This window comes from Symphalangus syndactylus, chromosome 6 (assembly GCF_028878055.3).
Source record: "Symphalangus syndactylus isolate Jambi chromosome 6, NHGRI_mSymSyn1-v2.1_pri, whole genome shotgun sequence".
In the NCBI taxonomy this organism is placed as follows: domain Eukaryota; kingdom Metazoa; phylum Chordata; class Mammalia; order Primates; family Hylobatidae; genus Symphalangus; species Symphalangus syndactylus.
This window is the reverse complement of record NC_072428.2, coordinates 46,746,295-46,847,751: the sequence shown is the minus strand read 5'-3', so window position 1 is coordinate 46,847,751 and position 101,457 is coordinate 46,746,295. Positions and strand designations below refer to the sequence as shown.

At 44.2% G+C, this 101,457-nt stretch overlaps 1 protein-coding gene, 1 long non-coding RNA gene and 1 other non-coding gene across 19 annotated transcripts; 2 read left to right on the top strand and 1 right to left on the bottom strand.

Moving 5' to 3' along the window:
• Nucleotides 1-12,912: 12,912 nt before the first annotated feature.
• LOC134737013 (uncharacterized) lies at nucleotides 12,913-14,212 on the bottom strand. Its single transcript, XR_010121533.1, has 2 exons — nucleotides 14,087-14,212; nucleotides 12,913-13,971 (listed from the first exon to the last, which is right to left on the bottom strand). It is a non-coding gene; the product is annotated as an uncharacterized lncRNA (long non-coding RNA).
• Nucleotides 14,213-14,276: 64 nt separating this feature from the next.
• On the top strand, nucleotides 14,277-86,031 carry ZNF143 (zinc finger protein 143). Of its 17 annotated transcripts, none has more exons than XM_063641112.1 (16): nucleotides 14,277-14,442; nucleotides 25,215-25,329; nucleotides 26,889-26,981; nucleotides 28,150-28,233; nucleotides 29,056-29,136; nucleotides 33,773-33,969; nucleotides 35,492-35,566; nucleotides 52,140-52,259; nucleotides 53,829-53,904; nucleotides 55,212-55,337; nucleotides 58,630-58,809; nucleotides 66,410-66,637; nucleotides 69,909-70,057; nucleotides 73,635-73,796; nucleotides 82,725-82,871; nucleotides 85,040-86,031. In XM_063641112.1, exons 1-16 carry the CDS (start codon nucleotides 14,305-14,307, stop codon nucleotides 85,121-85,123), a joined length of 2,055 nt encoding a protein of 684 aa, XP_063497182.1. In that variant the 5' UTR covers nucleotides 14,277-14,304; the 3' UTR covers nucleotides 85,124-86,031. The 17 variants fall into 17 exon arrangements, with proteins under 17 accessions (XP_063497182.1, XP_063497185.1, XP_063497181.1 ...); XM_063641111.1 differs by having other exon boundaries at nucleotides 14,331-14,442; nucleotides 29,053-29,136; XM_055282459.2 differs by having other exon boundaries at nucleotides 14,343-14,438; nucleotides 25,211-25,329; nucleotides 29,053-29,136.
• A 12,054-nt stretch (nucleotides 86,032-98,085) lies between these two features.
• Nucleotides 98,086-98,193, top strand: LOC129485499 (U6 spliceosomal RNA). Its single transcript, XR_008658651.1, has one exon. It is a non-coding gene; the product is annotated as a U6 spliceosomal RNA (small nuclear RNA).
• The last annotated feature ends 3,264 nt before the right edge of the window (nucleotides 98,194-101,457 follow it).

Sequence of the window (101,457 nt, the reverse complement as noted above, 5' to 3'; positions counted from 1 at the left end):
CCAAAGACGAAGACAAGGATGCTCCCTTCTGCCACTTCTATTCAGCATTGTACAGGAAGTCCTAGTCAGGGAAAATAGGAAAGAAGCAATAGAAGACATGCAGACTGGAAAGAAAATAAAAACTGTATTCGGGGCTGGGCGCGGTGGCTCACGCTTGTAATCCCAGCACTTTGGGAGGCCGAGGCAGGCGGATCACGAGGTCAGGAGATCGAGACCACGGTGAAACCCCGTCTCTACTAAAAACACAAAAAAATTAGCCGGGCGTGGTGGCGGGCGCCTGTAGTCCCAGCTACTTGGAGAGGCTGAGGCAGGAAAATGGCGTGAACCCGGGAGGCGGAGCTTGCAGTGAGCCGAGATTGAGCCACTGCACTCCAGCCTGGGCGACAGAGCGAGACTCCGTCTCAAAAAAAAAAAAAAAAAAAAAACTATATTCACAGATGACATGATCTTATATCTAGAAAGCCATAAAGGATACACACACACAGGCCAGGCGCAGTGGCTCAGGTCTGTAATCCCAACACTTTGGGAGGCTGAGGTGGGTGGATCATCTGAGGTCAGGAGTTCCAGACCAGCCTGGCCAACATAGTGAAACCCTGTGTGTACTAAAAACACAAAAATTAGCTGGGCGTGGTGGTGGGCACCAGTAATCCCAGGTACTTGGGAGGCAGAGGCAGAGGTTGCAGTGAGCCAAGATCCTGCCACTACACTCCAGCCTGGGTGACAGAGCAAGATGCTGTCTCAAAAAAAAAAAAAAAAAAAATACACAAATAAGTTGAAGGTTGCAGGACACAAGATCAATATATAAAAATTGGTGGTATTGGCCAGGTGGGGTGGCTCACGCCTGTAATCCCAACACTTTTGGAGGCCAAGGCAGGTGGATTACCTGAGGTTAGGAGTTCGAGACCAGCCTGGTCAACATGGCAAAACCCCATCTCTACTAAAAATACAAAAAATCAGCCGGGCGTGGTGGTGGGCACTATAATCCCAGCTATTTAGGAGGCTGAGGCAGGAGAATTGCTTGAACCCAGGGGGCAGGAGTTACAGTGAGCCAAGATCATGCCAGTGCCCTCCAGTTTGGGCAAAAGAGCAAAACATCTCAAAAAGAAAAAATTGGTGGTATTTCTATACAAGAGTAATAAATGAATTGAAAATGAAATTAAGAAAATTCCAGCCAGGTGCAGTGGCTCACGCCTGTAATCCCAGCACTTTGGGGGGCTGAGGTGGGCAGATCACGAAGTCAGGAGATGGGAGACCATCCTGGGTAACATGGTGAAACCCTGTCTCTACTAAAAAATACAAAAAAAAACTAGCCGGGCTTGGTGGCACACACCTGTAGTCCCAGTTACTCAGGAGGCTGAAGAATCACTTGAACCCAGGAGGTGGAAGTTGCAGTGAGCCAAGATCATGCCACTGCACTCCAGCCTGGGCAACAGAGCGAGATGTCATCTCTAAAAAAAAAAAGAAAGAAAAGAAAATTCCACTTACAACAGCATTATAAAACAGGAGCAAGTAAGTACAAAACTTGGACACAGAAAACTACAGAACGTTGTTGAAAGAAAAGATGAAAGACACCCCACATTCATGAACTGGAAGACAATATTGTGAGGACGGCAAAATTCCCCAAATGTATCTATAGATTAAGTGTAATTCCTATATAATCCCAGTTATCTTTGCAGGAACTGACATGCTTATCTTAAAATTTATATGAAAATACATGGGACTGGCCGGGCGCGGTGGCTCACACTTGTAATCCCAGCACTTTGGGAGGCCAAGGCGGGCGGATCATGAGGTCAGGAGATCGAGACCACGGTGAAACCCCGTCTCTACTAAAAGTACAAAAAAATTAGCCGGGCATGGTGGTGGGTGCCTGTAGTCCCAGCTACTCGGAGAGGCTGAGGCAAGAGAATGGTGTGAACCCGGGAGGCGGAGCTTGCAGCAAGCTGCGATCGCGCCACTGCACTCCAGCCTGGGTGAGGGAGCAAGACTCCATCTAAAAAAAAAAAAAAAAAAAAAAAAAAAGAAAATACATGGGACCTAGCATAGCCAAAACAATCTTCAAAAAGAACATGATTTATAGCACAATAGCATTGTACTGGTGTAAGAATAGACCAATGGGGCTGGGCACGGTGGCTCACGCCTGTAATCCCAGCACTTTGGGAGGCTGAGGCAGGTGGCTCAACTGAGATCAGGAGTTTGAGACCAGCCTGGCTTATTGGGGGAACCAGTCCCCAATATTTCAACATACATTCTTTCTATTTTCCCTAAGTGTCGGCTGGTCTGAGAAATAAAGGGAAAGAGTATAAAGAGAGGAATTTTACAGCTGGGCCTCTGGGAGTGACATCACATATCGGTAGGCCCATGATGTCCCCTGTGCTGCAAAACCAGCAAGTTTTTATTAGGGATTTTAAAAGCGGAGGGGGTGTACGAACAGGGAGTAGGTCACAAAGATCACATGTTTCAAAGGGCAATAAAGATCACAAGGCAAAGGCAAAATTAGAACTACTGATGAGGGTCTATGTCCCGCTGTGCACATATTGTCTTGATAAACATCTTAACAGAAAACAGGGATCGAGAGCAGAGAACCAGTCTGACCAAAATTTACCAGGCTGGAATTTCCCAATCCTAGTAAGCCTGAGGGTACTGCAGGAGACCAGGGTGTATTTCAGTCCTTATCTCAACCGCATAAGACAGACACTCCCAAAGCGGCCATTTATAGACCTCCCCCCAGGAATGCGCTCCTTTCCCAGGGTATTCCTTGCTGGGAAACGAATTCAGCAATCTCTCTCTTACTTGCATGTCTGTTTATAGGCTCTCTACAAGAAGAAAAATATGGCTCTATTCTCCCCAATCCCGCAGGCAGTCAGCCCTTATGGTTATATTCCCTTGTTCCCTGAAAATCACTGTTATTTTGTTCTTTTTCAAGGTGCACTGATTTCATATTGTTCAAACACACGTTTTACAATCAATTTGTACAATAGTGGTCCAGAGGTGGTGTACATTCTCAGCTTATGAAGATAACAGGATTAAGAGATTAAAGTAAAGACAGGCATAAGAAATTATAAGAGTATTATTAGGGAAGTGATAAATGTCCATGAAATCTTCACAATTTATGTTCAGAGACTGCAGTAAAGACAGGTGTAAGAAATTATAAAAGTATTCATTTTGGGAACTGATAAATGTCCATGAAATCTTCACAATGTATGTTTTTCTGCCATGGATCCAGCCGGTCCCTCCATTCAGGGTCCCTGCCTTCCCGCAGCACTGGCTAACATGGTGAAACCCCGTCTCTACTAAAACTACAAAAATTAGCCAGGTGCAGTGGCACACACCTGTAATCCCAGCTACTTGGGAGGCTGAGGGAGGAGAATTGCTCATACCCGGGGGGCCGAGATTACAGTGAGCTGAGATCATGCCATTGCACTCCAGCCTGGGTGACAAAGCGATACTCCATCTCAAAAAAAAAAAAAAAGGCATAGATAGACCAATGGAATAAAATTGATAGTCCAGAAATAAACCCTTATATTTATGGTCAACTGATTTCCAACAAGGGTGCCAAGATCACTCAATATGAGAAAGAATCGTCAACAAATGGCTCTGAGACAGCCAGATATCTACATCCAAAACATGAGGGTGGTCTCTTACTTCACATCATACATAAAAATTAACTAAAGTAGATTAAAGATCTAAATGTAAGACCTCAAACTATAAAATTAGGAAAAAAACAGGAATAGGGCTGGGCATGGTGGCTCATGCCTGTAATCCTAGCACTTTTGAAGGTGGGTAGATCCCTGGAGCCTAGGAGTATGTGGCCAGCCTGGGAAACATGGCAAAACCCTGTCTCTACAAAACAACACAAAAATTAGCCAGGCATGATGGCACACAACTGTAATCCCAGCTACTCGGGAGGCTGAGATGTGAGGATCACCTGAGCCCAGGGAAATTGAGGCTGCAGTGAGCTGTGATCATGCTACTGCACTCCAGCCTGGGTGACAGAGTGAGATGCTTGTCTCAAAACAAAAAAAACATAGGCATAAATCTTCATGACTTTGGATGCGGGACTGGTTTCTTAATACAACATCAAAACACAAGCAAAGAAAGAAAAAATCAAACTGGACTTCATCACAGTTACAAATTTTGTGCTTCAAGGATACTTTCTTTTTTTTTAGACAGAGCCTCGTCTTGCTCTGTCACCAGCCTGGAGTGCAGTGGTGCGATCACGGCTCACTGCAACCTCTACCTCCCAAGTTCAAGCAATTCTCCTGCCTCAGCCTCCAGAGTAGCTGGAACTACAGGCGCCCACCACCATGCCCGGCCAATTTTTTTTTTTTTTTTTTGAGATGGAATTTTACTCTTATTGTCCAGGCTGGAGTGCAATGGCGCCATCTCAGCTCACTGCGACCTCCACCTCCTGGGTTCAAACGATCCTCCCACCTCAGCCTCCCAAGTAGCTGGGATTACAGGCATGTGCCACCACACCTGGCTAATTTTGTAATTTTAGTAGAGACAGGGTTTCTCCATGTTGGTCAGGGTGGTCTTGAACTCCCGACCTCAGGTGATCCTCCTGCCTCGGCCTCCCAAAGTGCTGGGATTAAAGGCATGAGCCACTGTGCCCAGCCTTAATTTTTGTATTTTTAGTAGCGACAGGGTTTCACCACGTTGGCCAGAATGGTCTCAATCTCCTGATCTCGTGATCCACCCACCTGGGCCTCCCATAGTGCTGGGATTACAAGTGTGAGCCACTGCACCTGGCTTTTTTTTTTTTTTTTTTCTGAGACCGAGTTTTACTCTGCTACCCAGGCTAAAATGCAGTGGCGCAATCTCGGCTCACTGCAGCCTTCGCCTCCTGGGTTCAAGCAATTCTGTTGCCTCAGCCTTCCAAGTAGCTGGAACTACAGGCACACGCAACCATGCCTAGCTAACTTTTTGTATTTTTTTTTTTTACACGGTGTTTCACTCTGTTGCCCAGGCTGGAATGCAATGGCGCAGTCTCGGCTCACTGCAACCTCTGCCTCCCAGGTTCAAGTGATTCTCCTGCTGCAGCCTCCTGAGTAGCTGGGATTACAGGCGCCCACCACTATGCCCAGCTAATTTTTATATTTTTAGTAGAGACGGGGTTTTGCCATGTTGACCAGGCTGGTCTCGAACTCCTGGACATCAGATGATCTCCCCACCTCCGCCTCCCAAAGTGCTGGGCTTACAGGTGTGAGCCACTATGCCCGGCCAATTTTTTGTATTTTTAATAGAGACCGGGTTTCACCATGTTGACCTCGCTGGTCTCAATCTCCTGACCTCAGGCGATCCACCTGCCTCAGCCTCCCAAAGTGCTGGGATTACAGGCATGAGCCACTGTGCCCAAAAGACACTTTCAAGAAAGTGAAGACAAGCCAGAGAAAGGGAGAAAATATTCGCAAAGTATATAACGGGCTAATATCCAGAATATGTGAATAACTTGTACAATGCAACAGAGACAACTCAGTTAAAAAATGGGCAAGGAATCAGCAGACATTTATCTGATGAATATATACAAATGGCCAGTATCACAGAAAAAGATGATCGACATTATCAGTCATGAGGGAACTGCAAATCAGAAACAATGAGATGCCACTTCACACCTACTAGTATGACTATAATAAAGAAAAGATGGGCTGGGCGCAGTGGCTCACGCCTGTTATCCCAGCACTTTCCCAGGCCCAGGCAGGTGGATCACTTCAGGTCAACAGTTTGAGACCACCCTGGCCAATATAGTGAAACCTGTCTCTACTAAAAATACAAAAAAATTAGCTGAGCATCGTGGTACAAGCCTGCAATCTCAGCTACTCGGGAGGCTGAGGCAGGTGAATCACTTCAAGCCCGGAAGTGGAGGAGCCGAGATCACGCCACCGCACTTCAGCCTGGGCGACATCCTGGGACTCCATCTCAAAAAAGATGGACAACTGGAAGTATTGGTAAAAATATGGAGAAATTCGCCTGTAATCCCAGCACTTTGGGAGGTCGAGGTGGGCAGATCACGAGGTCAGGAGATCGAGACCGTCCTGGCTAACACAGTGAAACCGTCTCTACTAAAAATACAAAAAATTAGGCAGGCGTGGTGGCGTGCGCCTGTAGTCCCAGCTACTCAGAAGGCTGAGGCAGGAAAATGGCATGAACTCGGGCAGCGGAACTTGCAGTGAGCCGACATCGTGCCACTGCACTCAGCCTGGGCAACAGAGCAAGACTCCGTCTAAAAAAAAAAAAAAAATTGAAACCCTCATACATTGCTGATGGGATGTAAAATGCTTATTTGTTGCGGAAGTTTGGCAGTTTCTCAAAAGGTTGAAAATATTGTTTTACGTAGACATGACCCAGCAATTCCACTCCTAGGTATATATACCAAAAAAAATGAAACACAAGGTCCTCAAAAAAAACTTGCACACAAATGTTCATAGTAGTATTATTGATAATAGCCCAAAGGTGGAAACAACCCAAATATCTATAAATTGATAAACAAATCGGGTATATACACAACCAAATATTTGGCAATAAAAGGGAATTAAGTACTGTTAACACCCTACAACCTGGATAAGGCTTGAAAACATTGTGCTAAATGAAGTCAGACAAAAAAGTTTCCATTAAAATGTAATGTCCAGAATAGACAAGTCCAAAAGGGCAGAAAGTTAGTCATGGTTGCCAGAAGCTGGGGGAAAGAAGGAATGGAAGTGACTGCTAATGACTATGGGGTTTCTTACAGGGGTGATAAAATATTTTGGATTAGATAGTGGTGATGTCTGCACAACCTTGTGGATGTATTAGAAACTACTCAAGTGTATAAAATGGTGAATTTTATAATAAACAAATTATATCTCACAAAATAATTTTCACAGGTTTCTTTTTTATTTATTTATTTATTTATTTATTTATTTATTTATTTATTTTTTGAGTCGGAGTCTGGCTCTGTCGCCCAGGCTGGAGTGCAGTGGCACAATCTCGGCTCACTGCAAGCTCCGCCTCCTGGGTTCACGCCATTCTCCTGCCTCAGCCTCTCCGAGTAGCTGGTACTACAGGCGCCTGCCACCACGCCTGGCTAATTTTTTTGTATTTTTAGTAGAGACGGGGTTTCACCGTGGTCTCGATCTCCTGACCTCGTGATCCGCCCGCCTCGGCCTCCCAAAGTGCTGGGATTACAAGCCTGAGCCACCGAGCCCGGCTATTTATTTATTTATTTATTTTTGAGACAGAGTCTCCCTCTGTCGCCCAGGCTGGAGTGCAGTGGCGCGATCTCGGCTCACTGCAAGCTCCTCCCGGGTTCACGTCATTCTCCTGCCTCAGCCTACGGAGTAGCTGGGACTACAGGCGCCCGCCACCACGCCCGGCTAACTTTTATTATTTTTGGTAAAGACGGGGTTTCACCGCGTTAGCCAGGATGGTCTGGATCTCTTGACCTCGTGATCCGCCCGCCTCGGCCTCCCAAAGTGCTGGGATTACAGGCGTGGGCCACTGCGCCCTGCAGGCAAACTTTTTTTTTTTTTAAATAGAGTCTGGCTCTTGTGCCCAACCTGGAGTGAAGTGGCACGGTTTTGGCTCACCTCATGGCAACCTCCGCCCTGCAGGATCAAGCTATTATCCTAACCCAGCCTCCCGAGCAGCTGGGATTACAGGCACCCACCACTATGGCCGGCTAATTTTTGTTTTTTGCTTTTTTGAGACGGAGGTTCTCTCTGCCACCCAGGCTGGAGTGCAGTGGTGCAATCTCGGCTTACTGCAACCTCTGCCTCCCGGGTTCAAGGGATTCTCCTGCCTCAGCCTCCTGAGTAGCTGGGACTGTAGGCGTATGCCACCATGCCGAGATAATTTTTTGTATTTTTATTTTTTTTTGTTTGTTTGCTTTTTTGGGACAAAGTCTTGCTCTGTTGCCCAGGCTGGAGTGCAATGGCACAATCTCGGCTCACTGCAACCTCCGCCTCCAGGGTTCAAGCGATTCTCCTGCCTCAGCTTCCAAAGTAGCTGGGATTACAGGCGCCTGCCACCATGCCCAACTAATTTTTGCATTTTTAGTAGAGACGGGGTTTTACCATGCTGGCCAGGCTGGTCTCAAACTCCCGACCTCAGGCAATCTGCCCGCTTCCGCCTCTCAAAGTGCTGGGATTACAGGCGTGAGCCACTGTGCCTGGCCAATTTTTTGTATTTTTAGTAGAGACAGGGTTTCACCGTCATGTTAGCCAGGATAGTCTTTTTTTTTTTTTTTTTTTTTTTTTTTGAGACAGAGTCTTGCTCTGTCGCCCGGGCTGGAGTGCAGTGGCGCAATCTCGGCTCACTGCAAGCTCCGCCTCCCGGGTTCACGCCATTCTCCTGCCTCAGCCTCCGAGTAGCTGGGACTACAGGCGCCCGCCACCGCGCCCGGCTAATTTTTTTGTATTTTTTAGTAGAGACGGGGTTTCACCGTGGTCTCGATCTCCTGACCTCGTGGTCTGCCCGCCTCGGCCTCCCAAAGTGCTGGGATTACAAGCGTGAGCCACCGCGCCCGGCCTGCCAGGATAGTCTTGATCTCCTGAACTTGTGATCCCCCCGCCTCGTCCTCCCAAAGTGGTGGGATTACAGGTGTGAGCCACCGTGCCCAGCCTAATTTTTGTACCTTTAGTAGAGATGGGATTTCGCCATGTTGGCCTGGTTGGTCTCGAACTCCTGACTTCAGGTGGTCCACCTACCTCGGCCTCCTAAAGTGCTGGGATTACAGGCGTGAGCCACTGTGCCCGGCCCAAACTGCAAACTTTTTAGTATATTTTTCATAGCTCTCATCAGAATCTCAAAGGAGTTGTCGAAGTGTTTACGAATGACTGCTATGAATCATAAAGTGGGAATGGTGGAGATGGGCTAACATTTAAGCACTTTAAAAGCATCTCTGTGTTATCATATATCCTCCCTATCACATTGTGTAATGGGTGGTTTTACCTTACAGATGAGGCAATAGGTTCTGAGATAATTGACAAATCTATAGCTACAACTCCAAATGGAGAACAAGCCACTGGTTTGGATTTAAATTATTTTATGTTTAAAAAATCTACTCTCCACCCTTAGGGAAGTTTACTTTTTTTTTTTTTTTTTGAAACGGAGTCTTTCTCTGTCCCCCAGGCTGGAGTGCGGTGGCGCGATCTCGGCTTACCGCAACCTCCACCTCCTGGGTTCACGCCATTCTCCTGCCTCAGCCTCCCGAGTAGCTGGGACCACAGGCGCCCGCCAACACGCCCGGCTAATTTTTTTTAATTTTTTTAGTAGAGACGGGGTTTCACCGTGTTAGCCAGGATGGTCTCGATCTCCTGACCTCGTGATCCACCCGCCTCGGCCTCCCAAAGTGCTGGGATTACAGGCTTGAGCCACCGTGCCCGGCCAGGGAAGTTTACTAAAAAAATAAAGTAAGTACATGATAAAAACATTCAAATATATTAGAAATAACTTGGTCAGGCGCCGTGGCTCATGCCTATAATCCCACCACTTTGGGAGGCTGAGGCAGGGGATCACAAGGTCAGGAGTTCCAGACTAGCCTGGCCAACATGGTGAAACCCCATCTCTACTAAAAAATACAAAAATTAGCCAGGCACAGTGGCACGCGCCTGTAATCCCAGCTACTTGGGAGGCTGCAGCAGGAGAATCGCTTGAACCCGGGAAGCTGAGGTTGCAGTGAGCCGAGATCGAGCCATTGTGCTCCAGCCTGGGCAACAGAGAGACTCCGTCTCAAAAAAAAAAAAAAAAAAAAAAAAAGTTAATGAAGTCACCTATAATCCCTTTTCCCAGAAATAACTGCTTTTTTTTTTTTTTTTTTTTTTTTTGAGACGAAGTTTTGCTGTTGTTGCCCAGGCTGGAGCGCAATGGCGCGATCTGGGTTCACTGCAACCTCCGCCTCCCGGGTTCAAGCGATTCTCCTGCCTCAGCCTCCCGAGTAGCTGGGACTACAGGCGCCCGCCATCACCCCGGCTAATTTTCGAATATTTAGTAGAGACGGGGTTTCATCATGTTGACCAGGCTGGTCATGAACTTCTGACCTCAGGTGACCCACCCTCCTCGGCCTCCCAAAGTGCTGGGATTACAGGCGTGAACCACCGCACCTGGCCTTTTTTTTTTTTTTTTTTTTTAGATTGATTCTCACTCTGTCACCCAGGCTGGAGTGGAGTGGTGTGATCTTGGCTCACTGCAACCTCCGCCTCCGGGGTTCAAGCCATTCTCCTGCCTCAGCCTGCTGAGTAGCTGGGATTACAGGCGCCCACCACCACGCCCGCCTAATTTTTGCATTTTTAGTAGAGACAGGGTTTCACCATGCCTCGAACTCCTGACCTCGTGATCCGCCCGCCTTGGCTTCCCGAAGTGCTAGCATTACAGGTGTGAGCCACCGCGTCCGGCCTGAAATAATTGCTTTTTTTTTTTTTTTTTTTGAGACGGAGTCTCGCTCTGTCACCCAGGCTGGAGTGCAGTGGCACAATCTCGGCTCACTGCAAGCTCCGCCTCCCGGGTTCACGCCATTCTCCTGCCTCAGCCTCTCCGAGTAGCTGGGACTACAGGCGCCCGCCACCACGCCTGGCTAATTTTTTGTATTTTTAGTAGAGACGGGGTTTCACCGTGGTCTCGATCTCCTGACCTCGTGATCTGCCCGCCTCGGCCTCCCAAAGTGCTGGGATTACAAGCGTGAGCCACCGCACCCGGCAAATAATTGCTTTTAAGCTTAACTCATCGTTTATCTTTTTTCTATATATATCATATATAATTTCTATATATATATAGTATGCATATATATCATATATAATTTCTATATATATATAGTATACATATATATCATATATAATTTCTATATATATATAGTATACATATATACTACTTTAATGCTTGTAGCATGGTATAAATATGCCAAAACCAACCAATTCTCCAGTAATTTTTAAGTTACTGAAAGAAGTGTTTTAGAAAATATTAACAGTTTTTGAAGGGGGCCAGAAATAAGTTACCTCTTGTTTAGGAAGTTGGGGAAATTATTTAATTTCTGCATTTAAGAGCCTGGACTAGTACTGATTGACAGGGGAACATTTTCAAGCCATTAATTTGACCGGATGTAACACGATATAAAGGAAGGGAGATGAATGGGATAACATTTTAAGCTTATGAATGGCTCTGAATATTAGGTACATTTGAACTCCGTTCTGTAGTCACTGGTAAATACTGTTAACGCAAGGTTCCATTACCTGTGACAAATCAGAATTAGGTTTCTCTCTGAATCCAGTTACAATTATAGCATCCTATCCACCGCCACTATCACAGCCATTCAATTTTTAGAACGACTCAGTAGCTTCTGGGGATACAAAGATGTCCTGTAATTGTTATCTACAATAAGAGGGTGATTTAAAAATTCTTTTTTTTTTTTTTGAGACGGAGTCTTTCTCTGTCCCCCAGGCTGGAGTGCGGTGGCGCGATCTCGGCTCACCGCAACCTCCACCTCCTGGGTTCACGCCATTCTCCTGCCTCAGCCTCCCGAGTAGCTGGGACCACAGGCGCCCGCCAGCACGCCCGGCTAATTTTTTTGTATTTTTTTAGTAGAGACGGGGTTTCACCGTGTTAGCCAGGATGGTCTCGATCTCCTGACCTCGTGATCCACCCGCCTCGGCCTCCCAAAGTGCTGGGATTACAGGCTTGAGCCACCGCGCCCGGCCTGATTTAAAAATTCTTGAGATTCTGTATTACAGTGTTTTAATGAGTAGCGTACAGGCATGGGACTTAGCGGAACTGCATATTCTGATGGGTTAGAAAATCCTTCCGATTAGGCTGGGCGCGGTGGCTCACGCTTGTAATCCCAGCACTTTGGGAGGCCGAGGCGGGCGGATCACGAGGTCAGGAGATCGAGACCAAGGTGAAACCCCGTCTCTACTAAAAATACAAAAAATTAGCCGGGCGTGGTGGCGGACGCCTGTAGTCCCAGCTACTCGGAGAGGCTGAGGCAGGAGAATGGCGTGAACCCGGGAGGCGGAGCTTGCAGTGAGCCGAGATCGCGCCACTGCACTCTAGCCTGGGTGACAGAGCGGGACTCCGTCTCAAAAAAAAAAAAAAAAAAAAAAAAAAAAAAAAAAAAAAAAATCCTTCCGATTACAGAACACAGATACATGTGGAAGGAACAGAAATTATAAATTAAAACTGTTTGTTTTTCAGCTGAGCTACTTCTCTGTAACAGAGAATGTATCCTTTGGGTAGGAGACTGATTTAACTGAGCAAAATCCTCCAGTTAAAAGTAACCTAATCCTTTTTTTTTTTTGAGACGGAGTCTTGCCCTGTTGCCCAGGCTGGAGTGCAGTGGCGCAATCTCAGCTCACTGCAAGCTCCGCCACCCGGGTTCACGCCATTCTCCTGCCTCAGCCTCCCGAGTAGCTGGGCCTACATGCGCCCACTACCACGCCCAGCTAATTTTTTGTATTTTTAGTAGAGACGGGGTTTCACCGTGTTATCCAGGATGGTCTCGATCTCCTGACCTCATCGATCTCCTGACTTCATGATCTGCCCGCCTTGGCCTCCCAAAGTGCTGGGATTACAGGCGTGAGCCTCCTCGTCCGGCCACCTAATCCATTTTTCATATGTGACACTTTTAAGGGCTTAAAAAGTAATCCGGGCCGGGCGCGGTGGCTCACGCCTGTAATCCCAGCACTTTGAGAGGCTGAGGTGGGCGGATTACGCGGTCAGGAGTTCGAGACCAGCCTGGCCAAAATGGTGAAACCCTGTCTCTACTAAAAATAGAAAAATTAGCCGGGCGTGATGGTGGGCGCCTGTAGTCCCAGCTACTCAGGAGTTGAGGCAGGAGAATCGCTTGAACCTGGGAGGCAGAGGTTGCAGTGAGCCGAGATCGTGCCACTGCATTCCAGTTTAGACTCCGTCTCAAAAAAAAAAAAAAAAAGAAAGAAAAGTAATCCGAACTGATTTAAACTTCTTTATTAACAGAATATGTGTTCAAACAAAGCTTAAAGTCCTATTTTCTTTCGATTGATTCTTCTAGACCTCTATTACTCAACTATCCGTTGGTTAGGGTCTGCACCTCAAAGTAGACTTAATTGTAAATCAAAATATTTACTATCCACACTTAGAGGGCTATCTGTAACATCTTTTTTACTTATCCCCGTCCATTCGATAATCGTCTGAAACGCAAGACATTAAGTTGAACATCATCCAGCTTTTTCTCTGTTTTCCTAAGCGGGATCCAAATCTGTTACAACAGGGTAGCCTCTCATTCTCTTAGTAGCTCAATTCTACCCCCTGGCCTGGCCGACTTAAGAAATTTTGAGTCTAATACACCCACCTCATCTTTAGTTGGCCTGGTGCGCCAACGCAAATTTGTACTGAGTACCTTCGGAACTGACTAGTAAGTATATCCAAAGGTTTAGAAAAGGCTGGGTTAAGAGCTACAAGAAGCATTACCACAACGGCCACAACTAGTTTGTATCCATTCTTAGTAACTTTAGGGAACCAGACTGAATGCTTTTCCCACCCTTTTGACTTTCCTTTATTAGTTCGCGACACAGGAACATACAAAAGACCGTAGCGACACCATTTGTGACGCCTTCAAATTTTGAATCCAAATTACGTGAAAGCACAAAGCATCCGTGGTGTCTCCCCGCGGAATCCAAGACCCCCCGGCCGGTTGCCAAGCCGCCGGAATTTCAGCAGGAGAGGAAGGCTCAGCCTCCCACCGCATGGCGATGCCCCGACGACTGGAGAAGCTCAGGCAGGCTTGGAAGCCAATCCCCGGCATACAGCAGCTTTCGGGAATGCAGAGCCCTAGAGCAAGACCAAGGGCCTCGGCCGACACTGAGAGCCTCCAGAGAGAGGTCAGATCTCTCTTTCTGTCCTATTCCTGCCTTAGACTTCCCTCCTAGCAGGCTGCTATTCAGCATTCAGCAATCGCCAGGCAAAGCCCTTCTGGTCTGCAGAACGCGCTCCGGCCAGCCCACCGGGAGAACCAAGGCCGCCTCCTCGCCCCTGTGGGGAAAATGGCGCTTGTCACCCCTTCTCCCTCCCGGGTAATCACAAGGACCAGCCTCCCTCCCTCGCTACAAAATGGCGCCTCCCGCTGGGGCCCCAGAATCGGTATTACTCGCTAGTCAGTGAGGCGGGGTCCGTCTGGGATAAGCGGTTCTGTCAACCAGTCAGACACAGGAGCTTTGATTCTGCACTTTGCTCGAGCCACTCAGGGGCGGGCTGTAAAGTCAGGCTTGGCTGACGTCAGTTGAGGGGGCGCGGCTAGGGCGGTTTTCTTTCGCATCGACCAAACGTGGGCCAATGGAAAACCGGAAGCGTCCTGTGAGTGATGTAATGACAGCCCAATGGAAGCTGGGGGCGGGCCTCAGACGCACTATGCGGGTTGCGGGGCCTGGGGGCCGGACGGCTGTTTCCTGTCCTGGTGCATGGTGGTCGGACGAAGGAATTGTTGGAAAATTTTCTCGGAGGTTCGTATATAAATGTGTTTTTACCCAGTGTGCATTATTCTCCGCCCGGCCGCCGCCCTCAGCGCGGCGGCGCGGGCCCGCTTGGGCCCGGGCTCCGGCTCCCGCTGCTCAGCCTCCGCCGCAGGCCTTGCCGATTCTATGGGCCGGCCGCGGTAGCGGCGTCTGGGCAGAAGCGGAGTTTATTAATAACCCGCGGCCGCCACTCTAGGCGGCGGAGCTTTTCTCGTTGAGGACTCAACCCCCCCAACTTGTCTCTGAGCGATGCGCCCCGCCTGTTTCCCTCAGGGGACCGCCAAGGGGAGGGAGTGAAAGAGGGGAGGGTGGAGCCCTCGGGAACCTTGGCCGCGTTTCTCGGCCTGACCTCCGCGCGGAGCGAGTCCCCGGGCGCCGCCGAGGCAGAGTTCCGCCGCCTGGGACGCCGGGCCCACGGGCCACACCAGGCCGCAGCGGGGGCGCCGGGGACAGGGCTGGCCCAGGCCCTCCCAGGACCCCGCCTGCCGGTCTCACCTAGCGCTTCCTTCCCATGCGTATCGTGGGCAGATTGTTTCCCCCTCACTCTTTTATTAAAAAAAAAAAAAAAAAGTTACTGAGGTCTAATATCGGATATTAGGAATTTACCATTTTATCCTCCCTTTTCTCCAGTTTTGGCCAAAAGAGTGAACAAATCTTTGTAAGTCGCTTTGAAACATATTGTTGAACGCGAACCAGTTTTTATTCCTTCCCCTTTTGCTTTTGACATTTGTTTTTTCCACATAATAACGAAGTTGAAAAGAGGAAAGAAGAATACCATTGCCAGCCCATTATTTGTTTAAAATCAACGTCAGCCTTTGCCTTGGAAGTGTCTAAATCAGCTGGTATAATCAAGTGAGGATGTGGGGAGAAATTGTAGGTTCGAGATTGTGGTCGGCTTTGTCCTGAATCTTACCAGAAGATACTTGTGTTTTCCTGTAGTTGACAAAAAACGGTGCAGTATTTAATGTTTTTTCTTGCTGAGTATGTAGATCGAGTTTACGTTTAGTAAGAAAATAACGTGACAAGGAGATCACTCAAAAGCACCCGTAAGGTGCATAGCTAATTTTATCCTGGCGTATTTTGACTGTTTGGAATTTTTTTTTTTTAGTTGTCAGTGTCCACTGTTTGGAAATTCCATGAGCAGTCAACTGTCTACAGATATTTGAGCGCCTTTTCCTTTACAGATGCCCGCCTTTATTTTTTAAAATAGCTTTATTGATGTAATTCACATACCTTACAGTTCATCCATTTAAAATGTGTAATTTGGCCTGGGCAGCATAGGGAGACGGCCCTCCCACGTTTCTGCAAAAAAAAAATTTTTTTAAAGTGAAATCAGCGTGTGCCTGTAGTCCCAGGTACTTGGAGGCAGAGGTGAGAGGATCACTTGAGCCCAAGAGTTCAGGCTACAATGAGCCATGATTGTGGCACTGTACTCCCGTCTGGGTGACAGACCTGTCTCAAAAAGAAAAAAAAAAAGTGATAATTAGTTGAATTTTAGCCTGGGTGTTGTGGCTCACGCCTGTAATCCCAGCACTTTGGGAGGCCGAGGCCTGCGGATCACCTGAGGTCAGGAGTTTGAGACCAGCCTGGCCAACGTGGTGAAACCCCCGTCTCTACGAAAAATACAAAAACTGGCCGGGCGAGGTAGCAGACGCCTGTAATCCCAGCTACTCGGGAAGCTGAGGCAGGAGAATCGCTTGAACCCAGGAGGCGGCGGTTGCAGTGAGCCGAGATTGCACCATTGCACTCCAGCCTGGGCAACAAGAGTGAAACTCCATCTCAAAAAAAAGTTGAATTTTAATATATTCTGAGTTGCGCAGCTATCACTACAATCAATTTAACAACATATTCATCACCCCCAAAAGAAACTATTACCCATTAGCAATTACTCCCCATTTCCTCTCAGTTCTCCCCTCCACCCCACTACTAGTTTGCATATTTGCTATTCTAGATATTTCACATAAATGGAATCATATAGTATGTAGCCTTGTCCAGGGTCATTTATGTTATAACATGTATCAATACTTTATTACCAAATGATATTTCATTATATGAACATAGTACATTTTACTTATCCATTCATCTGTTGATGGACATTTGGGTTGTTTCCACCCTTCGGCTGTTACGCATAATGCTATGAACATTTGTACAAAAGTTTTTGTGTGGACATAGGTTTTCATGTCTCTTGGGAGTAGAACACCTAGGAATAGAATTGCTGAGTCATATAGTAACTATGTTCAGCCTTTTGAGGTACTCTAAAACTTTTCCAATGTGGCTGCACCACCTTTACATTCCTACCAGCAACGTGTAAAGGTTCCAGTTTTTCCATATCGTTACCAACACTTGTTATCATCAGTCTTTTTGATTATAGTTTTTCTAGTGTGGATGAAATGGTGTCTGTTGTAGGTTTGATTTGCATGTCTCTGATGGTTAATAATGTTGAGCATTTTTTCTGTGCCTAGCGACCATTTATAATCACTGGAGAAATGTCTGTTTGGATTCTTTACCCATTTTAAAGTTGGATTATTCGTCTTATTATGATTTGGTTGTGAGAGTACTTTAGCCGGGCGCGGTGGCTCACACTTGTAATCCCAGCACTTTGGGAGGCCGAGGCGGGCAGATCACGAGGTCAGGAGATCGAGACCACGGTGAAACCCCGTCTCTACTAAAAATACAAAAAAATTAGCCGGGCGTGGTGGCGGGCGCCTGTAGTCCCAGCTACTCGGAGAGGCTGAGGCAGGAGAATGGCGTGAACCCGGGAGGCGGAGCTTGCAGTGAGCCGAGATTGTGCCACTGCACTCCAGCCTGGGTGACAGAGCGAGACTCCGTCTCAAAAAAAAAAAAAAAAAAGTACTTTATATGTTCTAGATAGAAGTCCCTTATCAGATACGTGGTTTGCAAAATGCCCATAGTCCTTTCCTGTGTGTTGGAATGTTGCTGTGAAGTAAGGACTCATTGTCTTCTTCACAGAAATATGGCATGGCTGTATTGAACTGTGCCTCTACTACATGGTTTTATTTTTAAAAAACCACTCCACCCTCATAGCATAGTTCCATTTCTGGAAGGTAATCACTGAATTTTTAAATGTTCATACAAGCATATACAGACAACTATATACATTTTTAAATACATGAATGCAATCATATGGTATTACTTTTCTGCAACTTGCTTTTTCCCACTTACCGTACGTCTTGGACATGTTTCTCACTGTTTCAGATAGATCTCATTCTTTTAAATGCCTACGTGTTTCATTTAGGTATGTCCTGTGTGTGTGTGTGTTTGTGTATAGATATTTTTAAAAAATCCATTTCTTTTTAAGAGACAGGGTCTCACTCTCACCCAGACTGGAGTGCAGTGGCATGATCTCAGCTCACTGCAGCCTCAACCTCCCTGGCACAAGCGATCCTCCCACCTCAGACCCCAGAGTAGCTAGGACTACAGGTGCATGCCACCATGCCCAGCTAATTTTTAAAAAAATGTTTGTAGGCCAGGCACGGTGGCTCACGCCTATAATCCCAGTACTTTGGGAGGCTGAGGCAGGTGGATCTCCTGAGGTCAGGAATTTGAGACCAGCCTGGCCAACATGGTGAAACCATGTCTCTACTAAAAATACAAAAATTAGCCAGGTGTGGTGGCCCATGCCTTTAATCCCAGCTACTCGGGAGGCTGAGGCAGGAGAATTGCTTGAAGCCGGGAGGCGGAGGTTGCAGTGAGCTGAGATTGCACCACTGCACTCCAGCCTGGGGCGCAGAACAAGACCCTGTCTCAATCAATCAATCAATCAATCAATGGTGTGTGTTAATTACAGAATAAGAATAATGCTCACGCCTGTAATCCCAGCACTTTGGGAGGCCGAGCTGGGTGGATCACGAGGTCAGGAGTTCGAGACGAGCCTGACCAACATGGTGAAATCCCGTCTCTACTAAAAAAATACAAAAAATTACCTGGGCATGGTGGTGGGCACCTGTAATCCCAGCTACTCAGGAGGCTGAGGCAGGGGAATTGCTTGAACCCAGGAGGCAGAGGTTGCAGTGAGATGAGATCGCGTCACTGTATTTCAGCCTGGGCGACAGAGGGAGACTCCGTCTCAAAAAATAATAATAATAGGCCGGGCGCGGTGGCTCACGCTTGTAATCCCAGCACTTTGGGAGGCCGAGGCGGGCGGATCACGAGGTCAGGAGATCGAGACCGCTGTGAAACCCCGTCTCTACTACAAATACAAAAAATTAGCAGGGCGTGGTGGCGGGCGCCTGTAGTCCTAGCTACTCGTAGAGGCTGAGGCAGGAGAATGACGTGAACCCAGGAGGCGGAGCTTGCAGTGAGCCGAGATTGTGCCACTGCACTCCAGCCTGGGCGACAGAGTGAGACTCTGTCTCAAAAAAAAAAAAAATAAAATAAAATAATAATAATAATAATAATGCTAAATGGCCTATAAGGGTAATTAATTTGTTAAATGTGAATTGAAAGTGATCATTGTGAAGAATTTTTGACAACTTAGGAAAATTTATAGGAATGAGAAAAGCTGAATACAAAATGTTATGTATATGATAATTACAATGCTGTAAAAATTAATGTATGTGTGTGGATAGCAAGGGCTAGAGAATAAAATCAGGAAAACTGAAAATGTTTGATTTGTTAAGCTATTGGGACTTATTTTATTTATTTATTTTATTTGTTTTGAGATGGGGTCTTACTCTGTCACCCATGCTGGAGTGCAGTGGTGTGATCTCAGCTCACTGCAACCTCCGCCTCCCGGGTTCAAGTGATTCCCCTGCCTCAGCCTCCCAAGTAGCTGGGATTACAGACATGCACCACCATGCCCAGCTAATTTTTTTATTTTTAGTAGAGACGGGGTTTCACCATGTTGGCCAAGCTGGTCTGGAACTCCTGACCTTGTGATCCGCCTGCCTCGGCTCCCAGAGTGCTGGGATTACAGGTGTGAGCCACCATGCCTGGCTGGTACTTATATTTATTTATTTATTTATTTATTTTTTCTGAAATGGACTCTCACTCTGTCACCCAGGCTGGAGTGCAGTGGTGTGATCTCAGCTCTCTGCAAGCTCTGCCTCCCAGGTTCACACCATTCTCCTGCCTCAGCCTCCCAAGTAGCTGGGACTACAGGCGCCCGCCACCACGCCTGGCTAATTTTTTTTTTTTTTTGTATTTTTAGTAAAGATGGGGTTTCACCTGACCTCATAATCTGCCTGTCTTGGCCTCCCAAGGGACTTATTCTTATAAGTTTTAAATTTATATTACAATATTGTGTGCAAGGAAAAGGTTTTTTTTTTTTTTTTTTTGCTTTTGGGAGGATTTCTCTGTTTCCCAGGCAGGAGTACAGTGGCACAATCACAGCTCACTGCAGCTTCTACCTCCCAGGCCCAAGTGATCCTCCCTTCTCCTCAGCCTGCCAAGTAGCTTGGTATTACAGGTCCAAGCCACCATGTCTGGCTAATTTTTTTTGTTTTTTGAGAGGGAGTTCGCCCAGGCTGGAGTGTAGTGGCTAGATCTCGGCTCACTGCAACCTCCAGCTCCCAGGTTCAAGTGGTTCTCCTTCCTCAGCATCCTTAGCATCTGGGATTACAGGCACCTGCCACCACATCTGGCTAATTTTTGTATTTTTAGTAGAGACAGTGTTTCACCATGCTGGCCAGGCTGGTCTTGAACTCCTGACCTTAGGTGATCCACCCACCTCAGCCTCCCAAAGTGCTGGGATTACAGACGTGAGCCACCATGCTCGGCCTAATTTTTTTCTTTTTTCTTTTTTTTTTTTCTTTTTTGAGACGGAGTCTTGCTCTTGTTGCCCAGGCTGGAGTACAATGATGCGATCTCGGCTCACTGCAACCTACGTCTCCCAGATTCAAGCGATTCTCTTGCCTCAGCCTCCCGAGTAGCTGGGATTACAGGCGTCTGTCACCATGCCCGGCTAATTTTTGTATTTTTAGTAGTGACCGGGTTTCACTATGTTGGCCAGGGTGGTCTCGAACTCCTGACCTCAGGTGATCCACCCACCTCAGCCTCCCAAAGTGCTGGGATTACAGACGTGAGCCACCATGCCAGGCATAATTTTTTTCTTTTTTTAAATTTTCCGTAGAGACAGGGTTTCACTGTGTTGCCGAGGCTGGTCTTGAACTCCTGGCCTCAAGCCATCTTCCCTCCTTGGCCTCCCCAAGTGCTGCAGTTACAGGTGTGAGTCATCATGCCCAGCCTGCAAGGAAAATTTTAATGGTCTACAAAACACAATAAAATAGCTGACAGTGTTACTAGACTGAAACGATGAGAACATGGTGCAGAGAGCAGTAAAGATATTATTGTAATACTTTTAAATATTACAATAGAGTAATACTCTTTTTTTTTTTTTTTTTGACACGGAGTCTCGCTTTGTCGCCCAGGCTGGAGTGCAGTGGTGCGATCTCAGCTCACTGCAAGCTCTGCCTCTCGGGTTCACGCCATTCACCTGCCTCAGCCTCCTGAGTAGCTGGGACTACAGGTGCGTGCCACCGCCTGGCTAATTTTTTGTATTTTTTAGTAGAGACGGAGTTTCACCATGTTAGCCAGGATGGTCTCCATCTCCTGACCTTGTGATCCAGCCACCTTGGCCTCCCAAAGTGCTGGGATTACAGGCGTGAGCCACTGCGCCCCGGCCAACAATAGTGTAATAAGTGAGGGGATGAAAAAGAAAAGGTTTTTTTTGTTTTTTTTTTTAAATAGAGTTTTACTCTGTAGCTCAGGCCGGAGTGCAGTGGCACGATCTTGGCTCACTGCTGCCTCCACCCCCCGGGTTCAAGTGATTATCCTGCCTCAGCTGGGAGTAGCTGGGATTATAGGCACCCGCCATCATACCCGGCTGATTTTCTTGTATTTTTAGTAGAGACAGGGTTTCGCCATGTTGGCCAGGCTGTTCTCAAACTCCTGACTTCAGGTGATCCACGCGCCTCAGCCTTCCAAAGTGCTGGGATTATAGGTGTGAGCCACCACACCTGACAAGAAAAATTTTAAAGGGTGAAAATCATGGCTGGCTGGTGCAATGGCTCATGCCTTTAATCCCAGCACTTTGGGAAGCTGAGGCGGGTGGATCATGAGGTCAGGAGTTCGAGACCAGCCTGGCCAGCATGGTGAAAACCCTTCTCTGCTAAAAATACAAAAAATTACCTGGGCATGGTGGTGTACGCCTGTAATCCCAGTTACTTGGGAGGCTGAAGCAGGAGAATTGCTTAAACTCGGGAGGTGGAAGTTACAGTGAGCTGAGATGGCAGCACTGCACTCTGGCCTGGGTGACAAGAGTGAGACTCCATCTCCAAAAAAAAAAAAAAAGTTGTCTGTCAGGAATTCCTTCTATAATTTTCACAATTGTCTAATGATGCTTTGCTTTCCTTACCTATGACACGATGAGCAATTTGGGTGATAAAACAGTAGCATATACAGTGTTCATCTTGGGGGTAATAAAGTACAGTCTAGCACTGTAATTTTGAAATAACATGCTTTTTAACAGAGCAGCATCAGAAATGGTGTTTGGAATATGTCAGAATCTCTTTCTTTTCTCTGCCACATCTGTTCCTCATATTCCCTAGTTTTGCTGAAAGCAAACCAGGGCATGCTTACCAAACTGCTCTGTGCATGGAGTGCCCTTATTAAACCATGTCCATTAGTGCTACTTTATTGAAGTTTAAGAGAGGTGTTTTTTGTTCTTTTTCACATCAATAGTTCAGTTGAGATCAAACCATCACCAAAATGGGGATACCTAATGACTAGACCCAGATGTTCATTTCTAAATTCTTGTCTCTGCTCTCAGCTCGTTTCTGACAGGTATTTTTAGCTTTAAGCCTAGTAGATCCTATCTCTGTTGTCACTTCAAAGGTATCAGGCTCTACCTACCTGCCAGTCAGTTTCATATATTCAGTTTTTGAATAGTCCTGGAACTGCACAAAGCCTTTCAAGTTTCAGCATTTCACCCATCCAACAGGATATTGTGCCCCAATTAGAATTGGCAGTATAAACTCTTTGCCCATACTTTAACCCTTAGCATCATATGGAGTCTGCGAGAACTCTATCTCATTTGCTAGCACATTCTAATTACTTTTTACTTCACTGAATTATATTTAATTAATGGAACATGCTTAGATTCTGGCTATATTTAAATATAACTCAAGGCTGGGTGTGGCTTGTGCCTATAATCCCAGCTACTCAGGAGGCTGAGGCAGGAGGATCACATGAGCCCAAGAATTTGAGGTTGCAGGGTCCTGCCACTGCAGTCCAGCCTGGGTGACAGAGTGAGACTTGACTCTCATATATCATATATTTTCTGGGCACGGTGGCTCACACCTGTAATCCTAGTACTTTGGGAGGGTGAGGCATGCAGATCACTTGAGGTCAGAAGTTCAAGAGCAGCCTGGCCAACATGGTGAAACCCTGCCTCTACTAAAAATACAAAAATGAGCCGGGTGTGGTGGCATGTGCCTGTAATCCCAGCTACTCAGGAGGCTGAGGCATGAGAATTGCTTGAACCTGGGAGGTGGAGGTTGCAGTGAGCTGAGATCACGCCATTGCACTCTAGCCTGGGCTACAGTGAGACACCATCTCAAAAAAAAAAAAAAAGTAGAGTAATGCAGTATTTGTCTTTTTGTAACTGAAAATTAGCCTATGCTAATTTTATACTCAGCAGGGGTCTTTTTTTTTTTTTTTTTTTTTTTTACCACCCCCCCCCAAGACAGAGTTTCGCTCTTGTTGCCCAGCTTGGAGTGCAGTGTTGTGATCTCGGCTCACTGCAACCTCCGCCTCCTGGGTTCAGGCGATTTTCCTGATCAGCCTCCCAAGTAGCTGGGATTACAGGCGTGCACCACCACGCCCAGCTAATTTTTGTATTTTTAATAGTGACGGGGTTTCACCTTGTTGGTCAGGCTGGTATCAAACTCCTGAGCTCAGGTGATCCACCCACCCCGGCCTCCCAAAGTGCTGGGATTACAGGCGTGAGCCACCGCATGCAGCCCACGGGTCTTAACAGTAGGGTACTGGTGTTACTTTGAGTCTTCTCTGTCAGCTTTTGGAGGTGTCAAAGAAATGACGTTTCAGCTTGTTCTATGAACAGTTATAGATTATGGATCCTTTTGTACCCAAAAGATCACCCCTTGACTTTTTTTTTTCTTTAATGTGCGTGCCACCACATCCAGCTAATTTTTTTGTATTTTTAGTAGAGACAGGGTTTCACCATGTTGGCCAGGCTGGTCTCGAACTCCTGACCTCAGGTGATCCACCTGCTTTGGCCTTTCAAAGTGCTGTGAATCCAGGTGTGAGCCACTGCACCCAGCCTTGACTGACTTTTATCATAGCACTGATACCTTTTTGTGTATCTGAACAGTAGTTCCCACTTTTGGTCTAATGAGGGTACAGTTTATAGTATTTCCAAGACAAAATTCTTCAAGCAATCCTAAACGTAAAAAGAATTACAAATTATTACTACTGTCTGTATATTGCTCTTTTAAATATTGATGCTAAGTCAGATCTTTGGACCTGGAAAGGTCCTCAAGACATCTTCTGGTTCAGTTCCCTGGCCCAAGGCAGCTAAATTATCCCAGCTACTGTTTGAGATAAGCCACGGTCCACAGAGGTAAGGAGACCTGGAGGTAGAAGGGAAGAAGGAGGTTGTGTTGGTGATGGGTAGAAGAGTTGCCCATTCATCCATTTATTCTGTACCTATTGTACTTCTACTATGGGCCAAGCACTTTCTAGGCACTAGAGTCAGCATTGAGCAAACAAACAGAAATCTCTGTCCATTCTCATGGAAGGGGAAATAGATAAACTAAATAAGTAAATACATGTAATTTGTGAAGTAATAAGTACTGTGCAGAAATATGGAGGGGAAAAGAAGGATGGGGTTTACCATGATTGAGCAGTTGGGAGGTGCAGTTTGAAATGGGATGGACAGGGAAGCTCTCATTCCATTTGAGCAAAGACTTGAAGAGGTTAGGGAATGAATAATGAAGATACTGGGGACAATGTTTCAGGCAGAAGGAAACTCAAATGAACATGCCCTAAGGCAGCAGAACATCCAGTATGCTTGAGTTTGAAAAGCAGGGATGCCAGTGTGGCTGAAGTGGAGTGAATGAGATGGTGAGTAGTAGGAAATGAGGGGCAAGATCATTGGCCTCATTGGTCAGTGTAAGGATTTGGGGATTTTACTCTGAGAAGTCCTCAGAAGGTTTTGAGCAGGAGCGGGGCATGAGCTAACTCTTCCCTTCAAAGGACACTGACTGCTGTTTCAAAAGAAGAGGGTAGGAGGCTAATGGAGAAGCAGGGAAATAGGATGCTGTTACAGTAATGCAGATGAGAGACTGGTTGTGGCTTGGACAGGGAAGTAATGGTGAAGGTTGTGACAGGTAGCCAGATTTGGGGTAGATTTCTGAAGATTAAGTCAACAAAATGTGCTGACACATTGTAAGTGGGAATCCTCAGCAATGGTAAACCCAAAGGACTCTAATTATGGGAATTTTAGAGATCATACGAAACTGATGGGCACAATTCGTCAGTGTACTTCTAAGTTGCTAAACGCACTGATAAATTGTGCCCATCAGTTTGAATTGTTGAATTATAAGAAGCATGCCTTGGACTTTGGGCTAGTACTCTTACCCTACATATTGAGTGACATTTCATCTTGTTTCCAACACCGTTACATCCTCAGCAGGTTTTTGTGGTTCATAAATATTCTTTGTAACTTTTATTTCATATGTATCATTCTTTGTTCCCAAGTGTCTTTATTTTTCTTCAAGGTAGAAGATGTTGTTAGCCCAAATAAATCGAGATTCTCAGGGAATGACAGAGTTTCCTGGAGGAGGGATGGAGGCGCAACATGTTACCCTGTGCTTGACAGAGGCAGTCACCGTGGCAGGTGAGCAGTTGTGTTTGAAGGGATGCGTTTGAAAATATCATTTATCTTAAAGGAGAAAGAAAATTTACAACTTCCTGATTTAGCAGAAAACACATAATATAAACCTAGGTCTTTTTATGAGGTGTTTTTTTTTTTTTTATTTTTTTATTTTTTTTTATTTTTATTTTTTTGAGACAGAGTTTTGCTCTTGTTGCCCAGGCTGGAGTGCAATGGCACGATCTCGGCTCAACGCAACCTCCGCCTCCCGGGTTCAAGCGATTCTCCTGCCTCAGCCCCCCGAGAAGCTGGGATTACAGGCACGCACCACCACGCCCGGCTAATTTTGTATTTTTAGTAGAGATGAGGTTTCTCCATGTTAGTCAGGCTGGTCTCGAACTCCCAACCTCAGGTGATCCGCCCACCTCGGCCTCCCAAAGTGCTGGGATTACAGGCGTGAGCCACTGCGCCCGGCCTTTTTTTTTTTTTTTTTTTTTGAAATGGGACGGAGTTTTACTCTTGTTGCCCAGGCTGGAGTGCAATGGCCTGATCTCGGCTCACTGCAACCTCTGCCTCCCAAGTTCAAGCAATTCTCCTGCCTCAGCCTCCCGAGTAGCTGGGATTACAGGCATGTGCCACCACGCCCAGCTAATTTTGTATTTTTAGTAGAGGCAGGGTTTCACCACGTTGGCCAGGTTGGTCTCAAACTCCTGACCTCAGGTAATCAACCTGCTTTGGCCTCCCAAAGTGCTGGGATTACAGGCGTGAGCCATTGCGCCCAGCCTCTATGTGTATTTTTTATCTTGGTGTGGATACAGTAGGGCAGGAAATTTTTTTTTCTTTTTCTTTTTTTTTGAGACAAGGTCTTGCTTTATCGCCCAAGAGGGAGTGCAGTGGTATGATCACGGCTCACTGCAGCCTCAGCCTCCTGGCTTAAGACATCCAGTCACCTCAGCCTCTCAAGTAGCTGAGACTACAGGCACCCACCAGTGTGCCCAGCTAATTATTTTATTTTTAGTAGAGACAGGGTTTCACCATGTTGCCCAGGCTGGTCTCGAACTCCTGGGCTCAAGCCATCCGCCCACCTCAGCCTCCAAAAGTGCTGGGATTACAGGCATGAGCCATTGTTCCCAGCCTATTTTTTTGGTAAGTGCTGAATCTCACTTTTTTTTTTTGAGACGTAGTCTGGCTCTGTCACCCAGGCTGGAGTGCAGTGGCACAATCTCGGCTCACTGCAACCTCTACCTCCTGGGTTCAAGCGATTCTTCTGCCTCAGCCTCCCGCGTAGCTGGGACTACAGGCGCATGCCACCGCGCCTAGCTAATTTTCGTATTTTTAGTAGAGATGGGGTTTCACCACATTGGCCAGGCTGGTCTCGAATTTCTGACCTCATGATCCACTTGCCTTGGCCTCCCAAAGTGCCATGATTACAGGCATGAGCCACCACACCCGGCTGCTAAATCTCGTTTTGAGTCTCAGTTAAGCAGTCTACCTTTTTTCTGATCTTTATTTAAAAAAAAAAAATTAATCACCATGTCCATATGCTAGCTGTCTAAAAGAAAATATTGATTTTTTTGTAATAGATGGTGACAACTTAGAAAATATGGAAGGCGTAAGCTTGCAAGCAGTAACACTTGCAGATGGTTCTACTGCTTACATACAACACAATTCCAAAGGTATGTGCCTCACATATGGCTGATTGGTTAATACCAGTGATTTATAACCTGTGAGTTGGAGCACCTAGAAGCTATACCACCTTTCCTATCTCTCCTAAAGATGCTGTATTGCATATGATGATTTTAAGTCATTTCAGTTTAATTCTTTTTTTTTTTTTATAATTTAGAGTAGTCCTTTGAGATATTTGGAAGATACCCTGGGATATAAAAATTAGTGGGAGAGAGGAGAGCAGGGAGTATGTCTGGCCTATTTTCTAGTAAGACCTTTCTTGCTTCTTTACTTGGGGTCATTATTTCATATTTTTACCAAGTATGTATAAGAGTAAAGACATTTGGGGCCGAGCACGGTGGTTCACGCCTGTAGTCCCAACACTTTGGGAGGCCAAGGCGGGCAGATCACCTGAGGTCGGGAGTTCGAGACCAGCCTGACCAACATGGAGAAACCCTTGTCTCTACTAAAAATACAAAATTAGCTGGGCATGGTAGCGCATACCTGTAATCCCGGCTATTCAGGAGGCTGAGGCAGGAGAGTCACTTGAACCCGGGAGGCAGAGGTTGCAGTGACCCGAGATCATGCCATTGCACTCCGGCCTGGGCAACAAGAACGAAACTCTTTCTCAAAAAAAAAAAAAAAAAAAAAAGACATTTGGTTTTGCTTATCTAGCATTGTCTCTGAATTAGTGTTTGCTTTGCTCCAGGAAACAGCCAAGTCCTCAAAAACTCTTTGTTTCTATGGAAACCTACTGAGCACATGCATACATAAATGGGGTCTTATAGCCCTCAGGGATGAGAATGACAGATGACCTCACATACATTGACGTATCTGTCTTCCCAGCTTCAACTCCCCACTGGTCATGGTCACTGATTCTAAGTGACTCGGAAAGGTATAAAGCAGTCCAACTCATGTAGCCTGCTGTGATGAGCCACTCTTCCTCTTGACCTCATCTAATTGAAAATTGCAGGGGAGGAAGGATGGCTGAGGGAGGATTTTCTGCTTTCTGTAGGATCACTGGATGTGTTATTGAATTGCCTCAGAACATTGAGGGAAGAATCAAGATGAACACGAGCTTAAGTTGTGTATGTTTTTATAGTTGATATCATTTTGAAATTGTATAAAGTTTAAAATTTTTGTTTGTGCCAACTCATTGTCTTGAATCTTTTGTTCTAGATGGAAAACTCATAGATGGCCAGGTCATTCAGTTGGAAGATGGTTCTGCTGCCTATGTTCAACATGTACCCATACCTAAAAGTAGTAAGTATTTAAGATAACAGCACAGGAAACCATTTTAATTCTCAGCTTTTAGTATTTGCTGCCTGCAGCTCCCTCTTACTACCTAAACTTGGTCTTGATCTCAAGTCCTCCTTCTGTAAAGGGAGATTATAGATGCCACAGAGTGGATCTTAACCAAGACTTTCTCTTTTTTTTTTTTTTTGAGACAGAGTCTGGCTCTGTCATCCAGGCTGGAGTGCAGTGGCGCGATCTCGGCTCACTGCAAGCTCCGCCTCCCGGATTCACGCCATTCTCCTGCCTCAGCCTCTCTGAGTAGCTGGGACTACAGGCGCCCGCCACCACGTCCAGCTAATTTTTTGTATTTTTAGTAGAGATGGGGTTTCACTGTGGTCTCGATCTCCTGACCTGGTGATCCGCCCACCTCGGCCTCCCAAAGTGCTGGGATTACAAGCATGAGCCACCATGGCCGGCCGACTTTCTCTTAAAGATAGTGGAAAAGAAGTTACTGGACTGCACTGTGGAGATAAATGAGTAACAGTCCTAAGTGAATGTTTCTGTTTTTTGAGCTGAATCTTACATGTCTCTCATTTTCTTCATTTTTCCCCTTCTTTCAACTCTCTTTAATACTGGTGTATATTCCTAAAACCAATATTCTAATATCTTTTTACCTTTAAACACTGACTCAGGGAAGCTTTGCTGAACTTACTTAAATGTTCAAAGACTTATGAAGCAAGTATAGATTGTTACAGTGTGTTAATGGTTTATTGACTCTTGTTGCTAAGTGAGTTAATTGGAATGTGCTAGAAAACATGAGATCTAAATGTAAGTATTGTTCTTGAGCAGGGGACAGTTTGCGTCTAGAGGATGGTCAAGCAGTACAGTTAGAAGATGGTACCACAGCATTTATTCACCATACCTCCAAAGGTAAAATAACTTTGAAAGTATGAATAAAATAAGGGAGAAGTGGGAGTGTGGGGGGAAAGAAGACCTGTGTTTAGCTTCTGAAGTGTTGTCATGGGAAAGAATTGTATTTATTCATTAAAGTACAAGGTGGCAGATTTAAGCATGATTTAAGGAAAAGTTTTCCTACAATTTGAGCTGTCCAGTGACAAGCTGGAACAGCAAACCAAGTGACTGGTCCCTGGAAGACTTAAAGTAGAGGCCACGTTTTGTTTTTTTGGTTGGCTTTTGTTCTAAGAGACAGGGTCTCACTCTGTTGCCAGGCTGGAGTGTGGTGGCACAAGCACAGCTCACTGCAGCCTCAAACTCCTGGGCTCAGGGATCCTCCTGCCTCAGCCTCCTGAATAGCTGGGACTACAGGTACATGCTGCCTCTCCCGGCTAGTTTTTTCATTTTTTGTAGAGACAGGGTCTTACTCTGTTGCTAGGCTAATCTCGAACTCCTGGCCTCAAGCCAGCCTCCCAAAGTGCTGGGATTATAGGCATTAGCTACTGCACCCAGCCTTAATTTCATATTTTAAAAGCAGCCTTGGCTACTTTTTTTTTTTTTTTTTTTTTTTTTTGAGACAGAGTCTCGCTCTGTCGCCCAGGCTGGAGTGCAGTGGCGCAATCTCGGCTCACTGCAAGCTCCGCCTCCCGGGTTCACGCCATTCTCCTGCCTCAGCCTCTCCGAGTAGCTGGGACTACAGGCACCCGCCACCACGCCTGGCTAATTTTTTTGTATTTTTATTAGAGACGGGGTTTCACCGTGGTCTCGATCTCCTGACCTCGTGATCCGCCCATCTCGGCCTCCCAAAGTGCTGGGATTACAAGCGTGAGCCACCACGCCTGGCCTAGCCTTGGCTACTTTTTAAAATGACTAAGAAGTAAAATCACAATGTAACATTGAAATGGTTAACTTCATATTTTATTCATTTCTGTATTTTAGAGATAAGATGTTACTCAGGCTAGAGTGCAGTGGTACAATCATAGCTCACTACAGCCCTGAATTCCTGGGCTCAAGGGACTTTCCTGCCTCAGCCTCCTGAGCAGCTAGGACTACACATGTGTGTCACCACAGCCAGCTAATTTTTTAATTTTTATTTTCTGATTAATTTTTTTTTGTTGCTAAATATAGGGTCTTGCTATGTTGCTCAGGCTGGTCTTGAACTCCTGGCCTCAAGCCGTCCTCCTGCTCTGACCTCCCAAAGCAGTGGGGTCACAGACATGAACCACTTTGCCTAACCTATTTCTTCCTCTTAAATACAATTTTTTGGCTGGGCGCAGTGGCTCATGCCTGTAATCCTAGCACTTTGGGAGGCCGATCACCTGAGGTCAGGGTTTCAAGACCAGCCTGGCCATGCGAAACCCTGTCTCTATTAAAAATACAAAAATTAGCAGGCCGGGCGCGGTGGCTCAAGCCTGTAATCCCAGCACTTTGGGAGGCCGAGGCAGGCGGATCACGAGGTCAGGAGATCGAGACCATCCTGGCTAACACAGTGAAACCCCGTCTCTACTAAAAATACAAAAAATTAGCCGGGCGTGTTGGCGGGCGCCTGTAGTCCCAGCTACTCGGGAGGCTGAGGCAGGAGAATGGCGTGAACCCGGGAGCTGGAGCTTGCAGTGAGCCGAGATCGCGCCACTGCACTCCAGCCTGGGCAACAGAGTGAGACTCCGTCTCAAAAAAAAAAAAAAAAAAAAAAATTAGCTAGGTGTGGTGGTGCATGCCTTTAATCCCGGCTACTCGGGAGGCTGAGGCAGGAGAATTGCTTGAACCCAGGAGGTGGAGGTTGTAGTGTAGTTGAGATGGCGTCACTGCACTCCAACCTGGGCAACAGAGTGAGACTCTGTCTCAAAATATATATGTGTGTGTGTGTGTGTGTGTGTGTGTGTGTGTATATAAAATTTTTAAAGCAAAGTCCTTTGCCTACTGTGTTTAATTGAAACTAAGTATACAATTTCAAAAATATTTGAAACAAATACAGCAGAATGTTAATGCTTATTACATTTGTTTAAGGGAAGTTCAGGGGTTTGAGGTGGAATGTGTAGGAATGATGAGTACAGCTCTGCAACCAGACTATGTAGATTCAAAACTACTTTTTTTTTGCTGTGTGACATTAAGCAGATTACTTTTCTGTGCTTTAGTTTCATCATCTGTAAAATGAGGATTATAGTAGGTGTCCATATCGTATGTAGGGTTGTTGTGAGGACAGAATGCACAAACATGTGAAGCACTTAGAATCGTGCTTGTCACATACTAAATGCTCAATAAATGTTACCTATTGTTACTACTTTAGAGAAAATTTAATTTAATTTATTTATTTATTATTTTGAGACAGTCTGGCTCTGTTGCCAGGCTGGAGTGCAGGGGCACGATCTTGGCTCACTACAACCTCCGCCTCCTGGTTTCAAGCGATTCTCCCGCCTCAGCCTCCCAAGTAGCTGAGATTACAGGTGCCCGCCACTATGCCCGGCTAATTTTTGTATTTTAGTAGAGACGGGGTTTCACCATGTTGCTCAGTCTGGTCTCGAACTCCTGACCTCAGGTGATCCGCCCACCTCAGCCTCCCAAAGTGCTGGGATTACAGGCGGGAGCCACTGCACCCAGCTAGAGAATATTTTATTATAGAATGACATAACACATTTTAGAAAGACTGTTTTGTTGTAAAGCCAAAGGGAGGAATCTTTTTTTTTTTTTTTTGAGACAGACTCTTGCTCTCTCTCCCGGTCTGGAGTGCAGTGGCGCGATCTTGGCTCACTGCAAGCTCCGCCTCCTAGGTTCATGCCATTCTCCTCCCTCAGCCTCTGGAGTAGCTGGGGACTACAGGCACCCACCACCATGACTGGCTAATTTTTTGTATTTTTTTTAGTAGAGGCGGGGTGTCACCGTGTTAGCCAGGATGGTCTCGATCTCCTGACCTTGTGATCCACCCGCCTCGGCCTCCCAAACGAAGGGAGGAATCTTTAAAAAATTTAAAATACTTAAATTTATAAATAAATTTCTTTTTTTTTTTTTTTTTTTTTTTGAGACGGAGTCTCGCTCTGTCGCCCAGGCTGGAGTGCAGTGGCGCGATCTCGGCTCACTTGCAAGCTCCGCCTCCTGGGTTCACGCCATTCTCCTGCCTCAGCCTCTCCGAGTAGCTGGGACTACAGGCGCCCGCCACCACGCCTGGCTAATTTTTTTTTTGTATTTTTAGTAGAGACGGGGTTTCACCGTGGTCTCGATCTCCTGACCTCGTGATCTGCCTGCCTCGGCCTCCCAAAGTGCTGGGATTACAAGCGTGAGCCACCGCGCCCGGCCAATAAATTTCTTTAATTACAGTTGGAAAAAAGTAAAGTCTGCACTCCTTCCTTCCTTCCTTCCTTCCTTCCTTCCTTCCTTCCTCCCTCCCTCCCTCCCTCCCTCCCTCCCTTCCTCCCTTCCTCCCTTCCTCCCTTCCTCCCTTTCTCCCTTCTTCCCTTCCTCCCTTCCTCCCTTCCCTCCCTTCCTTTTCTTTCTTTTCTTTTCAACGGAGTCTTGCTCTGTCACCAGGCTAGAGTGCAATGGCGCAATCTCGGCTCCCTGCAACTTCCACCTCCTGTGTTCAAGTGATTCTCCTGCTTCAGCCTCCCAAGTAGCTGGGACTACAGGCGTGCGCCACCATGCCCAGCTATTTTTTTTTTATTTTTAGTAGAGATGGGATTTCACCATGTTGGCTAGGATGGTCTCAATCTCTTGACCTTGTGATCTGCCTGGCTTGGCCTCCCAAAGTGCTGGGATTACAGGCGTGAGCCACCACACAAGGCCGCACTTTTTTCTTTATCAATAAGTGTTAGTCACAGGTTCATTGTAACTGGCTAGATTTATTATTTCACTATCTATATATATATCTCGATATAAAATCACAATTTTATATCAATACCAGTATAGATATAGATATATCTTAGTGTGGACATTTAGAAGGGAAAAAACCACCATGGAGGGACTGTGGAGTCATACTGACATGAGTTCAAATCCTGATTTCTCTATGTATTGGTTTTGACTGTTAATTGTTAGTGTTTTTTCTTTGTTTGTTTTTGTTTTTGTTTTGTTTTTTGAGAGGGACTCTTGCTCTGTCACCCAGGCTGGAGTGCAGTGGCGTGATCTTGGCTCACTGCAACCTCCGCCTCCCAGGTTCAAGTGAGTCTCCTGCCTCAGCCTCCCCAGTAGCTGGGAATACAGGCGTGTGCCACCGTGCCCGGCTAAGTTTTTTGTATTTTTAGTAGAGAGGGTGTTTCATCGTGTTAGCCAGGATGGTTTCAATCTCCTGACCTCGTGATCCACCCGCGTCGGCCTCCCAGAGTCCTGGGATTATAGGCTTGAGCCGCTGCACCCGGCCTGTTAATGTTTTTTAAATTTTCTGATTGCTAAGGAAACTGATGTTACTTCTTCAAACCTGAGTTCCCATTTATACAATGAAGGCAGTAAATATACCTGCCTTACAGAATTATTGTGAAGATTAAATGAAGTAACACATATCAAGTGCGTGGTCCAGTACTCAGAGTAACTACTCAATAAAAGCTCATTTCTCTCTTCCTTTAAATATGTAAATATTTGTCAGATTTTACCTTTAATTTAATGGCATTCTCTTTCACTCTCTCAGATAGTTATGACCAGAGTGCATTACAGGCAGTTCAGCTGGAAGATGGCACCACAGCTTATATCCACCACGCAGTGCAAGTCCCGCAGTCTGACACCATCTTGGCAATTCAGGCTGATGGGACGGTGGCAGGTCTGCACACTGGGGATGCTACAATTGACCCTGACACCATCAGTGCTTTGGAACAGTATGCAGCAAAGGTATAGCATTTCACAAGGTCAAGAATGTCCCAGATATAGCTTCTTTATTTTTCATGAAAAGAAAAGAAAACAAAAAAGTACACCTCATCAAAAAAACCTGGCCAATTTTGGCCGGGCGTGGTGTGATGGCTCACGCCTATAATCCCAGCACTTTGGGAGGCCAAAGTGGGAGGATTGTTTGAGCATAGATACCTGTCTCAAATTCAGAAATTAAAAAAAGAAAAAGACACTAGCAATTCGAAGTCAAAATCAGTCAATATCGAAGAGATGAGCATTTATCTTAAGTGTAGAAAGATTGGAAAAAAAATAAGGGAATGGAGTAAAGGCTTATAGAAGAGAAATGAGTGGCAGGTAATTCACCGAAAGATGTACAAGGTTGAAGGGCTATAAAAGAAATAATAAAATATAAAATGGAACTGCTTATGAATTAACAAGTAGGAACTATAGATTAGGAAAAGTAGAGTCTCAAGTTTTATATCAAAAGAGCTGACTTTTTCCCCCCTTCATTGAACATGTATCTCTCATATAACTTAAAAGGTTTTATTTCACTTTTGTTAGGGAAATTTTTCTTTTTCTTTACAAACAAAATAAATAGAGACAGGGTCTTGCTCTTTTGTCCAGGCTGTTCTTGAACTCCTGGGCTCAAATGATCCTCCTGCCTCAGCCTCCCAAAGTGCTAGGATTACTGGCGTGAGCCACCATGCCCAGCCTATTATGGAAATTTTCTTTTTTTTTTTTTTTTCTTTTTTTTTTTTTTTTATTATACTTTAGGGTTTTAGGGTACATGTGCACAATGTGCAGGTTTGTTACATATGTATCCATGTGCCATGTTGATTTCCTGCACCCATTAACTCGTCATTTAGCATTAGGTGTATCTCCTAATGCTGTCCCTCCCCCCTCCCCCCACCCCACAACAGTCCCCGGAGTGTGATGTTCCCCTTCCTGTGTCCATGAGTTCTCATTGTTCAATTCCCACCTATGAGTGAGAACATGCGGTGTTTGGTTTTTTGTCCTTGCGATAGTTTACTGAGAATGATGTTTTCCAGCTTCATCCATGTCCCTACAAAGGACACGAACTCATCATTTTTTATGGCTGCATAGTATTCCATGGTGTATATGTGCCACATTTTCTTAATCCAGTCTATCATTGTTGGGCATTTGGGTTGGTTCCAACTCTTTGCTATTGTGAATAGTGCCGCAATAAACATACGTGTGCATGTGTCTTTATAGCAGCATGATTTATAGTCCTTTGGGTATATACCCAGTAATGGGATGGCTGGGTCAAATGGTATCTCTAGTTCGAGATCCCTGAGGAATCGCCACACTGACTTCCACAATGGTTGAACTAGTTTACAGTCCCACCAACAATTTTCAAATATACACAAAAATAAATGATAATGAGGCCCCATGTACTTTTTTCTTTTTTTTTTTTTTTGCAAGCTTCTCCCTGAACCATGTACTTAACCAGCCCAAACCATTATCAAAATATAAAACGTTTTAAAGCTTTATTTTATTCCTATAGGTGTCCATTGATGGAAGTGAAAGTGTAACAGGTACTGGAATGATTGGAGAAAATGAGCAAGAGAAAAAAATGCAGGTATGTAAAGCTACTTTTTAATATAAAAATCTATCTTAGCATTTCTGCCCTTCTGTGGATGAAAGCAAGAATAGGTAACTCACTACCTCTCTAGGAAAATCTCACCAATTCAGAAAAACAATGTATGTATTGGGCAGCAGCTTTCTCAAACTGCCTGAGGTCCCAGTGTTCATTGGTGGATACAAAATGATGCTAAAGAAATGGAAGTATCACAGAAATCCAGTTGAAGCTTGTGTGCTGGATTCCAAGGCAGTTTTCTGGACAAGGCAGTTGTGGAGACCAGGTGACCTCCTGACTGCCCCCACCCATGGCATGGCAATTTGTGGATATTTTTTTTTTTTAGGACTTCATCATGACTCTTTCTAAATAATTCTCACTGCTTTGCTTTTTATATTTTTAAATTTCTTCTTCCAGCTGATTCCCTCCATATTTTCCTTTTCAACTTCTGAAGGGAGAGTCCAGCCTAGTTAATCTTGGACAAAGCTGTTTATACTTTTTCTACCAGACTGCTTCCCGGTCTGCAGGTGGCCTGTGGGCTGGCTTCCCATGGTTCAAATGTTCACCCTGGGTCCAGTCATTGGCTGCCCCTTACCTGAGTAACAGCCTAGAGCACCAGTGCTTCTAAAAGTTTTGTAGTAAGTACAAAGTAGTCACAGGTGCATTCTTGGGTATCTCCTACAATCAAAAATTCAAAACTTTATGTTATTCAAGAATTGTTTTTGTGTTAGGGGGGATGTTCGTGTGGAGGATATGCTTGGAGCTTATATAATCATTGTAGTACATTCCTGCTTTAATGCTGCTCTTTATTTTCTCAGCAATTTTCTCTAATATTTTGTTGACTGTTCCTTTATAGTAGTTTTTTTTTCATTCTTCAGAGTTTTGTTATATTTAACTCCTAAAATTACTACTCAGGGTCACATTTATAACCTTGAGCATTAACATGACCACTTAGTGACATTGAGTGATACTGTTAGGGGTTATTTTACATTTATACTAATAGTGATAAAATAACAGGAATCACTGAAATCACTTGTAGAAATACGGTTCTGGCCGGGCATGGTGGTTCATGCCTGTAATCCCAGCACTTTGGGAGGCTGAGGCGGATAGATGACTTGAGGTCAGGAGTTCTAGACCAACTTGGCCAACATGGTGAAACCCTGCCGCTACTAAAAATACAAAAAATTAGCCAGGTGTGGTGGCTAGTGCCTATAATCCTAGCTACTCAGGAGGCTGAGGCAGGAGAATCGCTTGAACCGAGGAGGTGGAGGTTGCAGTGAGCCGAGATTGCGCTGTTGCAGTCCAGCCTGGGCAACAAGAACGAAACTCTCAAAAAAAAAAAAAAAAAAAATTATGCTTCTACACATTGCTGAATAGCCAATATTTCTGTTTACCAGCTGAAGTGATGTCACAAAGTGGCAATAGAATAAACACAGTTTTCAGTTCACTAAGCCCATCAGCTGTGATGCTGTGTGATTCTTAGCAAAATTTTCAGGTCTCAATTCATATTCATATTTTGTGAATGAAATGAGACTTTAAGGCAGGTGTGGTGGCTCACACCTGTAATCGCGATACTTTGAGAGGCTGAGGTGGGAAGATTGCTTGAACCCAGAAGTTTGAGACCAGCCTGGGCAACAAAGTGAGACTCCATCTCTACAAAAAATTACAAAATTAGCAAGGCATGGTGGTACACATTTGTAGTCACAGCTATTTGGGAGGCGAGGGCAGGAGGATCCCTTGAGCCCATGGTTTGAAGTTACGGTGAGCTGATTGTGCCACTGCACTCCAGCCTAGGCAACAGAGCAAGACCCTGTTCTCCCCCACCTCCCAAAAAATGAGACTTCAGTATTTTTTGTACAGCTGTATGTCAGATCCACCTAAGTCAACCTCTACTAAGATGCAAACACAGGGTAAATATATGCGGGAGTTATAGGTCAGTGGCTTGGAGTGTTGGAGTGGCCCAGTAAGTTCTCTGTCTTATTGGTAACTGACAACTACATTTTAAAATAATAGAATATTTTAAAGAAAAGCAGTTGTAGGCTGGGCGCGGTGACTCACGCCTGTAATCCTAGCACTTTGGGAGGCCAAGGCGTGTGGATCACCTGAGGTCAGGAATCTGAGACCAACTTGGCCAACATGGCCAAACCCCATCTCTACTAAAAATATAAGAATTAGTTGGGTGTGGTGGTGTGCGCCTATAATCCCAGCTACTCGGGAAGCTGAGGCAGGAGAATCACTTGAACCTGGGAGGTGGGGGTTGCAGTGAGCCAAGATTGTGCCACTGCACCCCAGCCTGGGCAACACAGTGAGACTGTCTCAAAAAAAAAAAAAAAAAATTTCTGAACTCAGAAACGTAACTAGGAATTCAGAACTGCTGAGGCAAAATGTCGTAAAAAAACCCCATTACTCTTTTTTTTTTTTTTTTTTTTTGAGGCGGAGTCTCTCGCTCTGTCACCCAGGCTGGAGTGCAGTGGCTCGATCTCGGCTCACTGCAAGCTCCGCCTCCCGGGTTCACACCATTCTCCTGCCTCAGCCTCCCGAGTAGCTGGGACTACAGGTGCCCGCCACCACGCCTGGCTAATTTTTTGTATTTTTAGTAGAGACAGGGTTTCACCACGTTAGCCAGGATGGTCTCGATCTCCTGACCTTGTGATCTGCCTGCCTCGGCCTCCCAAAGTGCTGGGATTACAGGCGTGAGCCACCGCACCCGGCCCCAATTCTTTTTTTTTTTTTTTTTTAAGATGGAGTCTCACTCTGTTGCCCAGGCTGGAGTGCAGTGGCGCGATCTCGGCTCACTGCAAGCTCCGCCTCCCGGGTTCATGCCATTTTCCTGTCTCAGCGTCCGGAATAGCTGGGACTACAGGCGCCCACCACCATGCCCGGCTAATTTTTTTTTTTTTTTTTTTTTTTTGAGACGGAGTCTCGCTCTGTCGCCCAGGCTGGAGTGCAGTGGCGCAATCTCGGCTCACTGCAAGCTCCACCTCCCGGGTTCACGCCATTCTTCTGCCTCAGCCTCTCCAAGTAGCTGGGACTACAGGCGCCCGCCACCACGCCCAGCTAATTTTTTGTATTTTTAGTAGAGACGGGGTTTCACCGTGGTCTCGATCTCCTGACCTCGTGATCCGCCCGCCTCGGCCTCCCAAAGTGCTGGGATTACAAGCGTGAGCCACCGCGCCCGGCCCGCCCGGCTAATTTTTTGTATTTTTAGTAGAGACGGGGTTTCACTGTGTTAGCCAGGATGGTATCGATCTCCTGACCTCATGATCCGCCCGCTTTGGCCTCCCATAGTACTGGGATTATAGGCGTGAGCCAGCGCACCTGGCCAAAAAATCCCATTACTCTTTATCTGTAGACATATTACTATTTGGTATTCGTACCAGTAGAGAAATAGAAGACTATTGAATGAGATTCTTTTTTTTTTTTTTTTAACTGTAGGTTTTTTCTCCTTTGCCTTTTGTACCTCTTCCTTACAGACTAGATCTGCAATGTCCAATACAGTTGCCACTAGCCATATGTGGCTGTTAAGCACTTGAAATATGACTAGTCCAAATTGAGATGTGCTGTAAGTGGATTTTGAAGACATAGTACGATAAAAATAATGTAAAATATCAATAATTTCTTATATTGATAACGTTGAAATGATAATATTTTGGACATATTGTGTTAAAATAATTACTATTAATTTCACCTGTTTCTTTTAATTTTTTTCAATTGGTTACTAGAAATTTTTTTATTATTATATTTATTTATGTATTTTGAGAGGGAGTCTTACTCTCTTGCCCGGGGTGGAGTGCAGTGGTGTGATCTTGGCTCACTGCAACCTCCACCTCCCGGGTTCAAATGATTCTCTTGCCTCAGCCTCCAGAGTAGCTGGGATTACAGGCATGCACCACCACACCCAGCTAATTTTTGTATTTTTAGTAGAGATGGGGTTTTGTCATGTTGACCAGGCTGGTCTCGAACTCCTGATCTCCAGTGATCAACCCACCTCAGCCTCCCAAAATGCTGGGATTACAGGTGTGAGCCAACATGCCTGGCATTTTTTTTTTTTTTTTTTTTTTTTTGAGATGGCATCTCGCTCTGTCACCCAGACTGGAGTGCAGTGGTGCGATCTCAGCTCACTACAACCTCCACCTGCTCAGTTCAAGCAATTCTCCTGCCTCAGCCTCCCGAGTAGCTGGGACTACAGGCACACGCCACCATGCCTGGCTAGTTTTTTGTATTTTTAGTAGAGACAGGGTTTCACCATGCTGGCCAGGCTGGTGTCAAATTCCTGACCTTGTGATCCGCCCACTTGGCCTCCCAAAGTGCTGGGACCACAGGTGTGAGCCACCATGCCCGACCCCTATTTTATTTATTTATTATTTTATTTTTGAGACTGAGTCTTGCTCTGGAATGCAATGGTGCAGTGTTGGCTCAAGTGATCCTCCTTCCTTGACGTCCCAAAGTCCTGGGATTATAGGTGTGAACCAATTTGCCTGGCCAGAATTTTTTTTTTTTTTTTGAGATGGAGTCTCACTCTGTCACCAGGCTGGAGTGCAGTGGCGTGATCTCAGCTCACTGTGACCTCTGTCTCCTGGGTCCAAGCGATTCTCCTGCCTCAGCCTCGCGAGTAGCTGGGACTACAGGCACATGCCACCACGCACAGCTGACTTTTGTATTTTCAGTAGAGACGGGGTTTCACTATGTTGGCTAGGATGGTCTCGATCTCTTGACCTGGTGATCCACCCACCTCAGCCTCCCAAAGTGCTGGGATTACAGGCGTGAGCCACTGCACCCAGCTCAGTAAATTTTTAATTACATATGTGGCTTGTGCTTGTGACTCATTATATTTCTCTTCATTAGTGGTGGATCAGAAGTTCATGACTTCACCATTCTCTAAAACAATTAATTACCGTATTTGAGGTTGAGAACCTAGTACTTGGTTTTTTGTGGTTTTTGTTTTTTGAGACACGGTCTTGCTTTGTTGCCCAGGCTGGAGTGCAGTGGCCCGATCTCAGCTGACTGCAGCCACTGCCTCTTGGGTTTAACCGATTCACCTGCCTCAGCCTCCTGAGTAGCTGGGATCACAGGAGCGTGCCACCATGCCTGGCTAATTTTTTATATTTTTGATAAAGAAATATTAAAAAAATGTTTTTTATATTTCACCTTGTTGGCCAGGCTGATCACAAACTCCTGACCTCAAGTGATCCACCTGCCTTGGCCTCTCCAAGTTCTGGGATTTCAGGTGTGAGTCACCGTGCCCAGCCTGAACCTTGCTTTTCTAAGTCTCTTTTTTTCTACCTCTAAAAGAAAGATATTAATTAGATCCATGATTATCTTAGGGGCAAAAGGGTTTTTTTTTTTTTGAGATGGAGTCTTACTCTGTCGCCCAGGCTGGAGTGCAATGGCCCGATCTCGGCTCACTGTAACCTCCACCTCCCAGTTGAACTCCTGACCTCCAGTGATCCACCCACCTCAGCCTCCCAAAGCACTAGGATTACAGGCGTGAGCCACCGCACCCGGTCAAAGATATATATATATATATATTTTGAGACGGAGTCTAGCTCTGTCGCCCAGGCTGGAGTGCAGTGGTGTGATCTTGGCTCACTGCAAGCTCTGCCTCCCGGGTTCATGCCATTCTCCTGCTTCAGCCTCCCAAGTAGCTGGGACTATAGGCGCCCACCGCCACACCCAGCTAATTTTTTGTATTTTTAGTAGAGACAGGGTTTCACTGCGTTAGCCAGCATGGTCTCCATCTCCTGATCTCGTGATCCACCCGCCTAGGCCTTCCAAAGTGCTAGGATTACAGGCGTGAGCCACCATGCCTGGGCACCAAAGATTTTTTTAAGATAATATTTTTAGTAGTTTTTTTAATTCAGGGAAAGTACAAAGAAGAAAACCCAAAATGACCCATAATCTTACTCTATATATCTATTTTACATATTTTTAAATATAAAAGTAATCATGTTTATGTTTAGAAAATCCAAATAGTGGCCGGGCGCGGTGGCTCAAGCCTGTAATCCCAGCACTTTGGGAGGCCGAGGCGGGCGGATCACGAGGTCAGGAGATCGAGACCATCCTGGCTAACACGGTGAAACCCCGTCTCTACTAAAAATACAAAAAAAAAAAATTAGCCGGGTGTGTTGGCGGGCGCCTGTAGTCCCAGCTACTCGGGAGGCTGAGGCAGGAGAATGGCGTGAACCCGGGAGCCGGAGCTTGCAGTGAGCCGAGATCGCGCCACTGCACTCCAGCCTGGGCAACAGAGCGAGACTCCGTCTCAAAAAAAAAAAAAAAAAAAAAAAGAAAATCCAAATAGTATAGATTAGTAAAAATAAAAAGTGAGGGATCTACTGCCTGATAGTGATTATTGTTAGAAATCTGCTTTGTTTTTGTTTTTTTTTCTCTCTCTCTCTTTTTTTTTTTTTTTTGAGAAGGGTCTAGCTCTGTCACCCAGACTGGAGTACAGTGGCACAATCTTGGCTCATTGCAACCTCTGCCTCCTGGATTCAAATGATTCTCATGCCTCAGCCTCCCAAGTAGATGGGATTACAGGCTTACACCACCATGCCCAGCTAATTTTTGTATTGTTAGTAGAGACAAGGTTTTGCCATGTTGGCCAGGGCCTCAAGTGATCCACCCGCCTCAGCCTCCCAAAGATTATAGGCAGGAGCCACTGTGCCTGGCCTTGTTTTTGTTTTTTAATCTTCCTGGCAGTGCTGATGTGTCTCATGGTTCTTTAAAAGTTCCTCTGGTGCCACACTTCTAGGATTGTTTCCTTTCTTCAAAGAGAACACATTTTTAAAAATTCAAGTTGTTTTTATTTTATCCTTCCCCAAGAATATAGATTATTTACATCATACAAGTTAACAAACACCAGATTGTAAGTTATAGCTGCCATGTGCATTACACCATTACAGTAAATGGGATTATAAGTACTAAACCAGACAATACAATGCAATGTTTATCCTCAACCCAACTGAGTCTCTCACCCTATAATTACAGAAGCTCTGCCAGTTAGGTCTCACTGGACTGCAGCATCCTGAAACCTCGTGGGTTAATAGCTTGAGCTCTAGAGCCAAACTCCTTCAAATCTCACTTCCGAGCTTTTGACCATGGGCAAGTTACATTACTTAGCCCCTCTAAGTCTCATTTTTTCTATTTGTAAATCATAGATAATACTGAATTCATTGGGTAGCCATGGGGGCCAATTAGACAGTATACGTAAAGCAGCCACCACAGTGCATCACATAAATGCAACTGCTCAATAAATGCCAGTTAGCCTCTTTATTATTGAGGTCACCTTGGAATTTAATCTTAGCTCCAGTCTTGTATCTACCTCTGGAATTTGCACCTCTTTAGAATATAATGATCCTAGGTGCTAATGTAATTAGCACCTCCTAGAATGTTTAAGCCCGAAAGGACTTAGGTTATCTGTCTAGTATGGGCTTTTCAAGCCCTGTTTTTTGAGGTATCAGGAGTCCTGTCAGGGACTAGCAGATCTCTGATCCACCCTCATCTGCCAAGGCCAGCAGCTCCAGTTCCTTTGTCTGTTTTACACAGTAGCATGCCATGTAAGATTTTATCTGCCAAAGACATTTGACTCCTTCAGAAAAGAAAAAAACATTACTGACTTAGAACAATGTGTTTTTTTTTTTTTTTTTTTCTGAGACAGAGTCTCACTCTGTCACCCAGGCTGGAGTGCAGTGGTGCAATCTCGCCTCACTGCAGCCTTTGCCTGCCGGGTTCAAGCGATTCTCCTGCCTCAGCCTCCCGAGTAGCTGGGACTACAGGCACCCGCTACCACGCCCAGCTAATTTTTTTGTATTTTTAATAGAGATAGGGTTTCACTGTGTTAGCCAGGATGGTCTCGATCTCCTGACCTCGTGATCCGCCTGCCTCAGCCTCCCAAAGTGCTGGGATTACAGGTGTGAGCCACTGCACTTGGCCCTTTTTTTTTTTTTTTTTTTTTTGAGACAGAGTTTCACTCTTGTCACCCAGGCTAGAGTGCAATGGCGTGATCTTGGCTCACTGCAACCTCCGCCTCCCGAGTTCAAGCAATTCTCCTGCCTCAGCCTCCTGAGTGGCTGGGATTACAGGTGCCTGCCACCACGCCTGGCTAATTTTTGTATTTTTAGTAGAGATGGGGTTTCACCATGTTGGCCAGGCTGGTGTCGAACTCCTGACCTCAGGTGATCCGCCTGTCTTGGCCTCCCAAAGTGCTAGGATTACAGGTGTGAGCCACTGCACCTGGCCACAGTATGTCCTTTATAGACAGGCAGATAGGCCCTACATATCTTGCACAATGTTACATGATGAGTTTATGGCAGAGCTAAGGTTATGTCTTTTTGTTTGTTTGTTTGTTTGTTTGTTTGTTTGTTTGTTTTGAGATGGAGTCTCGCTCTATTGCCCAGGCTGGAGTGCAGGGCATGGTCTCGGCTCACTGCAAGCTCTGCCTCCCGGGTTCATGCCATTCTCCTGCGTCAGCGTCCTGAGTAGCTGGGACTACAGGCACCCGCCACCACGCCTGGCTAATTTTTTGTATTTTTAGTAGAGATGGGGTTTCACCGTGTTTGCCAGGATGGTCTCGATCTCCTGACCTCATGATCTGCCCGCCTCGGCCTCCCAGAGTGCTGGGATTACAGGCGTGAGCCACTGCGCCCAGCCAAGGTTATGTCTTAATTCTCAGAACATACATTAAGTTTAAATACCAGTGAAGTCATTTTCTATACATGGCTTTTGGAAGCTGATTAGTATTTCACTGGTGTTAGCTTCAAAATTGCCCTTGAGAGTTTTCCCTTGTGATAACATATCAGATTTCTGTTTCTTTGACAGAGACTGCACATATCTCATGCTGCATAACCCTGAAGTACCTATTATAGTTTTGGTCTTTTAATTTAGCTTTTGAGTTTTGGATTCTGTCCATTTTTGCCCCTAAAACATCTGTAGGATCAGCTATTGATTTCTATTCCACAGTCATTATCCTAGGTTCGTTTTTATCACTTCTTTCCTGCATATTTATGATTATACAAACTTCTTTTGGTCTCCCTACCTCATTTGTCTTTTCAGTCGGTTCCCCGCTATTACTGTAGTTCTCTTTCTAAAACGCAGATAGCCAAGCATGGTGGCACGCGCCTGTAGTCCCAGCCGTTCGGGAGGCTGAGACACAAGAATTGCTTCAACCTGTGAGGCGGAGGTTACAGTGACCTGAGATTGCACCACTGCACTCCAGTGTGGGCAACAGAACGAGACCCTGTCTCGAAAAAAATTAATTAACTAATTAAAGTAAAACACAGAGGTGATCTTGGCTTGTCCCTTACTTAACATTTTTTAATACCTTCCTTTGGCTTTCATTGTCTAGGCTTGCTGTCAGGGTAGTATTTATTGCTTTTCACAAACTTGGTCCTAAACTTTCATTTTCATGAAACTCGTTCTATTATGTAAACATAATACTCTCATGTTGTTTCCGCTTCTTCTAGATACACTCCAAACCTTTGACCATACTATTCCTTCTGCCTGGACAGCACTCCCCAGTCCTCTTCTTCAGTCTTCAAATTTCACCCCTAGACAGCTTGCCCTAACCTACATCTCCCTACTTTTGCTTTTTGCCCTGTTAGATCTTTTCATAGACTCCTGTGATAGCAATTATTATATTCTATTATAATCATTCATTAATAGCACAGTTTTACTAGCTAGACTGAGAGCCCTACAAAGGCAGGAACAGTATTTTATTTATCATTTTAGAAAGTAGGTATTTAGCCAATCATTTATTAAACATTTATTATTTTAGAATATTGTGATAGGAATTGGTAGGGAGTTATGATGGAGGGATAGGTATAAAGGGTAGTTAATTGGAGATAGAGTAAGAAAGTAGTAGATGCAAAGCAGGTTCCAAATAGAAAAAAAAAAAAACACATTTATTTGGGAATTGAGAAGGTAAATGTTAGCCTAGATTGGAGATAAAGAGCTTTGCAAGGAAACATTTCCAATAAAAGGGGAGGGAATCCTATCACACCCAAATACTCTGCATTGAGATAAAAGCCAGAATGGCTTTTTGACTTTGTCTCCCTGACCTTTTATTTTTCCAACTACTGTATACTGTGGGTCATTGCTATTTTTATAGTTTTCTTTCCAGAGGTTCCTTTTGTTAGTTGGGTGTTTGTATAGGTATTCATCCTACTGTACTTTGTGAGAATGCCTTTAAGAGAGGTCTGTTTTGAGTAATTAGATACTAGTGGAAATAATTCTGTTGGACACTGCCCTTACTTATAATTCTCATAGCATGCCAAATGCTAGTGACTTCAGCTGGCTTAGAAATAAGAAACCTTGCTGTTGTCACCTATGTCCCCACCCCACAGGCGCACAGAGACCTCAGTAGTTCTCCCTAAACTGAATTTTCTGACCCTTATTTTACTACCCTAAGTTCTTAAAGTCTCCACTATAGACATTAAGAATGGGAGCAAAAACAAGTACATTTTTGGAAAAAATATCCAATACTTATCATTGGTTAGGAATTCAACATTGTTTCATTGGCTTAACTAAATTAGATGCCAAATTCTTGGTATATGTTTCATACCAGAATCGAAGCTTCTAATAAATTGGCCTAGGAGGAAGCAATAGAATAACAGAAAAGATTCAGATATGAGTCTTTCTGGAGTTATTTGCTGCCACTACCCAGTCTGAAGGTGTGAGCAGCTGGGCTTAGTTTGGCAGATGTGGAAAGGTAGTAAGCACTTTCATTTCATAGCGCTCTTAGAAAGGAGGGGAAGAGAATAGGAAGAAGAGTCCATTTCTCTTAATTTGGAGTCTTTCGTCAGTTGAAATCTGCCTTTACAAATCATATAAAGCCTGATGACAATTCTACTAAAATAAAACTCTACACTTGTATATGTATTCAGAAAACACTGGGCTGGGCATGGTGGCCCACACTTGTAATCCAAACACTTTGGGAGGCTGAGGCAGGAGGATTGCTTGAGGCCAGGAGTTCAAGACCAGCCTAGACAGCATGACAAGACTCCATCTCTACAATTTTTTTTTAAAAAACAAGCTGAGTGTGGTGGTACACACCTGTTGTCCTAACTACATGGGAGGCTGAGGCAAGAGGATCACTTGAGCCCAGCAGTTGGAGGGTGCAGTGAGCTGTGATTGTGCCCTGTACTATAGCCTGAGTGACAGAGTGAGACCCCGTCTCTAAAATAAATAAAAATAAAAAATACTGAATGGAAATAGACCAAGAAGTTAACAATGATTTTCCCTGGATGGTGGAATTATAACACACTTGAGCTTGTTTTTTTCTTTTTCTTTTTTTTTTTCTTTTTTTTTTTTTTTTTTTGAGACAGGGTCTCATTTGTTACCCAGGCTGGATGGCAGTGGCACAATCTTGGCTCACTGCAGCCTCAACCTCCTGGGTTCAAGCAATCCTCCTGCTTGATGACAGGCTGGGATGACAGGCACGCACCACCATGCCCAGCTAATTTTTATATTTTTTTTGTAGAGATGGGGTTTTCCCATGTTGCCCAGGCTGGTCTCCAACTCCTGGGCTACAGTGATCCACCTGCCTCAATCTCTCAAAAGTGCTGGGATTACAGACGTGAGCTACTGTGCCTGAAAGAACTTTTTGTTCTTCACTATGGTATCCAGACTCCTCCAGAGTACATGTGTTGCTGTTACAATACATGAAAAAAAAAATGAAGTTATTAAAATAATAGTTGATTTTTAAAGGATTCATACAGGCTCTTCTGTTTTCATGAGCAATAAACAGAAACTGATCTTTTTGAGACAGGATCTCATTCTGATGCCCAAGCTGGAGTGCAGTGGGGCGATCATAGCTTACTGCAGCCTTGACCTCCCAGGCTCAGGTGATCTTCCCACCTCAGCCTCCCAAGTAGCTGGGACCACAAGTACACACCACCACACTAAGCTAGTTTTTTATCTTTTGCAGAGATGGGGGTCCCCCCATGTTTCCCATGCTGGTCTCAAACTCCTGGGCTCAAGCCGTCCTCCCACCTTGGCCTCCTAAAGTGTTGGAATTATAGGCATGAACTGCTGCATTTGGCCTAAGAAATTTTTTGTTCTAATAATATTTCATTTCCATTTCTTATAGTTTTATTAAGATATATTTCACACACTAGCTGGGCACAGTAGTACATACCTGTAGTCCCAGCTATTCAGGAAGCTGAGACGGAGGATTCTTTGAACCCAAGAACTTGAGTCTAGTGTGGACAACATAGCAAGACTCCAGTCTCTTAAAACGAAACAAGAAAAAGATAACATTTTACATACTTTTTTTTTTTTTTAATTTTTTTTTTTTTTTTTTTTTTTTTTTTGAGACGGAGTCTTGCTCTGTCGCCCAGGCTGGAGTGCAGTGGCACGATCTTGGCTCACTGCAAGCTCTGCCTCCCGGGTTCACGCCATTCTCCTGCCTCAGCCTCCCGCATAGCTGGGACTACAGGCGCCCACCATCACGCCTGGCTAATTTTTTTTGTATTTTTTTAGTAGAGAAGGGGTTTCACCATGTTAGCCAGGATGGTCTCGATCTCCTGATCTTGTGATCCGCCCGCCTCGGCCTCCCAAAGTACTGGGATTACAGGCTTGAGCCACCGCGCCCGGCCTTTTTTTTTTTTTTTTTTTTTTTTTTTGAGACGGAGTCTCGCTCTGTCGCCCAGGCTGGAGTGCAGTGGCGCAATCTCGGCTCACTGCAAGCTCCGCCTCCCGGGTTCACGCCATTCTCCTGCCTCAGCCTCTCCGAGTAGCTGGGACTACAGGCGCCCGCCACCACGCCCGGCTAATTTTTTGTATTTTTAGTAGAGACGGGGTTTCACCGTGGTCTCGATCTCCTGACCTCGTGATCCGCCCGCCTCGGCCTCCCAAAGTGCTGGGATTACAAGCGTGAGCCACCGCACCCGGCCCCGGCCTTTTTTTTTTAATTTTTGAGACAGGGTCTTGCTTTGTCACTGTAATTTTTTCTATTTTATTTCTGTATTACTTTTTTGTTTATTAAGACAGGTGTCAGCCGGGCGTGGTGGCTCACACCTGTAATCCCTGCACTTTGGGAGGCTGAGGCAGGCAGATCACGAGGTCAGGAGTTCAAGACCATCCTGGCTAACACGGTGAAACCCCGTCTCTACTAAAAACACACAAAAAATTTAGCCCAGCGTGGTGGCGGGTGCCTGTAGTCCCAGCTACTCAGGAGGCTGAGGCAGGAAAATGGTGTGAACCCGGGAGGCGGAGCTTGCAGTGAGCCGAGATCGCACCATTGCACTCCAGCCTGGGGAACACAGTGAGACTCCATCTCAAAAAAAAGAAAAAAGAAAAAGACAGGTGTCTCACTCTGTCACCCAGGATGCATTGCAGTGGCACAAACACAGCTCGCTGCAGCCTAACCTCCTGGACTCGAGCAATCCTCTCACCTCAGTCCTCTGAGTAGCTGGAACTACAGGCAGGTGCTACCATGCACAGCTGATGTTTTTGCATTTTTTGTAGAAACGGGGTTTCGCCATTTGCCCAGGCTAGTCTCGAACTCCTGATCTCAAATGATCCCCCTTCCTTGGCCTCCAAAAGCGCTGAGATTATAGGCTTGAGACACTGTGCCCAGCCTACATACTGTTTATTTATTTATTTATTTGTTTGTTTGTTTAAAATGGAGTTTTGCTCTTATTGCCCAGGCTGGAGTGCAATGGCACGATCTTGGCTCACTGCAACCTCTGCCTCCTGGGTTCAAGTGATTCTCCTGCCTCAGCCTCCCAGGTAGCTGGGATTACAGGCATTCGCCACCACACCTGGCTAATTTTTTTTTTTTTTTTTTGAGACGGAGTCTTGCTCTGTTTCCCAGGCTGGAGTGCAGTGGCATGATCTTGGCTCACTGCTTCTTCCACCTCCCGGGTTCATGCAGTTCTCCTGCCGCAGCCTCCCTAGTAGCTGGAATTACAAGTACACGCCACAACGCCTGGCTAATTTTTATAATTTTTAGTAGAGACAGGGTTTCGCTATGTTGGCCAGGCTGGTCTCGAACTCCTGACCTCAGGTGGATCTGCCCACCTCGGCCTCCCAGAGTGCTGGGATTACAGTCATGAGCCACTGCACCCAGCCCTAATTTTGTATTTTTAGTAGAGATGGGGTTTCACTGTGTTTGTCAGGCTGGTCTCAAACTCGACCTCAGGCGATCCACCCATTGTGCCCGGCACAGCCTGCACACTTTATTTATTTTTATTTTTATTTTTATTTTTTTTTTTTTGAGACGGAGTCTCGCTCTGTCGCCCAGGCTGGAGTGCAGTGGCGCGATCTCGGCTCACTGCAAGCTCCGCCTCCCGGGTTCACATCATTCTCCTGCCTCAGCCTCTCCGAGTAGCTGGGACTACAGGCGCCCGCCACCACGCCCGGCTAATTTTTTGTATTTTTAGTAGAGACGGGGTTTCACCGTGGTCTCGATCTCCTGACCTCGTGATCCGCCCGCCTCGGCCTCCCAAAGTGCTGGGATTACAAGCGTGAGCCACTGCACCCGGCCTAGCCTGCACACTTTAAATTTACCCATTTAGAGTGTACAGCTGAGTGGTTTTTAGTAAATTCAAAAAATTGAACAATTATCACAATCTTAATTTTAGAACTTTAAAAATACCCCTGAAAAGAAAAATTTCTTGTAATTCTGTTCATATATTTTAGTGGTATGAATCCTTTTATAAATCTTGTGACATTTTCAGGGTGAACCTAGCACTGTCAGTTATGAAGGCATATAAGACACAGTTCTTGACTTTAAGTAGCGGATAGACTAATAGGGAAGAAAAGGAAATATAAATGTCTTTACAACAAGACAGTTGATTCAAGTTTCACACCAGTGATATAAGCTAAATATCACAGGTTTGTTGAGGAAGTGAAGAATCATCTGTGTTTGGAATGATGAGAACAGGCCTCATGGAAGTAGGGAGATGGAATTTTCTAGGCAGGAAAGATGTGGAATTGTATTATTCTTTGTATAGGCACTTTTCAGTCTATAATAAACATCTTCCTTTTGCCCATTGGGAATTATGCATACTTTTTTTTTTTTTTTTTGAGTCAGATTCTCGCTCTGTCTCCAGGCTGGAGTTCAGTGGCATGATCTTGGCTCTCTGTAACCTCCACCTCCCAGGTTCAAGTGATTCTCCTGCCTCAGCCTCCCGAGTAGCTGGGACTATAGGCACGATCACCACCATGCCCAGCTAATTTTTATATTTTTAGTAGAGATGGGGTTTCACCATGTTAGCCAGGATGGTCTCGATCGCTTGACCTCGTGACCCTTGGCCTCACAAAGTTCTGGGATTACACGTGTGAGCCACTGCACCTGGCCTATGCATACTTTGATACAAATATATTATCAACAGATCTACCTTTGTTCAGAAAATTATCGTCTGCAACATTTAATGAACATACCACAATATGGGGATGACAAAATAAATAGCTTGTAATTTAACAATTACACTGAGATCTCTGCTGCTTGTTTTTTAGTTGATTTATATTACAAGGAAAAGTCAAAGTCTTTCTATATTCTTGTCATCTAATGCAGGGTACTTCTCAATTCCCCCACCATTATTCTAGTCTCTGTAACTCCTCCTTTCTCTGCCTTTACCATTCTGGGATGTGTGTAATTGTAGTAGGTCATTACCCAGAATTATATGCCATGTGTGACAGTCTGCAGAGATAGGAAGTTGCAACACTGTCACCACATGGCCCACAGAGTAGAAAGTCATTCTACAATTTTTATGGTACCTTAATTTCTATTTTAAAAAACCTTTAAAAATCAGTATTTGGATTTTTATGTCATTACATCCCAGAAAAATGATCTTCTAGTGAATATAAGTACAGAGTAGTATCATATGGATTGTAATGTTTCCTACAGGTGACTGAAATGAGCTAATTCCCCCCTTTCTCATTGCTTTTGAAATTGAAAACACTTTTGACATTGTTTTTAGGACACAGGTTCTAAAAAAAAGCAGGTAGACGGATCACTTGAGTATATCAAGGAATACCTGCATCCAATGAAGATGCTACTTAGGTTGTTTTTCTAGAGTAGGAATAGGTCTGTGAGCTCCAGCTGTGTATTTCTGTGACTGTCCTTTTGACTACTGTACTTTCAGAGTCACTGACTTCAACCATGCAATGGAATTAACCTGACCAACTCAGGGTGAAAGAGTCCTAATAAAGTGATGACCTGAGATTGGAAACCCACATAACAGTTTTGTCTTTTTAATTCTGAAAATCATGATTTATCTATTTTATTTCTGTATTATTGATTGATTGATTGATTGAGACAGGTCTCACTCTGTCACCCAGGCTGGAGTGCAGTGGTGCAATCATAGCTCACTGCAGCCTTGACCTCCCCGGGCTCAGGTGATCCTCCCACCTCAGCTTCCCAAGTACCTGGGAACCACAGATGCACCACTACACCTGGCTAACTTTGTAATATTTTTTTGTATAGAGACAGAGTTTTGCCATGTTGCCCAGGCTGGTCTTGAACTCCTGGGCTCAAATGATCCACCTACCTCTGCCTCCCCATGTGCTAAGATTACTGGCATGAGCCTCTGTGCCTGGCTTAAGTAATTTAAGTAATACTATTTGTTTTATTTAGATTGTTTTACAAGGACATGCTACAAGAGTAACTGCTAAATCTCAACAGAGTGGAGAGAAGGCATTTCGATGTGAATATGATGGATGTGGAAAATTATATACAACAGCTCATCATCTCAAGGTATATATAAAAGAACTGTTCTATCTAGTTATGAGAATACCTAGGATATTAAATACTAAGATCATATTTTTGTGTAATTCAAATGCCGCTGTTTTCTCCCAGTTATCAAGATACTGGCACTTGGTCACACTCATACACAGACATGTAAAAACCTATGCAGACTTTAGAGACTGTTAATGTTTTGAGGGCTTGGACTGTGCTTTTTTCATCTCTGTATTCCTAATGTCCAGGATACTACCTGGCACATGGTAGATACTCTACATATTTGAATATATGTTGTCAAGTATGAAATCCATATAATTATATGAGAGATATGTGTGTAATCACACATCTCTGTTAATTCACTGAAATCTAGCAAAGGTTGGTGTTAATTTGGCTTTTAAATATTTGGGCTAAGGCTGGGCGCGGTGGCTCACGCCTGTAATCCCAGTACTTTGGGAGGCCGAGGTGAGTGGATCACCTAAGGTCAGGAGTTCGAGAACAGCCTGACCAACATGGTGAAACCCTGTCTACTAAAAATACAAAATTAGCCGGGCGTGGTGGCAGGCGCCTGTAATCCCAGCTGCTCGGGAGGCTGAGACAGGAGAATTGCTTGAACCCGGGAGACGGAGGTTGTAGTGAACCAAGATTGCACCACTGCACTCCAGCCTGGGAAACAGAGCGAAACTCCATCTCAAAAATAAATAAATAAATAAATAAATAAATAAATAAATAAATAAATAAATATTTGGGCTAAGTATTTTTATTTCACTTGCTGCTATACATAACAGAACATACCATGACTCAATAATAGCTAAGATTTGTTAAAGAACTTTCAGTGTGTCACGAAGTGTGCACTTAGCATATCTGGAGTAGTGGCCCTGGGGCCCATCTTCACTATTTATCAGTAACCCTTGGCATGTTAGTTGACCTCTTAGTACCTCATTTTCTCATCTATAAAATTGGATCCTAAGAGTTATCTCCCTCTCAAGAGTGGTTGTAAAAATTAAATAAGTTAATACCATACACGTAAAGTACTAAAAAGAGTGGCCTGATGTGGTAAATTTTCAGTAAATGTTAGCCATTGTCATTGTTACTCATTTGTCATGGCAACCCTCTATGGTAGATACTATTGCGTCCCCACTTTTCAGAGAGGCCTTTGAGGCTTAGAGAAGGCAAGTGCCCATGGCCACACCACTAGGCAGTGGTGGATCCTTGCCTCAGATCCAGGCCCCTCTAGCAGCAGCCTCCACACTCTTAACCTTACGTTGTGTAGTTTCTACCAGCCCCCTGCTTCTAGTTTCTCATCATGTGTATGTTTCATGCAAACACCTTTGACCACTCGAGAAAGCTCAGACCTCAAACGTTCCTGTTCCCTACTTAAAATGTCAGTAACCACCTCTTAATATTTAACATTTAGGTCTATATTGAGAACTATTGGGCTATCGTTTTTGTGAAGTTACCTTTTTTATAAGAAAAAAGCATACAACAAAATCATTTAGCAGTGTGGGAAAAAGTAGGTCTGTGTTGCAACCATCTTCCTGAGGAATACGAAAAGGAAATAGAATCATGCCTGCATTTTAATCACAGGTCCATGAGAGGTCACACACAGGAGATCGGCCTTATCAGTGTGAGCATGCAGGCTGTGGGAAGGCATTTGCAACAGGTAAAAGTATGAATTTTGTTTTTTTCTTGGTTCCAATTAGGGGTCAGGTAGAGACAGGCTAGTGGAAGGAACTGCTGACCCCTTGGCTGTGTCTGAATCTGCAGAAGCACATGATTAGTTTTTCAGTCTCTCTCACAACTGCCTTTCATCCTGCTTGCTCTAGACCCCTCTCTGTTCTTTTCTCCACTCACCTGTCTCTGCCTGCTGTGTTTTCTTTTTCTTCTTTTTCTTTCTTTTTTTTTTTTTTTGAGATAGTTTCACTCTGTCACTCAGGTTTGGGTGCAGTGGCAGGATCTCAGCTCACTGCAACCTCCGCCTCCCAGGTTCAAGCAATTCTAGTGCCTCAGCCTCCCGAGTAGCTGGGTTTACAGGCGCTCGCCACCATGCCCGGCTCATATTTTGTATTTTTAGTAGAGATGAGGTTTCGCTATGTTGGCCAGGCTGGTCTCAAACTCCTGGTCTCAAGTAATCCGTCCGCCTCAGCCTCTCAAAGTGCTGGGATTACAGGCGTGAGCCACTGCACCTGGCCTGCCTGCTGTGTTTGATACTTTTCACTCCTCCACATTCTGTTTATTTTAGCGCGAAAATAAAAGCCAAGCTTTAAAGGCTGTCATAGACTGTAACATCAGGACAGGCCTTAGCAATGGGATGAGGCCTTTGCATCCAGCAGGGCTGGGACTGGCACCAGGCCTGCTGACTTCCATTCTTCTTTCCATGTCTTGATTCCACTTTGAGCTTTTGGGGTATGAGAACAGCTGATAAAACTGAGGCACTTTAGAAAAGAAACACACAACCTCTTTTAGACAGAAATGAAACTATTGAATTTTCAGCATGGCAGTCCTGAGCTATGATACTTTTGTACATTTTTTTGTTTGTTTTTGAGACGGAATCTCACTCTGTCGCCCAGCCTGGAGTGCAGTGGCGTGATCTCGGCTCCTTGCAACCTCCGCTTCTGAGTTCAAGCGATTCTCCTGTCTCAGCCTCCTGAGTAGCTGGGACTACAGGCGTGCACCACCACACCTGGATAATTTTTTGTATTTTTAGTAGAGACGGGGTTTCACCATGTTGGCCAGGCTGGGCTCAAACTCCTGACTTCAGGTGATCCGCCCGCCTTGGCCTCCCAAAGTGCTGGGGGTGCAGGCGTGAGCCACCGTGCCCGGCCCTTTTGTACATTTTAAATAGTTATTCTGTGTATTTGCCAAATATTTTATACTTGGTATTGACTATATTTTTCAGTAGCTTAATCTCAGTGTGCATGTTTAGAGGAGTATTGTGTAATTAAATTTCTTTTGATTTTTTTCTTAAAGGTTATGGATTAAAAAGTCATGTCAGAACTCATACAGGAGAAAAGCCATATCGGTGTTCAGAAGATAATTGTACTAAATCTTTCAAAACTTCAGGAGATCTACAGAAACACATCAGAACTCATACAGGTACTAGTGGAAACAGAGTGTCGAATTCTTTTTTTTTTTGAAACGGAGTCTGTCTCTGTCACCCAGGCTGGAGTGCAGTGGTGCAATCTGGGCCCACTGCAAGCTCCGCCTCCTGGGTTCACGCCATTCTCCTGCCTCAGCCTCCCGAGTAGCTGGGACTACAGGTGCCCGCCATCACGCCCGGCTAATTTTTTGTATTTTTAGTAGAGACAGGGTTTCACTGTGTTAGCCAGGATGGTCTCAATCTCCTGACCTCATGATCCACCCACCTCGGCCTCCCAAAGTGCTGGGATTACAGGCGTGAGTCACCACACCCAGCCTAGGCCAAGAATTCTTAATCTGCAGGGACGGGACTTGAGGAAAGAGCCTCTGGAAGAGTTTCAGGAAGTCAATATCAAAGACTTCTCTTAAAACCCTGAAATTCCATATGACTTGCTGTTTGTGCATGTCTGCTGCTTTTCAGGGTGAGGGCCCATAGCTCTGTTAGATTCTCAGAAGGGTCCATGTCCCAGAAAAGATTAACAGTGGCCCTAGACCACGAGCTCTCTCAGGTTTTAGTTGTCTGGGCAACAAGTTTATTTAGCTAGGATTCCACATCTTATTAGTAGCCATGCTGAGACAGAACCTAAGGCACTCACTTGTTTCTCCTGCATTAAGTAGCTGCTAAAGAAAGTGTCTGAACCCTAATAGCCCCACAGAAAGAAAGACTCACTACTTTTTGTGATCATTTCTCCTTCTCTTTAAATTTTATTTTCTTTTCCTAAATAGTACTTTATTCTTATCTCTCCGACCATCTCCTCTCCTCCTTATATTTAATTACTTGTGGAGTTGGTATTAATAAGGTAAATATTTGCTTTGGATTAGAGCTAAAAAAAAGTTCAGCAGCTGTTGATAAGAGATGCTATTATAAGCTGTTGACTAAATAATACAGCATTAAGATAATTTAGTTTGGGATTTTAGTATAGATGTTTTAAACATGGTGTGATAACTGTCTCCCCATGTATGGAAATACCTGAAATAGTTTAGCTAATTTCCATGTAGGATTCTTGCAGCTATTAATGTTTAACCTGCAGCTCAACTATGACCCCAAATTGGCTTTACTTTACAACACTGAGGAACAGAGCTGTAGGTCTCTACTTCCATCTCATTCATGCACTTTTTATTTATTGTATCAGAGGCGTGTATTTCCAAGCTCCCATAAATTCTACTTGAATTTGGAAATAAAACCAACTTGTTATATAAAAGCTATATCAAACCAATAATCTAGTTTTATAAATATTGATTAAAAGCATCAGAATTGTGATTTATTCCATAGTATTCATTTGTCAAACCAGATGTTCATATAACAGTTTTAAAATCATGGTATTTTCACTGGTATAGTGTGGGATCATCGAGTAAGGGGCATAGGGGCTTCTGTAACAAATACAGAAGATTACAGTGCAAAAACAAAGCAGGATGTTACAGAATCAGAGTAGTAATACAGTGAAAATTATCCTAGAACAGTTGATTCCCTATCATAGCATGTCAGAGCTGGGAAGACTTTAGAGGTCATCTAGATCCAAGAGAAAAGACTTGCCCAAGATAAACTCTTTGTTTTCCTTAGGCTGACGTAATGAATAAAACTTACTAAAGATAGGATCAAAGATTCCTGCTCCTTTTAAAATGATTTTATACTTAAGGAGAGAAATCTTTTGGAATGGTTTCCACCGATAGGAAATCATAATTTCATTTGACCAAAAGAAAAACAACAAACTAGCCAGGTGTGGTGGCATGTGCCTGTGGTCCCAGCTACCCGGGAGGCTGAGGTGTGAGGATTGCTTGAGGGCAGGAGTTTGAGGCTGCAGTGTGCAACCATCGTGCCTGTGAAGAGCCACTGCATTCCAGCCTGAGCAACATAGTGAGATTTGTCTCTTAAAAAATTTAACAAACTTAGTATATATAGATAAATATCTGTATCTGTCTACATAAAGAGAGATTTTTTTTCCCCTTCCCCAGAAGTTGTTTGCCTAATTTGAGCTCATCCTAGAAAAGGGTACATGGGAATCAAAAGCAAAGGCTACTTCTTGCTTGACAGTTTAAAGGCCTTTCTTATTCCAAGATTGTATAAAGCAAATATGAAGGAAAGAAACATAATTGGTAAAGCAGATTTTTTTTTTTTTTGAGACAGTGTCTCACTTCAGTGCCCAGGCTGGTGTGCAGTGGCACAGTCACAGCTCACTACAGCCTTGACTTCTCGTGCTCATGTGATCCCCCCATCTCACCCTCCTGAGTAGCTTAGCTGGGACTTACCAGTGTGCACCATCACACCCAGCTAATTTTTTGTATTTTTTTTTGTAGAGATGGGGTTTCACCATGTTGCCCAGGCTGGTCTTGAACTCCTGAGCTCAAGTGATCTGCCTGCCTTAGCCTCTCAAAGTGCTGGGATTACAGGCATGTGCTACTGTGCCTGGCCAGACTTTTTATAAGCTTAGATTATGAGGGTAGTAGTAGTATGTCCAGCAGGTATTTTTGACATATGTGCTAGGCACTAGATTTTCTTTTTTTTTGGTTCAATAACACAAGTATGTATTGAACACCTACTATTTCCTGACACAGTTAATATTAGGCATTATTTTGTTGAACATTAGTTAAAACAACACTTTTTTTTTTCTCTTGAGATGGAGTCTCGCTCTGTCACCGAGGGTGGAGTGCAATGGTGCAATCTCGGCTCACTGCAACCTCCACTTCTTGAGTTCAAGTGATTCTCCCGCCTCAGCCTCTCGAGTAGCTGGGATTACAGGCGCCCGGCACCACGCCCAGCTAATTTTTTGCATTTTTAATAGAGACAGGGTTTCACCATGTTGGCCAGGCTGGTAAAAACACCGTATTTTTAAAGAGCAAAAATTATTTTCCTGCAAGATATTGTAGAATAAATCAGGTAGGATACAAGCTTTTAGGGAATTCTGGGTTTGTTGTAATTTAATTCACGTTCCTGACTGTACTTTTCTTTTATATTTCTTATGTTTTTCTCTCTGCTTTTCTCAGCTCATTTTTTGCCTACCTGGATGATTCCATCTTGGAGAGCTATGTAATCAGTGATTAGTTTTGAATACCATTCCCAGTTTCTTATGTAAATTTAAGTTTGGAGTGGAAGATGCTGTTTCCCCAATGCCCCAGAAAAATGCCTGAAAGGGAAGCTCAGCACAAGAAGGCTAGAGTCTTGAGCATAATCCTAGGCAGGATTGAAGGATAAGACATTTCAATCTTCTATATATTTTTGCACCATTTAATGTATTACCCTTTATATTTGCAGGAGAAAGGCCCTTTAAGTGTCCCTTCGAAGGCTGCGGTCGGTCCTTTACAACATCAAATATCAGAAAAGTGCACGTTAGGACACACACAGGAGAAAGACCTTATTACTGCACAGAGCCAGGATGTGGGAGGGCATTTGCCAGTGCAACAAATTATAAAAACCATGTGAGGATACACACAGGTAACAATCTCTGATCTTTTGGTCTTTTATCTTTCAAGGCTCGGTTTAACTCCTGCCTTTTCCAGAAACCGTTTCCAACTAATCTCTTCCTTCCTTTCTATCACTTGGCATGGTGGGAAGAGATTAAGCAACTTGAAAAAGTTCACCTTAACAGTCATACATTCATTTATTCAACAGTTATTATCTCCTGCCAGGCATCAAACATAGAAAGAGAGATAAGACATTGTCAAGGGCAGGCTACTTGGGAAGAGATAGTAGACATACAGTTGCTGCAGTGTCTCCATTATATGGGCAAGATGCTGTGGGAGCAGAGAGGGGAGCAGTCACTTCTGCAGAAATGGGAGAAGCATTTTGAGAAGGCTTTGTGGGGGAAATTCGGCATACAGACTCAATCCTGAAGTTTGCCACATGAGAGAGAAGGGTATTCCTGGCAGGGGAAATGCCATGGGGAAAGGCACAAAGGTATGAAAAAGCATGATACTCAGTGGTTCCATATGACAGGAGCATTAAGTACATGTAGAAGATTTGTACAAGGTGAGTTCTGAGAGGTAGCCAAAGGCCTTGTGTGTTGTGCTGTCATAGTTAAGGTACTTAAACTGGACTTTGTGAAGCTTGTGAGGGGGAGGGGTGGTCTATGGATATATGCTTTTTTTTTTTTTTTTTTTGAGAAGGAGTTTCGCTCTTGTTGCCCAGGCTGGAGTGCAATGGTGCGATCTTGGCTCACTGCAACCTCCGCCTCCCAGGTTCAAGCGATTCTCCTGCCTCAGCCTCCCTAGTAGCTGGAATTACAGGCATGTGCCACCATGCCTGGTTAATTTTGTATTTTTAGTAGAGACGGGGTTTCTCCATGTTGGTCAGGCTAGTCTCAAACTCCCGACCTCAGGTGATCTGCCCGCCTCGGCCTCCCAAAGTGCTGGGAATCCAGGTGTGAGCCACCGCGCCCGGCCATATTCTTTTTTTTTTCGGTAAACTGCTTTATTGAAATATAATTCACATACTATACAATTCATCCATTTAAAGTGTATGGGCTGGGCGCGGTGGCTCACGCCTGTAATCCCAGCACTTTGGGAGGCCGAGGCAAGCGGATCACAAGGTCAGGATATCGAGACCATCCTTGGCTAACATGGTGAAACCCCATGTCTACTAAAAATACAAAAAATTAGCTGGGCGTGGTGGCGGGTGCCTATAGTCCCAGCTACTCCAGAGGCTGAGGCAGGAGAACAGCATGAACCCGGGAGGCAGAGCTTGCAGTGGGCTGAGATCGTGCCACTGCACTCCAGCCTGAGCGAGAGCGAGACTCTGTCTCAAAAAAAAAAAAAAAAGTATGTGTTTCAGTGTTTTTTAGTATATTCACAAGGTTGTGCAACCATCACCACAATTCAATTTTAGAATATTTTCATTTCCCCTAAAAGAAATTCCATACTCAGAAGCAGTCCTTTCCCCAGCCCACCCCCCAGCTGTAAGCAATCACGAATCTACTTTCCCTCCTATGAGTTTGCCCATTCTGGATATTTTCATATAAATGAAATCATGCGGGCCGGGCGCGGTGGCTCACGCTTGTAATCCCAGCACTTTGGGAGGCCGAGGCGGGCGGATCACGAGGTCAGGAGATCGAGACCACGGTGAAACCCCGTCTCTACTAAAAATACAAAAAATTAGCCGGGCGTGGTGGCGGGCGCCTGTAGTCCCAGCTACTCGGAGAGGCTGAGGCAGGAGAATGGCGTGAACCCGAGAGGCGGAGCTTGCAGTGAGCCGAGATTGCGCCACTGCACTCCAGCCTGGGTGACAGAGCGAGACTCCGTCTCAAAAAAAAAATAAAAAATAAATAAAAAAATAAATGAAATCATGCAATATGTGGGGGGTTTTTGTCTGACTTCGTTCTCTTTACATAATGGAGTGCAGTGGCATGATCTCGGCTCACTGCAAGCTCCGCCTCCCGGGTTCACACCATTCTCCTGCCTCAGCCTCCCAAGTAGCTGGGACTACAGGCGCCTGCCACCATGCCTGGCTAATTTTTTGTATTTTTTAGTAGAGACGGGGTTTCACTGTGTTAGCCAGGATGGTCTCGAGCTCCTGACCTTGTGATCCACCTGCCTCGGTCTCCCAAAGTGCTGGGATTACAGACATGAGTCACCTATAATGTTTTTGAAGTTCAGCCGTGTTGTAGTATCTTTTAAATTCTTTCATTTTTCAGTAACTGAATAGTATTTCATTATATGGATGTACTACATTTTGTTTATTCACCAGTTGTTTTCACTTTCTGGCTATTAAGAATAATAATAGATTACATATGTCATGTATTCCTTATATGCAATGAGCATTCGTGTACAAGTTTTTATGTGGACATGTTTTCATTTCTCTTGGATGTGTACTTAGGAGTGGACTTGCTGGGTCGTATGGTAACTCCATGCTTAACATTTTAGGAACTTCCAAACTGTTCTCCCAAGTGGCTGCACCATTTTACAGTCTTATCAGCAATGGATGAGGGTTCCAGTTTCTCCACATCCCAGCTAACTGTTGTTGTTATCTGTCTTTTTTTATTATAGCCATCTTAGTAGGTGTGAATTGGTATCTCATTCTGACTTTTGATTTGCATTTTTCTGATGGCTAATCATGTGAAGCTTTTTTTTTTTTTTTGAGACGGAGTTGCGCTCTGTCTCGCCCAGGCTGGAGTGTAGTGGTGTGATCTCGGCTCACTGCAGCCTCCGCCTGCCAGGTTCAAGCGATTGATTGATCCTATCTCAGCCTCCTGAGTAGCTGGGACTACAGGTGTGTGCCACCACGCCCAGCTAAATTTTGTATTTTTAGTAGAGACAAGGTTTCACCATGTTGGCCGGGCCGGTCTCAAACTTCTGACCTCAGGTGATTCACCTGCCTCGGCCTCCTAAAGTGGTGGGATCACAGGCATGAGCCACCACGCCTGGCCTTTTTTTTTTTTTTTTTTGAGACAGAGTCTTGCTGTGTTACTCAGGCTGTAGTGCAGTGGCGCAATCTCGGCCTACTGCAACCTCCACCTCCCAGGTTCAAGCAATTCTTCTGCCTCAGCCCCCACAAGTAGCTGGGATTATAGACACCTGCCACCACACCCAGCTAATTTTTGTATTTTTTTTTTTTTTTTTTTGAGACGGAGTCTAGCTCTGTCACCCAGGCTGGAGTGCAGTGGCGCAGTCTCGGCTCACTGCAAGCTCTGCCTCCCAGGTTCACGCCATTCTCCTGCCTCAGCCTCTCCGAGTAGCTGGGACTACAGGCGCCCGCCACCACGCCCGGCTAATTTTTTGTATTTTTAGTAGAGACGGGGTTTCACCGTGGTCTCGATCTCCTGACCTCGTGATCCGCCCGCCTCGGCCTCCCAAAGTGCTGGGATTACAAGCGTGAGCCACCGCGCCCGGCCTAATTTTTGTATTTTTAATAGAGATAGGGTTTCACCATGTTGGCTAGGCTAATCTCAAACTCCTGACCTTGTGATCCTTCCGCCTCAGCCTCCCAAAGTGCTGGGCTTACAGGTGTGAGCCACCGCACCTGGCCAAAGCATCTTTTTATGTATTTATTAGCCATGTGTATATCTTCTTTGGAGAAATGTCTATTCAGATCCTTTGCCCATTTTTAAAATTGGGTTGTATCTTTATTACTGAGTTGTATAACTTTAATTCTGGATCCAAGTCTCTTATTAGATATATGAGTTACAGATATTTTCTTCCATTCTGTGGCTGGTTTTTTATTCTCTTGATGATATTATTTGCAGTATAGAAGCTTTTAATTTTAATGCTCCATTTTGTGGATGTATTTTTGGTGGGTGAGAATGGAAAGGCAAATGTAAGAGTAAGGCAGGATATGCATTAGTTTTATGAGAAAATTTTTAATATATTGTTTTATTACTGGTATTAAGAGTAAACTTGTGTTAATTCAAAATTAAAAGACTTTTTTTTCTTTTTTTTTCTTTTTTTTTTTTTTTTTTTGTAAGACGGAGTCACGCCCTGTCACCCAGGCTGGAGTGCAATGGCACGATCTAGGCTCACTACAACCTCCACCTCCTGAGTTCAAGTGATTCTCCTGCCTCAGCCTCCCGAGTAGCTGGGACTACAGGCGCATACCACCACGCCCAGCTAATTTTTGTATTTTTAGTAGAGACGGGGTTTCACCATGTTGGCCAGGATGGTCTCCATCTCCTGATGTTGTGATCCACCCACCTTGGCCTCCCAAAGTGCTAGGATTACAGGCGTGAGCCACCATGCCTGGCCCAAAGACTTTTTTTTGAGATGGAGTCTCGCTCTGTCGTTCAGGCTGGAGTGCAGTGTCGTGACCTCAGCTCACTGCAACCTCTGCCTCATGGGTTCAAGTGATTCTCCTGCCTCAGCCTCCCGAGTAGCTGGGATTACAGGCGCATGTCACCACGCCCAGCTAATTTTTGTATTTTTAGTAGAGACAGGGTTTCACCATGTAGGCCCAGCTGATCTCAAACTCCTGACCTCAGGTGATCCACCCGCCTCGGCCTCCCAAAGTGCTGGGATTATAGGCGTGAGCCACCATGCCCAGCCCTGATACGCAATTTTTGTGTGCTATATATAAACATGTACCTACGAATGAGTTCACTTACTGTTAAATAATTATGGCTGGGTGTGGTGGCTCACACCTGTAATCCCAGCACTTTGGGAGGTCAAGGCGAGCAGATCACTTGAGGTCAGGGTTTTGTGACCAGCCTGGCCAACATGGTGAAACCCTGTCTCTACCAAAAAATACAAAAATTAGGCCTGGTGGTGGGCACCTGTAATCCCAGCTACTCGGGAGACTGAGGCAGGATTGTTGCTTGAACCTGGGAGGTGGAGGTTGTAGTGAGTCAAGATCATTCCACTGCACTCCATCCTGGGTGACAGAATGAGACTCTGTATCACAAAAAAAAAAAAAGGAAAAGATAATTCATCTTTTAAGTGCTTCTTATTAAAATATATGTGCTTAAGTGCCTTTTTGTAATATTTGGAGAAAATGGCTGGGGCTTTTTGGATGGGCTGGGAAAACATCATTTTTCCCATTTAAATTAATGGAATATAGATAGAGCTTGGTGCGGTAGCTCATGCCTGTAATCCCAGCACTTTGGGAGGCCAAGGTGGGTGGATCACTTGAGGTCAGGAGTTCAAAACCAGCCTGGCCAACATGGCGAAACCACTTCTCTACCAAAAAATACAAAAGTTAGCTGGGTGTGGTGGCAGCTGCCTGTAATCCTAGCTACTCAGGAGGCTGAGGCAGGATAATCACTTGAATCCGGGAGGTGGAGGTTGCAGTGAGTCGAGATCACACCATTGCACTCCAGCCTGGGTGACAGAGCGAGACTCCGTCTCAAAAAGAAAAGAAAAAAGCAATGGAATACAGACTAATTATCTGAAAGCTAGCCATTCAACACATTTTATGGGCAAATTAGCATTTAGTAAGAGAGATGCCTACATTAAGTTTGGCCATACTGATGTCTTTGGAACATTTAGGTAGAGCAGTGCTCTCAAATGAGGCTGGATATTGAATGTATCTCTTTAAAATAGACTGATTGCCCAGATCCTGTCTGCAAAGATTCTGACATAATTGTACTAGGGTGAGGCCCAGGCATCAGTGTGTATTAAAAGCTCCCCAGGTGCTTTAGTAGACTGAGAATAATTGAAGTAGAGTATGCAGTTTTAAATGTTGGTCTGACCTAAGAGGTAGGTCTGGGCTGGAAGAAAAGATTGGCTAATGATCAGGTAACTGCTACAATAACTGGTCACAATATCTAGTAGAGTAAAGATTCAGACCTGTGAAATGCAATCTTTTTTTTTTTTTTTTTTCTTTGCAAGGCTCATGAGGCTATGTAACTAGCCAGTAAGGGAGCTCAAAAGCTCAATCCAAATCCATTCGCCTCTTGGCTGTGGTTTGGTGCCACCTAGTGGCAGTTTCTGCTCTAGCCTAAATATCAATTGGGCTGATTTTTCCAAGTTGAAATTGGCAGCCCTTTCTCTTGCCCTCACCACATCTCAGCAATCATCCACCAAAATAGTAACATTAACCTGCCTGCTTTCAGAATGGGAACTGGGCAGAGGACAGGAAGCAATCGCCAATTACTTTATGTGTAAGACTTCTGTTACGGTACATTAGCGTGATATCTTATTTTTGGGTGGGTTTACTGTGTTTAGAACCACTGGGAAAGGTGCAGTTACCCAAGGAATGTGTCGAATGAGAATAAACCAGGACATGCATATGTATACACACTTTCATATGTACATTTTAAAAATTTGAGTTCACACCAATACCTCCAATTCCATTTCACCCCAGGGTTTTTTTTTTTTTTTTCTTCCCCCATTCCATATTTGTATTCGCCTTTTTCCACAGCTGGAGCCCTTACTTACAGCAGCATTTGAAATATTTACTCATTTGCTCAGTCTTTTATTCCATCTAAAATAGTTTCAGAATCCCTTCACCCATACCACTACAGTAAACAAGGCTACTACAAATGAGCTGAATATTTGTTTGCAGTTTTTCCCCTCTCTCACCACTGAGCCCAAGACTGAGGGCATAAGTCGAATACTGTGTAAATGAGCTACTTTAATTAATTTATTTGTTCCCCCACCCCAACCCCTTCAGTGTAGTTAAAAGTATTCGTTTAAACAGTTAGGTTAATTTGTTCCAGTTTGCTTTCAGTTTTAGGTCCCTACACCACCACATGTTAGCACTGTCTAGATATTTTGTGATGTTAAGTAATTATTATTAATTTTGTTTACATATTTTTTAAACTGGGACCCATCTTTTAGGTATACAGTCTGAAAGAAAAAGAATGTTACCTGCAACTGTTTCAGAATAATCCTGGTCAGGAAGAAGGGGGAAATGGGTAGTAAATATAAGAAACAATGTTGGTCATGAATCGATAGTTAAAGCTGGATGATTGGAACATGGGGTACTATTTCTCTGTACTTTTGTGTATATTTGAAATTTTCTGTAATAAAAAGTTCTAAAAATATATATACTGCCTATAATGTTCTCAAGCTGTTTCATGGGACAAAAATTATTTACTTCCCTATGTATTGCCTGCTTGCTATTAGTGAATACTCAGTAGCTTTTGATTGGATGCAAGAAGTCAGGTTAAGTTAAATGAAACATGTTTGTCCTTTTAGATGTATTGACATATCTAACTAGGTTTAATAGACTTCTAAAGAAAATCCTTTTTTATTATCTTTATAAAATTCTTAGGAAGCTGCGTAAGTTACAATAATAGCATTTATTATTGTCATTATTAATAGAGTATAACCAACAGTATCTAGATTATCTAATTATGGGAAACCATAAATTACAGTTTCATTAAAGTTAGAGTTAAACTGGGCAAAATCTCCATCCTTTTCTCATTCCTTGAGATTAAGGAGAACCTGGTGTTGATGCATGGAGACAGCACTAAGGATGCATACTACCTTTTGAGTCAAGTCAAAACCATAGTTAGGGAATCTTTTCTTGTGTGCTGCCTCATGGTGGGATGAGGAGGGATTTGGTAATTCTTTATTTTTAGAGGTATTTTACCCCCTGGGGGGGAAAGTATGGAATGATTATGCCTACATATGTAAAAGTTGAACTTTTTTTTGGTATTGCTCTTTAGGGGAAAAGCCATATGTTTGTACAGTTCCTGGGTGTGACAAAAGGTTTACAGAATATTCCAGTTTGTACAAACATCATGTTGTCCACACTCATTCCAAACCTTACAACTGTAACCACTGTGGGAAGACATACAAGCAGATCTCCACGCTGGCCATGCACAAACGGACAGCCCACAACGACACTGAGCCCATCGAGGAGGAGCAGGAAGCCTTCTTTGAGCCGCCCCCAGGTGAGAGTTTTGTCTACTATATTTTGTTTCTGAGTTTGAGAATCAACAGTTATGAACATAATTTATAATGCATAGCATTTTCCGAAATCATAATGTGTCATTCGTATAATCACACAAACATAATTTACAGCTGCAGTAAGTGCTATTGAAGAAAAGTATGTGGTGCTCTGGGATGTATAGAAGGGAATGTTAGTCTGGGAGGTCAAGGTAAGGGATTTTTGGAGAGATCCAGAGGTTGAATAGGGGTTAACCAGATGAAGAAGCAGAGGTTGCTGGGATGCGAAGCAGGAAGCAAAGGCAAGAGAATGTTCCAAATAGAGAGAACGGCACATGCAGAAAGCCAGGAGGTTGGAGAGACCAAAGTAAACTGGAGATAATGAAGCCTGGCTAGTAGGGCAGTTCTGCCTGGGAAGGTGGCATGAAACAAGGCTGGAGAGCGAGGCAGGGGCAGCCAGACTGTTTGGGTCCGTTAAGGATGTTGGTCTTAATCGTAACAGTAGAGAAGTACTCCCAAATAACTCTTAATTGATTCAGGTGCTATTAAGTATGTTATTGTAAGAGACAAAATTATGTGTTTCAGCAAACCCTTGGAAAAATATTTTAGAGAATTACATTGAATTATTTCAGGTAAATAAGCATAGGTAAGTAGGTAAAAGGAAGTAGGTTTTTCTAAAACACAAACAAAGCAAGTTGTCTTACAGTTTCATTGAGTACCTCCTAAATGAAGTAAATTTGAAAATTAAGAGAAGGCATCTTTTCTCATTTTTAACAACTTATATTGAAGCATTGAAAAACATTTAGGTGGAAAAAGTTTGTTGGAGAATAAGGGAAAGAACAGGTCATCTGCTCAGATGATTCCTTGTAGTCCTGATTTGTCTTTTCAGGTATTTGTTAGGTGGTGGTAGGATAATAGCAATTCCATTAGTCTTCATGGTGATTATTTTCTAGCCAAAACACTGTAAGTGTGCATGGTTAAATATTAACATCAATTGGGGAGATACTGGTCAAAGAGTACAGTTTCAGTTAGGAGGAATAAGTTCCGGAGGTCTGCACAGCGTGTGACCACAGTTAATAATAATGTACCATATATTTGACAATTGCTAAGAGAAAGGAAGTAAATAAGAAGATCCTACAACAACTGCTGAGTCTTTTCAGTTAGAAAGCAGGCTTTAATGATATCAGACTTAAGTTTGCAAGACTCTTTTTCTAAGCTTCCTCAAGTCTCTTCCTTAAATGTTGATATTTCAGATTGTCAGAAGTTCCTATATTTTTTTTATTTTTGAGATGGAGTCTCGCTCTGTTGCCCAGGCTGGAGTGCAGTGGCGCAATCTTGGCTCACTGCAAACTTCGCCTCCCTGGTTCATTCCATTCTCCTGCCTCAGCCGCCCGAGTAGCTGGGACTACAGGTGCCCGCCACCACGCCTGGCTAATTTTTTGTATTTTTAGTAGAGATGGGGTTTCACCGTGTTAGCCAGGATGGTCTCGATCTCCTGACCTCGTGATCCACCCACCTCGGCCTCCCAAAGTGCTGGGATTACAGGTGTGAGCCACCGCGCCCAGCCTGGAAGTTCCTATGTTCTAGAAAATAGTCTATAATATAATAATATACATTTTATTTAAAAACAAAACTAAGATTGTTTTTCCAAGAATAGAGATGGATTTCCGTTTTCTCTCACATGATCCACTGGGTTTTGTAACCTGTCGGAATAATAGTATATAAATAGCTGTGGAACAGAACAAAGAGGAATGAAGTAATATCTGTCGTGGAAATTACACGTTGATGACTGTAGCCATATGAGTGCATGGATTAACCACTGACTTGAGAAGTACTCTTAGATTAGCATATTACGTCCTTTGAGGGGGAAACATGTTTTTTGCTCTCTTTCTGACTTCATGGGAGGTAGAAAGTGATGAAAGATGAGAGGGACCAGGAATCTTCCTGGTTGACAATTATAACAGTAATGGACTTTTGAAATTGCTGTTTACTTGCTGGTTCTTTATGAAATAAAGAAGTGATGGAGGTTCCTTTTATGTCACTAAATTATTAACCATACCTCAGATAATATGCCATACATTGTCTTTACACAGTGAGGTCATTGTGTACTGATGGTTTGCAATCAATCAGTTGTGCTAAAGACCAAGTTTAGGATCAGTGGGTGTGTTTACAAACCATTCTGGCTTTGTGGTTAATGTTTATGAAAATGAAAATAGTCTTAACCACTTTTAACAGCTTCTTTTTTTTTTTTTTTTTTTTTTTTTTTTGAGATGGAGTTTTGCCCTTGTTGCCCAGGCTGGAGTGCAATGGTGCGATCTCGGCTCACCACAGCCTCTGCCTCCCGGGTTCAAGTGATTCTCCTGCCTCGGCCTTTGTAGCTGTTGTTACAGGCATGTGCCACCAGGCCTGGCTAATTTTGTATTTTTGTTTGTTTGTTTGTTTGTTTTTGTTTTTGAGACAGAGTCTCGTTCTGTCACCCAGGCTGGAGTGCAGTGGTGCGATCTTGGCTCCCTGCAAGCTCCGCCCCCTAGGTTCACACCATTCTCCTGCCTCAGCCTCCTGAGTAGCTGGGACTACAGGCGCCTGCCACCACGCCCGGCTATTTTTTTTTTTGTATTTTTAGTAGAAATGGGGTTTCACCATGTTAGCCAGAACGGTCTCGATCTCCTGACCTCATGATCCGTCCGCCTTGGCCTCCCAAAGTGCTGGGATTACAGGCATGAGCCACTGCTCCCGGCCTTGGTTTTGTATTTTTAATAGAGACGTGGTTTCTCCATGTTGGTCAGACTGGTCTCAAACTCCCAACCTCAGGTGATCTGCCAGCCTTGGCTTCCCAAGGTGCCAGGATTACAGGTGTGAGCCACTGTGCCTGGCCTTTAGCAGCTTCTTAAGTGAATGCGAGAATTTAGTGTATACTTGGCTATATTTGAAGGGTTATTTGCTAGTCTTCCTGTCCAGTTCCTCCCCTCTCTGCCCCTAATACACATACAGTATCAAGTAATTACTCCAACTAAGAGAATAAAACAGGTCCCTAAAAATCAGAACACTTAAATTCGATGTAGAAAGATTTTTTGTTTGGTCTGCTTTGATGTGGTTTGCCTTTGCAAAAGTGGAGGTGGAGGAATTGGAAGGAGGTCCTGGAAGCCATTTTCGTGACTTAGAATATAATGCATGTACATTTTAATTTATGTAATTTTCTCTTTAATATTTAAAATGTCCTATTTTCTAAACAAATTGGTTGGTTGGTCAAATAAATGATTCATTTGTTTTAAACAGGTCAAGGTGAAGATGTTCTTAAAGGGTCCCAGATTACCTATGTTACAGGTGTAGAAGGGGACGACGTTGTTTCTACACAAGTTGCCACAGTAACCCAATCTGGGCTGAGTCAACAAGTTACACTCATATCCCAAGATGGGACTCAGCATGTAAGTATCCACCAAAAGCCAAACAAATTAAATCTTTCTGTGAACCTGGGATTGAAAGGCAGGCTGGGTCCCCACTGAGGAAAGCTTTGAAATATCAAGGCACAAAGTTAGGAAACCCTGAGGTTTTTCAGTAGTCTGCTTACAGAGACTACTTGCAGAGAGATTAGGAGAGAGAGAAGGTTTGTGACTATAGAATCCAAATGGTATTCTTGGTGTAGCTCAAAGGTGAGATGATAAGGGTCAGTCACAAGAGAGGCTGAGGGCTTCAAAAGTACTGGATCCATGTGAAACACAGCTCAGAAACGGGATAGGATTTGGTGGCTGATTAGATCCAGGAGGTGAGATTGAGAAAACAGAGATTTGGCTGAGGTGATCAGCATATGATGGCACCATTAAGAGATCAGGAATTCACTCAACTAGCCTCACAGAGTTGATAGAATAGGTATCTTGATTTCCCCCAGGAAAAGCACAGTGTAATGGTTGTTCTCTGATAGCCAAACTTGTTATTATTTTCTAGATCTCACTAGCCTAAAATAATTCCACCTTGATTCCATTTTTAAGCTCTAGCAAAGGCTGTCTTAATACCTGGTGGAAATATGCACAATGTGCTTCTTTACCCTTCTGTGTCTGCCTCTTTCATGGAGAATGCTCTCCTTACCCATCTCAGAGTTTGATGATTAATCTGCCCTGTTTTGATACTCAGGATTAGAAAGTATAAAGCTCTTACACCTTCTCATTTATCTCCTTCCTCACTTTGATGTCACTAATTTCACACTATACTCTTTGTCCTCTGACTGGTATGCAAGATTATTAACCAAGTTTTAATTCTGCATCAGCCTTAACACTTTTTCTTGAATTAGATCATCACATACAGAGGTCCTCTGGAGGTTGTTTTATATAACCTCCCTCTTCCCTATACAGGAAAAATTCCCACTATAGCAGATCTGAAATAGCCACTACTGAGAAACCCCCAGTGATTAGGCAATTTCTGTCTTAGGCAATCTGGGTCCAGGCACAGTGGCTCACACCTATAATCACAGCACTTTGAGAGGCCAGAGAGGGTGGATCACTTGAGATCAGGAGTTTGAGACCAGCCTGGCCAACGTGGTGAAACCCCATCTCTACTAAAAGTACAAAAATTAGCTGGTGTGGTGGCGCTCTCCTGTAGTTCCACCTACTAGGTAGGCTGAGGCGGGAGGATCACTTGCACCCAGGAGGCGGGGTAAGACAACATTGTGCCACTATACTCCAGCCTGGACAATAGAGTGAGACTCCGTCTCAAAATAAATAAATAAATACATTTTTAAAAGAGGCAATCTGTTCCATTGTTGGATAATTCTAGTGTTTGTTTGTGTGGTTTTAGAGACGGTCCCACTCTGTTGCCCAGGCCAAAGTGCAGTGGCACAATCATAGCTCAAAGGACTACAGGCGTGTACCACCTGGCTAATTAAAAAAACATGTTTTTTTCAGAGGTGAGATCTCACTGTGTTATCCAGGCTGGTCTTGAACTCCTGGCCTCAGGTGATCCTCCTGCGTCAGCCTCCCAGAGCACTGGGATTTCAGGCATGAGCCACCATAATTCTAGTATTTATCAGACCAGAACCCACCCCTGTATCATCCACTCATGGCTCCTCTCCAACCATACAGAATAAGTCTTATCCTTCTTCATATATTCCAAAACAACTATCTTTCCCATCCCAATGTTGTACTTTCTCTACACTTAACCTTTTCATTTCCTTCAGGAATTAGATTTCCATTCCATTACTTTAATCAGTCAAATGATAGACATTTATTGAGCACCTGCCCCATGCCAGACATTTTGGTCACTGGACTTAGTGTTGGAATCACAGGAAGGGCGGTATCACAGTCTAGTAGGAGAGAGACCCTTTTAGACTGAATAATTTTTCATAATGAGGGGTATATAATTGAGGGATATAGAAAGTGCTGTGGCACCCTGGAGGAGAGAGTAAATTTTTCTTCCTAAAGTAATCTTGCAGATCCTGATAGAGAATGGGTGTTCAGTTGGGTCATGAAGGACTTTCATGAACTCACCAGAGAGTGAAGGGAAGAGCAAAGTCATAAAAATACAAGAGAATATGGCACTTTCTGGGACTGCAAATGACTAGTTGTGGCTGGAGTGTCAGTTGCTAGTTTAGAAGTAGTGGAAGATGAGTCTGGGGAAGTTGGTAAAGGCCAGGTCATGAAAGGTCAGGAATGCTATGTAAGAAGTCTGGGCTGGGTATGGTGGCTCATGCCTGTAATCCCAGCACTTTGAGAGGCCAAGGCAGGCGGATCACCTGAGGTCAGGAGTTTGAGACCAGCCTGACCAACATGGAGAAACCCCATCTTTACTAAAAATACAAAATTAGCCGGGTGTGGTGGTGCATGCCTGTAATCCCAGCTACTTGGGAGGCTGAGGCAGGAGAATTGCTTGAATCCAGGAAGCGGAGGTTGCGGTGAGCCGAGATGATGCCATTGCGCTCCAGTATGGGCAACAAGAGTGAAACTCCTCAAAAAAAAAGTCTGAACTATAGGTGATGGGCAGTCACAGGGGATTTCAGCAGCAGAGAGCATAATAAGATTTTGTTTTGTTTTGTTTTAGAAAGATGTCAACATAGAGGATGGTTAGGGAAGGGTTAGACTGGATACCTGGAGAGAAATTCAGATGGGAGAAAAATAAGGATCTAAATTAGCAACAAGAATGGAGAGGAGGAAATGCAATTAAGAAATACTGTATTGCCGGGTATGGTGGCTCATGCCTGTAATCCCAGCACTTCGGGAGGCCGAGGTGGGCGGATCACGAGGTCAGGAGATCGAGACAGGCTTGGCTAACATGGTGAAACCTCGTCTCTACTAAAAATACAAAAAAAAAAAAAAAATTAGCTGGGCGTGGTGGCGGGTGCCTGTAGTCCCAGCTACTTGGGAGGCTGAGGCAGGAGAATGGCATGAACCTGGGAGGCAGAGCTTGCAGTAAGCAGAGATCGCGCCACTGCACTCCAGCCTGGGCAACAGAGCGAGACTCGGTCTCAAAAAAAAAAAAAAAAAAGAAAAGAAAAAGAAAAGAAACACTGTATTGCTCGGCACAGTGGCTCACATCTGTAATCCCAGCACTTTTGGGAGGCTGAAGTGGGAGGATCACTTGAGGCCAGGAGTCTGAGACCAGCCTGGGCAACGTGGTGAGACCCCATGTCTACAAAAAAAATTACAAATAATTAGTTGGGAGCAATGGGTCATGCCTGTAGTCACAGCTACTTAAGAGGATGAGGCTAGAGGATCACTTGAACCCGGGAGTTTTAGACTGCAGCGATTTATGATTGCATCACTGCACTCCAGCCTGGGCAACAGAGCGAGGCCTTGTCTCCAAAAATAATGATAATCAGAAAATAATAAAAATATAAGAATTGTTAAAAGAAATATTGTATTGATTTTTCTGATGACTGAATGAGTTTATTTCATTCTAAAAGGCTTATTTACATTCACAGGGCAAACTTATACAAGGATTAGTCCCCGTCCTTATGTAAGATTGTCAGCTATAACAAGAAACATTGACTGCTTTGTAAAATTCACTGTATTGCAGGTCAACATATCTCAAGCTGACATGCAGGCCATTGGCAACACCATCACAATGGTAACGCAGGATGGCACGCCCATCACAGTCCCTGCCCATGACGCAGTCATCTCCTCAGCAGGAACACACTCTGTTGCTATGGTTACTGCTGAGGGTACAGAAGGGCAACAGGTAATTACTTTTTTTCTGTTATATCAATCAATACATATATCAGTACCAAAACTGTTACATAGATGTGCAGTGTGGTACAACAGTTAAGCACACAAATTGAGAGCGAATAATATTTTGCAACTTCTTAGCTACTTAACCTCAGAGCCTGTTTTTCCTCATCTGTAAAGTAGGGTGCTAGTTGCATCTACCCCATAAGGTTGATGTAAGGATTGAATGAGATAATGTATATAAGGTACTCAGCCCATATATATATTAAGTGTTCAGTAGTGGTAGCTATTATCATAGTTTATTATATAATAATAAACTATTATCATTATCAGATACTTAGGGAAATAATTGCAAAATTTACTATTTAATTTTTTGAATATGTCATATACTCATATGGTTTAAAACTCAAAAAATATATACAGGTATGTAATGAAAAGTCTTCATCCCACCCCTGCCTTCATCAATTTGTTCTTGCCTCCACAGATAATCAACTTTTATCAGTTTTTTGTGTATTCTTCCAGTCATTAAGCATATACAAACAAATATAAATAAGTAAACAGTGATCTCCCCTTACCTTTTTTGTTAACTAGCCCACAGCTAATATAATAGCTCTTTTTTGGTTTTTGAGACAGGCTGGAGTGCAGCGGCACGATCGTGGCTTACTGCAGCCTCACCCTCCCAGGCTCAAACAATCCTCCCACCTCAGCCTCCAGAGTAGCTGAGACTACAGGTGTGCACCACCATGCCTGGCTACTTTTTCTTTATTTTTTTATTTTTATTCTTTGTAGAGAAAGGGTCTCACTATGTTGCCCAGGCCTTGGCCTCCCAAAGTGCTGGGATTACAGGCATGAGCCACCATGCCCGCCTCCTTTTTTTTTAATGATAGTAAACTAGTCTGTTCTGCATCTTCTTGTTGTCTTTTAAACTTAATAATACATCTTCAAAATCTTTCTGTTTCATTATATAGAGAGCTTCCTCATTCTGTTTTTTTTAAGCTGCATTGTATTCCACTGTATGCATGTGCCGTAATTAAAGTCTTTTGCTATTTCAAACAACACATAACTTTGTGCACATGTGATTTTGCATATATATGTGTGAGTAGATATGCTAGATAAATTCCTAGAGCAGGATTGCTGGTGCAAAGATACATGCATTCGTAATTGTGGTCAGTATTGCCAAACTTCCCTTCTAGGGTTGTGCCAGTCTCCATTCTCACCTGCAGGGTTTGATAGTGCCTCTTCTCCTTCAGCATAGTCACCATGGTAGTATCAAACTTTTGAATTTTTGCCAATCTGATGTATTTTTTGTAGTTTTAATTTTCATTTCCCTTAAAATAAATAATATATTTAAAAACTGTTCTTATACTGTGCTAAAGGCCAATGTTGAGTCTCACTCTTGAAAAAAGAATGAAGTTGGTGGTCTCATACACCCTGAAATGCAAAACTCAGAATCATAAAGCTTCTAGAAGACAAGAGAGGCAAATACTTTTGCAACCTTAAAGATTACTTGGACTGTATTCAAAATGTACTAACAATGAAAGAAAAAAACTGATAAATTGGACTTAATCAAAATTAATTCTGCTCGCCAAAAGACACTGTTAAGAAAAAGATCAGACAACCCCCAGACTGAGGAAAAGATAGTCACACTATATACACACACTATATTGAATATAAGTCTAAAAACGGACTGTATTGAGAATGTGCAACAAACTTCTACAAATCAGTAATGAAAAGGCCGGGCGTGGTGGCTCACGCTTGTAATCCCAGCACTTTGGGAGGCCAAGGCGGGCGGATCACAAGGTCAGGAGATCGAGACCATCCTGGCTAACACGGTGAAACCCCGTCTCTACTAAAAATACAAAAAATTAGCCAGGCGTGGTGTCAGGCGCCTGTAGTCCCAGCTACTCGGGAGGCTGAGGCAGGAGAATGACCCAAACCCTGGAGGCGGAGCTTGCAGCAGCTGAGATCGCGCCACTGCACTCCAGCCTGGTCGACAGAGCGAGACTCCGTCTCAAAAAAAAAAAAAACAAACAAAAAAAACAATGAAAAGATGAGCAACCATTAAAAATGAGCCAAAAAAGTGTTTTAAAATGTACAAATCATTCCGTTGCTCATTAAACAGACCTTCCACAAAAGATACATAACACAAAAAGTGCACATCTTTTATCATCAAAGAAATGCAAATTAACATCACAATGAGAGCATTTCAAACCCAAGAAGATGGCTAAAATCAAAGACTAACAAAACCAAATGTTGATTTCTCCTAAGAAACTAGTGAGGAAACAACCAGCACCACCACCTCCAAATGTTGGTAAAGATGCGGAGCAACTAGAATATTCATATACTGCTAGTGGGAGTGTAAAATGATGTAAGTGGCCAATAAGCACATGAAAAGATGTTCAACATCATTAGTCCTTAAGAAAATGCAGGCTGGGTGCGGGGGTTCATCCTGTAATCCCAGCACTTTGGGAGGCCGAGGCAGTTGGATCACCTGAGGTCAGGAATTCAAGACCAGCGTGGCCAAACATGGTGAAACCCCGTCTCTAATAAAAATACAAAAACATTAGCCAGGCATGGTGGCAGGGCGCCTGTAATCACAGCTACTCAGGAGGCTGAGGCAGGAGAATCGCTTGAACCCAGGAGGCAGAGGTTGCAGTGAGCCGAGGTTGCGCCACTGCACTCCAGCCTGGGCAAAAAGAGTGAGACTCTGTCTTAAAGAAAAAAAAAAAAGCTTCTGGTTATTTTCATAGGAAACAAATTTTTGTATTAACGGTTTAAGCTATTTTAAGCTGCTTGTTACATATTGCCAAATTTTTTTCAGAAAGGTTTAATAATCATGTTATGGATCTAAAGCTTTCTTTTTCACTGTACTCTTGCATTGAGGATTTTTTTTTCGTATTTACAGAATTAACAAGCAAAAGTTAAATTCTGTTTATTTTCATTTGACCACTAGTGAAGTTAAACTTGTTTTTCATATTTGCCTGCAATCTGTTTTTATCTTAATTGAGGTAAAATTTACATAACAATGAAATGCACAGATCTTAAATTTACAATTCAATGAGTTGTGTTAAATATGCGCCCATATAACTAACATCCTAAACAAAATGTAGAACATTTCTATCACACCAGAAAGTTCCCTTGTGATTCCTTTATAGTCAGTACTCACCCTCTTTAGGCAAAAACTGTTGTGATTGAATTAGTTTTGCCTATTTTTTTTTTTTTTTTTTTTTTTTTGAGACAGAGCCTCACTCTGTCACCCTGGCTGGAGTGCAGTGGCACGTTCTCAGCTCACTGCAACCTCCCGCGCCTGGCTGATTTTTTTGTATTTTTAGTAGAGATGGGGTTTTACCATGTTGGCCATGCTGGTCTCGAACTCCTGACCTCAAGTGATCTGCCCGCTTCGGCCTCCCAAAGTGCTAGGATTACAGGCGTGAGCCACCGCACCCAGCTTAGTTTTGCCTATTCTTGAACATTATATAAATGGAACCACAGTATGAACTCTTTTTGTGTCTGGGTTTTTCTACTTAACATTTTGGATATTTATTCACATTGTTGGCATGTAATAACAGTTCATTCTTTTTTATTGCTGAGCAGTGTTCTATTGTAAGAATATACCACAATTTGTTGATATATTCTGCCCTTGGTGAACATTTGAAATGCTTCCAGTTTTTGACTATTATGAATAAGATGGCAGTAAAAATATGTTTGTAGACGTATACTCTCATTTGTCTTGGATAAATATCTATTTGTGGAATTGCTGGGTCATAGAATAGAGGTATATTTACCTTTCTATGATAGTACCAAACAGTTCTCCAAAGTGGTTGGGCCGTCATACACTCCCACTAGCAAGTCTAAGAGTTCCATTTGTTCAGTGCTGCTTCTTGTGGTTAAAACATTTTTAAAAATTAGGCTGGGCGCAGTGGCTTACACCTGTATTCCCAGCACTTTGGGAGGCCAAGGTCGGAGGATTGCTTGAGCCCAGGATTTTATTTTATTTTATTTTATTTATTTATTTATTTTTGAGACAGAGTTTCGCTCTGTCGCCCAGGCTGGAGTGCAGTGGTGCAATCTCGGCTCACTGCAAGCTCCGCCTCCTGGGCTCACGCCATTCTCCTGCCTCAGCCTCCCCAGTATCTGGGACTACAGGCGCCTGCCACTGCGCCCGGTTAATTTTTTGTATTTTTAGTAGAGATGGGGTTTCACCGTGTTAGCCAGGATGGTCTCGATCTCCTGACCTCGTGATCCGCCCGCCTCGGCCTCACAAAGTGCTGGGATTACAGGCGTGAGCCACTGCGCCTGGCCGAGCCCAGGATTTTAAAACCAACCTGGGCAATGTAGCAAGACACTGTTTCCACCAAAATTTTTTTTTTTTTTTGAGACAGAGTCTCGCTCTGTCGCCCAGACTGGAGTGCAGTGGCACAATCTCGGCTCACTGCAACTTCCACCTTTCGGGTTCAAGTGATGCTCCTGCCTCGGCCTCCTGAGCAGCAGGATTACAGGCGCCCACCACCATGCCCGGCTAATTTGTGTATTTTTAGTAGAGACGGGGTTTCACCATGTTGGTCAGGCTGGTCTCCAACTCCTGACCTCAGGTGATCCACCCGCCTTGGCTTCCCAAAGTGCTGGGATTACAGGTGTGAGCCACTGTGCCTGGCTAATTTTTTTTTTTTTTTTTTAATTAGCCAAGCATGGCAGCGTATGCCTATAGTCCCAGCTACTTTTGAGGCTAAAGTGGGAGGATCACTTAGCCCAGGAGGTTGAGGCTTTAGTGAGCCATGTTCATTGTACTACAGCCTGGGTGACAGAGCAAAACCCTGTCTTCTAAAAAAATTAAAAAGAGGCCAGGCACAGTGGCTCATGCCTGTAATCCCAGGAATTTGGGAGGCTGAGGCGGGTGGATCACGAGGTCAGGAGTTTGAGACCAGCCTGGCCAGCATGGTGAAACTCCATCTCTACTAAAAATACAAAAAAAAAAAATTAGCCAGGCATGTTGTGGTGTGCCCCTTTAGTCCCAGCTATTCGGGAGGCTGAGGCAGGAGAATTGCTTGAACCCCGTAGGTGGAGGTTGCAGTGAGCTGAGATTGCACCATTGCACTCCAGCCTGAGTGACAGCAAGACTCCGTCTCTAAAAAATAAAAAAGAGTTCTGTTTGTTTCATATTATCACCAACATTTGGAGTTGTTTTAAAGTTTTAGCCATTCTACTGGATGTGGTCTATCATTGTGGTTTTAATTTACATATAAAAAAAGCTAATATATCACTTGGTTATGATGTATTTACCTTTTTGTATTTTGATGGATTCAGTTAGCTAATATTTTTTAAAGACGATTTTTTTAGAGCAGTTACAGGTCACCACAAAATTGAGAGGTAGGTACAGAGACTTCCCTTACACTCCCTGTCCCCACACATACATAGCCTCCTGCATAATGAACACCCCCACCAGAGGAACACGTTTGTTACTGTTGTTGAAACCTACATGTACACATCACAGTCACCCAGAGTCCATCGTTTACATCAGGATTCACTGTTAGTGTTGTACATTCTATGGGTTTGGACAGATGTATAATGACATACATCTACCAATAGAGGATCATACTCTATCAGAGTATTTTTACTACCCTTAAAATCCTCTGTGACAGTTTGCTAATATCTTGTTAAAGATTTTGGTGTCAATGTTTATGAACCATATTGATCTATAATTTATTATGAAATTATAAGAAAAAGTTTCATCTCCTGTTTCAACATCAGGGTTAGGCTTGCCTCATAAAACAAGTTGGGAAGTGTTCTCTTCTGTACTATTTTCTGATAGTTGTGTAAGATTGGTATTATTTCTCCATAAAAGCTTGATAGAGTTAATTAGGACACCACCATCTAGGCCCAGAGTTTTCTTTTTGGGGAGGTTTTTTTTTTTTTTTTTTTACTATGGATTCAAGTTTTTAAGTGGATCTATACTATTCAAGTTATCTATGTTTTTTTGTATCCATTCTGCTAAGTTTTGTTTTTATAAGTTTGTCTGTTTCATCTAAGTTTTCATATTTGTTGATATAAAGTTGTTCATACTATTTCCTTATTATCCCTTCAATATACATAGGATCTGGGGGCCGGGTACGGTGGCTCATGCCTGTAATCCCAGCACTTTGGGAGGCTGAGGCAGGTGGATCACCTGAAGTCAGGAGTTCAAGACCAACCCAGGGCAACATGGAGAAACCCCGTCTCTACTAAAAATACAAAATTAGCCAGGTGTGGTGGTGCACGCCAGTGGTCCCAGCTACTCAGGAGGCTGAGGTGGGAGGATCATTTGAGCCCAGGAGGCAGAGGTTGCAGTGAACTGAGATAGCACAGCTACACTACAGCCTGGGCGATGGAGGGAGACCCTGTCTCAAAAAAAAAAAAAAAGTCAGTGGAAGGTAAAGCAATTCTTAGAGGAAAATTTGTTTTAAATGCTTGTATTGGAAAGAAAAGGTTTAAATTCAATGATCTTAGTTTCTACCTTAAGAAGAAATATTAAACAAAAAAAGTAAATGGAAGGAAATAAGGACTGGGCGCAGTGGCTCACTCCTGTAATCTCAGCACTTTGGGAGACTGAGGCAAGCAGTCTCGAGTAGCTGGGACCCAGGCTGGCCTCAAACTCCTGGGCTTAAGGGATCCCTCAGCCTCAGCCTCCCAAGAAGCTAGGACTGCAGATACAAGCCGCTGCTTCTGGGAAAAAAAAAAAAAAAAAAAATTTAAATTGTCTGCTGCCCTTCTGGAACTCTAATTATATGTATATTAACTTGGTGTTGTCTTACAAGTTGCTAGGAATCTATTTGGTTTTTTTGTTTTTTGTTTTTTTGAGACAGTTTTCATTCTTGTTGCCCAGGCCGGAGTGCAATGGCACGATCTCGGCTTGCTGCAACCTCTGCCTCCTGGGTTCAAGCGATTCTCCTGCCTCAGCCTCCTGAGTAGCTGGGATTACAAGCACCGGCCACCATGCCTGGCTAATTTTTGTAATTTTAGTAGAGACGGGGTCTCACCATGTTGGTCAGGCTGGTCTCGAACTGCTGACCTCAGGTGATCCACCCACCTTGGCGTCTCAAAGTGTTGGGATTACAGGTGTGAGCCACCACACCTGGCCTATTTGGGGTTTTTAACAATCTTTCTCAAGGTTCTTCAGATGGAGAATGTATATTAATTTGTCTTTGACCTGGTTCTCCTCCCTCAGCCTCCCGAGTAGCTGGGACTGCAGGCACCCACCACCACACCCAGCTAATTTTTTGCATTTTTTTTTTTTTTAGTAGAGGTGGGGTTTCACCATGTTGGCCAGGCTGATCTCGAACTCCTGACCTCAGGTGATCTGCCCGCCTCGGCCTCCCAAAGTGCTAGGATTACAAGCATGAGCCATCATGCCTGGCTGAGCGATTGTAATTTTAAAATTGCATTCTGGACCTTGTGGATGACACATTATAGAGATTCTGAATTTTGTTATCTTTCTCTGGAGAATATTGATTTTTTTTTTCTATTAGCTAGTTAAATTACGTGTTGAGGCTGGGTTTTGTACTTTGTTAAGGGAGGTCTGTTTCAGTCTTGCTATTAGGTCTTAGGGTAAATATTTAGTCCTGGGACGTAATCTTACCTCCTAACTTGGTAAGATTGAAACTTCAAATTCTTTCTCTCTTTGGTGAGTTGCACTGAAAGCTCTCCTTAGCTTCTCAGCCTTCTAGATGCTGCTTTGCCAGTCTTGTTGGAACGTTGTTGGAAACTGGAAATATTTGTGTTGAGGGGTCTTAAGGATTTGAGGACAGTTTATACAAAGATTTGGGGGCTCCCCACTCAAATTCTTTGCTTTCTGGGCTATTCTTCTCTGTACTGCTATTCTGGCAGCCCTGGACTCCATTATCTTTAACCTTAAGTTGCCCCAGGCTGCTCAAACTGGGTAGTGCCCTCAGTGTGAAATCTATTTAAACACAGATATAACACAATGTGACTCCCTTCTTTTGAGAATCCCCTCTAGTTTCTTCCTGCTTTTCATTGCTCCTCAAAGCCTTCAAATAGTTGCTTTTTCATATTTTTGTCAAGGGTTTATAATTGTTATCTGCAGGAAGGTTAGCTCAATATAAGCTACTTAGACATTGCTGGAATGAAGTCTGTTTTTCTTATAGAATTAGGGAACATTACTGGGATTGATCCAAGCTAAATATCTATTAGCTTAAAATGTAGCATTTTTAGTGGATGAATAGCCAAGTAAAACAGCAGTTTTCATTTTTAATCTATTCTTTCTCTGAATTTGGCTGAGTAAAATTTTAGAATATCATCTAACAGAAATAGTTAATTGCCATTTTCCATGTTATCTGCATTTTTTTAAAAAAGTTGTATCTGTGGTATAAGAGTCACAAAAGCACTTTTAATTCTCCTGGCTAGATGCTGCAAGAGGAGTATGGGAAGATTCCATGGAGTCTAAAATGGGAAATGAGTATGAGATGAGATGCTGTTTGTCAGTCACACCACTGGTCCTTTCAGTTTTCCTAGTTAAATGGAAATCTGATTTTAAATACGACAAGTAAAGAGGAAAAAAATCATTTATTTTCTCCTATGAGCCAATCTCAGGGAAAAAAATGGACATTTGAGGTGCAAATTAGTCCACATACATAACTTCCCAAGCAGTCACTTAGGGGTAATAGAACCTAGGTACAGCCACATCTCCCTGGCTAATGGGGCCTGGCATAGCAGATCCATTTCTCCAGTGTCCTCTACCCTATTTTGCCGTTGGCTCACTTCATAACCTTAGATAATGAGCCTCAACTTCCTCAAATAAACCTCCTTTCAATATAGGCTTTGACAAGTCTATGGTCAGAGGAGTTTTTCCTTTTCAATTTGAAGAAATCCATTGTATTAAGTGGACTTTAACCTATTTAAATCGCAGGTTTAATTCTTCATGTGCGTGGTTTGTTTTGTTTTGCTTAAGGTTGCAATTGTAGCTCAAGACTTGGCAGCATTCCATACTGCCTCATCAGAAATGGGGCACCAGCAGCATAGCCATCACTTAGTAACCACAGAAACCAGACCTCTGACCTTAGTAGCAACATCCAATGGCACCCAGATTGCAGTTCAGGTGAGTACCAAGGCAGACTGTCCTCAGTCGACAGCAGTGCTGCTCATAGCTCTCAACTTTGTACACTGTGCTTCGTGTATAACCTTTACAGGAGGCAAGGTGTAGAATAATCTCTATCACCTAGCCTACTTTAAGGAAATTGGTGTATTTGAGGTGGACTCAAAGAGAACAGCACTTTGTTCTCTACCTATCTTTGCATATTCTAGGGGAATTTATAGCAAGAAAAAAACCTTCAGGTATATATCCCTGTGTGCACCCACCCAGGCATCTTTACTCTCAAAATAAAAGTCTAATTAGGCAGGGGTCTATAAAGCACTTAAGAGCTACTCCTTAGAGAAAAATCTCGTGGAAACACAAATCCTAAATAAGTCCTCTGAGAATCCTTGCACAGCCCCCATTTTAAATTGGGGAATGTCAGAAGACTTAGAAGGAATCATTCTCTGGGAAGCAGAGAATTTAGAATCTTAGGTGCAGCCGGGCATGGTGGCTCATCCCTATAATCCTAGCACTTTGGGAGGCTGAGGCAGGTAGGTAGCTTGAGCTTAGGAGTTAAGAGACCAGCCTGGGCAACGTGGTGAAAACCGTCACTACAAAAAGCACAAAAATTAGCTGGGTGTGATGCCGGGTGCCTGTAGTGCCCAGCTACTTGGGGGGGGTGGCTGAGGCAGGAGGATTACTTGTACCCACGAGATTTGAGGCTGCAGTGAGCCAAGATTGTGCCACTGCACTCCTGCCTGGGTAACAAATGAGACCCCATCTCAAAAAATAAAAGAGACCAGCCCAGGCAACATGACGAAACCCCATCTCTACAAAAATACAAAAATTAGCCAGGTGTGGTGGTGTGCACCTGTAGTCCCAGCTACTCAGGTGGCTGAGGTGGAAGGATCACTTGAGCAAGGGAGGTTGAAGCTGCAGTGAGCCAAGATCGCACCACTGTACTCCAGCCTGGGCAACAGAACGAGACCCTGTCTCAAAAAAAATAAGAATATAAAGTAAAATAGAATCCTAGGGGCTAGGTGCAGATTACCTGTCCTTAGGGAGATTTTTTTCCTGCCCACGTGTTTACTTGATAAAGAGTTAGAACACACTCCAGGAAATGTCAGCTCTTGGTTTTATGTAGTTCATGGGTATAGAAGCTAAAGGCTCAAGAAGCTCTCTTTTGATGGCTGAGATAAGCATCTTTTGTCTCTTGCATGTATGAATTTTTTTTTTTTAGTTTTTATTTATTTAAAAATAAATAGAGATGGGGTCTCACTATGTTGCTCAGGCTGGTCTTGAACTCCTGGGCTCAAGTGATCCTCCTGTCTCAGCCTCCCAAAGTGCTATGATTATAGTCGTGAGCCACCATGGCCGGACTGTATGAAGATTTTATCAAAATCCCAAGTACATTGCAGACCAGGCACGGCAGGCTGGGAGGCTGAGGTGGGAGAACCACCTCAGCCTCCCCAGCAGCTGGGAGTACAGGTACACGCTGCCATCCCCAGCTAATTTTTATTTTTTGAGACGGAGTCTCGCTCTGTCACCCAGGCTGGAGTGCAGTGGTGCCATCTCGGCTCACTGCAACCTTCGCCTCCTGAGTTCACGCCATTCTCCCTTAGCCTCCCCATTAGCTGGGACTACAGGCGCCCACCACCACCTTTTTTTTTGTATTTTTTAGTAGAAACGGGGTTTCACCATGTTAGCCGGGATGGTCTCTATCTCCTCACCTCGTGATCTGCCCGCCTCGGCCTCCCGAAGTGCTGGGATTACAGGCGTGAGCCACCGCGCCCAGCCAATTTTTGTATTTTTTTAGTAGAGATGGGTTTTTGCCATGTTGCTCAGGCTGGTCTCGAACTCCTGGGCGCAAGCAATCTGCCTGCCTCCACCTCCCAAAGTGTTGGGATTACAGGCACGGGCCACCATGCCCTGCTGAGACCTCATCATATCACCACCCCTGGCTGCACCTAGGATTCTGAATTCAAAAAAGAAAAAGAAATTGTATTGCATTATTCTCCCCTGCAGGAGATTGTTTTGTTCTCTTAATGATTGAGTTAGCAGTAATATCTTAACAATCCCAAGTGTCAGAATTACAGAGAGAAGTTTCACTTCTGGCATATAACATTTCTTTGGCATTTTCTTGACTGTGGCTTTTGAATTGTTAGCATTTGATGTGTGTGTTCCTGTTTCAGCTTGGAGAACAGCCATCTCTGGAAGAAGCCATCAGAATAGCGTCTAGAATCCAACAAGGAGAAACGCCTGGGTTGGATGATTAATCCTCAGAGCAATGGAGCAATAAAGCAGGAGGAGTCTTTCATCTTCTGGCAGCAGAAATCCATGAAGCCTGGGCCCAGGAAAATTAGAAGTTTGCCATTCCTGATACACTGTACACATTTTTATGTGAGAGTGGAGAACATTTTATTCTTGACACTTTTGTGTATATAACCCTTGGAATAGATTCTCAGAGTGATTCATTGTGTACAAGGAAGTATGAAATTAGGGCAATACAGTAAATTTTCATGTTACTCTTTTATCAGATCACAAACTCCTAGAGTCTACATGCAAGACTAGTAAAGTCTTATGGAGTCTTACGATGGATTTTTAACTTCCCGTGGAAAAAAAAAAGGCTGTATCTAAAATATCAAAGGTTCTATATGTCACACAATCGTAATTCCAAAAGCCATTATGGATAATAAAGGATGTAAAGCCTTCAGATATTTCCCCAGTTAGTAGAGTGTCTGCGGTTTTTGTTCTACTATATGTTTGTCCATTTTTATTTGTATCTCATGGTTTGCAGACTATTTGAATAATTTATAGTTTCCCATCCCTGTTAAAAACCAGCTCTTCAAGCTGAAATGGTAATTATATTGGCATTACATTGAATTACGTACAAAATTATAAAATTTGGTTATTTAAAATTAAAAAGTTAAATCCAGTGGTTTTGTTAAATATTTTGCTTAGTATTCAGTTTTTATTACTGTTTTTTTAAAATAATGAATTATCAAAGTTTAACCACAGGCTGGTGCCCGGGATAACAGTACTGTAATTGGAAATGGCTTTACTCTGAAAATTAGGTTAGTGGGTTGGTGTAAATTATTTATTTTTGCTTATGTACTTTTGTTTTAAAGCTTATTTACCCCAAAGTTTATTATTAATTTTGAATACAGCAATTTTTAAAATGTTACTTTTATATTTATTTATTTGTCAAATTGGTGGGGAGATGGGGGGAAATGGTGCAGAAAGTATCGCAAATGTAATGGAATGTAACCTAATACACATATTGAAAGGATGTTGTATATCAAGTACAGAGTAAGTGCTTTTCCATATATTTTTATATATTCACAACAATTTTGTTTTTTACATGAGGAAACCAAGAGTCCAGGAGGGAGGCTGACTGTCGTACCAGCCCTCACAGCTATGGAGAGGCAAGACCAAGACGAGAACCCAGACTTTCTGGCTCCAAGTCTAGTGTGTTTCCACTGCACCACAGTTACCTCCTCAGATGCTCATTTGTGGCAGAGATTATCAAGATGAACTTTGGTGATTTCTGATTGCCTAATGAATTGAGCAGTATAAATACCATTTTCTAACGCTGGAAAATCAGCGTTCACCAAGGTCAAAAGAAAAAAAAAAAGATGAAGGTGTGTTCTGCAGCAGCCCCTCCTGCACTGTCGTTCAGCGAGGTTTGTTTGCAGAGAGCTGAAATGTGGCTTTTTCATTTCAAGCTTTACAGTAGAAAGCGGAAAACATTGTGCTGTTTTATTTTACATAAATGTTATCTTTGATCAGGTTCTATGAACTCTTGCTAAAAAGGATGGTGACTTACTTGAAATAGGAAGCCCTTCAGGGTTGGGCAGAGCCGTTTATAGATACATAACATTAGCAAAAGCCCTAGTCAACCACAGATGAAGTCTTCATTCTTGACAGAGACACAGACCCACACAGAACCCCCCCCCCGGAAGCCCACTGAGGCTCAGAAAGGGGCTGTCGGGCTGGGATAGAAGACCAGAATCTGCGAAATCGCAGGCAGGGTGGCGCCCAGCCTCCCAGTGCTGGTCCTGGCTGCTGGCCAGGACCTCCTCCTCACTGGGCCCAGCCAGGCTGCTGTACTCCCAGGACCAAAACCAAGCTGTCAGCCTCTCATGGCCCCTTAGATCTGACTGCTCAAATTCCAGGATGTTTCTCTTTACTCCCAGCACCTTTGCCAGTTGGATTGGGCAGGGTTCAACCTGGACTGTTTTGGTTAGCCTGATTATCCCTCAGCTCAAAAGAAAATGACTTCTGGCACCCAGAGAAAAGGGCCTAGGGTCACTGTTAGTTTACCCTGACCTGCCTTCTTGGGAATGGGGCCTCAGGAGCCTAGCAAGGTGGCCTGTTTCCTCCAGGGGAAGGGTGCAGTTGGTGTGCTGACAATTGCTAGGAAAGCTGCTATAGGGTCTCTTCACAGTGCAGGACACAGAAACATCCAAGGTTGAAAAATCCCAAAAAGACACTTGAAATAAGAGTAAACGCTAGCAAACAGAACCAGGTGGGGCATAACCCTCTGGATTTGATCCAGACAATGCTCAAGGAAAACTCTCCGTCCAAAAAAAACACCCCGCTTTGCCCCAGACACAGCTTGAGGCCACTACAAAGAAAATGTGCCCCAGTCTGAACTCACAAGAACTTAAGAGTTAAGGCAGGGACGAGGCTTTCTTAATTCTCTAGAGGTGACAGCTGCCCAAAGAGCCAGATCTTTCCTTCCCCTCCTACCCACCCCCAGGCCTTCAGGGGCAAACTAACTTTGTACAGTGTCTCTTGCTTGCTGCTTGCCTTCCCGCGTGACATCCCTGGGGCTAGGTAAGCAACTTGGGAAACCGTAGACTTAGTGCTAAAACTGACTGGACTCCATTTATCAACCCAAGAAGTTTACCGTCCAGTATTTCCTGGCTCAGATAAGATTATAGACTAGTCAACTATTGGTAGACCTCAGCAGCGAGCGAGGAGTGGGATGTGAAAAAGAAGGGGGCAGAGCTGAAGTCTAGTGTTGAAGAGGAAAAGGGAGCGTATTGGAAGGGGAGAAAAGCTGCCTCAGCCTCCCGCATGATAAGCACTTTCTGTACCTAGGTTTGCTTTAGGGATGAGGACGCTTTCAAGGAATACTCCAGCCAAATACTCTCTCTTCTGCCTGAGGGACAGGACACGCCTGCATGGGCATGTGATCAGTACAGTTTGAACAAGAAACTGCACTCAGAAGGGCCCTGGATTTGGGGTTTAATGGACTATGGTTGCAGTCTTGAAATTCTTTTTGTTTATTTATTTTTGAGACAGGGTCTCATTCTGTCACATAGGCTTGAGTGCAGTGGCATGGTCAGGGCTCACTGCAAGCTCCTCCTGGGCTCCAGCGATCCTCTCACCTCAGCCTCCCAAGTAGCTGGGACCACAGGTGCTCACCACCATGCCCAGCTAATTTTTGTATTTTTGGTAGAGATAGGGTTTCACCATGTTGACCAAGCTGTTCTCAAACTCTTGAGTTCAAGTGATCCACCTCCCAAAGTACTGGAATTACAGGCATGAACCACTGTGCCCGGCTGCGGTCTTGATGTCTATCTTTGTGTGTGTTTTGTAAATGAAGTCCCATGCATCAACAAAGCATGTACTGTGGGCTTAGTGCCTGAGCTTACACGCAGCTCCACCCACTGCTGCATCCCTGGAAGTGCGCTCACCACCACTGCCCCACTTGGCCTCTCCCTCCTTGCCCTCACCCTGCAACTGCTGCCACCCTCTACCCTTGGCAGGAGTCTGATCCCAATTCAGGGAGGGTTGGGGCGTGGTGGTGGACATCCCCATTCCAGGCTGGCAGCACCACAGTGCTCTTGGTGGACAATCAGCCTTAGTTGAGCCTTGAAAGGGGCAAGCCTTTTGCCCAGCCCTTTACTGACAGTGTCCCAGCTCTGAGTTTTAAAGACACTGGTAGTCCATTTGCTGTAGGCTGAGGTGGCAGGCCTGTGGAAAGGGGAGACACCTGGAGGAAAGGGAACCTGGAACCTGTGAGACCCAACAGAGTACCTGCCCACAGTCATCTGTGAGGTCCCTTGCCCTGGAGGGCTTTCTCAGCAGGCTCTGTGCCTGGAGGAATCCTCTCTTACTCCTTCCAACTTTCCTGAGCCTGGCTTGTGTTTGTTGTGCCTTCGAACCAGCAGGAGATAACCCTTCTGGGATGAACCATAAAATTCAAATTGTGTAATTTCAGTGATTCCAAATATGAGATAAATATTCTGATATTTACATTTAAAATTGGCATTGTATAATATAAAAGTGGAGGGTAAAATACATGCCAAAATTTTTAATTGGTAATTTTTCTTTTCTTTTTTTGAGACAGAGTCTTGCTCTGGTGCTCAGGCTGGAGTGCAATGGCGCAATCTCGGCTCACTGTAACCTCCGCCTCCTGGGTTCAAGTGATTCTCCCGCCTCAGCCTTCCGAGTAAGTGGGATTACAGGTACCCGCCATCATGCCCGGCTAATTTTTGGTATTTTTGTAGGGACAGGGTTTCACCATGTTGGCCAGGCTGGTCTCGAACTCCTGACCTCAGGTGATCCACCTGCCTTGGCCTCCCAAAGTGCTGGGATTACATGTGTGAGCCACTGAGCCCGTCCTGTAGTTTTTCTTAGAATGACATTAAGTAGCAAATAAGCACCATGACAAGTCAAGAGAAAGACTATAAAAGAAGGAAAAAGCTTATGTCTACTATTTTGTGTGTGTAACAAAATATACATAAAATTTACCATTTTAACTATTTTTGAGTGTGCAGTGGTACTTAGTCAACCCTTTGTATCCATCAGTTCCACATCCCTGGGTTCCACATCCATGGAGTTAACCAATCATGGATCGAAAATATTCAGGAAAAAGGCTGGTGTGGTGGCTCACACCTGTAATCCCAGCACTTTGGGAGACCTAGGCAGGAGGATCACTTGAAGCCAGAAGTTCAAGACCAGCCTGGGCAACATAGTGAGACCCTGTCTCTACAAAAAAAAGAAAAAATATATTCAGGAAAAAAAAGACTAAGTTCCAAAAAGCAAGTCTTGAATTTGCAAGGTAGTAAGTACTATGTTGAATTCATAAGAATGATGTGTAGGCATTGTATTGGGTATTATAAGTAATCTAGAGATGAATTATACAGGAGGATATGCATAGGTTATATGCAAATACTATACCATTTATTATCAGGGACTTGAGAATCCCTGGATTTTGGTGTCCTTGATGAATCCTAGAACCAATCCCCCTCCAATACCGCAGGGCAACTGTACATTCACATTGTTGTGCAACCATCACCACCATCCATCTCCAGAACTTTTTCATCTCCCAAACTGAAATTGTACCCACTAAACAATAATTCCACACCCCCCCTCGCTCCAGTTCCTGACAACCACCATTTTATTTTATTTTATTTTTATTTTTTTCAGACAGGGTCTTGCTCTGTCACCCAGGCTAGAATACAGTGGCATGATCTCGGCTCACTGCAACCTCCCCCTCCTGGGTTCATGTGATTCTCCTGTCTCAGCCTCCCAAGTAGCTGGGACTACAGGCACATGCCACCATGCCCGGCTAATTTTTGTATTTTTAATAGAGACGGGGTTTTGCCATGTTGGCCAGGCTGGTCTCGAACTCCTGACCTCAAGTGATCTTCCCGCCTTGGCCTCCCAAAGTGCTAGGATTACAGGCGTGAGCCACCGTGCCCAGCCACCATTCTATTTTCTGTCTCTATAAATTTGACTATTGTAGGCACCTCATATTATATTTGTCTTTTTGTGTCTGGCTTTATGTGTACCTTTAAAAGCACGTTTTTCCTGTCTTTTGACCAAGAGGTTGCGTATTTTCATTTTTGCACGGAGCCCCACAGATTATGTAGCCTGTCCTGCTGAGGCGTGCGCTTCTATTAGCCTTTCTGTTTTTGCTGCAGATGTGTGACCTGTGTTTTGGGAATATATTACCTCTTGTTAGATTATGGGCTCCTTTAAGACAGCTGGGGATTTAAATTTCCCAGTAACTCCTGGAGGTCTTGCTGAGTAGCAGGGCACCTCTAGCTGTTCCCTCCAGTTCCAAACTCACGTGGCTTGAGATGTACAGAGAGATTCCTCAATTCTCCATGCAGGAGTTTCGTTTTGCTTCTACAGCACAGCTAAACTGGAAGGACAGAAAATCTTGCTGAGAATGAAGAATGCTCAAAATTCAGGATAATTGCATGAATAGTTAAAATTGCCTGGCAAAAGCTTTTTCTGCTCACTTTTCTGCATTCAGATTGTGAAAGAAAAATAGAATCTTGGGACCTCAAATTCACTATGCTAAAGTTGGGAACTGAGACATGCAAACAAAAAAGCAAAAATAAAACAAATGGCCTTTCTTTTGTTCCCAAACAGCTGTAATTTCACATGCTCACCTTATCTTATAAAAAATGTAGATTGACTGAGCATGAGACTAATGCATAATTGACTTTTCCTCTACCCCTTTCTTTTTTTTTACATATAAAACATAGACTCACTGAACTCTAACCAGAGCCTCACAAGAATGTAACCATTTGCCTCATTGCTGACCCACCCTCCTTTTTTTTTTCCTTCCCCTCCTGCTTGCCTTTTCCTCTGTGAAAGGAAAATAAAAACTTGGGACTCTAATTTCACTATGCCAAAAGAAAAATATTAAGCTGAAAGCTGAATTATCCAAGAAGCTACTTTTCCTTTTGTTCCTAAGCAGGTAGCTACAGATAAAAAGTTAAGTATCTCCACAAAGCTACTCTATGTTCACCTTAGCTTCTACAAAGATGAATATATAATTGACTATTCCCCTACCTGCTCCTTTTCTCTTGCAACATGTGGATTCAGTCATGTGACCATACCCTCCATCTTTCCCCTACAGCCTGCTTTTCCCACTTTTGAATATTGAAGCCCTCAAAACCATATTTGGAGAAAGGCACAGACCTGTCTCCCAAGTGCACGTCCTTAACGTTGGCAACATAAATTTCTAAATTAATTGTTACCTATCTCAGATACTTTTTGGTTTACACCTCTTGAAATATTGAAGTTCCCCAAATCCTCTTTGGAAAAACATAGGTCACAGATCCTATTGTGACTTGGGTTTCTTTTTCCCAGGCACGTCCTCAGCCTTGGCAAAATAAACCTCGAATCAATTGAGATCTGCCATGGTCATGTTTTGGTTTACAAGGTGAAAGAAAATGAGATTCCACCTCTAATGTCAATTCCAGATTTCTTCCCACTTTGCCTCACTGCTGCAGGGGTTCCCTGGCATGCACAAGTCACAGCACACAAAAGCCCCCCACAAGCCTAATCACTAATCTGCCCCAAAGCCCCCCAGCCTAGGAAAGGGATGTGAGGAACAGCTCTAATCTGGGTGCAGACTCAGTGCCAGTGCCCTTCACGCAAATTCTGCAAATTCTAAAGAAAACCCAAAGCGGTAAAAATCTGTGCTGCCCCAAGGGGTTTGGCTTATCTTTTAAAATAGGAAACCTTTACTCCAAGCCAGTGACAGTGCTTTTGTGCTGATGAGGGCCCTGGGAGCACAGTAGGTCCTGCTTGAGGGCAGCTCCCACACTCACCTGATGTTTTATTCAGCTAAAACTGATTAGGCAAGTTTCCCCACTGCCTTAGGGCTTTTCTAGTATCCTGAAATTGCTTCATGTTCTTTTAACCGAAAAAGCAGGGGCAACAGAAAAATGGGAGCGCTTCTTTTTTCCTACAAAGGTGGGCTTCACTATTGGAAAGCTGGTGGAACCTTTGGGTATTTCAAAGCCAAAAAGAAAGCAGCTGGTTAATGAATTAAAGGCAGGATGGTGGGCCTTGGGGTCGACCACCAGCAGGAGGCGCTGTGGAGGTTCAGGGAGCAATCCATCTGCTTGCTTCACCATTTCCTTCTGGGACAAATGAGCCAGCTGTGCCTTGATGGGGGCAGTCAAAACAAGGCAAGTGATGAGAGGAACCCTGACAGCCTCAGGTCATTGGGACGTCACTAAAGAGGAAATGCCCTCACCAGACTAGTTTTGTCTCCTTGCACAATCTGGCAGCCACTTTTGGTTTTATAGCCACTGTTGACCAAGATGATACTTCCAGGAGTAGCTCAGATTTGGCTTCCTGAGACACCAGTTGCAATCCTGTGACAAGAAGGTGCTGAGAACTAATCATTCTCACAGGCACTTCCAGGGCAAATTTCTGCCAGGCCTAAGGAGTCTCCGGCCCCAGCCACACATTCCTAGCAACATTCCACACTCTTTGTTTTGTTTTTGAGATGGAGTCTCGCTGTGTTGCCCAGGCTGGAAGTGCAGTGGCACGATCTCGGCTCACTGTGACTTCCACCTCCCAGGTTCCAGCAATTCTCCTGCCTCAGACTCCTGAGCATCTGGGAATACAGGCATGTGCCACCACGTCCGACTAATTTTTGTATTATTCATAGAGATGGGGCTTCACCATGTTGGCCAGGCTGGTCTTGAACTCCTGACCTCAGGTGATCCACCTGCCTCAGCCTCCCAAAGTGCTGGGATTACAGGCGTGAGCCACCAGGCCCGGTCTTTCTTTTTTCTGTTTGTTTTTGAGATGGAGTTTCGCTCCTGTTGCCCAGGCTGGAGTACAGTGGCACGATCTCGGCTCACTGCAACCTCCGCCTCCTGGGTTCAAGCGATTCTCCTGCCTCAGCCTCCTGAGTAGCTAGGACTATAGGCGCCTGCCATCATGACCAGGTAATTTTTTTGTATTTTTGGTAGAGACAGGGTTTCACCATGTTGGCTAGGCTGTCTCAAACTCCTGACCTCAGGTGATCTACCCGCCTCGGCCTCCCAAAGTGCTGGGATTACAGGCATGAGCCACTGCACCTGGCCCATTCCACACTCTTAAACCCAGTCCTAAGGCGAGAGGCCAGGCTGCTTTAGTATTTGCCATTCTGCATGCCTTCTACAGTCTTAGGAGAAGGTCTACAGGGTCACCTTCCTTCATCCCCACAGGGAAAGTCACTTGCTCATCCACAGGCAGAGCCCTGTCCAGGGATCCAGTGTCAACCATGACTAGAGACAATAGGCTGTCAATAGATTCTATCCCAAGTTCTTGGACAAGAAATTTTGGAATAAATGCCAAACTTATGGGATAAATGCCAAATTCCTGTCCAAGAACTTGGGATAGAAGCCCCATTGCTGCCCTGCCCTTGGACCCAAGTCTAGTAAGTGGGCTCTGACATTGTTCTTGAGGATTGACTGCCTTGATCACCTCTCCTGGCCCCCAGACTTGCTAAACTGTGGCTATGTTTATCCCAGCAAAACTCCACAGGGCTCAGAGTTACTGAAATCCAGCCTGGTAGCAAGGGGTCTTATTCAAGGGGTCTTATTCCTACCATGACTCCTCTCCTCTCCTGCCCCTGAATTCTCTACCCTTCAGAGGAGCTTTTTTTTGTTTTATTTTATTTTATGTTAATCCTATGACACTACTTTTTTGCCTGATTGCCACTGTTAATTTTTATTTTTATTTGAGACATAAGTGATTCTTATACCTCAACCTCCTGAGTAGCTGCAACTACAGGCGTGCGCCACCATGCCCGGCTAATTTTTGTATTTTTAGTAGAGACAAGGTTTTGCCATGTTGGCCAGACTGGTCTCAGACTCCTGGCCTCAAGTGATCTGCCCACCTTGGCCTCTCAAAGTGTTGGGATTACAGGCGTGAGCCACTGCGCCTGGCCTGCCACTGTTGACTATGTCTTCAGATACACAGTGTTGCATGAAGGACCAATAAATCACAGGAAATATATAGAAATGGCAGTTTAAACATATCAAAAAATGCATAACCTCACTTATAATAAGATAAATTAACATTAAAACTATACCAAAATTATTTCAAAAAGTTTTTTAAAGTTTAAAAAACCTATACTGGGCTGGGTGCAGTGGCTCACGCCTGTAATCCCAGCACTTTGGGAGGCCAAGGCAGGCAGATCACGAGGTCAGGAGATCAAGACCATCCTGGCTAACACAGTGAAACCCTGTCTCTACTAAAAATACAAAAAAATTAGCCGGGCGTGGTGGCGGGCGCCTGTAGTCCCAGCTACTCCGGAGGCTGAGGCAGGAGAATGGCGTGAACCTGGGAGGTGGAGCTTGCAGTGAGCTGAGATTGCACCACTGCACTCCAGCCTGGGCGACTGAGTGAGACTCCATCTCAAAAAAAAAAAAAAAAAAAAAAAAAAAAGAGAAAACTGATATGAAATCCCATTTTTCACCTATAAAATTGGTAAATATCAAAAAAGTTGATAATGTTCTTGGCAAAGATGCAGGAAAATAGGTTTTTGTTTTGTTTTGTTTTTTTGAGACAGTTTATTGGCCAGGTTGGAGTGCAGTGGTGCGATCACGGCTCCTTGCAGCCTCAACCTCCCAAGTTCAGTGATTTCCCCACCTCATCCTCCTGAGTGGCTGGGACTATAGGCGCAAACAACCACACCCAGCTAATTTTTAAATTTTCTTTTTCTTTTTTTTTTTTTTTTTGAGACAGAATCTCGCTCTATTGCCCAGGCTGGAGTGCAGTGGCGCAATCCCTACTCACTGCAACCTCCACCTCCCAGGTTCAAGCGATTCTCCTGCCTCAGCCTCCCAAGTAGTTGGGATTACAGGCATTTGCCATCACACTCAGCTAATTTTTGTATTTGGTCTTGAATTCCTGGGCTCAAGCCATCCTCCTGCCTCAGCTTCCCAAAATGCTGGGATCACAGGTTTGAGCCACCATGCCTGACCAGGAAAATGATTGTTTTGTCTGAGACAGGGTTAGGCTCTGTCTCCCAGGCTGCAGTGTAATGGCTTGATCTGGGCTCACTGCAACCTCTGCCTCCTGCGCTCAAACCATCCTACCATCTCAGCCTCCTGAGTAGCTGGGACTACTGGCATGTGCCACCAAGCTCTGCTAATTTTTTGTTGTTGTTGTATATTTGGTAGAGACGGCGTTTCACCATGTTGGCAAGCTGGTCTCAAAACCTGCTGGGCTCAATTGATCCTCCCACCTCGGTCTCCCAAAGTGCTGGGATTATAGATGTGAGCCACTGCACCCGGCCAAAAATAGATTTAAAGTGCATCTATCCTTTAATTTGGCAATTCTTCTTCTAATACTGTATCCTAAGGATATATGAGCAGCATTGCTCATAATAGCAAAAGTTTGAAAACAGCCTAATGGAGAGCTGTTTAGATAAATCATGGGAAAAGTCGTGCCGCCCCGGGCTCTTCCAGACCTCAGCACTGTGTGGGAAGCTGCTCGGTAGGTTGCTCTTGGGTGCAAGGTGTAGTAGGCTGAATAATGCCCCCACCAAATATGTCCATATTCCAATCCCCAGAAGCTGTGAATCTTATTTTATTTTTATTTTTGATTAGAGACAGTGTCTTCTTGCTCTATAACCCAGGCTGGAGTGCAGTGGCTTGATCATAGATCACTGCAGCCTTGACCTCCAGGGCTCAAGCAGTCCTCTGTCTCAGCCACCTAAGTAGCCGGGACTATAGGTGCACACTAACATGCCCAGCTAATTTTTTGTTTGTTTGTTTGTGAGACAGAGTCTTGCTCTGTTGCCCAGGCTGTAGTGCAGTGGCATGATCTCGGCTCACTGCAACATCCACCTCCCAGGTTCAAACGGTTCTCCTGCCTCAGCCTCTGGAGTAGCTGGGACTACAGGCACATGCCACCACATCTGACTAATTTTTGTATTTTTCATAGAGATGGGTTTTCGCCATGTTTTCCAGGCTGGTCTCAAACTCCTGGCCGATCCACCTGCCTCAGCCTCCCAAAGTGCTGGGATTACAGGCGTAAGCCACCGTGTCCAGCCTCCAGCTAATTTTTTTTAAAGCCTTTGTAGAGACAGGGTCTCACTACGTTGCCCAGGCTGGTCTCGAGCTCCTGGTCTTCAAGGGATCCTCCCATCTCAGCCTCCCAAAGTGCTGGGATTACAGGCATGAGCCACTGCACCCAGCTGAATCTTATTTTATATGGCAAAAGGGACTTTGCAGGTGTTGATTAAGGTTCTTGAGATGGGGAGACTATTCTGAATCATCTGGGCGGGCCCAATGTAATCATGATGGCTGTATAAGAAGGAGGCAGTAGGAGACAAGGAGACAATTGTTCAGCGACACAGCAGAGGTTGCAGTGATGTGCCTTGAAGACAGAGAAAGAGGCCACAAGCTAAGGAATAGAGGAGGCCACTAGGAGCTGAAAAAGGCAAGGAAACAGATCCTCCCTCAGAGCCTCCAGAAGGAACCGACACCTTGACTCTTTTTTGTTTTTTAAAGAGATGGGGCATGTCAGTATGTTGCCCAGGCTGGACTCCAACTCCTGGGCTCCAGCGATCCTCCTGCCTCAGCTTCCCAAGTAGCTGGGACTACAGGGGTGTGCTCCTATGCTCAACTAACACCTTGACTTTAATCCAGTGCAACTCATTTCTGATTTTGGACCTCCAGAACTGTAATAATTTTTTGTTGTTTTAAACCACAAATTTGTGGTAATTTTTACAACAGCAATAGGAAACTAAGGCACAGGCATCCTAGCCTTGAGAGTTCAGGGTCGCTGGCGTAGCCCAGGCTGGCCCAGGGACAAGGAAGGCCTTCTGAAGGGGAAATCCAGTCTCTGTTCTGTCTCTCCATGCCCCCATACATTCACAAGTGTTAGAGTTTGATCTCCTTCAAAAGAAAGGGAATCTTCAGAAAATCACATCACAGACATGCAGGCCCCTGGGAATCAGTGGTCAGGCTCTTCTCAGAGATGAGTTCATGGAAAGACACCCTGAGGCCTCCCTTCACATGGCAGCTCTAGCAAGTGCATCTGTATCCAATGGCCCATTGACATTTCAACCTTCTACAGAGATTTCCCTTGGCTCCTCTTCTTTCTGGCCCTAAGTTTAAATTTCTGAGCACATAGATGTGTTGGCTAGACAGTCATCTCCTCTCTGCAAGTTGAGTCACAAGAGTCCTTCCCAGCAGGAGGGGAGCACCACCTCAGGGAGAACTCGAGTTGACCAGGCAGTGACTTCCTTGTGCAGATACATTTTTCCCCTGAACAACCTGGGTGTGTCTCATACAACTGCTAGGAGCCAGGACCAGGGAAAGCATGTAAGCCCTTCCTCCATTCTCCCCTAGGGCCCTGTTTTGATCATGCAATCTGTTCTCCTCTCTTTCCTGTTGAGATAGAAGAGAACAGGATTCATCTACTTAAATTTTGATTGGAGAATTACTCATTTGGAAGGTAAAAATTTGTGCTCACTTCAGCAGCACATATAGTAAAAATTGGAATGATATAAAGAAGATTAGCATGGCCCCTGTGCAAGGATGACATGCAAATTCATGAAGTCTTCCATACTTTTAAAAAATAAAAATAAAGGGGCCAGGCACAGTGGCTCACGCCTGTAATCCCAGCACTTGGGGAGGCTGAGGCGGGTGGATCACGAGGTTAGGAGTTCGAGACCAGCCTGGTCAACATGGTGAAACCCCGTCTCTACTAAAAATATAAAAAATTAGCTGGGCATGGTGGCGGGTGCCTATAATTCCAGCTACTCCGGAGGCTGAGGCAGGAGAATCACTTGAACCTGGGAGGCGGAGGTTGCAGGGAGCCCAGATCATGTCACTGCAGTCCAGCCAAGGCAACAATGTGAGACTCCATCTCAAATAAATAAATAAATAAATAAATAAAAAGAAAGAAGAAAATATCCGGCCAGGCGCGGTGGCTCACGCTTGTAATCCCAGCACTTTGGGAGGCCGAGGCGGGCGGATCACGAGGTCAGGAGATCGAGACCACAGCGAAACTCCGTCTCTACTAAAAATACAAAAAAATTAGCCGGGTGTGGTGGCGGGTGCCTGTAGTCCCAGCTACTTGGAGAGGCTGAGGCAGGAGAATGGCGTGAACCCGGGAGGCGGAGCTTGCAGTGAGCCGAGATCGCGCCACCGCACTCCAGCCTGGGTGACAGAGCAAGACTCCGTCTCAAAAAAAAAAAAGAAAGAAGCAAATAAAACATAAATAAGGCTGTAGATTAACAGCAGGGAATAACTATAGGTACGCACCACCATGCAGCTATAGTTACGTCCCTAACAGGTAGGTACATAACTCTGATATTAGAACTGAGGAGAAAAAAAGGCCTGAGAAAAACAAAAAATGTCCTAATTTTGGAAGAACAATATCAGAGAAAATAATGTTTACCTACCCTGTATATTTTAGTGTGATATTTCCTGTTCTGGAGTACTAACTATGGACAACCTTATATCTGAGGCAAAAAAATAGTGAGTAGAACTGAGAGCCCATTCAAAGAAATGCAAAAACCACAGCAATGGACGATCTTAACATACTTTTACATTCTAGACCATGTGATGGCACTGCTACCACCTATTCTCCTGCAGGTATGTCTCCTGGTGCCCCCTGTTCCATTGCAGGTATGTACGCTGGCCATGGGCTATGGTAGAAGGAGTCACACATACTCCCTCATTAGCCTTGGGGATAATCTGCTAAATGAAGGGTAAGCGCCTGTCCAAGATGGGATACTAGCAAATTTGGGGAGGTCACTTGACTCTGCTTCTCACTTCTCCCAGGGTAGTCTGTAGCCATTGTAACTTAGCTAATGCTTATCACAATCAGCCATCTTCTGGAAGGAGAGAGCAGATAGATGCTCGTCCATCTTCTCCAACCTGTCTATCATCTTTAAAACTCTACTTATTTTGATTATCATAGTATGCAGAGTGAAAGAAGGAGGGAGACCAAGCAGCTCCCTGGCAGAATGTTCAGGATCTGCTGTACCTCAATCTGTAAATTCACACTAATTTTTTCAACTGAATGAAAAGAACGATAGTTACTGTTTAATAGAGAAGACCAGCACTGTATGAGGTTTGAGGTGCTCTCCTGACACATCTCTACCACTCCAAAACCTACCCAGTTTACAAAACAAAGAATCACAACCTCAGGAAAGGTTAAAACGAACTACTGGAAAGGAAAAACAGTTTGATTAAATGATTAAAAGATAAATTATGGGAAGAAGAAAACGGGTGAGAGCAGTGTTCTAAAACTTGATTGTGGTGATGGCTACATAACTCTATGAATTCACTAAAAATCACTGAACTGTATACTTAAAGTAGGTGAATTTTATGGTATGTAAATTTACCTTTAAAAAAGCTGTTAAAAGAAGAAAAATCTTTTTAAAGTATGGCTCATCATCTAAACTATGAATATTATGCAGCCTTTCAAAAGAATGAGGCAGTTTCCATCCTGGCTAACACGGTGAAACCCCGTCTCTACTAAAAATACAAAAAATTAGTTGGGCGTGGTGTTGGGTGCCTGTAGTGCCAGCTACTCGGGAGGCTGAGGCAGGAGAATGGCGTGAACCTGGGAGGCAGAGTTTGCAGTGAGCCAAGATTGCACCACTGCACTCCAGTCTGGGTGACAGAGCAACAACAACAACAAAAAAAAGGAATGAGGCAGTTCTATATGCATTAATATGAAACAATCTCCAATAAATATTAAGTGAAAAATAAGGGAGCAGAACAGTATGCATAATATGCTATACTTTCTTATAAAAACATTTGAAAGATTACATATATTTACATAGATTATTTCTGATAGGATATACAAGAAACCTGGGGTTGCCTCTGGGGAATAGGTGGGAGCTAGGAGTGAGAGGGAGACTTACTTTTCACTGTATTCTTTTTTATGCCTTTTGAATTCTGTGTTATAAGCTTTTTATGATCTACTTTATTTTTTATTTTTATTTTTTTGACACAGGGTCTCACTCTGTCACCCAGGCTGAAGTGCAGTGGCACAAACCCGGCTCACTGCAGCCTCCACCTCCTGGGCTTAAGTGATCTTCCCCTAGCCTCCTGAATAGCTGGACCACAGGTTCATGCCACCATGCCAGGCTAATTTTTAAAATTTTTTTAGAGACAAGGTCTCACCATGTTGCTCAGGCTGGTCTCGAACTCCTGGGCCCAAATGATCCTCCCACCTTAGCCTTCCAAAGTGTTGGGATTACCGGCATAAGCCACTGCACCTGGCCTGATCTGTTTTTGAGTAAACAAAATTATTATTTGTTTTAAAGAAACAAACAAAATGACAAGCCTTCCACCTTGAGCAAACAACACTTTGAAAAAGATTTTCTATCTTTGGTCATCAAATTTGAACTGAAGTTCTTAAATATAAGGCTCATATAAGTTGATTATAATAAAGTAGTTTGAATTTAGGCCCCAATGATAGGTTTGAAGTGGAAAAGTAGGATTGATTTTTAGCAACTTTTTTTTTTTTTTTTTTTTGAGATGGAGTCTCACTCTGTAGCAATGTTTTCTTTAAGGATGGGTGGACTTCTTTTTTGGGTTACTTATCTTTATCCTCTGAATATCCAACTATTCTCAATGTCAGGACCCCACCCAGCTGTACTCATAAACAGAAAGGACCCACTGGCCACTTCTCCAGGACAGTGAGGTAGTGGACATTCACAAGGACCTTGCCCCTGTTCAGATCCATGAAAGAAGTGCTGTGCCTCCCTTGACTTGATAAAGAAGGAGCCAATTTCTTCCCAGTTTCCTTGAGAACTCACAGGTGACAAAACAACTTCAGCCCCTATGTCCACAGTGTGTGCTATTATACTTTGCCT

What these genes read in the sequence shown, in the direction of transcription:
- ZNF143 (XM_063641112.1), top strand. Translation starts at nt 14,305, where the DNA reads ATGACAGCCCAATGGAAGCTGGGGGCGGGCCTCAGACGCACTATGCGG. An exon ending in GAAAATTTTCTCGGAGGTTC is followed by an intron (nt 14,443 to 25,214) that starts GTATATAAATGT and finishes TCTTCAAGGTAG; the next exon opens with AAGATGTTGTTAGCCCAAAT. An exon ending in CCATGTGAGGATACACACAG is followed by an intron (nt 58,810 to 66,409) that starts GTAACAATCTCT and finishes ATTGCTCTTTAG; the next exon opens with GGGAAAAGCCATATGTTTGT.